This window comes from Notechis scutatus, chromosome 2 (assembly GCF_049901735.1).
Source record: "Notechis scutatus isolate UNSWTSFEM ecotype Mainland chromosome 2, rNotScu1.2, whole genome shotgun sequence".
Classification (NCBI taxonomy): domain Eukaryota; kingdom Metazoa; phylum Chordata; class Lepidosauria; order Squamata; family Elapidae; genus Notechis; species Notechis scutatus.
In genome coordinates, this window is record NC_142010.1 from 249,754,018 (window position 1) to 249,898,196 (window position 144,179).

Below are 144,179 nucleotides of genomic sequence, written 5' to 3' on the forward strand. Positions count from 1 at the left end.
ATTCATACTGTGTATATTAAAAAAAGGAATAGCCTTGAAGTTTTGAATGTGAAGGTCTAAGAATTAGATTGCAGTTCTAAGAAGCCTTTGACTTGGAATAAGTTCCACTGAATGAAGTGAGACTTCTGAGTAAACACAAATAAGATTAAGCTGCAATTATATATACTGTGCTAATTTTTAAAACTTGAATGAGACTTCATTTTCTTCAAAGAACTGAAATACAGGATTATCAACATTTTAGTATTTTGGAAATAATGGTGCAAATATTTACTAAATACATATGGACTGACTTTATTGATTACTTTTTGTCTTCTGCTTTAAAAAGAAAATACAACACATTCAAGCTAGGTGCCTTACAAATCTGTACTGTTTTTATTAGTTTAATTGCTGAAGAAATTAGTTCACATATGGTGCTATAGATCAAAAGCAAATAAATCACTGTATGGCTTAGGGCATCATGTGAATCAGATCTCAAATCTTTTAAAACCTTAAATCTCTTTTAAATTCCAGTCAGCATAGCCAGTGATTAAGTGGGTTGTAATCCAAAATATCTGGGAAGCACCAGATTTCATCAATGATCCATTATGCAATATTCAAACAGTACTGGAATTGTTTATTTCTACTACAGAACAAACAAAATGTTGGCATGCTTGTTTAACCAAGCAATAGCTCAACGTTGAGGACATTGTTCCTAAATTCCAGTGGATTTAGAACACTGTTTTCACTTGGATCTAACAATCATATCAGTGAAAACATTTTCTTTTGTTAACAATGGTGTGAACTGGCTGCTATCTAGGTAGAAGCAGCTGTTTCACTGGCCTTGCTGGGTCATTTAATATTTAAGCCATATTGAGATATGCCTACTGCTTTCTTCCAGGAAATACTGCATTTCTATTAAGCTACTGTTGAGACAGAAAATACGTTACTGGGTTTAGAAACCTCAAGCAACCATTTTCCAAGTCCCCAAACTCCTGAATTTTTAAAAAGGAAAAGCTTTCTGCACATACATTGAGGAATGACTTCAACTATTTTACCAGTCAGCCCAATAACCCCTTATTCAGACTAAGTTTTATAATTACTATTACCATCAGAGCTATTTGGAAATCAATTGTACCAGAACTCAAAAGCACTACTACTGCCAAGGAATCCTAGTTATTTCAAACCCTCTAGAGCTTATTATGCAATAATGCAAAAGCTGCTGGTAAAAACTGTTCTGAATCATTCCATCTAGGCCAGGGGTGTCCAACCTTGGCAACTTGCCAAGGTTGGACACCCCTGATCTAGGCTGTCAGAATTGTTAGGATATTTCCTCCATAGTCAGGAAAGCTAAATTTTGCTGCAAGATTTCATTTCTAAGGGGGGGGGGGGAAGCAAAGGAAGAGAGGCAAAAGTAGTGGAATTCATATCCTACCATAGGCCAAAGTGCCATAGTGTTTCTACAAACTCAGCCAACTGTGGGTTATTTGTTAAACCATGGTTAAGACTGGATGTGCACATTAATTCACTGGGAACCTTGCATAGCCATTAGATTAGATTAGATTCAAGTTTATTGTCATTGCACATGAACACAGGCAACGAAATGCAGTTAGCATCTAACCAGAAGTGCAAAACAGCAATAAAATATAAATATGTATAGACAAATATACAGAATATATAACTATATATGGATATGCAGAATATCTATGAATATACAGAATATATATCTATGAAAAATTATATATATGACTGTACAGAGTGTTTATTGGCCATGGGAATTTCATTCAGATTCTGAAGAAGCTTCTTGGATGAGAAGTGAAATGTTTTAAAGGAAACAAAGAAAGTCCAGTTGTCTTTTCGAAAAGCACCTTTGAGACAACCATGACCTGGATGACTGAGAATCTCCATAGATATTCAGATTCTGAAGAAACTTGTAACACTGATACAAAAGCACAAAAAAGCACCCAAAAATGAAATTAAAAAATAATAGCACAAGTTTTACTGTAGTAGTTGTAGTAAGTCTCCCTGGAGCTGGTTTTTAGTGAAATAATTATCATTGTAGTCCAGTCCCAAAGATAAAAATGGTTTCCATGTGTCAGCAATAAATGAGATGGTCACCACTGGTTTAACTCTGGAAGCAAGTATGCTTTGAACCCAGTTTCCAGTACATGGTCCAGTTTTTAGCCCTTTTCATTTCTATTTTGTGAACACAAATGAACTGTAGATGCTTCACTTGTGTAAAAGGAACAAAATGGTGCTTTTTCTAGTTTTCTCTCAGGGTTGTAGGCTAAGCAAAAGTGTTAATCCTAATTAGGTCTGATTTGAACTCTCACATAGTTCTAAGCTACAACATTTTGTTTTTTGCTTAGTGTATTGTATTTTGCTGTGGTTCATGCATCCTAAATTTATGACTTAGTATGATGCACCAGCCTAACCAATTATGGTGCACAATCCCAACTAATTCTAGATAATTGATTAAACAGTCTTAAGCAAACTATGGCTTAGTACAGTATATGAATCAGGTGTTTGTTATCCATATAAGTAAGGCAGGAACCATTGACATTGGCTGGGTACAATGTTTGTATTTGGAGGTAACTATCATTTTTGAAAATGCCACCTCAGATATGATAGCAATCTAATACAGAGGTTACCACAGTCTGGATGACTGCGTCTCTATCACTATCCAGAACAGTTGCAACTGAAGCATCAGATTTCATTGTTGAATGAAATCAACAATGATATGCTAGTGAAATCTTAAAGGAGAAAGAAACACAACATTGTTACTGCAGATTAGCCATTTTAAGCTATTTCAAATAAAGCTGCCTTTTGCAATTGACTGATGGTGATTTGGTCAACGTCCATATTGTTCAAGTGGTACTGCAGATATTTTGGGATTGCACCCATGGTGCTATTATTTTATCTAGTCTTTATGTTTATATCTATCTATCTATCATCTATCTATCTATCTATCTATCTATCTATCTATCTATCTATCTATCTATCTATCTATGCTAGATAATGAACATACATAATGCTCCTGCCTTATTCAGGTAGTCCTTGATCTCATTTGAGCCCAAAATTTATGTTGTTAAATGAAACTTTTGTTAAGTGAATTTTGCCCCACTTTATGACTTTTCTTGCCACATCTGTTAAGTGAATCAACAGTTGATTCATCGGTTGCCCTCTTTCTTCTTTGGAAGAGATTGCGAAGACCAGACTCCTCTCTAGAGCACTAAAAATCTCCACAGACCATTCTCATCCTGGACATTCATATGGGAGATGCTATAGGTGTCTTAAAATGAGGACTAATAGACTGAAAAACAGTTTCTTTTCCAAGATAATAATTGTCTTGAATCAAACAATGCATATGTGATTTAGTCCTATGTATATAGCGGCATTTTTAAACTATTTAACTTACTAAATGTTTTAGATAGGTTTTAGACTAGGTTTTTAATTATTATTTAATTATTTTAATTTTTAAATACTCTGTAGTGTGATTGTGATGTGGTGTTTGGGGCACTGTGCTGGAGTAGCTTTCAAAAATCATTGTATTTGTGGAATGCAATGACAATAAAGGTATTCTATTCTATTCTATTGATAGGTTAATAACCCAGTTGTTAAATGAATCTGGCTTCCCCATTGACTTTGCTTGTCAGAAGGTAGCAAAGATGATCACATGACCTCGGGATACTGCAACCGTCATAAATATGAACCAGTTGCCGAACATCTGGATTTTGATCATATTACCATGGGGATGCTGTAGTGGTCATAAGCCACATTGTTCAGTGCTGTTGTAACTTCGAGCTGTCAGTAGAATGAACTGTTGTAACTGGAGAACTACCTGTATTTTCCCACTGCAATAACCCTGTAAGATATTGGGCTGAGAGAGACCCACTGGTCCAAAGTCACCCACCTGCCTTTCAGTTATCTCTTTTACAATAAATGCGTGTTACCTACAATACCGTATTTATACATAATAATCGGACCCCCTAAGAATATTTTTAAAGTAGGTTTGTAAATCTTAGAATTCATGCAAAAAGTTTTTTTTAATTGTATTGCAACTTTTTTCATCGTATGTTTGACTTTAAAAATGCACTGTGCGTGAAAAAAGGAACCTCATTTGAGCGTATACTTTACCCTGAAAAATATACATACATAAACAATGAGCGACCATACACGGGCAATCAATTCAAAGTCCGAACTTCCAGCTGAAATTTAAAAAAAAAAAAAGGGAGAAGGAGCTAATCAGGCTTTTGCTTCACTGATTGGACAAAGCGACTATCAATCGGAGTTCGTTCTTGAAGCTGTGATTGGCTCCTCTGCTCGCTCTTCCCAATCCTCCAGGATCAGAGCGTAAGCACCCCCCCCCCCACCCTACCCTTCGTTGCCTCGCTGCCTGGGTGGCCCTCCGCCTTGATTGAAGCCGCGCCGGACCAATGGCGTCGCTGCCTCCCGTGCCCTTCCTCCAGAAATGGGGAGGATTGGGGAGGGGCCGCCGCGAGGCGCGCGGGAGAGCAAGCAGAGGCCGGTCGGGGCGATGGGAGGGATCAATTACTTCAGACGGAACAGGGCGGCGTTGGCGGAGGATGTGGAGTCCTCCTGGGAGGAGCTGCCGACACCGCCGACGACCCTGCCCGCCGGCACCGGCTGCAGCAGCAGCAGCAGCAGGGCCGCCGGGGGACTTCGTGGGGGCAAGCCATGCTGGGCGCTGGGGTGGGCGCGGGGGCTAAGCCGGCTAAGCCCTCCTTCGTCTCCTACATCAGCCCTGAGGTGAGGCGAATGGGGGGGAGCGCGCGCTCTCAGAAGAGTTCCCGCGAGAGCGGGGGCGAAGGCGGCTCGGTTCTCAGGGTTTCCTCTCAGGCGGCGGCGGCGGCTTTTCCGGGGCTTCGTCGTCCTGTGAGGAGGGGCGGGGGAGACAAAAAAAAAAAAAACTTGGCTGCTTTGTAGGCGAGAGGGGTGCCGTCCTTTCAGCCCTTGCCCGCCTCCCCATCCCTTAGGAAATGGGATCCCTCTTCCTTATTCAAGGGAGCCTTGGGGTTTTGTGTGGTGTCTTGTGAGGAAGTGGGGTCAAGACCCATAAGGAGCATTTTACTCTTGGCAGCCGGCGTCTTCTCCGTTTACGAAACCCTCGGGAGGACAGAGGAGTGGGACAGATTTAAATGTCCAAAAGGCGTGGGGTGGGGTGGCTGCTTCTGGCGCTGCCAAAACAGAGGATAAACGGTGCCGTTTTCCCGTCTTTCCCTATTGCTAGTAAGGAGAGCAAAAGAAACGGGGGCTTGGGAGGGTAAAACGTGAGAAGAGTTGACCCTTTGAGAGCTGAATGCAACGAAATCTCATTTTAAGATACCCCGATTAGTGTACGTTCAAAGTGACAAAGTTATTCTGTTATTATGTGTGAAACGGTATCCTTGTGCTCCCCCCCTCACCTTTCCCGGGTGCGTAAATTGCTCTCTGGAAGCACCTGCTTCCTCAGGAAAAGCATGCGGTTTTTATATACTTTAATCAGTGTATTATGGTGGGATGGGCTTACAGCCAAGCCCGTGTTTCAAGTTTAATGTTTAAAAGCTAAAGGTAGGGGTGCAGCATGGCAAGAAAGAAAGAGTAAGTTTGAAGAGAAGTGAGTTGAGGTTTAAACTCTGTTTCAGTTTCAGCTTTTTCACGAATAAAATCGTGGAAAGCTGTGTCCAGAACTGATAAAGCAATGCTTGGGTGAAGCTCTTTATCTGGTCATTAGATTCCCCCCCCCCCTTCCAAAAGAATTTTTAAATGCTTTCATTGTACAACTGTAAGATTGAACAGTCTGGTGTCTTAGTTTATATTTAAGGTGCTATAAGACTCTTGTAGGTAGGTAGACTAAAAATGAAACTTCAACGCTGCAAAGTAAATGTGCCACATTTTTAAAAAATTGTATCTTTGATATCTTGTGCTGGCCATATCTGTGCCTGCATTCTCCAAAGCCCGCTTCAATAAGTTCACTGAGATTTTAGTAAGCAAATACAGGCATACTACCCTAAGCATTTTCCTCTGGTTATCTGGTGACAATCTTAGGACACTGGTATTTTATCTAAAGTAAACTAAGTACCACTGGACTCTGCAAGACTTAGTTTACTCCACTTGCAGAATCTCCTTTTTCCACTTCAACTTAAGTTTACATGAAGAGCAAAAGGGATATATGTCCCAAAGTATTTTCATTTTTAGATGGTTGCATCATGACAACTTCCATTAATAACATCAATGTTTTGAAAAGCAAATTGATTACATATTGCTTAATAAATTTGATTGTATGTCAATAAAACGTGGGCGTTGTAAAAAAAAATTGTTGATTGGCATTGGGCATGTTGACATAATGGGCTAATCTGAAGCTCAAGAGAAACAGATTCATTTTTGCAGTGACTGACCAGGTCAGTGCTTCCTGTTTCTTTCCTGGGAGTTAAGATTTTGGATCCCCCAGAAATAAGTAAATGAAAAGAAACATCTTTTCTTCAGTTCCATTATGTCCCTGTTTCACTTCCTATGTATGAACTATAATGTGTTTGTGAGCATATGGAGGACCTGAGAAGATTGTAAGAAGAGTACTTTCTTTCACAAGCCCCTGTTGGGGAGAGAGGGGTGTCCAAAACATCAAGATGGTGGATATAATTGAAGCGCAATTCCTTTTTACATGCATGTAATGTTTGTGATATGTTTTTAAAAAGGCTATCACTTGCATGCTTGCACCTGCTTTTTTGACACCTCATTCCCTCATGGATACCTTTAAGTAGCTTACTGTTCTATATGGTAGAACTCTGTCTGGATAAAAGAGAGAGCTTTTTTAAACTTTGGCTTTAAAAAACTAGATAATCAATTGTATTTTAACTATGGCTTGATCCAGCATTCAAGTCTACATGCATCCTATCCATTTATTATGTAGATTAGCAGATCACATGAACAACTAAGAACTGTTATTTATCAAAAAAGGTAGTTAACTTTGAGACCACCTTATTGCTTTCATGCATGTTTGTTAAAATGGCAGCCATTTATTATTTTTAAAAATGAAATTAGCAGAAATATACCTTTTTACTTTTGAGGTTTGCCATTTATAAATGATATTTACCTAATTTTTTTCATTCTTGGTTGTACTAAAAATGAAGGGAGTTGGAAACAGTATATTTAAAGTATACATTCCAATATTACTAATGAATAGTGAAACAAGTAGTAATTTGTCACAGAGCCAGATTGTCAGGATATGGCCAGAATATGAACAAAGGCTCGTATAGTGAATGTGTACTTGGATGATGTCATTGTATGCAGGATATACATTGGTTGTGCTCACATGACACTCCCATAATTAAATGTACCATAGTTTACTCAAGTCAGTTTTTTGGTTTTATGTGACTCACAGAACCATAAACTTTTAAGGCAACATGAAGTTGGCTATTTTATATTCAATATATCATAATATGAACACTATTTTTGTGAACTCTTACAGGTTTCTATCCTTTGGTTAGAAATAAAGTAATTGCTGAATCACTAGCAAATTAATTTTTTGTTGGAACAATTAGCACAGATAAAATTGCTTTGATTGGATTTTGACCATGAGCAACTTGTTAGCTTAAGATGCTGGCTGTAGTAAGAAGGAAGCTGGAATTCAGTGTGATACACAGTGAAGATACATAATCTGCCAATAATCATAAAGAATTAGGATATTATATTATTTGATATAAAAGAAGCCATTGAAAGTAGAGAGCCTTGCATTTAATGGAGCCCAAAATGAGTTTCTTCCTTTATAGCTTTTTGATTAATGCTTGAAGAGAATGGTTGCTATTGAGTTGGTAATGGTGTAGCTAGGAAGATGTTTGGTTAGTAATTTAGTAGTGATAACTGAGTCTGTCCACATACAGGGAGCATCCTGTTGTGGGCAGTTGAAATGGCATTAAGTTGATTCTGGAAAACTTAAATCCTAGCTATAACAACTGTTAATGAAACTGAGGAGTCCTTGGTGCTCTCTGAGCTTGGTTCTTGTACAGTTACATTATCCAGCTAGGTAACATCTTCAATTCTAAAAGAGAATGGGGTTTGCTCTCTATTTTTATACAGTATATAGTAAGCCCTGTGAGTGTTGTTGGGGTGATGTTTTTCCTTGGTAGTTGCTTGATTGGGTTGTTTACTGTTTGTTTGTCTTATATTAATCCAAGTGTGAATCTTTGCTTGTTTGAGTATAATTGTTGACCAGGAGGTATTCTGGGGTTTTTTGTGTCTGTTTTAGCTTTTTTTAAAATTGTTTCTTTTGAATGATATGAAAATATTTATGTGCCTGTTGATGGCTGATTTGTGAGTCCCAAGCTTCCAGGGTTTCCCAAGCATTTTTTGGATTTGGCTTGATCTAGATCAGGGGTGTCAACTCACGTCGTCACATCATCACATGACATATTGGGACTTTTTTCCCAATCAGAGGTAGCCGTGGCCAGCACATGACTCATCCGGCCCGCAGGCCATGAGTTTGACACCCCTGATTTAGATGCTCACAGATTTCCAGTTAATATTATGGTTAAATTAGTCTATTGTGAAATTAAGGGGTTTTCATCATATTTTAAAGAGATAAAATGCAAAATAACAAAAATGGAGGGGTTCGGAAGGGTGGAAAATCAAGGAGAAAAAGAAGCCAAGTTACCAAAAAATTAAAATTAGAAAAAAGAAATACAGAAATGTTTCTGCTATTCTTCTGCTTGTCTGTATAGTACTGTAACTGTTTCTTAATAAAGAAAAATATTTGAACTTGCCCTTCAGGCCAGTTCCATACTGGTTATACTTGTTTTTTAGTTTCATTATTCATGCCTTCCTAGAGAGAGATATAACATAAGTTGAACAATCTGAATTTCATATTTAAAGTATTATAATGTAATATTCAAATTGTCTAAATTCTCAGCATCAACATTTAGTATGTGACTTTCTTTAAAACTTCATGATAATCCATTATGGAAGGAAGAGTATCTGGTAAAATAAATTTAGATGGAGTTCTCTGATGCTAAGCATAATATTAGCTGTACAAATTTCAGTTAAGGAATTCTCCCTGGATAATGATACATAGCTTTATTATGTAGAATAAATTCTGAGTATTGTTCATTACTGTGAGAAAGACAATGCTTGAAGAGAAAATTGGGGTATGAACGTTGAAATAACTCTTGTATTGAGGATTATATTTGTTCCAGTAGACTATGAAATCGTGAAACTTCATATAATGTCTATGCAGTTTTTCTCAGTTTTTTAAACAGCAATTTAATGAGAAAGTCAGAATGAGAGAAGGACTGACTTAAGATCACCTAGCAAGTATCGCAGCTTAACAGAAAAGAAATCACATTACACTCAAATGTTTGGGGAATTTCCCCCCCAAAATAACTTGGATTATTGTACTCAATAATTATTTAGCTCAACTTTCAGTTATGCAGTCTGAAACTACATTTAAACTGACATGTTTTTTGTTTGTTTGATTGGTAAAATTCTTGGGAACTGGTATTGGAGTTCCTTAATAGGTTACGCCAAGGGTCCACGGCCTATTTGGAACCAGGCCATGGAAACTCGCACGGGAAGCTCCATTTGCACAAGTGGTGGGTGGGCGCACCCACCGCTTGTGTAAATGGAGCTCTACAAGCATGCACACTGGTTGCTTGCACAGAACTCCCCCCCCCAAACTGGTCGACAAAGCCAGAAAGGTTGGAGACCCCTGGGTTAAACAACTGGGGGTGGTTTAAGGCTTTGTAGGTTTAAAGTCCCAAAAGTAATCCCTTGTGCAAATCCGTTAACTAATGTAAAATGAATGATAACACCAGATTTTCAGGATTTCAGGACAACTTTATATAGTTTCTAAGACTAAATGAAGTTATGAGTACTTAGCTTTTATCAGTTTGCAATTTTTGATAAGTATTTGGTCAGTCCTTATGCAGTGTTTTTTTTTAATTCTCCCATTGTCACTTGAAGTAGGAGATATAGCAAAAAAGATTATTCTTACTAGAGAAAAACAATTTAACTGTAGATTTAGAGCCCTGGCTAAGTGGTGTTTATTGTTTGCTTATGAACCAGCTCTGTAGTAATATAAAGGAAAACACTGGTTTCCATTTTGATTAAGTATTAGTGTTTTGCCTTTTTTGATTTTTTTAAAGTATTTTCCACATTCATTTTGGATGCTAAAGTGGTAAAATTAAAAAGCTTTGGGGAGCTTGTATTTTTCTGTAGAAAAAATATTGAGAACATTATTTTTTCACCATACAAAACTTGCTGGTATGCAACGTTCATGGTTAACTGTGTTTATATTTGGCTGGCTTCCTGTTGACAGTTGTCAAAACATTTTTGATATAAAATGCAACTATCTTTAAAACAAATTAGTTTCTTTCTCTAAGGTAAAAAGGAACAGTCAAGGAACCAAGCTAACTATTGGAATGATTCAGATCATTTTGATTGGAGAATGGAAGGTTTGAAACTTGAATATTAGGGCTCTGCAAAGCAACCATAGGGATTGTTACAAAGGATGTTGGTGGAAGTAAAACGCACTTAGAGTGCCAAGTAAGCCACATCATCCAGGTGACTCGGCCCAGGTGCTTTGTGCCTGATTTGAAAATGGGCTGGATCTGGCTGGGATTTGCAGAGAAAGTCCCCTATTGCATTTCTACATTTCTGTGGCAGAGGTGGGGAACAGTAGCTTGAAATGGTGACTCACAGAACTGGTGGCTCTGTGAGTCTTCCCCCTCCTGGTTGTGTGAACCAAAGTGGAACTGCTTGGAATCAACTAAAATTTTAGAAGCTGTGATTTTGTTTCCCACTTAATTTGCAGGGAGTCAAATCAATAATTTGTCAGTCTGGTGGCATAGAAATTTAATATTTTGATTGCCAAGATTTCTCCCAAATCTGCAAGGAGAAGTCTTTCCTAGTATTGTTAAGCTTCATGTAAAATAGAAAATAAAACTTGGGGCCTTCAGCATATAAGACACATTTTCAGACATTACAAATACTTAATTATAATCCTCCTTTTCACTATCAAAACTATGTTTTGCTAGTTTGTTAGCTTTGACAAATGTAACATATACTAGGTGCTGTGCTTTTCTTGAGTAATTTAGGGCATGATAATGCCTCCCAATGCTTTCTTAACACTAGTTAAATTTTATTGAACAATTTTGTTGAGTTCTTGTTTGGATTGTGAGTTTTGTTTTCCTTCTTTTAATGTTTAATACTAAAAAGAGAACAGGGGATAATACACATCAGCAATAGATTATTGTACTTTTCTTATAATCTGCGCTGTTGCTATATGCTTGTAATTCTCCACATTTTTGTTGGGTTGGTTTCAGTTACTGTATAACTTTGGTAAATGTTTTCTACATGCCAATCTAACACAGGAGAAGTAATTTGCCTTCAAAATATGTTTTCAGTCTATTGAATATGTAACTTTTTGCTTAACATCTGAACTAATGCAATGTCCTTTCTTTTAGGAAGTATATGTGAGGCAACCTATAGAAAAAGAAGTAGAACCTCACTTGTTACCAGGTAATGCTAAACAAATAATATTGCACAACATTGGATGCTGTAGTTGTGCATTACATGATACAATTAAGTAGTTGATTTGAATTCTAAGGAATGTGTGTAAACAAATGAGGAACTAAATACAAATATTTGTTATTATTAGGGTACTTTTCAATTTCTGTAACTTAACACTCCTTGCTTTGAAAGATATATGGTGTTATTTGAAAATGAACCTATTTGCCTTATATTTATAAAAATAGTAGACTACTGATTAAATGGATGTCAGGGCAGAAGAGAGATTCCTTTTTATAACACAGTCCTAATTTAGATATATTGTACATAATTTTCTTAGAATGTTGTTTCTGATATCAGTTTAAGGCTGACTGCTCTGTGTTTAACTCTGATCTGATAGTACAGTTTAAAGTGAACGAGTATTTCTTCAGTTTAGAGCAATAGCAGTAGCAAAATCCCTTTAATTATGTAGCTCAAGTTACATCTACAGTGATAGCATTTGAGCAACTTGGAATTTGAGAATCTAAGTAGTTCACTGCAATGTATTAAGAAGCAAATTTAACTTCCGTTAGGTGAGCTGGTGCTTTGTGAAGCAAACATGGTTATGAAATTTGTACAAGACGATGGATCAAATCGTGGCACTTTTGGAAAACTTATTTGCACAAACTTCAAGATTTCATTCCTTGGAGAAGAATCCACTTTAGAGGAAGTAAGTGATCAAAGTTAGTCTTTGTTTGTGTAGGCAAATTCTGTTACATGATGTACTTTTTATCTCGGAAATGAATCAGGCATGACGTTTTATAAAAGAATATTGGAAAACTAAGCTATTGCTCTCCCTATAATGAATTTAGTACAATTTTACATCTATAATTTTGAGTGTGTAAGCCAAAGACTTTAAGAAGTTTTTTGGCAGAAAATGAAAATATTAAATCCTTGACAAATTAGAATATTATTTGTGGAAAATACCAGGGTTGGTTTTGGCACAGTTCTGGGAAGGATTAGAATCTTTAAAGGAAAAAAAAACTGTGGTTAAGATTCAGCTGTATTTCATAATGTTGATGATATATTCTATTTCACTAATTCTTAGAGGTTTAATATTCCAGAAATAAAAAGAGCTAATTAACTTTTTGTATATATATTCTACTGTATTGGTAGTAAAAGAGAAATCTTATTAAATCATGTTATGTTCTGTTAAGCAAAAGTTAAGGCATTTTCTTCTTCTAGGAACCGCAGTTCAAAAATAAAATCTTGGAAGAAAATGACGTAACCCTTCAATGTGTAGATCAACTTTATGGAGGTAGGTTAGCATTAATAATTGCTTTATCTTAATTACTACATGGTTATCAGAAATACATGTTCAGTTTAGTCAAATGTGGGTGATTTAGATATTTTTAAAATGTAATGTTAATTTAATTATGTTTTTGATTACAAAATGATGCATATTTGTGATAAGTAATACATGCAGAGTAAAGAAGAAAAGTAAGAAATAATAAGCAAAATCACAGTTGGATATAAAAGCCATGTCTAATTAAATCTGATGTACAGCACTGCATTCACTATGTCTCCATTCTTACAAAACGTGCTCCCTTCCATTGTGGACTGTATGGGAAATGAGATTCCTGGAGATATTTGGTTCTAAACCACCCAGAGTTTTAACAGCATTGTGAGATCCTTGAATTGCCTTGGAGAGCAACCTGTGATATACTATGATGTACAGATAATCCTCAACTTAAAACCATTTATTCAATACCATTTGAAGTTATAATGGCATTGAAAAAAGTAACTGATGACCAGTTTTCACACTTAAGATTGTTGCAGAGTGCCCATGATCAAGGGATTAAAATTCAAGTACTTGGCAGCTGGAATGTGTTTATGACAGTTGCATTGTTCCCAACTCATGTGATCACCATTTATATAGCTTTCCCAGATAGCTTCCAGCAAACAAAATCAACGGGGGAAAGCTGGATTCACTGAACAACCACACAATTTGCTTAAAAACTGCAGTGATTTGCTTAACTATAGCAAAATAAAAAAATGTCATAAAATTAGACACAAGTCACTTAACAACTATCTTGCTTAGCAGTGGAAATTTTGGGCTCCGTTGGGGTAAGTCAAGGACTACCTGTACTTAGAAAGGAACAACTTGTTATCTGCCCTGATATATTTTTGACCAGGTGGTTTTCAGATTATTGTCATTGCCTTCTCTGCAAAGACCATACTGCGCTAACACAACCTTGAGGGTATCACTGTATGCATGAGTCAACACAAGCAAAGACTTTCTGTTCTAGTTAAAATTAAATTGAGCAGTAAATTGTCATGAAGCATGTATTCAGTATTATTTAAATCTTCAGACATACAAATATTTGAGGGGTAAAGTTTGGGTATTGTTTGTATTTTCAACAAGAATTGCAGGAGGTAAAGAAGGTAAATTGCAAGTGGCGATTAGGATAATAGTGCCAAAAGTAGGGTTGCAGAGATAACATTAGCAACAGCCCAAGCTACAGATCTGCACGCTGATTCTGTTAAGCAATGTGTTCTTTCAGGTGTATTACACTCATTATGAAACTATATATACCAGCATTTTAAATTTTTAAATGGTTTTCTAGTTTCTCAAGCAAATTGAAAAAAAAAAATTCTCATCTCAGTATGATGGCTATAAACTTAGGAATATTTTGGGTGCAAGAAGATTTAAGTTTACTGATTTGCTGGATAAATAGTAGTAAGTTGCTTACCTGAATAAATGTTAAAAGTAACCTATATTTTCTTACAGTTTATGATGAGAAAAAGAAGCCCTTAAGTGGTCAACTGAGAAAATATCCAGATACAATAATCATCTACTGCAAAGATCTTAGAGTGTTTCACTTCTGTTTAAGGTATACCAAGGAAGAAGAAATTAAAAGGGTAATTATGGTCTTACCTATTTCCTTTTTTTAAAACAAAAATCTTTGGAATATGACTAAACATCCATGAAGAGCACTCATGTTACAACTGAGTTACATTTTTTATGAAGGTCCAAAAATTAAATAGGAAAGGAAGTCCTGCCTTGTTGAAGCATCTTTGTCTAGCTGTGGCTTAGGCATGTTTTCAGTTAATCACAAAATACTCAACTATAAACCATTTGTTTTCAATCTGCATTCTAAATGAATGGCAAACAAAACCCATTATAAATTACCCACTTTTTGCCTTCGTTTGTGAATCCACTTTTTCCTAAAATATTACACTTTTCAGTGTAAGGAATAGAGTATATCCTAATTGCTGGATTCCATTTACAAATTAATTGTGCCATATGAATATTTCTCATTTGATTTAACATACAGTGAAGAAAAATACAGTACTGTGTGGCACTGATTTCATGACTATTCCTTAATTTGTTTTTAAATGATGAATCTTAACTGTATATAATGTGTTGTGCTTTAGCTCCTGTGGCTGTTAATAAGTCTTGAGTCTCTGTGTTTGGTTTGCTTTGAACTCTTACCTGAGTGTTGGAAATGTGTTACAGTTTTATAGGTTAAGATGCAGGAAATGTATGGTCAAATTATGGAGCTTTGAACGTTCTCAATCTTCTCCAAATCTTGGTTTCATAAAAATCATGACCCTTATAACTAGAGATAGCATTACAGAGGAAATCAACTTGGGGTCCTAATCTTCAACTTCCTCATTTCTCATTCATTCTTCAGTCTTCAGCTTCCTCATTCATTCATTCATTCCTTTAATCTGACTTCTAGAACTTTCTGCATATGTTTCCATGTGCTATTGTCCTGACTTAATTGTTAGGTCGAACACAATTCTATCTACTGACAAATAACTATGCAGGCCACCTGTGAGATTTGTATCCTTTGTACTACAGTATCCTGGACAGCATCTTCTAGTCCAGTGATGGCTAACCTATGACACGTGTGTCACTCGTGACACGCCGAGGCACTTTGACTGACACGCCTGTTGGTGTGGGGAAAACCTGCACATTTAGAGGCTGCCTGTGCTCTGCTCCAATCCCTGCTCCCTGCTTGTTGCGTGGAGGCATGGTGTCACCGCTGCCGCAAGATCTTTGCAGCAGAGAACCAGTTTTAACCGCCATAAACTGAGGTTTGTCAGTTTCATTACCTCAGGAACGCTACAGGAGGAAAGGAGATCCATGAGGTTCACAGCCCTGTAAGGTGGCCTTCCGATCCCCACATCCTGCACCTGCAGCCCTGAGACCAGGGAGACGAGTTTCACAGCCCTGTGTGATCACCCCAGCCCAGTCCGTCATAAACCAAATTATTGATATTTCTTGAAGTGACACACGACCCGAGGAAGGCTACACTTTTTCCCGATTTTCTACACACTAAGCTGAAAAGGTTAGCCATCACTGTTCTAGTCAGATATTTTAATGCTAATGAGCCATGGTGGCACAGTGGTTAGAATGCAGTACTGGCAGACTTCTGCTGACTGTCGGCTGCCTGCAATTTGGTAGTTCGAATCTCACCAGGCTCAAGGTTGACTCAGCCATCCATCCTTCCGAGGTTGGTGAAATGAGGACCCAGATTGTTGGAGCAATATGCTGACTCTGTAAACTGCTTAGAGGGGGCTGTAAGGCACTATGAAGTAGTATATAAATCTAAATGCTATTGCTGTCCATATACAGCATTTCAATGGAATTTATATTTAACCTTTTGAGGTTTATGGGTCACTTTAGGAAATTCTTCAGTCTAGAAAAGTTGGAAGGTACTTGGTTCTTCTAACTAACATGAATGGCTTACAAATATGATGATTTCTTGTTCCTTTCTTAGATTGTCAGTGGCATAGTTCATCAAACACAGACCCCTAAACTATTTAAACGCTTGTTTCTGTTCTCTTATGCATCAGCTGCCCCAAATGATTTAGGTAAGCATGCACAACATATCTGCCTACTATTTTGATTCTAGGTAATTATCGTCTTGAAAACGTTAGTAAAAAATATTAACAAAAATAGGGTGTGGGAAAAAAAAAAAAAAAAAAAAAAAAAACATGGTTAAATATCACCACAACAAAAACAAAAAAAAAAAAACAAACCCCAAAAAAAAAGGGTTAAAAAAAAAAAAAAAAAAAAAAAAAAAAAACAAAAACTCCCCCCCCCTACACCCCCCCACCCCCCCAAACCCCCCCCTGCCTGCCCCCCCCCCACACCCCCCCATCCCACCCACCCCCACCACCCCCCCCCATACTACCCCCCCCTTTTTCCACCCTACCCCCCCCCACACCAACAAACCCCCCCCCCCCCCCCCCAAAAAAAAACCCAAAAAAAAAAAAAAAAAACCACCCCCAAAAAAAAAAAAAAAAAAACCCCAATCCTCCCTCCCCCCCCCCTCCCCCCCCCTCCCCCCCCCTCTTCCCCCCCCCCCCCCCCTTCTTCTTTCTCCTTTTTTCCCTCCCTTCCCTTCCTCCCTCTTTTTCCCCTTTTCCCCCCCCCACAAACTTTCTTTAAAACAGAATTGGTCACCTGTCCTGTCTAATACTGATGAGAAATAGATTGTATAATAGCTGTTCATGTATGATCAAGAGATGAGCTTCAACAGATTCCTGTAAAAGACTCATCAATAGTCTGTATGCAGGAATTTGATTAAAAAGGGCACTGCTATTTCTGTTAAAAATGAAAATATATGCATCCCCTGTTAATTATGATGAGTCTGAAAAATTGGCTTTGTGAAACATTTCAGAATGGTAATTGCTCCTTCTAAGATCAAAACCTATATTAGAATTGAAAAAAAATCAAGTGTGTTTATCCTACTAAAAAGCATATTTCACAAACTTGTCAGCTTTTTGGTTAAGATGCAAAGTCCGTTTGAAAAGTTCAAAATTGTCCAGTCTAAAAAAATTTTTATATTTTAACAGAGAAAGAGAATCAAGTGGTATGGTTTGATTCTATTAAAGACTGGCGTCAAGAATTGGAGCGGACCAAAGGAAATCTAAAATTCAAAGCAATGAATGCCAATGAAGGTTATAAAGTCTCTAAAAAGTAAGAACTCATCACTTTTTAAAAATTAACATTGTTGTCTGAACAATCCATAACTCACACTGGTTTCCATTTTATGTCTCTTGTCCTCCCTGCCCCTCTGCTCAGCATTTGCCTTGCCAACCCTCACCTTTTCACTGCTGATGAAGCATGCCCAGCTTGGCTCTATGCTAGGCAGCAGCTGGCTGCACCATAACTCCTTCCCAAGGCCATTTGCCTTTCTCAAAGTGCTTTAGAAAGTTTCTGAGGCCTTCTAAATCCACACAGGAAGGCTGTGCCTACTGTTACCTAAATCCCGTGGGTTGTTCTCATGATGCTTCAGAAGGCCTTGGAAGTTTTCCAAAGCATTCCAAAGAATAGGAAATGGTTGGCACAGCCTTCTTGCAGGATTTCAGAAGGCCTCAGAAGCATTACAAGCATCTTCAGAAAGAAGACCTGGCATAATTCAAGGAATACCTGTATTATAAATTAAAATATGAGCCAGTAGATATAGCAAGTGATACAGGTTCATGAAATAACCGTGATGGGTAGATGCTAGATTCTAAACTCTTGTACAGAAATAAAATACATTTTCTTTAGTTCAAGATTAATGATAAACTTTGCTCCCATTTTTCACCACTTTCAAAGGTTGCTTCTGTTACAGGATAATCCATTAGGATAATAATTACAGGATAATTTGTTAGGTATGTTATGATAGCCACCAGCTCCCTAGCAAGAATGGGGAATATAAAACTAGATTTCTATTTAATAGAAGGTTTCAACCCAAGAGAATATAAGATGTGGGCTGCAGTCTTCATTGCCACAAGACAATCAGTTGTTTGAAATGACTTCAGTCCTTCTGTACAATAAAAATTCCGAACTAACTGAGCTGTACTGAGAAGCTCCAACTGAGAGATAAGCCTGAATAACTTGCAGATTTTAATTTGTTAAATTAATATTTCTCAGGTTGCCTGCTTATTTTGTTGTTCCAATGGCTATTTCTGAAGAGAGCGTTTTGCAGTATCAAGGAAGAGGAATTCCAGTGAGTATATTTGTTGACAAGTTTGAACAAGGTTTTAGTAAAGATATACATATGTATATTATATTACATCGTATTACATATGCATATAAATACACACACACAGAGAAAGAGAGATGGCTTCCTTTATTACTACTAAATGATTGGATAACATCAAATGAGTGCAATTTATAATGTAGTCAGAGCTAAGCAAAACTGAATATTACAGCTTGTCTCATATTTCTGTAGCTCAATGTATTGTTTGCTTCTGGGAAGTAGGATTAATGGATAAATATAGTTAATAGATCAGTTCAAACAGTCCTTTGATTTGGATGAGTGGAAATGAACTTTGTACTCCCTCCCCGCTTTTTAAGGCAAATTAGCCCTTTTTCAGATCAGAACCAGTAACCTGATTCAAATTGAGTTTCCAGTTCCAATTTAGCAAACTATAGCTCTGCTTTAGTATTCTGCTGATACATGTAGAGTCAGCTTTCTGGTTCTATCCCATTTTGTTCTTCCTAGCGTGAGTGTTGCTTACCTCTAGGATTTATTTTGCATTACAACTCACAATGGTTCATGCAGCAAAGCTACCAATGTGTGATGTGACAAGAAGTGTTATTGTTAGGCCTCTTTGTTGCAGAACCTAGCACTGATGTGGACTGAGAGAGTGGGACTGATCCAGGTCACCCAACTGGTTTCTGTCCCTAAGGAGGACTAGAAAGGTTTTCCTGCCCCTAGCCTAACGGCTTAACTGCTACATAGTACTAGCTTTCCTCACTACCCCATTCATTTATATTGATCATATTTATCTCCCATGCTCATTCCCATGAACCAGTGAAACCATCCCATAGTATCTAGCAGCATCATATAAAAGATACCATAAATAAAAACCTGCTAATAACCCCCCAGTGTTTAAATGTAATAATTATTTCATTTACAAATAATAAGAAATAAGGAGTAGAAAGTCCTCTCCAAAAGGTATAAAACCCAGGCAGCCATCTTCAAATCACACTTGAATATATGTTTTAATTTCTTTTTAGAACAGATTAAGGAAGAGATAATCAGAATTTCCAAAGAATTTCTTTTTACAAGCTGATATTGCTAAGAAAATCATTGTTCCAGTTGTTAGCTAAATGGGTTTTCTTCTGGGTTGGCACACTTAGATACTCTAGTGATGTTACATGTGTTAGAAGAAAACAAAGTGTTGAATGAGTGATATCTTCTTTTAGAAACCAGTTTTTTTTAGAAAAATAGTTCAAATCGCTAGAGAAAAGCTTATATGCTATATAAACATTTATCTCTAGTAAATGACTCTAGAGAGTCATGCTAGTCTATGATGGCAAAAATCAGAAAGAATCTGGAAGCACCTTCTCCAACCAACAGTTTATTAAAAGGCACACATTTTTATGAAATGAGCTCCTTGCGTCTGATGCATAGAATACTAGATTTAAATTGGGGTGAGATGAGGGGGAAAGGGAGGGGAAAATGGGTTTGATTATGCAAATGCAGGGTACATATGAGACAGGTTACAAGTATCTTACCAATTAACAATAGTAATATGTTAAAAGCCCCTTGTTGGTTGAAACTGACTGAGATTTCCCAAAACATTTTGATTTATGCTAGTTCAGCAATTTCTTATTCAGTGGTGCTTTTAAAATTCCCTTTTTGCAAAACAAAAAGGATAACAGAAAACTTAGCTGCTGTTACACAGTTATATATTGATTCTTAATGCAAGTAGTAAATCCAGATGGGGAATGTGGTTAGATCTAATGGGGAAAGAACATGGGACCATATTAATATAATCCAAATTGTTGTTTGAAGAATTATCCAAACTGTTTCATCCACTTTCATATTAAGTGCTCTTCAGGGACTGAATTTCATGCATGGTGAGTGGATTACTCTTTAACTTGTGTGCTGTATGACATCTACTACTAACCAAATCACATGTAAATACCTACTGCAGATTTGGTGTTGGTCTTGCCATAATGGCGCTGCTCTCCTCAAAATGTCAACTTTTGCCAAAGAACAAGATGACAACACTTCCCAGCTGCATAGACTATTCTTGGATGGGTAAATAATAGTTCTGTTTCAACATAGTATATTTGCATTTTCAGTTGCAATCACTCTATGAATACTTAATTCCTAATGGCAAGCTGTCATTTTCTTTCCCATTGATAATATACTAGACATTTGTCCCTTCTATGGATCACTATTCTGGGTGGTCTGGCACTTTTCTGAAAGAAATATTAACACAACCCGTGTGGGGTGTTCTGAATGCTGCAGATGACTGCGAGACTATTTATGGAGTAACTGGATCAATCTGGTCACAGAAATTTCTCTAGGATTTCCTTTTTCAGGAACTGCAAATTTTGAACAAACCTATATCTTTAAATCACAAATTCTTGGGCAGTAGGGAAAGATATAGCACTTTCAGCAATATTTTATGTGTAAGTATCAATATAATTTAGACCAGGAGTCGCCAACCTTTTGGACCTCAGGGACCACCAAACTCATAATTTTAGATCCCATGGACCACTAACTGGTTTTGTGGGCGTGGCCTAATTTGTGGGTGTGGCTTGGTCGTGTGACTGGCTGGGCATGGCTTGTATGTAAATTTGATAAATATTTATATAAATATTGAATTTTTTATATAAAAAAGTAACTTTTACCCAAAATTAGGCAAAGCAGGCAGGCAGATTGAGTTGCTCACAGAATCACAGATTCATTCAGAAATCTATCTGCCATCTGCTACTTGAGTCTGTCACACAAAATTTGCTTGCAAGCAAACTCACAAAATTAACTCACAACACACCATGTATATAAATATTGAATTTTTTATTTTAAAAAAGAGCAACTTTTACCCAAAATCAGGCAAAGCAGGCAGATTGAGTTGCTCACAGAATCATTCAGTGATCTATCTATCTGCCATCAGTCTCTCAAATTTGCTTGCCGTGAGTCTGCACTGAATTTGCTTACAAGCAAACCTTCAGTCCTAAGGGAGGTTCGGCTGTGCTTAGTTAGAAAGCAAGAAATCCAACCATTTCCTGCTTCCTAGCTAATCTAAATCTCCCGGCACAGCAGAACAGATGACGGTCGGAAAAAGGAAAAATAGCAACTTAGCAGACAAGTTTACTGGGTAAGGAGTGAGTGGGTGGGGAGGGTTCCCGAGTGCCATGTGGGCTGAGCAGCCTTGTGTTTCTGTACAGCCTGGATTAATTGCTTTGGGGGGTGTGTGTGCTCTGGGGGTGAGATTTCTCTGCGGCCCACCAAAATTTTCTCATGGCCCACCAGTGGGCTACAGCCCACCAGTTGGCGACCGCTGATTTATACCATGGTATTAGTGAACAGTTTGTTCACTCATCCGGCTAAGAAAAGGAAGTCTGAATCACAATCACAGTTGAAGTTGCTTTGGGGCTCAGGTGAGAAAAGGTATAAAAATCCATGCATTAGCTCACCAGTCCTTTAGTTTTATTAATACATTTATCAAACTTATAAAACACTCCAAAAAATAACACAGTTCAATAAATGGAAGCTGCAAGAAAGATGTTGGAAATGTAACAATAGTTTATATAGCAAATATTTTTTATTAGAAATTCTCTACTATTCATACATGCTTAATACAGTACTTCAGGAAAGTTTAAGTTTCTTCACAATAAGATATACTTTTCTCTATAACAATGCAGAGAAGGAGGTCAGGAAGATTGGCACCCATATATTCTTTGTTATTTTCAGTAAACTTGTATACTATTTAAAGAATCCTAGAAACAGAAATATTGTTGCCCTATCCCAGGATTGTATAAAATTAGTTAAATTTGACAATCTCGCTACACTTGTCCCAAAAGTTGCTAGTTCTGCCCTTTTGATTCCAAATAATGAAATATCCACTTAATGCATTCTATTATGTTCTGAATGTTGTTAATCTGTTCTATTTAGAATGTATAGAACAATTGATAAGCCTCCATATGAAGCCTTGAAAACTGAAGACCTTTCAAGCAGCCTTCCATCTTTGCAAGAAATCCAAGTTGCATACACTAAATTTAAACAGCTGTTTTTAATAGGTATGTAGAAAACTAAGGAAAATTACATGTTGCAACTCTATTTCAACTTTGAAACAGAAGGTTTCCTTAGTTTACTGATAGGTATAAATGTTCAATTATTGTATGTCTTTCTATAGCTGACCATTCTTTTGAATTATATTGTTGAAACATTACCCTGTTTCTCCAACAATATGGCCTCCCCCAATAGGAAGTCCCAGCATGTTTTATAGGCATGAAATAAAATTAAGCCCCTCCCCCCAAATTAAGGCCTATATCAAAACATGCGAAATGGGGGGGAATGGTGGGGGGGCTTGCCATTAGGAAGTGCTTTTGTTGCACATCTGGATATGGTGCTGCCTGCGTTGACCCGAATATGAAGTGCCCCACCAACGCCGAGGTCAACATCCAAGCCGTCGCCGCCCGCCCACCCAAAGATGCAAGGGGGGGGAATTAAGTCACCCCCGAAAAGACGGCCTAGCCATTTTTTCAGGGCTCAAAAAAAAATTAAGACCCGGCCTTATTATATGAGAAACACGGTATTTAAATGCAGACTAAAACAATAAATCATGTAAACTGACTACTTGGGTTGTGCTGATACAAAAATATATTTGAGAATATAACACAATCATTAATTTCTCTCTGAAACTTTGAGCTTCATTGACATACATTCTATATTTCATTTGTAAATAGCTAAAATTATTATCTTGGGTTTTTTTTCCAGATAACAGTGCAGAATTCTGGGATACTGATGTAAAATGGTTTTCACTGTTAGAAAGTACAAATTGGCTAGAAATCATAAGGTAGGTTAACTTTCTAAGTTGTGTTATCGAGACATACTTAGGAAAACTTAAGTAAATCATCTAGCCTTTAATATAATACAGGAGTATCCTCAGATTTTAGTAAGAACTTCAACAAATTTCATTTTGAGATACTGGCATTTATCCAAGATTCTTGAGCTAACAGCAGGCTACTTCTGCTGGCCGCCGGCAGTTTGGCAGCTAGAATCTCACCGGCTCAAGGTTGACTCAGCCTTCCATCCTTCCAAGCTAGGTAAAATGAGGACCCAGATTGTTGGGGGCAATATGCTGACTTTGTAAACTGCTTAGAGAGGACTGTAAAGCACTGAAGTGGTATATAAGTCTAAGTGTTATTGCTATCATGATCCCACTTGATTCCAAAACAGAATTATGCCTTTCCACTTCAACTTTTCAGGGATATATTAAAGCTCTAATTGTCCATGTTCTTCCAGGCGATGTCTGAGAAAAACAATAGATATTATTGAATTACTTGAAGTACAGAGCACAAATGTTCTTCTTCAAGGTAAGTTCAAGAAAACATACTTTCCCTTTTCCAGTCAATTATAAGTAGATGAAATAAAATAAAATATAGTTCCTTAATCTTTTATTCATGAATTGCTTGCCATGTAAATATGTTTAAAACAACTTAAACTCGACAGTTTTCTGACCTTGGATGCATATAACCTCAGACTGGGTCACTACTTGTCTTGTAAATTATTAACTACATCCTCCCACATCTTTTTTGTTTCATTGGATAATGTAACTATTTTTCCTGCAGAAATGGATGGATGGACAGACAGACAGACATTTAAAAAAAATACACAATAATATGTGCTTTAAAATTAGCTCCAAATACAAACTAATTTGTATAATGCGTAAGCACTATAGAAAGGTAGAGTAAAATTCAAGCTGTTACTCCATCTGAATCAATTCATCCAAACTGATATCCGTGTTGTCTGTGTTGCATCTCATTTTCCACCAGTTCATTACTGAATCCAAAGTATAAGAGCCTTGATGGCGCAGTGGTTAGAATGCAGTACTGTAAGCTACTTCTGCTGGCTGCCTGCAATTTGGCAGTTCAGATCTCACCAGCCTCAAGGTTGACTCAGTCTTTCATCCTTCCGAGGTTGGTAAAATGAGGAGCCAGATTGTTGGGGGCAATAGGCTGACTCTGTAAACCGCTTAGAAAGGGCTGTAAAGCACTGTGAAGTGGTATATAAGTCTTAAGTGCTATTGCTATTAAAATAAGTAAAAATAAAATGCAGGTTTCCCTCAGTTAATGACAACAATTGGAATCGGAATTACCATAGCTAAGTGGTTTGATCATAAAGCATGATAACATAGGAACATGCCACTTAATGGCAGTTCTGGCACTACTGGTTGCCATTATTAAGCAAATCACTGTGGTCATTAAGCAGGGACATCTCATGGTCACCATTTGCAACCTCCTTACTAGCTTCCCCACTGCCTTTGGTTACCAGAAGCTGGCAAAGAAGGCCACAAATGATGACTATGAGAAACTTTGATGTAGTTGCCAGCTGGGCACCAGAGGACGTACCATATGTTCAGCGCCATCACAAGTTTGAACAATTAAGTGAATGATCATAATCAAGGACTACCTATAGCTGCAAAGGAAAATTGCCTTTTCAGTATTCAGCTTCTTAAAATTCTAATGTCAGCGTAGATCAAACCTCTGGAGAGATTTCATGGCAGCTACATTTTACAGTAACATAAATGTCTATGGAGATTCTCAGTCATCCAGGTCATGGTTGTCCCAAAGGTGCTTTTTCAAGAGGCAACTGGACTTTCTGGTTTTTTCTTTGAAGATGTTCCGCTTCTTATCCAACAAGCTGAAAAAGAAGAACTGGAGGAGAGCTGAAGAAGCTTCCTGGATGAGAAGAGAAACACCTTCAGAGAAAAAAACTAGAAAGTCCAGTTGCCTCTTGAAAAAGCACCTTTGGGAGTAGCATAAATGCTTGACCAATATACAACTGCAATGGAGTTGAGCTATTCAATATCGCTTTCTGGAAAGATCTTCCAAATAGAGGTATTATGTCTACTAACCTACTTCTTATACCCAGCACAACCTTTAGAAGAATCTCTTGTTAATTACATACATTCTGGTTATAAAGCCATAGGCTGATTGGTATAATCCATTCCAAAAATATGCCTGAATCCTGATAGAACAGATCTGTTTAACTTGTTTAATCAAAGAGTGCCCAAATACCATCTGCCCACCCTTTGCTCTCTTGATCAGCTTACCAAATAAATATAGGCAGTTAATTACAATTATTTGTTTTAACTGCTTTGAAGGTTTTTTCAAATGGAATTATGACTACTTGCAAGCAAGTTCTAACCATGTACCACTATTACTCTTATTGATTCTGATTAACTCATAACTTTTTCTATTAAGCTATATATTATAAATGAGGATTAGAGAATTTCCATTCATTTTTACAGAGCATGTCAAGCACTAGCATGCAGGAGTCCTAACAAGACTCCTTTCTTTATCCCTCAGTTTCAGAATTCATTTACTGTTACATAAAATGCACAGGTCTCTACATCAAGGTCTACATTTCTGCCAACATCATGTACACCTTTCTGTCAGTCGCTTGCCTTAAGAACAGCATCACTGTGTGAATATTGAAAACCACTTTGAAAAGTTGATTGGTGTGGCCTCAAAGAGTACTTTTGTTGCTGTTATTCTAAAGAAAATTTAAGATTATATAATCTTAAATGTCAATTTTTTTGCAACTGTCCTATTTCTTTTAGGAAAATTTATATTCAAACATTGAAAATAAATGTATCATGTCATGTTTTATCCCATTTCTAAAAGAGGATTGAGCCTATTTGTTTAATTCATCTTTTTCCCTTAAATGTAATAAGAATAGAATAGGTAGAAAAGAAATGCATTTGGTCACTCTTGAGGTATTCAGGTCTGTATACATGTGTACATGGCTATTCATTTCTAACTAAGATACACCAAGGAGTTGTCTTATATTTTAAAGCATGGCCTTCTAGCATGTTTCTTGGATTCTGGTTTATCACCTGCATCTGTCCTCTGTCTTATCTCCTTGTTTTCCTTTCAGTGAAGACCCTGTCTTCTGCTGTCCCATTTTTCTCCACCTGTGAGTAGTACAGTTGGCTAGCCTGCAGAGGGCTAGTTTAGATGGCTTGGTGTTTAGCATGTCTGTTAATCTCCAGTCTTGTTACTCAGCACGATACAACAAACTTGCTAAGCTCATTCATAATGCAGTTACGAAATTTGATTTGTTTAATCCTGGTTTACTCTGAACTCTGTTGGCTTGGCTTCTGTGTAGGTCATCATTAAGTGAATCATCTCTAGTGTGATGGGTGAACCCGGTTACTGGCTTTGATACTTACCAAGGCGTGCTTTTGCACAATATATTATCTTGCTTTTCCTGAAGTCCTGAAACTTGGTCCTGTATTGTATTTCGTACCATATGCTTAACTAAACTGTTGTATAGGTTCTTCCACCATGTTCATGCTGTCTCATTCTGATATAATGCCCAGTAATCTTTGCTTTACCACTGTGAAATATTGTTTCAATGCATGTTGCTTTTGGAATATATTCCTTTGGTTTATATGACCACAATCGACAGAGAAATGTTGAATGACATACAGTATTAATACAAATTGATAAATGCTGTGTTTCTGAGAAAGTAATACTATATTATCTAAATCATTTGCTGCTCTGTACTAATTTTGATCTTTATTTGATTTTAATAGAGTAGTACAGATTCAGGGTGTTCAGCAAACGCATTAACAGTGCTAACGTCCCACTCAATAGACATTAATGTTTGCCCGAAAGGGACTGTAATAATACAAACATGTCCTTCTTTTAAAGTAGCCACAAACACTTTTCTCTCATCTGAAATAGTTCTATTTGTCTCTTTGTTTTTAGAGGAAAATGCTTCTGACCTCTGTTGTGTGATCTCCTGTCTGGTTCAAATTATGATGGATTCATACTGTAGAACAAAGCTGGGATTTCAGAGCCTTATTCAGAAAGAATGGATCATGGGAGGACATGCTTTCTTGGATCGCTGTAACCATCTGCGGCAAAGTGATAAGGAAGAGGTATAACTCAAAGTTCTACAAAGATGTTTTGAGCAAAAATATGTGTAGGAAGGGAAGCTGAGAATCATGAAACTGGAAATGGTGGAGCCTCTGTCTCAATACATAGCTTGTCCAAAAATATCTCAGGGGTTCAGTTGAGCTCTTGTTCAGGAGCAAAAATATTTTATGAGGAAATAAGAAAGGCAGGCAAGACTTTGTCAGCTTTGATCACACTAAGCTTTTGGCCTTCAGAGCCCAACAGATATATAACACAAGTAGCCAAGCCCTACATGCAATTGATATGAATTAATCTATTCATATAACATTCGTGTAACATTTCAATTAAAAAAACTTCAAAAGCTATGAATAGGCCCACAGGTTTGGCTTTAAATATAATAACTATAAAATCAGATGTCAGGCACACTACTCAGAATTGTTTTTAATAACAAGTTATGGAAATAGTTGTCTAACACTACTGGATTCAAGGCGGTCTCTGTGACAGGTGAATAAACTGGTGCTTCTTTCTGAATTGCTGGAATCTCCCTTTCCTTCCAAGAAGTGTTAACTATTCTGTCTGTGGCTCCAACTCCCATTTCTTTCTCTGGTTGCTTTAACCAGCCAGATTCAGCAAGATCTTAATGCCAGAGCTAGATCACAGAGGACTCTGTCTACTTCCTCAAGATCCAGAGGCTCAGAAACCTCCCAGGTACATCATAATATATCACCTCATCAGATTTCTCTATCTTCAAGTTTAGAGAATTTGAGGGATGAGCTGCAAATATTTGGCCAGGCAATCACTATGTACTCTGATTGATTCTTCTTGCCCTCCTTCCCTAAAAGGCTCTAGGACAGTGATGGCTAACCTTTTTGGCACCAAGTGTCCCAAGCATGCACATGTGTGCGCAACCCCCCAAAATGCAATGTGCGTGCATCTCCTGTGCATGAGTGCGCATCCGCACGCATGCACCCCGCCCCAGCATGCATGTGTGCGCGTCCTTGCATGCGCCCTGCGCATGTGTGGCAGAGACTTGAAGACAATGGCTTGCATGCCCACAGAGAGGATTCGCGAGGTTTGCCATCATGGCTCTAGGACATCTAAACAGTGTAGCTGAGTGACATTTTGCAGGTGCTGTGTGAAATAATTCTGCTTTACCATAATTATTGCCATAGTTTCAAGCTTATACCCCAAACTGATCACACCTACTTCTCCTTCTCTGCTAGTATTGCTTCAGGCATGTCTTCTTTATTTCCTAGAACAGTGGTCACCAACCAGTGGTCTGCAGCACGCCTGTGTCTGCAACAGAAGTGATACCAGCAGCGGATGGACTGATGCGTGCAGGGAGGGAGGGTAGCACGCAGGAGATCGCAACGTCGGAGCCCTTCCCTGGTGTTTCCTGGCCTGCGTGGGGGTGGAGGGAAAAGGAACCTCTGAACTGGTCCTGGGTGGTGGGAATCTGATGTCCAGAGGCCGACAAGCCACGTGTTGAAGACCAGATGACTGACAGGGAGGTGAGGCAATCCTGCAGTCTCCCTAACAAATCGGTGTCGTGGCTGCTGCCTCCTGCCTCCACACATTGAGGGGGCTGGGCAGCAGCGGGGAGAGCGTGGACCTCCTGAGCCGCAGGAAGCGATTGCCAGTGATGCTCTCAGGTGAAGATGTTGTGAGGGCGAGGCTCGACCCCTCCCCTCAGGAACCGCAAAGTGCTCGCCATCCCTCTGGCAGCCACCCAGCCTCCTTCCTCCCACCATGCTTCTCTTCTTCCTTGGCAGAAGTGCTCACACGCCCAGTGGGAAGGACGAGGCTAGGTGGGTGCCAGAAGGACGGTGAGCTCTTTGTGGTTCCTGAGGGGAGGGGTCGAGCCTCCCCCTTGCAACATCTTCCCCTGAGGGCATCGCTGGCAGCCACTCGGCCTTGATGCGCAGAGGCAGGAGGTGACACCAGTTCAGAGGTTCCTTTCCCCCCACCCCCTCGCAGGCCAGAGAACATCCGGGAAGGGCTTCGATGCCACAATCTCCCACGCTCATCAGTCCATCCGCTGCAGGTATCACCCCTGTTGCTCCACCTCCCCACCAGCCATCTGGTCTTCAGCACGTGGCTCATCGGGCTCTTAACATCAGATTCCCACCATCCAGCACCAGTTCAGAGGGGCGGGGGGAAAGAGAGATGAGAGAGAGAGAGGGAAAAAGGGACCCCATCCCCTCAGTGGGAATCCAGGCGCTTCAGCGAGTGGCATGTTGGAATCATATTAGTGGTCCATAGGATCTAAAATTATGAGTTTGGTGGTCCCTGAGGTCCAAAAGGTTGGCGACCCCTGTCCTAAAACAGTTCATAGAACTAAGTAGGTTTAATAGGCAGGGAGCAGCCACTCAGCAGCGAACTTCTGCAGTGCTTGGCTGCAGAAGAATGTTTTTATGATATTTTCCAGAATCTTAACAAAATAATGCAGTAAAGCTAGCCTTTAGATCTTAAGAAAAATCTGGATATCTTTTGTACCAGATTCTTAGGCCATCTAATCAACTCTACTTCCCCATTGAGGCTTGTACCTCTGTTGTCACAAGGGAGTGATTCACCAATTACAAACCACTGATAAATTAGGCCCCCAGAACCATAACAGGTCTCAGGCTAGGTTTAATAGGTGGTTGGTTGAGGGGTGGGGCCAGAGAGAACCTGGGTCAAGCCCCTGGTTTTCCTGGGTTTGAAACTAATGCCGTATGCAAAATCTGGCTGAACAAATGCAGAAGATTGGCTAATGAGTTAAGGGTAAGGGAACCTGAAGTAGAAACTAGAACCAGATTTCTAATCTGCCCTTTCCTGAAATGGCTCACTGCTATCTCTGTCCAGAATTAATTATCAGAAGTCAGTTTGAATTTATCAATAACAACTTTAGCTAGACTGCCTTCTGCCAGTTTTGATTCAGGAATTTCTTTATCAGAATGTGGGTTTGCTGTGGATGAAATATATCTTGATTTTAGCAAAATATCCATGACATTTTGATTGACAAGCTAATTAAGCGTAGACTGAATGGCATGACAGTTTAGCCATATGCTCATGTATAGTTTTCCATTAAAATAGAGTTATTGAGTAGGATCCCACAACATTCAGGCCAGGATGTTGTACTTTGAAATGTTTTTATGATAATTTGGATGAAGAGGTAAAAATATCTCGTCAGATTGGCAAATGATTTAGAATTGGATGAGACAGCTAATATCCTAGAAGTTAGAAATACCATTTAAAATGTAGTTGTTTAGAAAAATATGTTGGAAAGAAATGGAGTTAAATTTAACACAAACACATACAGAGTTCTTTTAGATAACAAATCAGATGTAGAAATAAAGAATCAGGTTCCTTGCCAATAATCTTTATGAAAAGAAATATTGGAATAGTTCTTGATTAGAAGTTAAATATAGTCAATGTGTTGCAAAAAATGTGGTTTTTGTCTTATATCACTGGAATTGTAGTTTCCAAATAATGGGGAATAATAGTTCTACTTTCTGTCAGTGATCAGACATGATCTTGACTGGTGTGTCTGGTTTACAGTGTTACACATAAAAGATTCATAGTAATTAACAGATACGGAAAATCAGTAAGAATGATCAGGAAAGTAGAAATTAAGAAAGTAAAGGACTTCTAAATGCTATATCTTCTAGAATGATTGTCACTTCTAAGAAGAGATAATCCTTGACTTACAACTACAAATGAGCCCGAAATTTCCTTTGCTAAGCAAGGCTGTTGCTAAATAAGTTTTGCCCCATTTTGCAAATCTTTTTTTGCCCCAGTTGTTAAGCAAATCACTGCAGTTGTGATGTGAATCATGGGGTTGTTAAGTGAAGCCTTATTGACTTTGCTTGTCGGACACTGGTTGGAAAGATTGCAAATAGTGATCACGTGACCCTGGGACAGTGTAATTATCATAAATACACGCCAGTTGCCAAGCTCCCAAATTCTGATCATGTGACCCTGGGGATGCTGCAACAGTTATAAATATGAAAACCATTTGTAAGTCACTTTTTTCAGTGACATTGTAAATATGGCCACTAAACAAATGGTTGTAAGTAGAGGACTACCTGTAGTTTCTTTATTGTTGTTCACCTGTTTACAGAATCTTGCCAGACTAAGGCAATTACAGCATAACTGTAGAAATACTCCGAAGTGCTAGGGAGGGGCCATTCCAGTCCTTTTCATGCCGACCAGAGATTCCAAGCACTGCTGACTCCCTCCTGGGACTTTGGAATATATTCTGCCAGAGGGATATATGATAGTATTTTTCATATACCTGAAATGATGTCACATAAATGGGATGTAAATTACAGAAAGGAAAATTCTTATTAAACATTAGAGAAACTGTTTTTAAAAAAACTCTTCCACCAATTCAAGAGGTGTTAAAATGAAGACTAGGGAGCTCTCCGTTGGCGAATTTTAATTTCCATTCATAATACTGACCAAGGGACTGGATTGGATTGGTTGGTTTAATTGGCTGTTCATAACATTTTCATTCTGAGATTCCAGCTATGCCTACAGGCCTTAAAATATTTAAAACCCTTTCCATAACTTATGCCTCCAACAAGAACTGCAACTCCTTAATGACTTCAGTGGAAAGAAATGATAATAGAAAAAAATAAGGATGGTTGCAGGACTTGCGAGTGCCATGTAGTAAATGCAACTTACTAAAACTTATTAAAGCAACCGTGGAGCAGTCATAACTTTTATGAGCATTTTTTTCTGTGAGATACTTAAAATGGCATAAAAGCAAATATTTATCAAAATAAAATAATATGTCAGATTTGTTATCTTGGCATGCAGTTAAAAATTATTTTAAATACTGGGTTAAATAGGGTTATATGAAATAAAGAGGAGAGGAATGAAATTCATTTGGTGGAAAGAGATTTCCCCCCCACTCCCCATTTTTTACTAATGATCTTAGTAGTTCTTATGGAGGGATATGTCCTGACTTGATGGAAGCCTTATTAAGTCAAGTCTTGTTGAATGCAGCACTTCAATGAAGGTGATCCATTTACTGTATCTTGTACTGTTGTAGTTTCCTCATTTTTTTTAGGCTCCAGTTTTCTTGCTGTTTCTGGACTGTATTTGGCAACTAGTTCAGCAGTATCAACCAGCGTTTGAATTTACAGAAACATACCTTACTGTTCTGTCTGACAGCCTTTACATCCCCATATTTAGCACCTTCTTCTTCAATTCTCAACACCAGAGAGACACCACTACGGTAAGAGGGAAATAATCTTGATTACCCAAAATGCAGCAAATGGAAACAGTATTTTCATGGAAATGAATTGTTTTGGAAGTGGGTAATAAAGGGCTAAATGAGGACTGCCTAGTCGAAGGAATTGAATTAAAAATAAAAATGATTCAATGATCTGGGGTGAAATTGAAATGAAAGAATGGTAGAAGGATTATGTCCCAAGATTTGAATGGGAATATTATATTAACAAGTCAATAACCTATTAATGAATGTAATTGCGTGAATGTTACAACCAAGTAGAGAAAATACTCGACTTATGACCACAATTGAGCCCAACATTTCTGTTGCTAAGTGAGACATTCGTTAAATGAATTTTGCCCCATTTTATGACCTTTCTTGCCATAGTTGTTAAGTGAATCATTGCAGTTGTTAGTAACATGGTTGTTTGGTGAATCTGGCTTCCCCCTTGATTTTGCTCCTCAGAAGGTCACAAAAGGTGATCCCGTGACCCTGGGACACTGCAACCATCATAAATATGAGTCCGTTGCCATCACATGACCCATGGGGATGCTGCAACAGTTGTAAGTGTGAAAAATGGTCATAAGTCACTTTTTTCAGTGTCGTCTCTAAATGAATGGTTGTAAGTAGAGGACTATCTGTATGGGCTTAGGCCAGAATTAAATAAAATACCAATATGTCCAGTGATAAATATCCTTACGATATAATTTGTGTATACTGTATTAACATTAATTAGCTCTGTCTCTTGGTGGTGATCTTAGCAGGCAATACCCTTCCAAATACTGACCAAAATTTTGCTATCAGACGAGTAGCAAACCCTTACCTGTTTCAAGCCATTGCTTTAGGGCCTGGTTACTTGAGGGAGTTCCTGTTTCTCATAATATTTGCCTGGCTGATTTGATCCTGCAGGGTTGACATGCTCTAGGGTTCCTTTGATTAAACCATGTCATCTTTCAGGACCTCAGAAGCACCTATACGTGCAGAAGCATGCAGTAGCCGTACCTGTCCTTTGAAGTCAGATTCCTCCCCCCAAAAAAAAAGAAAAAAAGATCTGGGTGGCCCCTCTTTTGGTCTACTCTCTTTCAGGAGAACCTTGAATACCTGAATCTTCACTCAGGGCGTTGGTGAAGGAGAGGGAGACCCCTCACTTCATTGCACTTGCCATCTTTTCTTTTTGTTTTATTGTAATTTATTTCTTTGTTGCAAGTTGTCATCCTGAGTGACTGACAATCTGGCAGCTTACAATTTTAATAAATTGTTATCATTATCTGAATGCCCATGGAAGTTCTTAAATAAAGGCAGTAATAGTATTTGTATTGGATCAGAATAAAATGAAAAATATGCTCAGCAGATTCAATTTTACTTGTGCCACCTGCTTTATAGTAGCTTGTTCTAACTTTGTGACTTTATTAAGTCTGCCTCTAAAATTGTTTATGAGACAATATAATGGGCTTTGGAAACTTCCCACCCACATTTTAAGAATGTGCGAAAGAATATTTTGCAAAGGAGGACCTCTGTAACTTGAGGCAATGAATTCTTACATTTTGATTCAGCTAATTCAGAAACTCCTTATCCTCTGGGTGTTGTCTGACAGCATTCTTCATCTTTTCTAACCCTAGAAGTAAAGAAACTCAGACAATACTGTATTAGTATAATATATCAGTGATTCTTAACTACCACTGTGGTGTATAATTGACCCTTCAAGGTAATAATAATAACCCCAAAATGGCTAAATTAAGCCTTAGTAGAAGTAGGTATTATTGTTTGCCAAGCTTTAGCCTTCACATACAAATTAAGAATCACTCACATACCTCCTTCACCCTCACTTCCCCTATTTCCTGCACTGGTGATGTTAGGTAATATGGAAATGACATGCTGGCAATGTAAATTCTAGCTAAAATATCTATCCTGAGCTGGAGCCTCAATCCTGGGAAGCCCAGCCCCTGATCACAGAGCCACATCAGGGCTCAAGAAGAAATCCTTTAAACAATATGCTGTACTTTCTCATAGGATCCAAAGTTTGAATGAAGGCACCACTACACCCAATTTAATAGTGACTACTATAACTATTCCAAGAACAAATACCTGTTTCTGTTTGCTGCAAGGAGGCAAATTGCTAGGAGGCAGAGGCCTCCTGAGAGGTGGGAGGTGGGGACCGAAGGGTGGGGGGGCTTCGGCAACATTCACTGTATAAGACGCACAGATATTTCCAGCCACTTTTTTTGGGGGGCGTTTTATGCACAGAAAAATACGGTAGATGAAAAGGGAGTCAAAAATATTGCAAGAATGTTTTTAAAAATAGTATAATGCTGCAAATGTAAATGATTTAACCGGAGAAATGTTTTAAAAATATGCTATGATTTATGGATTTACCTTTGCAGTTTTGTTAACATGTATGTGAAGACTGCATTTATGGAATTGGAAGAACACTGTTATTGTTTCAGTGTGTAGCAATAGTACTTAGACTTATATACCGCTTCATATTGTTTTACATCCCTCTCTAAGTGGTTTAGGGTGTCAGCATATTGCCCCCAACATCTGGGTCCTCATTTTACTGACCTTGGAAGGTTGGTAGATCAAACTCCTGGGGTGAGGATTGAGTTTGCTTGCAGTACTGTATTCTAACCATTGTGCCAGCACAGCTCTATTTCTATAAATGGAAAAATAGTGAGGGTGAACAACTTCGGGGACTGAGCTTCTTAGGAAAGGCGTTGAAGGAACTCTGATTCAAAGGGAACAAAAGCAAATTTGACCTTAGTAAAATTTAGGGCAGAAGATATAACAAACCAGATTTTTATTTTTCAGCAGGTCACCACAGAGTATAAATGTGAGACATTTCATTATACATCTGCTAATTTGGGGACAGTATATGGTAAAATGAATAAGCTTGAAATATGAAGCGTTTTATAGGAATCTGGAATTAAAGGATGGTTGCTGCAAGCATTAAGAACAGTATTTGATGGTGGTAGAGCACGAGGAGAGTTAACAATAGCTTGTTGTTGTCCCCTTAATCATTTCATAGTCTGACATACAAATGTATAAGGAACACTTATGGTAAACAATCTAGATGTTTACTGAAAAATGGGGAAATTTTAAAATCTACAAATGCCAGATAATTGTTGAGTTATAACCATTGTACAGCCATCATTTGTTCAGCAACTATTCAAAGTGAGCGTGGTGCTGAATGAAGGTCCTCAAAGTTCTGGCCATTGCAATGTCTACTACGGTGACATGATCAAAATTTGGGTGCTTGGCAGCCAGCTCTCACTTATGATCCAGTTGTAGCATCCCAGGGTCATGGAATCTGACCCAGCATCACCCAGATCACTTTCATGCCAAAGGCAGGACTAGAAGTCACCATTTCTTGTTATGTAGGCCAGCATCTTAACTACTATACCAAACTGGCTGTTTGATGGCTAACGTTTACTTCGTTTAATGGATTAGGTTAGGGTTAGAGTTAAAATGGAAGTATTGCAGATTGAAGCACTGCTGACTGGACAAAATTCATTTCTAAATTAATTCCAGACTTTTTTTTTAAACAGTATGGAGGAAGTCTTGATACAGAAGGCAGCAAACTTAATTTTCTTTCGGTTTGGGATTGGTCTGTGCAGTTTGAACACGAGGCTCAAGCTTTGCTTAACAACCCTCTTTATGCAGAAAAGCCAAAACTAGAAAAAAGTCAGAAAAAAGCTTCACGATTCAAGGTAAGATATTGGAATATTTCCACCATAATAACTGGAGGAATGATAGAGAATGGGATACTAATTCAATATAATAACATTGTTCAATCAGGCTGGAATATGTGCATTAAAATAACTATAGTGAATTTTGAGTAAACATCTTCATGAGAACTCCTACAAAAAGTAAAAACGAATGATTCAAACTTTTTTGCATTTTGTTTTAACTTGGATGTCTTTATAGTTCGCATTTAATACTATTGCCTAGTTTGCCCAGAAACTAAGCTGGAATTGAGTTCAGGTAATTCTGATTTTGTCTTCTAAATTTCTTTTACAGCATCAGCGGCAACTCTCTTTGCCCCTGACACAAGCAAAACCTCCTCCAAGAAGGGGATTTTTTAAGGAAGAAACAGATCAGTTAATTAAAAACATCTTGGGCAAAAGAATCAGCAGGTTGATAACTTCTTCTGATGAACTTCAGAATAGTTCCAGAGAATTCTATGACAGTTGGCACAGTAAACCTGTTGACCTTCATGGACTCCTCCTGCCATGTCTAGAAGGACCAGAAATCAAAGTATGGGCCCAGAGATATTTACGATGGATTCCTGAAGCTCAGCTCCCTGGTGGAGGCGCAGTTGCCACTGCCACAAATGTCTTAAATCTAATGGAAGATGTACAGGGTTTGCAGAAGAAAATAGATGAAAGGCATCGTCAGGCCGAGTCTCATGATGATACCGAAGCTTCTCCCTTTATGAGAAATCCTGCTCGTTTGTCATCGTTATTTCCCTTTGCTTTGCTTCAGAGACATTCCCTTAAACCAGTTTTGCCTACCAGCATTTGGAAAGACTTGGAAGGTGAAGAGGATTTGGCCAGGAGGGATGATGAGTATGTTGATCTAGGTGGTGATTAAAGTAACACTTCTTTTCAATTACAGAATTGAACCATATTTCTGTTCAATTACGGGAATAAAATTGGTTTCAGGGAGGCACATCATGTCCTTTGGGTTGTATTCTGGCTTAAAGATAATTAGGAAAGTTTTAATACAGAATGGTCTCCACTTGGATGTATTTTCCATAGACATTGGGGGGAGGGGGAGGGTTACAACAGCCTTATTCTTAATTAGGTTCTTCTGCCACAGGAAGGAAGATCACTTTTTTATTATCAGTAAGAACCTACAGCAGCAGGATTAAACAAAAATGATTTTTTTTCTCTAGCAAGAATCTGTTCTATTTCTTACCCCAACCCCCAACCCCAAATAAATGAGAGTTTTATCTCTCTACTCCCAAAAAGTGATTGTTGAGCATCATGGGAAAAATTAAGATGTTGAAAATATCAAGAAAGATCTATTGGAGCCTGCCTACTTCCATTTTAATAAGTGGTGGCATCAAATGTTCATAAGCAAATGGAAACAGCCTAGTCTGGGAAGTCATCTATTTATTTTATCCTTGATAAAACTGATCTTTATAACGAGAATCTTATTTTTTTAAAGTAGTTTGAAATTGTTGGTTGTTTAAAATTTGAGCTTGAGAAATAAAGAGTAAAGACAAATCCTTTTTGTTCTGATCATCCTCTTTAGGGTTCTAACATTTTCATAAAACAAATGGTCTTGAGTTCATCTCAGCCTTACTACGTAGATGGTCTCTGCTTGTTGTGCATTTTCTGATCAGTGGTGACTTCAGGTAATTTATTGCCCAGTACAAGAAGCAAAGGAATTTATAAGATATCAACAAACTAAAATCGTGTTTGTCAATTTTTTTGTAGCATTCTTATGTTGATCTTCCTCACCAGTGCTAGTAGAAGCTTGCACTGAACCTTTAGTCCTTCTGTTAGGAAGGCATTCAAAGAAATGAAACTGGACTTGTCATCCAGTATTTGTGCTTTCTTAAAGCATGGCATTAAAGGTAATAATGAATGTAGAGTCTGCACGTTGGAATCTGATTATAGAATGTTGCTACAATAATACTGCAGTTAACAAAAGCCATACAAAAATACTCATTAATCCTGATCTGCTTATTTTAAAGAGATAGACTTGTCAAATGAACTTCAACATCTAAGTGTCATAAAAAACGAACATAATTCAAAATTAGAACTAATGCACAGGATAGAACTGATTCATAAAGGGATAAATTGATAAAGATACCAGTAGTACAACTTCCACTTCTTGATTATGCTGGTTAAAACAGTTACCTAATACAGTCAGCTGTAGAATGAGAAAAAAACAACTTGATAATGTCTGATTTCTGAATTAGTTCTTCCTAAGTGCATTTTTTGCTTTGGATTGTGTTCACTGTAACAGAGTCTGTTCTTTAAGTTTTGTTGGAAGCAAGATAACGAGTGTTTTATTGGAATATGTGTATACTTTGGTGAGGATAAAAGCCAAAGTGCTAAAGTCCATGTTGCCTTACGCATCTTGTTATTATGAACTCGTTTTCAGAATTTTGAAACACAATAAAACCTTATTTGTCTGTGAGCCTTCCAAAAGCTAACATTTCATTTTTTTTCTTGTAATGTCTGCAATATTTGCTGCGATTCCTAGAGATACTCAGATTTATAGCTGGTTGAATTGTAATTTGAATACTTTTTAAAAAACACTAACATTAAGCTTAAATATTTTTGACAGTACGATTGTAATATATTGATCGTGGAAATGTATTTATATTTAAGCTGTCAAATGTTTATAGAAAAATATATAGAATAATTTTTATAATAGTTTATGGAATTTCTCCATTCTAGTCTTGATCAGAACACAGCACTGTATGAATGAAAATTATTTAAATGTATTTTTTCAGGTATTGTGTTATTACCTCTCAGTTTTTTACACTGAATACAAGCTTAGCTTTAACAGTACTTAAGGAAAAATCTTCCTGTAATTCACTGTAGTCTGTTTGGATACCTGTATTTGTTAATAAAATGTACTTTTACTAATAATTTTTAAAAAATGTTTGAATCATAGTTGTGTTCTTTGTTCTCACATGGTGTCTGTTTTGAGTTACTTTTGTATGAATGCAATATGAATAATGGGCCTATAGGGAGCATACATAGCTACTTTCTACAGAGAATTCCAAATTCACTTTACATTTTGCTATGAGGTAAATCAGGCCCCACGTTGTTGGGGGCAAATATGCCTGAATTTGAAAACTCTTAAATAATGCTATGAAGCATTATGGAGTGATATATGTCTTAAGTGCTATTGTGTCTGAGGCATTCATCTCTACTGAGGGAAAGAGTTTGCAAAATTGGCACTCTTCTTTCAAACCATTTATCTTCCCTGTAGAAAATGTGAACATTATTGTCCACATTTTTCAAAATATTTGGAAAACACCAGATTGCCTGTGTTCTTGAAACCCACCAACACATTGAGACAGAGGCTTGTCCATCCTAAAGATCAGATACCAAAAACAAGAGAAATGTGTATGCAACCCAGTGGCCTTGAGAAGTGTTCAAAACTCTGTATTGGAAAACCAAGCAGTCTTTACACAAGAGGATGGCCCAGTGCAGGAGAAAACCCCTGGAAGACAGGTATGCTGTGGGTGGGTGGGTGTTGATCCAACAAGAGCAGCCCAGTTGCCATGACTACACTTTCAAACAACTAGTGTATTTTCAGTTTTTGTTATGCAGTACATTAAAACTTGATTTCTTAAAATGTGTGGGACACTGTGTTACATCTGCAGAGAGTTGTTCTTTAAATAAAGCAGATAGTATTTTAAGTAGAGTTACTCCTGCCAAGAAGCCAGCTGGGTGACTTGAAGCCAGTCCCTTCCTCAGCCCTAGAATGTGGGCAGTGGTTAGCCACTTATAAAATCTTGCCAAGAAAACAGCAGGAAACTTGTCTAGGCAGCCACCAGGAATGACCACTAACTCAAAGGAACAGGAGGAAAAAGATGTATTCTACTTGAATACAGTTGGCTTAGAATTTGCTGTGATTTTCAGACATACTTCCTCAGCTTAGTGTCAACATATTTTCACTATGTCACTGCAGGTTTATCAGAAATCACACCGAGAATAAAGTAATTAGAAGTTCTCCTGGTTGGAGAAAGTATGTGATCAATATAAATATAAGAATATGTTTTTTCTTTCTGGATGTGAGAGTTGAAGCATGCTCTTCAAATGTGCTACGGTGCTGATGCAATAAAGGAGAAAACAAGCAACATGCAAATAAATAAATGAAGGGCACCGGCTTCCTTGAGTCAAATTCCATTTTTGGGAATGACAAGAACACATCCATGCAACAAAAGGGAAATAGTTTTATATTGTCTTTGGGGATTTTTTCCCCTCCCAGTCTAATCAGGAGTTAAGCCCAATCCTGCTTAACATTAAATGCCACCCAAACAGGAACAAGCTAGTAGTTACCTCAGTTATATCCATCTATACTTTGTATTGTTCACTGGCTCATTTAACTTTTGTTCAAGTATGCAGTATGTAGATAAGTAAGGGCCTACAATGTACAGTATGTGCATTCTATTTGTTCAGGAACTGCTGATAATTATATTGACATGAAGCAACACTAGAAATTGGCTCTACTCAGATTAGTTTTTCAAAGTGAATGTTTTGGGTGATGGAAAGCTATTTAAATGATAATCCATGAATCTGTCCAGATTGATTTACATATTGGAATATTTGAACTCGTCAATAACAAGAAGGTTGGTAGTTTTAAATTTCTGGGCACTTATATCTCAGAGGACCTCTCATGGACTATGAAAGCTAACATGCTTGTAAAGAAGGCACAGAAGAGGCTATACTTCCTGAGAATGTTCAGGAAGACAAATCTATCTCAGTATCTACTTCTGTCCTACTACCGCAGCACCATTGAGAGTGTATTGACATACTGCATTCTTGTACGGTATGGGAGCAGCTCTGTAGTGCACAAAAAAGCTCTACAGAGAATCATTAAAACTGCCCAGAATATCATTGGGCTCCAGCTACCAGCCCTGCATGACATCTTCGCATCTCACTGTTTGAGGAAGTTGCACAACATTCTCAGAGACTCTTCCCATCCTGCTTACAATCTTTATGAACTGTTGTCTTCTGGCAGAAGATACAGAACAATTAAAACTCAGGCCACACGTTTTCTGAATAGTTTTTATCCCAGAGCTATAATTGCCCTTAATGAATGTAAGGACCACCATCAGTGAGCTGTTGGACAATATTACTTGGTCTGTTGTGTGGATGCTTGTGTGTCCACTTGCAATTCAATCAAGTAGTTCTTATTTTCTGCCTTAGATTAGGATGGGGTAAAGGTACTACAGGTGGCACTGATTTCTGCCCAATGCTTCATTGGCATTTGGCTCACCTGTCTTGCTTTTGCTTATTCACCAATAAGTGCTGCAATGCAGCACCCATCAACACAAGGCAGAAGTGCACATATCGGCTACAGTGTATAATTTGAACTTTCGTCTCTGGGTCTCCCCTTTCCAAGGGTGATGCATTGCAAGAAAGTGGATAGAGAAGACATGCAAAGATAGGGGTCCCTTGCCCCAAATTGTTACCTTTCTTGGGGGTACTAAGGAAGAGGGGAACAACTGGGGGGTAGGGATTTGGAATTATTGACTGGAAAGGCTCCTATTATTACATTCTCCCTGCCAACTCCAGGTGGTATGACTGCTGAAAAATAATTCATTTTTCTTGATACCAAGCATTAACATTATTTCCAGAATCCTCATCCCCTGGGCTACTCTACTCAGGCCTGACTTTCTCATGAATCAGACATAATAAATTATTTTAGGCTTTTGTCTGTGAAATAGACCTCATTCTCTATAATCACCAGAGATGGTGGGCCCAATGGGATGGGGTCAGTTGTAGGAAGCTTGCTGTTGTCGGTGTGTCTGAGATGGGGATTGTGAAACTTTAACCTTAGACTGTCTACTATTGACCTCACCCCTTTCCTAAGAGGTCTGTAGGGGGCGTGCATAAGCGCACCAACGTGCCTACTGTCCCTGTCCTATTGTTTCTCTTATTCTTCTTTTATTTTTCTTATATGTACCCATTTCATGTATTCACAACTATGTATACACTTATACTTATTATCTTGTAAACAATTGGCAAATCAAATAAATAAAAATAAATAAATAAATAAAAATAAATAAAGATGCGTGGCACTAGTTTTCTCTCAAACCAACACATTCACGTTATCTGCCAGTTGTTGATTTCCTTCAGCATAGGAAGTGTCATGCCCCTGGTGGAGACTGACTCTGAGGGAGAGGAGGAACAGCCAACAGGAAGTGTGGCTCCGGAGGTTGTGGAGGAGGCTGGGGAAAGGCAGAGGCCAGCTGGGCAGTCAGAGGAGGACCCAGGCCCATCCCCTACCCATCCTAGGGCACGCAGAGTGGAGAGGATAAGGGAGAGCCGTGGTCTACTCGGGAGGAGAGGGCCTTGATCCTCTTCATGGGCTGCAGCTGTGACAACTCTATAAAAGTATGGCCTTGCATACTGGTGAACGCTGGAAACAAAGTGTGTAAATATCTCTAGTTTATAGTTTCTCTCTGAGTTTGGCATCCTTCTCAGTGTGTGTTATCTGTGGACATCCTCCAGCCCTTCTTACCTGGTCTGTGTTGCTTTTTTCCTTCTTCGTGTAACTGTTTGTGTGGGAGGTTTTTTTTTTTTTTTGTCTTCTGTCAAAGATATTCAGAGCTCGGAAGCAAAGTGAAGGAATAAAAGGGGCTTCACCTGTTTTCTATGACTGTGTTTTGTATCCCATCCTGGGTCATCACAGGAAGGTTTGCTGCAACTAATGATATTTTTAAGAGTTTTCCACATGTTTGCTGGTTCATTTGTTGAGAACTAATTTGTTAGCTTTTCAGAGTAGCTTCTTTTTGCTTGTTAATGTTCTGGCCCGATTGTACAGCATTCTGTCGCCTTTTCTGTAGGCTTCCTCTTTGGTTCGAAGTAGTTCGTTTTGGTACAAAGTAGCTAGTTTTATAGGCAGAGTCAGACAAGCAATGAACTCCTGCATGTGTGTGCACACTGCTAAAATACTGCTGCTGGAAGGTATATCAGATGAAGTGCAAGCATTTTTGGTGTGTTGAGAAGATGGCAAACATTAAAAAAAACTATCTGCTGCTGGAGGGACTCCCTCACTCATTTGCAGCAGACTTAATTTTCCTGGTGAGGAAAGCAATGCAGTCTCCCAGAAACCTTTCACAAAGACCTGGAATTACAAAGGAAAAGCATTGTACAATTTATATTTATCTCTCTCCTGATCAGATGGCTGTATAAGCGTAGACAGGCAAGATGAGATAACCATGGCAGTGTTGACACTGTTCAGGAAAGGAACAATTCCTTACCTGGGAACACCCTAATTTTACATATGTGTAAGGATTTTTCATGCTTACAAAAGAAGCAATATTTTTACAAAGAATCTGAAAGAAGCTATGTAGGACAAGAGAAAATGTGAAATGTTTGCTCTTTTAGCAAATTGCCAGTTATGGTGAGAAAACAAGGATAAGGGAAGAAATGATATAAAATACTTCATTTTTATTTCAACTCTGAGAGTCCTAAAAGTCTCAGGGCTCTTTGTAAATTTTCTAGCTTTCATCACAATTACTTTAGATTTTTTTCCCGCCAGAGAAAATCAGTGAAGAATATTGGTTATATTGTGAGTATATTGTCCTGATGTATGTATTAGAAATATCCCTTGTTGAGAAAGAAACTAATTCCCCCTTTTAGACCAATGTCTGCTAAGGAAACAATCTACTTTTAGAAAGGTTTCATTACCAGAAATTGCACTGGTAAATATAATTGCTAGTTGAAACTGATCATTTCTGGCTGAAACAGAGATTAAAACTTGCACAAGTATATATTCCAGATTTGGAATCATTCCTGATTAACTAAATATAACATATCTTCTTGCTTCTGACAGAGGAAAGGAATATACTGATAATATGTTCATTTTTTTTTCTAAAAGTGCTGACACTAAGCATTTTAGCTTTTATAATTGTGGTGTCAAATAAGGCAATAAGAATATATCTTGATGATAAAATCCTTCAGCAAGCTAATAAATTGTAAGGATGTTTCATTCCACAGCCATAAATCTCATTAAGTAACCTTACCATTTCTTGGAATATTTTGGAATAGACTTCACTTCTGACATATTGAAGCTAGACTATATATCACAATGTGTTAAATACCAGAAGAACCATCTTGTGTTGTTGCTGCAACAAACTTCTAGAAAGATTATTTTAAACGCAGTTCTCAGACCAGCAGTGAAGCTTACATTATATAAACATATTGAATAGTTGGGACAGTCACTTTTTCTGAGAAAGAAACCATCAGTGGCTAATAAAGATTACTTGTTTGACGGAGCTGCAGTAACATTATTCCACATTCTTGACACTGACCTTACAATCATTTATGTACTGTAGGTGTGCAGATGTAGACAGCAGTTATGCATGCTTCAGAAATCATTTGGAAGAAATGCTAACACAGCACTTCTCAGCTATTTAACCCCTCTTTCATCAGGATGTTCCCATAAGGTTCAATGTTTTCACAGTGCTCATAAATAATACTTTATATATAATATACAATGCAATCATAATTATTATGGTTAATCACTTAGCCAGATGTTTAGATTGTATTTGGTATTTTTATCCACTTATAGAATCCTTTTCAATGATGTGGGATAGACAGTTGCTGTTTGGTGGTGTTAAAGATAGTGTCACAGGATGTAAGCTGTTCCAAGTAAAGCTGCTTTTTGCAATTGATTGATGGTGATTTTAGTCAATGCCAATGGTATATTATCAATTATTATATTCCAAGTGCATCAACATCTGCATGAAATGCAGGATATAAATCAAATCAATCTAATTAATAACCTAAATAAATAACGCCTAAATAAAAGTATACCCAAATGCAAAGCTTCTGCATGGCCAAAGACAATCCTCAGATGTTTCAGGTGGGTTTATCAATAAGTACATGTTGCTTTTTATTTTAAGCACCTTTTGTAGCACCTAAATTCAATTTTTCCTATTTCCCAACTACTAGAAAATCTACATCAATCCTAATTTTGGATTAGGATAGTAATTACTATCCTATTACTAGAGATAATAATTCAACTGAACATCTTTTCAAAAGTGTGCTAACTACTATATTATTCAAAGCTGCTGGAACAAAGGTCATAGATGGAACTAAATGCAGCATGAGATGAATCCAATCAAATGTCTGCAATGAACTCATCTTTAGACTGTAATTAACTGGAATTGCTTTATCCTCTTTCCAGAAAACATCATGGTAAACTCAGAAGCATGCATGCTATTTTTTATAACAAGGGCTCTGAAATTTTTCTTTGCATCTTTTGGACAGTATCTTTATACATAATCTTCACTCAAGTCAGTCTGCTCTTGAGAGACAACCTGCCACCTATTTCTACCATTGGAACCCACAATGGTGCTGCTTATGTACAAATCAACTTTTGTTCCATGAGTGCCTGTGTATTCTTGAGAATATAAACATATACATGTATGCACATATGCACGAAGGGTTATAATTTTGTTTATACACTGAATGACTTAGTGGCTAGGTGACATTATTTTACTCATGTAGGTAAAAGGAAAGGTTTCTCCTCTCCAGTCATGTCCAACTCTAAGGGATAGTGCTCGTCTCAGTTTCTTAGCGGAGGGAGGAAGCATTGTCCAAAGATGCTTCCATGGTCATGTGGCCAGCATGATTATACGTGCTTTTTATTCACATTTTCATTAACTGCTAAGTGGGCAGGAACTGGGGCCGGAACGGGAGCTCAGCCCATCACGCAGCATCGGGGTCTCACACTGTTAGCTTTCCAGCTGACAAACTCAGTGCCTTTAACTGCTGAGCCATTGCACCCCTCTATTTTACATATATATAGAAGTATTCAAAATGAACCACAAACTTTTTATATGGAAAGGGCTTGCAAAGATAAAAAAATTATAATCGATTTCTCTGTTCAGCAACAGAGAAAAATCAGTTGTGACACCAATTGCTAGTTGTAAAGTTCTTCTAGAACAGAAGTACAGAATTGAAGAAATAAAGAAGTCAAACAATTGATAATTGTTCTCTTTGTTTGTTCCTTGGCTTCAGTCTGACAGAATCATAATCTTACTTTACCTGACCTTACCTATCCTTTCCTTTGCTTCCCTTATCTTCCCTCCTTAATTACTTGATAGGTAACTCAAGGTAGCAAACACACTCCTCCCTGCTCCTCCCCCCCCCAACAACAACCCTGTGAGGTGGTTTGGCCTGGGAGTAAGTGATTGGCCCAAGGTCATGCAGCCAGCTTTCATAGCTAAGGCACGACTATAGTTGTTTTCTGATTTCTACCCTGCTGCCTTAACCACTAGACTAGACCAAACCGTACAGCCAATTCTGTTTTGTACTGTGGCTTCATGTGGATGCTCCATAAAATTGCAAAATCTGCACCCAGGCAGAACCCAAAAGAAGCCAAACTAGGGACAGCCTCAAGATCTTTTCCTTGAAGTTAGTTTCAGGTTGGTAAAAATAACAAGAAGTCAGGAGGATCTGAATTGGATGACAAAGACCTCTTTACCTTTTGCTGATACCCTAAACAAGATTACAGGTAGTCCTCAACTGATGACCACAGTTGAACCCAGAATGTATGAAGCTAAGTGAGAAATGTGCTAGCTGAGTCAGTCTGGCCCATTTTACCATTTTTCTTGCCACAGTCCTTAAGTGAAGCACTTAAATTAGTAACATGGTTGTTAGGTGAATCGGGTTTCCCCGTTGACTTTGCTTGTCAGAAATTTGCAAAAAGGGATGGGACACTGCCACTATCAGATACCAGTCTGTTGTGTAGCATCCAGATGCAAATCACGTGGCCATGGAGATGCTGCAACGGTCCAAAGTGTGAAAAGTGGTCCAAAAGTCACTGCTTTCAGTGCCGTTGTAACGTCCAACCGTCACTAAACGAGGACTACATGCACTAAAAAGGAACCCCCAAGAATGATCGCCGGCCAGTATTTTGCATTTCGCCCACCCAGATTCACTGACAGTTGCTCGGCTTTTTTATTTTATTCACTTGCTCGGCTTTTTTATTTTATTTTTTTTGCTCATTCGGCCCGGGCTGCTTTCCTGCGCTTCGTAGAATGTCCTCTCCCTGAGGAAAACGGGGACCCCGATCAACAAGACCCCCGGGGAGCCCCTCGCTTTCCACAGCTCCTCAGCACCTCCGCTCCCGCCGAGGAAGGGCGGAGCGACCCAGCCACGTCGGCCAGTGCGGACGGGCGGGCTCTGAGAAGCCGGTCTGCCTCCCTTCCCTTCTCCCTCCGCCTCTTCTGCCACATCCTCCGCCTCCGCCGCTGTCGCTGCTGGCGTCAGCCGAGGGAGTCCGCGCCGCCATATTGGAGGAGACGCCGCCGAAGTCGCCCCCGCCGCCCCGGCCGCTTTGAGTTCCGCAACAGGCGGAACCGGCCCGCCCATCCCGTCCCTGGCCTGCCGGCGACGGCGGGCCTGCGCCCTGCCTGTGGGAACGGAGGGAAAAGGCCGCGGCCTCCCGGGGCTCCTGCCGCTTTCCTCCCGCCGAGCGGGGCCCTCCGGGGTCGCAGGCTACGTTCTCTTGCCGCCGCCGCCGCCGCCGCCGCGCCATGACTTCGCTGACCCAGCGCAGCTCGGGCCTGGTGCAACGCCGCACGGAGGCTTCGCGCAGCGCGGCCGACAAAGACCGGGGGGCCGGCGGCGGCAGCGGCGGGGGAGGCGGCGGCGGTGGGCCAGAGGAGGAAGGCCGGCGAGACGAGCAGGGGGAAGAGGAGAAGGGGGACTCCAAGGAAACGCGGCTCACGCTCATGGAGGAGGTGTTGCTGCTGGGCCTCAAGGACCGGGAGGTGAGGGACGGCGAGCGGATTATGAGGGAACAAGGGGCGGTGAGGGGGCGGTGAGGAGGCCGTGGGGTGGACATTCCCGGCATAGCGCCGGCCCCATCTGTTGGGACTAAAGCCTGGCTTCCCCAGCCAGCCTAGTTGGGAAGGGTGGGTTTTGGAGTCTCCCTGGAGCCTTAAATTGAAGGGGGGGTGGCGGTCTTGAGAGAACCATTGAAGAGGCAAGAGATTGATATTGCAGAAGGAAGAGGAATCCTCACCCAGAGTTATTGGGGTAGTGAAGAGAAACAACTATAAGGAAGATTGCTGGGTTAGTCTGCCCTAGCAAATCATCTGGAATCTGGTAGCACCTTTCCAGATTTGTGACTTTGGGGGGTGGGGGGGCTGCAGCTGCCTACCTCAGATGGTCTTAAGTCAACTCACAAAAGTAGCTCTCTTTTATTTATTTATTTTGAAAGGTGCTACCTTTCCTCTTGATTTTTCAGGGTAAAGGCTTGGGATGTAGAAGTCCATGGGTTCAGGTTGTTTCAGTTTGCACAACACAGTTCGTTAAACAGACCAAGTTGTTTCTTTCCTCTTTTACACGTCATTGGGCCATAGATTGGGGGAGTTCATGCTGTGCCACAAACTGGCCATATTTTAGCCACTGGCCTGTAGGAGCCAGCCTGACTTGAAAGTGCCATTCTCCTTGCCAAGCCCCCCCCCCTTTATTGCTTGTCATAGCGAAATCAATCAACTCAGTTTTAAAGAAATGAATAATTATGAATGTGTGTATATCTGTGTGTAGGTCTATGAGTGTAGCTATAAATGTATGTATATAGAAATAGAAAAGTATGATGAAGTTAAGGAAATAGTATGATAAAAAGAATGAAGGACTTGATATCCTTTGAAGATGAGCTAGCAGGAAAATGCACATTCTTGTTCAAGTTTTTTTTCAAGCAGCTAGAATTGGCTAGAATTGAGAAAGCCAACAATTTAGAAAAATATTTACAATGGGAATAAATATGTGTTTACCATTACATTGGGGAAGGGGATCTCAGCTCTAAGCTTTGGAAATATATAACAGGAAAATTCAACAAGGCCTCTAATTAGAAAGTAATTTAGCCTTAAATTTCCTCAGAAAAGTGTTTGCTGCTTGTGTATGTGAGAGAGGGGAAGAGGGAGAGAGAATTACTTTATACTGTTTCTTATTTTAGTTGCCTTATACTATACAAAATTAACATACTAGTTTTTGCTCTGACATGCTAGCAACCGTAACACTGAGACCAAAAATTCACTATTTGTATATTCCTTTCCTACTCCCTCTCATTTACTTGTATAGCTCCCTTAGAATTGTGGGATAGAAGTTGGCACTTTATTTGTTACACTAATGTAATTAGTGTGCCTAAGAAAAACAACAGTTGGAAATTACATGAACAAACATCCATTAAACTATTAAATACATGGCTATTTAGATATGTAGAAATGCCACAAACCTCATATAAACACATTGGTTTTCCTTGAAAAGAAAGGTTTATTAAGTATGTTTACAAATTATTAAGTTATCTTTGAAAAAGCAAATCTGGAACCTGTTGCATTAAGCCCAACTTAATAATAATGTCTTGTATATTTATAATACATTTTTAATGGTATAAGCTTCATGGATAAGAATCAACTTCTTGTGATGAGGTAGGGTGTAGGCTGCAGTCTTATGCTGTGATATCATTTGTTTTTAGGAAATTCAATTCCACTTAAATAAAGGCAAACAGTTTGTCTTGCCATGTCACCTTGACTTAAAGATTTCCAAATCTAAGTTGGAAAACTTAATTGTCTCCTCTGAGTTACATCTTTAACAATGGATTAATGTTCTGTAGCTGCCAAATGATAGTCTTGCTGGAAAGAGGCATTCATGTTTGTTAGATAAGGTACAAGTGGAAGTAAATACAAAAAGCATTACCTTCAAAGAACTGTTACTGTCTTGCTTAAAAGATAACTGACTCAATAATTGTTGTTTCTTACAGAGATTCTCAAAAGATAGGTAACTATAAACCATTGATACTCATCAGAATTTATAACAAATTAATTTACAATGAAGCTGTACTTTTTACAGTTCTCATATGAGTATTTAATTTTATTTCTGGTCTGTTGATTTGCAGGACTAGCTGCAGTACCATTAATAACAAAGATTCACAAAGGCAGTCTTGGCTGCAGAATTTTCATCCAGGTGTAATAGAAGGATTCCTGGTGTTAGCCTTTCATATCTATAATGAGTTTAGCAGTAATTCTGGATATGGAATCAGAATGCTATTTGATTAAAACTTCTGATATAGTATATAATATTGATGTAGTCATGCAAGATTTTAGATATGCATCTTGTGGAATTGAGAACAATTTTTGTTCTTTTGCAACTTTTGTGCAGGTAGGGTAGTGTTTAACATTCTGCATCATATATATATAAAGTTGTTAGTACATTTTTGCCTCAAAATGAATTGCTTTGCAGGCATTTAATATTGAATTACATTTAATATTTAAATGTAAAGGCTTCTTCTCTGTCACTTTTCTCACAGTAAATAGTACTTATAAAGCACAGTTAATTATTCTGGAGTTCAGCATTTTAAAAGCATTTTGTAAAAATTTTCAATAGATATATTTTTAAATACAGCTAGTCTCGCTAAGCTCTCTTAGTGAGAGATTCCATTATGTTTGAAGTTGCTATAGAAATTCTAACTTCCTTGATTTAGAGTAATCCTGAAATGGCTAATAGTAATGCAAGTAGTCCTTGACTCATGATTGTAATTGACCCCAAAATTATAGTTGTATGTTGTTCTAGTTAAGTCACCATGTGACTATATCCACTTTTATAACTTTGCAGGAGTTGTTAAGCAAATGGTGCAATTAAGCCAGTAACATGTCTGCAGATCCATTGTCTGCAATAAGCATTTTTTGCAGCAAACTGGAAGTAAATGCTGGTCATGTGAAGGCAGGACACTTACAAATAGCCATAAATGTGAGTTGGTTGCTGAGCACCCAAAATGCAGTCATATGTCCTGGAGCTGGCAGTGGGGGAGCAATTGTCAGAACTTAGATTCCAGGTCTTTAAGTAACCCTGAGGAATCAATCCATTGTAACTTTGAACATTTACTGAACAGCTGATCATAAATTAAGGACTACTGTAATGAACAATAGGTATCATCTAGTTTATAGACTTATTTCTAACCTGAAGATCATGCTGCAACTGAAGAATGTCCAATTTCAGGCTATGGCAAGTCAGCTATACACCCTCAAAATCATTGCCTGTTAATAGGTGTGTGAAGTTATAAAATATTTTAAAGTCAGTGTTGAATATAACCCAGAAAACAATAGAATAGTCTTAACTTGCATCTAAGGCAAGCCAATCAGTATTACACTGATACTTAAATCACAGATGCTGGAAAATTAGAAACTGAATAGCTCTGAGATGACTTGAAACATTTTGCTAGCACAACAGTCAAAAAAGACTGTTATGTAAGATGGAAATTCTACAGTGTAAGTAGAATAGCATCTGGATTGACAGGAACATTTACCCTCTGTACAAAACCAATAGAATCTGCCAAAAAAAAAAAAATCAGTGTTAAAGCAAATGCTTTTTTCCAGAAAACTCTGCTGTGACACTACACATATACTTCACCAGATGGACAATACTGAAGTCAGATTGACTATTTACTTTGCAAGCAAAGATAAAGAGGCTCTATTTAGTGAGCAGAAAGACTATTGCTCGGATTATGAAATCCCTCTTACAATATTACAGCTAAAAAAAAATAAAGACTAAGAAGATACAACTTCAGCAAATTATCAAAAGATAGATTTAATGGATTAGATATGACATATTAGGTACTCGAACAACTCGACTTCAATTTAAAGCATAATTAAAAATGAAGCAAACAAAAATATCCCAATGGGAGGGGGAAAGAATGGAAATTGCTATCTGGTGGGGTATTGAAATTGCTGCAAAAGAGACAGAATAACATTTGTGTAACAACTGAGTTTCAAAGAAAAACAACACGAGAAGATGTTACATTTATATATGCAAAGTACAGTAATAAAACTAGCAATCAAAGTGGAAGAACAAGAACTTCTTAAAAAGACTACAGAAATGAAAGAAAGCAAAAATCTGGAAATGATATAAAATAATAGATATTAATATATGGGAGAATTAATAAATATAAAGTTTTATACACTGATTATAAAACCAGACATTGATTGTAATTAGAAAATATTACTACCATGTTTCTCCAACAATACGGCCTCCACCAATAGGAAGGCCCAGCATGATTTCTAGGCATGAAGTGAAATTAAGCCCTGCCCCCAAAATTTAGACCTATTTAAACCATGCATTTCCCCGCCATTTCTCACATCGTTCGTTAGAACTACACGAGGTGAAGAGAAATGGGGAAGGGGGGGGGATGGGGAGAAAACTTGCCTTTAGGAGTGCCCTGCAGGTAGCCGAGGCTAGAATACCCTGATAGCCGATAGAAGCTCCCCGAAGGCAGAGTCCCCAGCTGCTTCAGGGCGTGGCATGGCTGCCCGTGTCCCCTTGCCTTTAGGCAGTCTCTTTTGGGCGATGGAAGCTCCCCAAGTGCAGTCACCAGCCACTTCGATCGGCCGGTAGAAGCGGCCTTAGGGCGAGTGCACACGCACACTCCCCTCGCCGTGAGGCCGCTTCTATCAGCCAATCGAAGTGGCTGTTGACTGCACTTGGGGAGCTTCCATCACCCGAAAGAGACTGCCTAAAGGTGAGGGGACATGGGCAGCCATGCCACGCCCTGAAGCGGCTGGGGACTCTGCCTTCAAGGAGCTTTTGTCGGCTGATAGAAGTGGCCTCGCAGCAAGGTACGTGCGTATGGGCCACTCTAGGTGGGGGAGGAAATTAAGTCACCCCTGAAAAGATGGCCTAGCCGTTTTTTCGGGGGTCAAAAAAAAAAAAGGCCCGGCCTTATTTTGTGAGAAACACGGTAGCATCAAAACAAGAATTGATGAAATATCAGAATATTTGTTTAAGATCTTACAGTATGATGCAACTGAAGTGGTACTTGACGTTTTCGAGCATGTGATAGATGTATATGACAGTTACAAAAAAGGACAGCATGGAATGCTAATCTTTTATTAATTATATGTAGGGTTTTGATTCTGTCAATCACAACAAATTGTGGACCAGGCTTTTGTTATACTAGTATTTCATATAAAATTGAATTATTCTTCTTGAAGTATGAAATATTCTCAATTTTCTCCATCATTACTAAAAAGCTATCAATACACACCTCTGTTAATGTTATTTCTCTGCACTAGATATTTTGTCTAGATCTGTCATAGCCTTTCCCCCACATAGAAGAATTTCCCAAATTGAAGGTCCCTTGTGAATCTGTAACTTAGGAAGATAAAAGCCTGGAATAAATTCAACAACTTATCTGCCTATTTGCATTATGTTGATACTTTCTGTTGATATTATGTTAGTTTGTTAACATTAAGTAGCACAGTGACGTTTGTACTTGCTGATAAAATGTAGGTTCTAATTATTTATTCTAGCTCAGTATTATATGATCTGCTTCCTATCACATACATTATCAGTATGAGGATGCAATAGTTCAATATACCCATTTCTTATAACCCAAGTGGGGTTCAGAACCCAGAGGGCTTCTGGGAGAGGAAATTTGAGATGTCTAACCCTAGAATTTCAGACATTCTGCTACCTTCCTCATGTATAGAATCTAATAAATTCCCAGGATATGAACAATGGAAAAGTAGTATGAAGCTTTGCTTGGGGGAAAATCTAAGTATGAAACAAAAATTAGTGAACAGCTATAGGAATGTAAGCTCTCCTTTTGCCAATGTATTGGCTAAAGGCTCAGTGATAGTGTAGACAGTTGGATTTCCAAGCAAGGGAGTCAAATCAACTGGGTCAAATGGTAAGAAAAAAAATAAGTTATAAAATGAAAAACAAGTCATTCTCCAGGCCTATAAAATATCTATCCATGGATTCTTAAAAGAATTAAAATGTAAATTGGAAATATTCAACTTGTCTTTTAAGATCTGAATTTGTTCCTAAGAAGTGAAAAGCTGATATGACTGGTTTAAAACTCAAGGAAGGCAATGGGAAATTATAGTTCAGTTAGCTTAACATCATTTTAGATAGTATGGTAGAAAGTATTATGAAAGGGGAAATAGTCAAAACATACAAAGGGAAAAGTCTTACTGAAAGAGAATCAACATTTTTAAAAAAGTAAGCCTTGTTTCACTAATTTTAACCTTTTTTTGAGGGAGTCAATGAGTATGTAGACTAGGATGAACCCATAAATAATACATAGTTGAACTTTTAAAAAACCTTTGATGAACTTTTGGAATGCATGTCCAAACCAGACTAAAAGATCCGTGAGAGAAAGTCTGTCAAATAAGTAAAAGGGCACAAAGCCAGAGAGAGTGTTATCGATGATTGCTAGCAATTTTAAAGTGGGATGCCAGTTAGCAAATATGCAGTGACTGAAGAACACTTGCAATTCTATTAAATCTATCCCCTTATGTTAATAGCTGGGTTACTATATTTTGGGCAAATTGTAGCTTGAAATTCATTTTCAAAGGCAATACTCTTAAGGATGTCCTTTAGAGTCTAGTGACTACACTACATGGATGCATCCATGAAATTTTCCCGGTCACAATATCGTACATTCACGGTTTTTCATTGCTTTTTACTGGATATTTCTTCAGTTTCCTAGTTTAGTCTAAAGCCCTGGAATTCTCTGGTGTTTTCCAGCCAAATCCTAATCAAGCCTGACCTTGCAGATCAATCAGGTTCTGCACTAATTTCATAGATTGTGTCATCTGAAGTAGAGTATTTTGAAACTTTTAGACTGATTATTAATAAATAAGTTTATGGTGCTGTAATGTTTTTGTAACAATATATAATTGCTGAATTTTCATATTTTCTATGCAGGATATACCAGTTCAACTCTTTTTTGGCCGTAATACAGTATCACATATAAGGTTGTGTGCTCTCTCTATATTTACGTCAGAGGAGAAAGATTTAAAAGTTTGTTTTGCAAAGTTGTAAGATGGATTTTCAGTAGAAAGGGAAATCTCCTTCACACTCACCCACCCATGTAGGTTTCATGGAAACAATACAAAAATTAATTATGGCTGCCTTCTAGTACATCTTTTGACAGTCAAGTTAAGTGTACAGCTTTGCTATTCCCCGGTGGTCTCCCATAGAGGTACTAACAACCTCTTTAGCTCTCAGACCCAGACAGAATCATTCAGGTGGGATATAGATATAAAATTCTGCAATAACATCTGTTGCAGTTTATTATTTTGGCTTGTTTCTTTTTTACATATGCAAGAAAGTGTTTCTCATGTTGTAGCTTTATATTATAACATTTGTGGAGAAAAATGAAAGAGTAAAAATACTTTAGAGATAAACAATGATTTATGTAAAGGAGTTTTTTCACCCCTCCCCAATAGGTTATGATTACATTTACTTAAAATAAAATCATCTTTCTTGGTTTTTAACCTCAGATTAAAACTTGCTTTTAGATATCTGAGGTATCTTCAGATACACAATTCAGTTTATTAATATTATTTCAGTAGTAATGTGCTATTTGTTTCTAATACAAACAAATCCTTTCTTTCATGCATTAAAGCACTGTTTTGAGTTCAAAATATAAACGATCTCTGTTATATTTAAGATAGTTTTATATTGTTGGCTGTTGCTGTCATGTCAGTATGTAAAAAGTTGAAATGCTTGTTCCCAAATTCAGGAGTTAATATTCGTATGTAATAAGTAACATCAAAATGAAGCTTCTAATGTCTTGTCAGTTTGCAGTAAGAAGTAGGACTAAAATTAGAAGATGAAACTTTGTAACATATTAATAAGTACAGGTGGCTCTCAGGTTACCACAGTGCTTATCAAGAGCAATCCTTGCACTCCTGGCTGCCATTGTAATCCTCGAATTGTGCAGAACTCCCAGGGAAGAAGGGAGGTAAATGTGGGTGCTGCAGGAGGGTCTTGCAGGCAGACACTATGGCTCTCAAGGGATGCTGTGCGCAGGTGCTAGGAGGAACAGGTGGACTGGGTAGGGCTTCAGGTGAGTGCTAAGCAGCATGGGCAGGGGACACTAAGGAGTGCAGATGACCACTATCAAATGCCAATTAGAAATTGTTACAGAGTACAAGGTCTCTGGGATCTTGCATATTGTAATCGGTCTCTCAGGAGAAAAAGTGGCGAGAGCAACTTGCAACCTTCCCTGCTGGCTTCCGCATTGAAAACTAGCAGGGAAAGTTGCAAATTGTGATCCGGTGACCGAGGGATACTGAAATCTGTCAAAAATGGGGATCAGTTGCCAGGCACCCAAATCATGAGCACATGGCCATGGGGCAATGCAACAGATGGAAATTTAAGGACTGGTCATAAGTACTACTTGTTTAGTGCTGTTCTAACTTTGAACAAGTGATTTTAACTCAAGGATTGCCTGTACTGTGTTTGCTTTCAAAAGCATGGTTACAAAAACCCCTTGATTATGCAATTAATTTGTCATGTATTTCCTGAGTGTTCTGGAATTCTAAGTTTGTGTAAAATTAGTCTGAGAACTTATAAAAATACTTGTGGTATTATTGAGTCAGGTCCTTTTTTTTCTTCTGATGGCTTTGTTTTTTCTGAGAAAAAAAATCCAGTCATCAATCCAGATGGCTATTGTTCTGCAGTGTAAACATGCTTAATAAATATTAAAGACTTAGGTTTCTTTCATTTCTGTATGAATTATATGAATTAATAGGTACATTTGTTTTATGAACCAGTTTATCCCTTGCTGTGTTAATTCTTTGTCCAATTATCTGACAGCAAATTATCTGATTGGACTTATTTCCATATTACATGTACAGGAGAGCACTGTAAATCGCTGACCATAGGGAGAGGCAAATTAAGTGGAATTCCTGGGTCTCATTATTTCTCTTCAGAATATATATCTCCCTCTCAGTTTTCCCTACTTTATGTTCAAATATTAGATTTTAAAATGTAGTATGAAACATTTAACAGCAAATCACCTATCTTCTAGCTTTATATTTTTTAGACATTTAGGTTTTTTTTAATACATTTCTGTATTGTATTACAATTTTATTGTGATTTGTAAGCAAATCAGGTGATTTATAACTTCATTTAAATTGTATTTGGACCTGTGCGCAACTTTATGTTGCTTGCCACCTATGCCCTTTTTGGAATAACTCTTTGCTTACTTACTCACTCCCTAGTCACCTTCCATCTAGACCAGGGCTGTCAAACTCGCAGCCCGCGGGCCGGATGCATCACACACTGGCCACATCCACGTCCAGTTTAGCGAAGGGGGGAAAAAGTTACAATACATCGCATGATGACGCCGTGATGAAGTGAGTTTGATACCCCTGATCTAGACTATTGTAATGCGTTTCATGGGGCTACCCTTGAAAAGTATCTTCAGCTGGTACAGAATGCGGCCACACAAGCAATCTTGGGCATGTAATACCTCTGCTGCACGAGCTGCATTTGCTTCTGGCCCCAATTCAAGATGTTGGCTATGACTTTTAAAGCCCTACTATTTTTGCCCCATTTACATTGGCCCATTACATGTTGCAGCCCTCCCCCCCATTAAAGAATTTGACTGGTGGGGTCTAGAAAGGTGCATTCTCTACCTATGCCCCCACTCTTTGGAACATTACTCACCACATCATGGATCCGCCTCTTGGCCCCTTCCATATGCAAGTTCAGAGGAGGAGGTTGAGTCTGCAGAGGTTTGCAGTTTTGAAGTTTGGAGCTGAGTATTGGTCAGGATTGGGGCTCAAAGAATGCTAGCCTGATGAAGCAGCCTCAACTGGGTCAATTGGAGGAGTGACAGCTGAGTGAGGTGAGCCACAGCTCCAGCAAGTTGGCCAGGAATCTCCAGACAAGGACTGGGAGCCACCTGTTAGCAATGAGGAGGTGGAATCCACACCACCTCTTCCTGATCCAAGGACACGTAGAGGAGGCAGGCACAATGCCGGTCAGCTAGATAGGCTACTCGCAAGGAGGCTACCTCACCTCTCATGAAGAGCTTTGTACTGGCATTGCCTGTTTAACTCTGCCCTGAAGACTGTTGTGATGACCCAGAGTGTATCAAAAATATAACAAAAACCAAAAGGTAAATAAACGCCTTCAACTTGGCTTCACTGTTTAATTGTTCACAGTTGAAGATTAAACTCTTTTCAAAATAACATTCCAAATGAAAGAAAATACAGTTCAAATTCAAAGAGCAGATAACGAAGCAAAAACCAAAAACAAACTGCACTGAAGAAAGTTCCACGACAGACCAGGATAAATAATTACTGTATTTGCCGGCGTATAAGATGACTTTTTTGCCCCGAAAAACATGCCTCCAAGTGGGGGGTCGTCTTATACGCCGGTATATCCACTGCCGGCTTTGGATGCTTGTTGGACGCAGCGAAGGCGCCTCTGGCTTCCCGGATCCCCTGCGTCGCTTCCACTTCATCCCGCCGCCTCGCTCCGCCCGAGGCTGCAGCCTTCCTGCTCTTCCCACGGCCCCTGGCACTCCGCCCTGCCGCTGCAGCCGGGGATTTCTGGAGGGCGTTTCTGGTGGTGGTGGGGGTCGTCTTATACGCCGGGTCGTCTTATACGCCGGCAAATACGGTACAAACTTCAAGAAGATAACCAGGTACAGTCTGTTGGAAAAACGCTAACCAAGATAAACCTCATCCAGGAAAAACACTAATTTGTCTCCGGCGTTTGCTAGCATGCAGGTCCCAACTCTTATGCAGTTCTCACACCTGCAACCCATAAAGAGGATCATGGCCCTCCCGAGTAGACCACATTTTTCCCAGATCCTTTCCTCCCTGCTTGCCCTAGGATGGATAGGGGATGGACCTGGGTTCTCCTCTGACGGCTCAGCCAGCCTCTGCCCTACCCCAGCCTCCTCCACCACCTCTGGAGCCACACTTCCACTCCCTGTTGGCTGTTCCTCCTCTCCCTCAGAGTCAGTCTCCACCAGGGGCATGACAACTGGAGTGTTGCTGGAGCAACCTGCCCAGTTCTGTGACTTGTGTGTTCATGCTGTGTATTCTGGCCTGTTTTGCTTGGACTCAATTACCCAGTGACTCTTGCTGTACTGAGCTCGGAATCTGGACCAGCGCAACAGGGATGTTTTCTGAGGACCTGTTTGGGGGACCTGTGGAACTCCTGCCATACATGGACATGGGGGGAGCAGGGCAGCATACCCCCAGAAGTGAGGCAGGTCCCCAATTTCTTGACCTCTGAATACCTTGCTCTTTTGACTTGCTTGGGGCCCACAGAGAAGCATGCAGTCATGGGGCTGGTTAGGCCTTTCTCCCCTGCCTTTTTAATGTTTAATTTTCATTACTCTATTTTTGTTTTAATTGCCTACTAATATAAAATTTATATATAGCTTTTATGTTTTTATCTCTTACTTGTACACTACCCAGAGTCATTCTATGAGGGACATGGGTGATTTCTAAATGTGATACGCAATATAATTCAGTTAATAGAAGATGCGTACACACGTTTATTATTGAAGCATTCTTTTGAAAATATATGAGCAAGTAATAAAGTTCATAGTTTTCCAGAGTTATTCAATAATGCTCAAAGAAAGACTATACTGCATTTAATATTTTCCATTCCATTTCTTTTTAATGCTTCAGAACAAAAACAGCTTTGAATGTTCTTAATTAAAACTAATGGTAATTTTATTTGGTGAGTCAAGATTGGTGTCCTAATTTTATTTTTTAAATTCCATTTGTCTGGGTTTGCCCTTATGTAGAAGAAACGGCTTCCTCCATTTGTGAAAGAGCCTGTGATTTTGTTATATTCACTATAAGTTGGAGTAACTTTTCAGAAGCAGAGAAATTGGTACAGGTGAATCTATGACAGTAATCTTGTCTCTTCTTTTAGCAGTTAGAGGCTAAATATGAATAGACGTGTGTTATACAAATATGTATAAAGTTTTTAAAATAGTTATATAATGAATTACTATGCATGGAGATATCAAAATGGTATTTCCAATTTAGAGAAAAGAAAAAGCTTTTTCAGCAGTATTCCTCTAATATAAAGATAATATAGAGCAAGCTAGGAAAAAATTCTTATATAAGAAGGGAGTAAGAAAATTATATAAAAATTATTGATGAGATTAGCCTTTTTACTGTTTAATAATCTGTTTAGTTCATTTATGGGTACACATACATGCGTGGAAACCTCAATATGTAATTGTAGCAAGACTGTACTTTATGTATCACAGACCAACTTAAGAACATTCCTGTAAAATTCTCAACTCTCCAAATCCCCCAAAAAACAGAAATGGAAAGAAAAATGGAAGAAAATACTTCTTCATTAGTATTTATTTTTGTTGCAACTATTTTGTTGTATCAGAAAGCAACATAATTTTTTGTCTCAGGTTGTATATGAGTACTTATTCTTGTAATGCATTTACAACAAAAATCAGTTATACATTTCCCCCCCTTTAGGGTTATACATCATTTTGGAATGATTGCATTTCATCCGGGCTCCGTGGTTGCATGTTAATTGAATTGGCACTGAGGGGGCGTCTTCAGCTTGAAGCATTTGGAATGAGACGTAAAAGTTTGCTAACTAGAAAGGTAAGTGCAGTAAAGAAAACCTCTGTACTTTTCTAAAATCTTTTTCCCTTACATTTTTACATAGGGTAATATTTATAAAACTACATATTTATGTCAGCATTTCTAAAGACTCTGCAAGAAGGCTAATATTAATCAGCAAGTTCAATACTTTAATCTGGATAGCTCAAAAATTTGGGCAATCTTGTAAAAGTACTTAGCATATGAAATTTGTTAAATCCAAGGCCTACTTTGGGAATGAATCACTCATTCAGTTTGATTTTATTGGCATTATATAAAGGCAGTTCTCTCCTCTTCTTCCTGGAGAGATTTTGTGAATAATACCCGCTTCATTCTCTACCACAAATCTGGTTGCATGGGCAAACTTTCTGTCAATACAACATTTGACTCACCTATGTAAAAAGCAAGTTTGAAAAATTTCCACACTGTTCCACTGTTCAGAATTAAGCTTTGCACAGCAAAGATATATTACTTATGTACAGCTGTGCTTAGCTGTGATTAATTTTAAATGGATTTCCTTTTTCTTTTGCAGAACACAGAAAATTTAGAGATTTGCCAAAAATGCAGGAATGATCCTTGAAATTCAACATCTATAGATTAATAACTTAGATGTCCTTATCTTTTTTTATTTTGATATTACATCCAAGGAAGATTTGATGTTTAGACAATACTAGCAAATAACTTGGTTCAGAGATAGAGAATAGAAACTTGTGGCCTTCAAATACTTTTAAATTACACTTCTATAGATGCCTAATTATTGGTTGTGCTAGTTGGGCCTATTGATAGTTGTACTTTAACAATATTTTGGTTTCTAAAAGATTAGGTCTTTACAGTAATTAAATATTTATGGGCTCAATCTAGTGTTTGTTATATGAATTTTTAATTGCAGTTAGAGATTATTTAAAATTAACAATTTCCTGAAAGTTGCAAAGTACTTACTAATCTGGTAGCTCTTATATTATATTAAACTAGGAATGAGCAAGTTGAGGGAAGCGGGGTAGAAGCCAGACTTTCAAAAATAAGTCCTTGGTTGAAAAGGTTGGGCAAAAATATAATTTTAATATTTTCTTCATTTTTTTTCACTTTGTGGATCTTTTAAAGAACTATTCTAAAAGGTGTATTAATTGTACCCATGAAATAATTCATAATTCTAATTTTTCCAGTAGCCAAAGTTGGTTGTAGGATGAGCAGCTATATACATGTTTTAAATTAAACGAATATTTGTGCCTGATACCAACATTCAGAGGATATTTTTGAACTGCCAGTTGCTCACTGTTAAAAACAATTTGTTCTAATCGTGATTTCAATCAACCATTGCCTTGGGGATCAGGTTTACATATAACGAAGTATGAAGAGGAGGTATACACATTATAATCAAAACAATGAACAGCTATATTACAGGGGCTTTCTATTATCTATACATTACCTTTAAAATGGGCACCCAGCTTTGATGTTGAGCTGATAAGAATGTTCAAATTCAGTTACTGTTTCCATTCATTCATTCTTTTTTAACACCCAGTGCTGTTTGAAGTGCCTGCAGTATTGAATAAATTTGGTCTAATAACTCAAAGTTCCATCTGAAACAGTTATTCCACAGCAACCTCTTGTTCTGGGATCCTCAGGGGATCTGCCGCCTACTTGGTTATCGTTTACATCTGTAATCATTCATCTGTTCATCTAGACTTCCTTTGGTTGTAATGTTTCTTTCTGGCTTAGAATAGAATAACAGAGTTGGAAGGGACCTTGGAGGTCTTCTAGTCCAACCCCCTGCTTAGGCCAGTGTTGGCAAACCTTTTTGGCACCGAATGCTGAAATGGGAGGTGTGCACATGCGCACAAGCCCGCGTGCCAGAAACCAGAAGAGTAGCTGGTTTTCAGTGCATGCATGTGTGCTGGCCACTTGGTCTTCCGTCTTCTGGCGCATATGCGCAGACCAGCTGGCCAGTGCGCATGCATGAGCCCGAAAGCACAGAAGTGTTAATGAAGCACCCCCTCATCCTGCCACCTTTGCCAAGGGAGCACGACTGCTTCCCAGCCGACATGCCTGTTACCCCAGTGCTGGACAGATGTTCCTCCCGAAACAGGCACATAAGGATAAGGCGCTTCTGCTGTCAATAAATCCCCGGTCAGCAGAAGCGCCTGATGGAGAGGGCTAGGACGGCGAATCTGCCGCCTCGGCTTTTATGGCTGGAGCCAACAGCGCCGCCTCTTCTTTCTTCTCTTCCACTGCTGGCACAGGAATCGGCCACACTCCCCATGCTTGGAAGAGCCTGGCCTGCCAGCTTCTGCCTTTCATTTCAGCGGCGCTGCCGCTGCCGCCCTCCCACTGTTCTCTTGCAACTCCTCTCAGTAGATAGCGGTACCATCTTGATGGCCACTGAAAAATCCACCAGAAACTTTCATTCTTGTTGCAAAAAGTGTTTGGCGGTCTCCCGCTTTCCCCCCAAAAAATCTACTTTCTACATAACTACTTAATGAGACCTTGTTGTCCCACGGAGCTTGCATGCAAATGGGGTGAGACAGAGAGAGGAGTGGGGCTCTCCAAACTCTGTGTTTGTATGGGAGAGACAGCGATCTTCAGCCAAGTTTCTGGGAGCGGCACAGGCAGCAGGAGCTGCCTGTGCACTGAGGTGGTGGGGGGTGGAGTATGAAGCAAGGCAGGGAGGTGTGGAGTCACCCCCTCCATCCCGCCACTGGTTATCTTGAGTGCCCTTCCAGCCAGGCACTGAAGCGTGCAACTGCTGCAGCAGAGGGGGGGCATTCCAAACTCTGTGTGTGTGTGTTTGTATGAGAGAGAGAGCGTGCAATCCCTGCTTTAGCTGGAGATTTAAGCTACTGGCGATGGCAGCGGGGGAAGGGGGCAGGAGCCGTTTTCTCCTCATCTTCCCCACTGAAGCAGCGGCAGCCACCTAATGATTGCCCTCTCTCCAACCAGCCAGCCAGCACTGCCTGACTTGCACCCTGCCTGGCCAGCCGGTGAAAACCGTCACTGTTCTCCTCCTCCTTGTCCTCCCCATCCAAGCGGGAGCAGGCTCCATGGGACAGGGTCTCATTCCTGCCCCGGCGCAGCGAACTCTGGCTGGCTGGACGCGGGTGTGAATGGGCTGGCCCCGCGGTGCTTCCCCGCTCCATTCAGACTCCAAACAGTAAGGGTGGCTCACGTAAGCGAGCAGTGCACCAGGGCCATGGACGGTGTTGGTTCCTGCATCCAGCTGATTCCAATCCTGCGGCTGGCCAGGGAAGCCCCCTCCCCACCTCCTCTTACCCCAGCGCCGGATAACCGTTCCTCCCGCACGGACTCAGTTCCTGTGCAGGCCCACCACCCCAAAAGAGCAGCAGCCACAGGGTGATGGGCAGGAGCGATTGGACAGCCCCACAGCCTCTCCCATGGCAGCGAGCCGGGCCCTCAGTGGCGTATCCATGCGTGAGAAGCTGTGCTCTCCGGCCCTCCTAGGGCAGCTCACCTTCCTGACAGTGGCTCCTCCAGCATCCCGGCCAGAAGTGGCACCGCGAGAACCGCTTCCAGCCCCTCACACTGCCACTTCCAGCTGGGATGCTGCAGGAGGAAGTGGCTGAGTCGCCATCGGGGAGGCGAGCTGCCCCAGGAAGGCCGAAGGAGACCACAGCTCCTCACACATGGAGATGTCGTTGAGAGCCCAGCTCACCGGTGGGGTGTGGCTGCAGGGGCTGGCCGGTCACTCGTGTCCCTTGCTGCTGCCGCTGCTCTTCTGTGGCACCCAAGCCGGCCAGGCACTCTGGACCATGCATGCGCGTCGGTGTTGTGGGCTGGAAGGCTGGGGCCACACAAGCCCACTTAGGAGGGGACGGAGGGAAGCCCCAGCCCACCCGTCCTGGCTGACAGCTTTGCTCCGCGAGGAAGCGACCGCTGGGATCCCCTCTCCATGTCTTTGGGCATGCGGAGCCGTCACCTGTTGCTCTTCCGGGTTCTGGCGTGCGCATGTGCACCAGCCAGCTGGTCTTTGCATGCGCATGTGTGTCAGAAACCTGAAAACCAGGTGACTGCTGCGCATGCATGCACTGGAACCCGGAAGAGCAACAGGCAACGACTCCGCATGCCCGGAGAGATGGCTCTGCGTGCCACTTCTGGCATGCGTGCCATAGGTTCGCCATCACGGCCCTATACCATTTCAGACAAATGGTTATCCAATCAGTTCTTTAAAACTTCTAGTGCTGGAGCATTTACAGCTTTTGGAGGCAAGTTATTTCACTGATTAATTGTTCTAACTGCTTTAACTTATACCTTTTATATTGAGTCTCACATCTATATTTCCACTATTCATATTTGGGTTCATTTAGTATGGCCTGAATCTGTTCTGGTAAGCCCAGGAGGAAAAGCGACTATGCAGTGGACAATTATTGTTTAATTATAAATTGTTGAGAGACCTCAGTAGTCAGCAATATTTTTAATTAAACTAAATTCCATGCATTTTCATAAAACTAGTCTCTAAAGGTGTGTGAAATATACCAACCTTGAAGCAGGTTTCAGTTGTAGTAATTCTGTTTTGTTCCAACCTCACAACAAAGTTTGATCATTTCAAGTGTTTCATCTTGAGGATTGCAATTAAACTTTTGTGCTGAAGCTTTTTTTAAAAAACACTATTAACCTAAAAATATAGCAGGGGAGGGGTTCTAATCAAACTTCAGTGTCCGCTCTAATCCTGATGCATGTTTAATGTATTCTAAAACAATCCCCTCATTTAATTTGGAGCAAGTTTAGTGCCTGCTAAATAGCAACACAGATTGTGAGCTCACCTACCTTGGTGGTTCTGGAATAAAGGACAAAATACATGTTTTGAATTCTCTGTTTTTTTCCCTATAGCTGGAATACTTAAAATATTTTGAATTTTATTTAGCTGGAATTCAGTCTCAAAAATCTTCAGATATTATTGCTTTGGTTTGAAACAAAATGTTTTGTTTGGTGTGTACTTTCTCATATATCCATGCATTCCATTCGTGCCCTCAGTTTAATAATCCCTCAATAGCTCCAGCTGATGTTGCAGTTTGCTTTTTAAATTTCTCTGCTTGTATCCATTTTTTTTTTGTATCCAAAAAAACCCCTCTGTTTGTAGTGAGGGTACACTTTCTTGTGCTGAGGGGGAAGATAAGTTCTTCCTTCTCCAGTATTTGCCATCCTGAGAAATTCTCTCTGCCTACAACACTTTCTGGTTTTTAGAAGTTTAGCTGGACTTTTACAAGGACTTTTAAATGTGATTATAGAATGTGAAATCAGCAACTAATCAGATACAAGATATTTTCTTTATTTAGGAAGAAAGATTGACCCCAGCAAGAATGTTTATGAGCTCTATTGGTATTTCTTGGATCCTATTCACCCTGTTGGAACTGTACATCCTCCATATTTGGTGTAATAGTAGTATGAGAATGAGAATTATAAGAATGAAAATGACCTTAGAAAACAGGAGGAAAAGTGTAGAATGGATAAGACAATCATTATGCAAAAGGTATTTCACTCTATAGAAGGGGCGGGGAGCGGGGAAGCGTCTTAGAAGAGACGCACCCCCAATTTTTTTGAAATTAAAAGTAAAAGAGGTGAGAAGGGCTTTGGGGCTTGCAAGATTCTGCTACTGTAATCTAATAAAGGTGGTGTTGGTAATCATGGTTGGTATTTCTTTTATGGACTATTTCGAAGGGTTGACACTGGTCTAATATCAAAAGGAGAGTGGATTTGGCATTGAAGAGATTAAGGAAGAGCCATTATCCATACTTGCTTTTCATTCTCTTTCCAATTACTCACACATTCCCTTTAAGATCCATACAGTTGTTTCTTTGCATTTATTGCTAATGTTCTCTGCTTTTTTTAAATAGCAGTGGCTTTAATTGCTTTGCTTTCTGACTCCTTTTTTATTTGATCTATACAGAGATACATCTGGAAAAATCATACTGAGTTTAATTATCCTAGCCATTCTTTTCAGTGTCTTTGCATTTACATGGATTTCTGTTTCTCTGTGATTGTTAATACCACATGCTAGTAATCTGGAATAATTATTCTTCATTTAAATTCTTCAGTGATCTATAGAATTTTGTCATGAATTTCATAGCCCACAGAAGATACTGAGCTTTGATTGTGAAAAGTGAAAAAGACACTTGTCCCAGTCTGCTGTGTTTAACCCTTTAATTGTAAAATGTCGTATGGTGTTTAGCCATGTTCTCTGTGCTTAATGTTAAAAAATTAAAATTTGAGGTGCTCATTTTATCTATTGTATTTCCAATCAGGTGATCTGCAAATCAGATGCTCCTACAGGAGATGTTCTACTTGATGAAGCTTTGAAGCACATTAAAGAGACTCAGCCTCCAGAAACCGTGCAAAACTGGATAGAACTGCTTAGTGGTAAGACATTTCTGTGAAAAATTAACCTTTCGGAGTACTTTTAAATTTCTTTGGGCTGCCATTCATTACATACTAGCGTTTAAAGCACAAGTTTTTAAGTTGTGATGTTGGTATATTTCAGTCATCTGGCCATACAATGTTAACTGATTTTCAGTATTAAAGCATTAGTGTTAATCTTCTGAGATTTGGGGGGTAGGGGGTGTAATAATTTAAAATTCCCAACAACACTATAATCCAGTAAAAATTATGCATTGCTTTGGTGGAACTGGGAGTTCTATTATGCATGTAGTTCTGTGTTCCTAATATTGTAGCAGTTTGGATACATGGTTAATCACTTTTTGGCTTTCAAACTATTTGAATCTGGAGATGCTCTTATTATCTTTCCTTTTTTGTTTTCCACAATTTTGATTGTATACCTTGAGATATTGCCACTTTTTCATGCCTAGAAACTAGCTATTAGGATGGTCATTTTTGAATCTGATGTTTTTTTAGTTTTGTGAACAGAGATAGAATTCAGAAAGGAATTATAAGAATCCAGTTCAGATTCGAGAATGTCATCATGGAATTTGATACAATTGTTCATACAGCTCACATACAATATTCATTATTATTATTTTCCCAAAAGCAAGGTAAAGAAAAATAATTAATAGTTCATTTGAAGAAAAGACCCCATTACTACTACAAGCTATTTTCATGGAGTGAAAGAACCAGTTCCTATAACTCATTATAGAAATCAGGAATTCCTGCTTCTGTTTTTGTCCTTTAGTTAAAAAATGAAAAAAAATATTTTAACTTTGTCTACCCTGGTTCAGAGAACATAACAAAAATTAAATATTTAAAAAGATAAATTTATTACTAAGAAAAAAGAACAAATAGAAATAAAAATGTACAGAAGTAGTCCCCAGTTTAAGAACAAGTTCTATTCCCAAGGTTGTCCTCTTGAGTCGAATTTGTATATAAGCTGGAATAATACTATTGTAAAATACTATATAAATAGAATTGTGTAATGAACCTGAACCATTGTGTATTTAACTTGAAATTTGCTGTGATAGGCCATGTTCTTTATATATATATATATATGTTTTCTTAAGTTTTCGCGGGTACTTACATGTATGGTGTTCGGCTTGGTTCGGGTATTTTCCCACGTCATTGTAGTTCTTTTAAAGTTGTAGCAGCGTTTCAGCAGAATCTCATCTGCCATCATCAGGCTTCTGTATTGTGTCCGTCTGTGGGTCAGACTTTTACAGTGGTTTCAGATTTAAATTTGGGGCAGCCTATTGCTGTGCCAGAATGGTTTTTCTTCATCCTGATTGGTTGGGAGTCTTGGTCTGTGTTTATTGGTCTCGGAGTTTGCTGTGTTCTGCTTGATGGGTGTTTCTGATATCTTCTGTCTGTTTTTGACTCTTTTTGTATCTTGATTGGCTGGCAGCATTGTGTTACTTTAATGGAGGTCTTTAGTGCAGCTTGGCCGGGTAAATGGACGGCTATCATTAGTTAGGAAGCTGGGTTTCATCTGGGTGCCTGGTTGGGGTGTGTTTGAGCTGGAGGTATCAGGGGATCTGTTTGTGCCCAGGTGTTTGCCTGGCTTGTGGTGTGGAGATTTTTTGTTTGTGAGTGCAGGCTTCCAAATGATTGACAGCCTGGTGGAATCATCTCTTCTGTTCATGCTTTCTGGTCTTTTTCAATCTCTATGGCTTCTCTGATGACTCTGTGGCTAGGGTTTTCCATAGTGGCCAGGGTTTTGGTGCCATTGAAGTTGATGCTATGACCTGTAGCTTCCATGTGTTGGACTAGTGAGGAAGTGTGTTCCAGCTTTTTGACTGCATTTTTGTGTTCATCCAGGCGGGTACTTATTCTTCTATTGGTCTGTCCAATGTATGTGGCCGGGCATGATGCACAGGGGACTTCGTATACGCCTTGGTTTTCCAGGTCATATATATATGAATTTTATTTGGGTTTTCACAAAACATAATACAAGTAAAATTTCTTTTTTTGAGAATATCACTTCTCCATACAGACACAAATTCAATTTCATATTTATCTTTGTGTTCTATTCCATATCTTATTACTATTTTAACATTTTCTCAATAATTTTTCCCTTCCCTTAAGTTTCTCAGTCTTACTTTTAATTATCTCATTCCTTTCTAAATTCAATTATATTTATCTTTTTCTAAGTTTCAATATCTTTCTAATCATTATATTTATACTTTTGTCTGTCCTGTTTCAATTTCATATTTTCTTTTCTCATTAAACAAAATTTTCCCCTGTAGTTACTGATTGGAGTATGACACCTTTGCATCTTTTATTTTTTATCCATTCAACTCTTATTTAAACTTCAATTTATGCCTTTACAATTATAACATTTAATATAACACATAACTTTCAGTCGAATTCTGCTTGGTACATTCTTAAAATACGCACTAAGTTCTTAAAAAGAAAGTATATATATAAAACAATAATAAATAAAAGACTTATTCTATTCCAATTCAGCTCTATCATTAATATTAGTTATAATCTTTAACATCTTTAACATTTCTTTTCAATAGAATATCACACTTCTAGGAACACTTATAATATTTCCATAATTTTTTCATATTTCTTTCATATTCCCTTTTACTTAAATTTTATAACACATTAATAATAATTAAAATGTTCTCCTCCTTTCCTAGTTTCATTCTCTCATTCTCTTTATTTCATTTATTTTATTAAACATTCTATTATATTACAATGAGTATTTTATTATCATTTTAATCACACTTGTTTCATATTTTCAAAGTTCATTTCTATTTCTAATATAACAATACTATCTTATGTACCCTTGCAGAATCCCCTTTTCAATTGAGTTTTCACCCATTATCTCTGTGTCTTCTAAATAGGCTTATACCCTTAATCCTTGTACGTTTTCCCTGTTTCTCTAAGTCCTATTTCTGTCCTTTATGATTTATTTTCCTTTCCCTCTTCCCCCTCTTCTTCTCCCTTCCCTTTTTGACCCCTTCTCTTTCTAATTCTGGTTCTCTCTTCTGTAATCCTCTCTTCTGTTTCTTCCTAGTATTATAATTACTTTTCAAACTATTCTTTTTGGGGGTTGTTTTTTCAAATCTTAAATTTTTCACTCTCTTTCCCCCTTTCCTTTCTTTTCCCCGCATAGAAATACTTGGTCATTGAAGATGGCTTCTTCTTTGTCCCGCCCTTCTTGTCCTACAGGCATTTCATGTTGTTTCTCATAGTTCAGGATCTCCATTTCTAAAAATTGAAATACGAAGCCAAAAGAACCTCTTCCTTCTTGTGCATCTTCTTTCTGTTTTTTAAGTTCCATTCTCAATTCTTCCAAGAGTGATATCATTTTAAAAACTTTTAAACAACCACCCGATTAATTTTAGTCCTTTAGATCCAATAGCCAAAAATCCAAAAATCACCAAGTAATCCAAATAATCCAAAGCTGTTTCTTCTTGCTTCTTTTTTCCACTTTCTCTTCCGGGTGGTTCTATTATCTTGTTACAAAGTTTCAATTAAAATGTATCTTTTAGGAATCTTGTTAAAGTTTCACTGTTAATTCCTTTCACTTCCAGGTGGTCTCCTCCATTTTTCCAGATCCCACCCTTTTGTTTTTTAAAAGTTTTTGAGAATCCAGAAATCTTTATTATCCCTTTGACATTTTATTTTCAGCTTAAATACCTGTTAATGTCAAAGTGGATTTTTGCCGGTTTCTTGCTTAGATCTCTTAGTTGTCAATATAGGGAAGAAAAGAAAAAAACCCAAATCCTTTCCCTTCCCTCTCTCATTCGCAGCTTCAAAGTCTTCTTTGGGAGCAATGTTGTTCTTTATAATTCAAATTCCAGGGTACCTTATATTGTTGCTTTTTCAGTTCGACTCGGTCAGCCAAAACTTTCTCTTCTTATCTTCCTCCTGCACATTCTTTTCCGGTAGAGTTCTTCTTTGAGGTGGCCATTTCTGACCACCGCTGCAACCGCCTTCCCTTTCCCGAAGGCCACGTTCTTAACTATGGGTCATCCTTAAACCAGGGCATACTTAACCCTGGGACATGCTATATTCCAGTTATATTGGTGTATGCTCGATTAATTCCTAGTAAGTGAGAGAAACCAGGTTAGAAATCCAAATTAGAACTGCACCAGTCATTATACAGGTCAGATTCTCTTTCTTCTTAATTTCTTCCTCTTTTAATCTAAAACTTGTTCAGGCTGTTGCATTCACACAGGATTCTTGGTAATGTATATTTCTAATAAAAAGAAAGGATTTCCATTATTGAATTATAAGTTTTAAATTATACTTTTCTTTGCCTCTTGAAAATGAAAACTTTATTATGCTTGGCGCTAATATGTATTTTCTCTATGAAGTAATAATATGTTGCTATTTCTGAAAAAAAAATTTATAGGAGTTCCAAATGTGTCGTTTAGTCATACACTATAATAGAATATTTTAATCTACTTCTGCTTCATAGTTCAATGCAACATGGCTTCCAATTTTGTTTTTCTTTCAGTCTGCTTATTAACTTTCTCCACCTTAAGTATCTTTCACAATGTTTATTCATAGTTCCAGTGAAATCAGGGGAGTTAATCCCTTGTAAGTAGCAGACTTAAATCTTAATGACATGTGTCTGCATTATTTTCTTTATGCTTGCTGTGGCTAACAGGAAGAAAAAACCAGAATTAAACATGAGGCAAATGCAGAGCTTTTGCTAGTATAGTAATGTTTTCACAGTTTCCAGAAAAATGTTTTGCATAGGGATCTAGAAAGCAAAATAAGCATTAGAACAGTGATCCCCAACCTTTTTTACGCCGCGGCCCGGTATCCCCAACCTTTTTTATGGTGCGGCCCGGTACCGACATCAGCTGGGCGCTGCCATCTTGTTTTGATGAAAAAGTGCTTCCGGTGAGCTCACGGAAGCACTTTTCATCAAACAGAGATGGCGGCCAGCGCCCGTGAGCTTTTCCGGGTAGAAATGGGCGCCGCCATCTTGTTTGATGAAAAAGTGCTTCCGGTGAGCTTTCTACCCAGAAAAGCTCACCGGAAGCACTTTTCATCAAACAAGATGGCGGCGCCCAGCAAGCCAGCGGCCTGGTAGGACTTGTTCCACGGACCGTTACCGGTCCGTGGACCGGTGGTTGGGGACCCCTGCATTAGAAGACTGCTTCTGACTGAAATACCTGGCTAATATTGATTGTTAATGTTCATCGGGTATATTAAATGCTTAAGAGAAAGCATATTAAAATGCTATTTATATGCATATAGATGTAATTTTGAGTAAGTAAATGAAAGTAGAAAAATAACATATTACTATTATTTGTGTAGTGGTTGTTGGCCAAGAAAACCAATTTGGAAAAGAAGCAGGAAATTGCCTTAGATTGTAAGGCTCCAGCTGTGACTGTTGGCATCATATATAGTTGTGATAGTTTCTAACACAGAGGGTTTCTACTAGTCTGCTGGCTACTCCCAGAATTCCCAAGTCAGCATGGTTTGCAGCATAAATGGAGGGAGACAGATTGGGGGAAACTATTTTATACATTGGTATATTTTTCCCCATAAGTACATTGTTTAAAAACTGCACTTCCAAAGTTTCACAAGTTGTATAATACTTCCACAAGTTTGCCCAAAATAGACCTGTAACTTACAGGTAGCCTTCGCTTAACAACGTAATTGGAACTGGCAACTCTGTTACTAAGTGACGCAGCCATGAAGTGTGACTGAATGACATGATGTTGCACAAATTTTGCTTAACACTATAACCAGTGTGCCAACTTACACCAGCAATTGTGACATTTCTGGTTATAATGTTAAGCAAAATCTGTGCAACATCATGTCATTAAGTGCAACTTGCAACTTTCTTCTAGCTCCCCCATTGATTTTGCTTGTCAGAAACTGACAATGAAAGTCACATATGATGATTAAGTGATCATAGGACACTGCAAGAGCCACAATGTCAAGGAAATACTGTAAGTCTTTTCATATGGTGCCATTGTAACTTTGGCACTGAACAAGATGTCCTTAACTGTATTTGTATTTCTTTGTATGTAATAAACTTCCAGCCATAACGTGTAAAGTACATTCTTTGGATAGAATGCAATACTACTTCCTCCAAAGTGATAGATTTACATCTCTGTGTATCACCTTTGAATGAGTTTTAGCCTAGCCTCCTTCTTGGATCTTTTAGTTTGGGGCAATAATTTGTTTTAAATTATTGTATTCTGTATGTTCAGTCATGTGAAGAGACCCTGCTTCTAATTGGAAGTACTACATCTCATTTATAATTTTAAAAAGAAATATGCATTAAAATATCCTCCTCATTCTAAGATACAACAGAACTTCAGATTATTTTGATTGCATTGTGAACTCATTCATAAGGAAAGTTGCAAAATATTCATAACTCCGTAAAAGAGTTCGGATATATGAACACATGGCAATATCATTGTCAACTTAGAAGAAACTTAACTTCTTCAGAATTCCTTGTAATTTGAGGGTTTGGTCACAAGGTGTCACCAATATACCAAGAAAAATAATAGAATTAAATGGTCCCACAAAAGAAGAGCGGGTTTTTTTTGTTTGTTTTTTTGCTTTCATATTTGTTTGATAAAGACTTTAAGAGTGAAATCTATGTGTTTTCAGCATATGTTGAAGGTTCTGTAAATATTTTATTAATAAGACAAGCAGTAGACTTCGCCTACAGTAGACTTTTAAGCAGATACAGGCAATACCTGAGAACAGTAATGAACCAGACAAGGGCATCAATATATAACTAAAATTCAAGTTATTCAAGAACCAACCTTTTAAAAAGAATCTAGTAAATGAATCTAGTAAATCTGCAAAATACTTGAAAAGAGAAGGGCATGGCTTTCTCTTTTTCTCCTATTCAATTCCAAATGTCAATTGCCTTTACAGGTAGTCCTTGACTTACAACAGTTCATTTAGTGATCATTCAGGGTTATAATGGCACTGAAAAAAGTGACATATGACCCTTTGTCACACTTACAATTGTTGCAGCATCTCCATGCTTACATGACCAAAATTCAGATGCTTGGCAACTGACTCTTATTTATGACCGTTTCAGCATTCCTGGGTCAGGTGATCTCCTTTTGCAACCTTCTGACAAGCAAAGTCAATGGGGAAGCCAGAGTCACTTAACAACAGTGTTACTAACTTAACTCCTGCAGTGATTCACTCAACAACTGTGGCAAGGAAGGTTGTAAAATGGGACAAAATCCACAACAAATGTTTCACTTAGCAACAAAAATGTTGGGCTTAATTGTGGTGGTAAGTTGAGGACTACCTGTATTTTCTTTAGGGTAAGGGTTAACTATTCAACATTTGTTAAAAGGCTTGCTCGGTTATTTGGTTTATCTTCTTGTAGAAAGTTTCGTATTTTTATACCCCCCTTCCCCAAAAAATGCATGTATTTTTGAGGTTCACTTGTAAAGAGGTTCAGAGAGTGTGATTGTGCTTCTAGAGCAGGAGGACTTCATCAGGGTTGTGTTTGACCTTGGGTGGGGGGACTGGCCAGGGTGGGAGTGGCCAGCTCAGCATCACTCATGTCGGGAGCGCCTATGGGGGCCCAAGTGCTCTGCCAGCAAAAACAGGCTCCCGAGCTCCGTTTTTGGCTGTGACAGCCTCCTACAACCCTCTGCCAGCGAGAACAGAGCTCGGGAGGGCTGCGTTTCCACTGGCAGAGGCACCATGGGCCAATCCTTTGCTGTTCCCAGTGCCGCCCCACGGCCCAGATCTAAGCACTCCACAGGCCAGATCCAGCCCCCGGGTCTTGAGTTTGACACTCGTGTTCTAGAGGGTGTTTGTGTGATCCAGAGGTGCTGAGTACATCATTGTCAAGTGGATCATTAAGTCTTCTTATCAGAGGGGGGGGAAAACATGGTTATATTTTGGGGGTGATGATGTTACCAAAATATCTGCTAAATGTTTAGGAGCCTTTTTTTTTTCTGTTTTTTCCCCCCCAGGTGAGACATGGAATCCATTAAAATTGCATTACCAGTTGAGAAACGTCCGCGAACGGTTAGCCAAAAACCTAGTTGAAAAGGGGGTTTTGACTACGGAGAAACAGAACTTTCTCCTCTTTGACATGACCACGCACCCCCTCACCAACAACAACATTAAGCAGCGCCTCATCAAGAAAGTTCAAGAAGCTGTGCTTGACCGATGGGTGAATGACCCCCACCGCATGGACAAGCGCTTGCTGGCTCTCATTTACTTAGCCCACGCATCAGACGTCCTGGAGAACGCTTTTGCCCCCCTTCTGGATGAGCAGTATGACCTTGCCACAAAGAGGGTGCGGCAGCTCCTGGATTTAGACCCTGAAGTCGAATGTACGAAGGCCAACACAAATGAGGTTCTCTGGGCTGTTGTAGCAGCCTTCACAAAATAAGTACAATCAGACTGCTCAAACAGTTCCCCCCCCCCCCTTCATTTTATGTAAATTGGTTAATCTTCTCTTGATGATTCATATTTTCTGTCATCTGTACCTCCCCTTTTGTGATGAAAATCGGCTCCTGTTCATAAGAATGGTAGGTAATGTGTTCTGGGTCCCCATACATCCGCCCCCCTGCTGCTCCCCCATGTGTGTCTACTACAGGATTCTGCTGGTGCAAGAAAGCTACTTCCTGTTGTTAAACTGGTGGGCTGTCATATTGTCATTCTGTTTTATATCCAATTTAAGTTACTTTAGATTTCTATTGTGTGCTTCCTTTTCTTCCTCTGGAATGCTGTTGTACAAAGAGAAACCACTTCCCAGGAGAGAAGCAAGAACCTAGTTTCCAGCGGATTTAGCTCTATAATATGCCTCAGCAGCAGAGCGTTATGGACTTAAAAACCGTAAAAGGATTTTGACATCCCAAAGTTTAGCTACATTGAAATCTGGAGAAAGTGGTTTTACAGGCACTGTCAAGACACTTGTGTGAGACACTCGTATAGAACCTACTTAGCTGAATGAATCTGAGATAAGCATCAAAGCAATGCTTGGTGAAATATATTTTCTTTCTTTATTGAAGTTTGGATGTGTTCAAATAATTCTGAAACCTTGAATATCCCAAGATGGGCTCAGTAACGTTTGCATATTGCTGCCCATGAAAAACTATATTAACTTTATGCTTTGGGGGGTTTTTAATTTTCCCCTGCAAAACAACACTCTGAAATCTCAGATTAGTGCAGAAAGGCCCAGTTGTTTCACAAAAAGCTTTTATGATGGGATACATTCCAATGTTGCCTGTACATAGTAAGAACTGTATATTAACACGCGAGCACATGAAATGATTTTAGTAAAATTCTAAATGTCAATGGATGGGACACACCTGGCATTCCATTTATTTGCTTTTTTCAGCTGCTGCCTTCCCTTCTCCCCCTGCCCTGTTTTGGGAAGCTGGGCCTGCTATAAGTGAGTGAGTGAACATGTGTGATTCTTTGAACCTGCCTGGGCTTTGTGCCATCCAGGTACAATCTGCCTATGCATTGCCTTGATAGTATTTGTAGTATGATAAAACTACGTTATTATGGTTTTTTTAAATCTTATTTTCAGAAGAGGCTTGTGACCAGTAAAATTCTTTGTGCAGTTTTCGGCTTTACTTTATTCACAACCTAATACTGTACTATGTCTCATGTCATTAATCTACTTAACACTTCAAAAAAAATCAGCTTTCAATCTTAGCAAGTATTGCATGTAAATTGTTAGCGGGTGAATACTACAGTTAAACCAATGAAGAGTTCTGTAGTAGGACACTTTACTATGTTTAATTTTTATATACAATTATGCTGATTAGCACATTATTGTAAAATATATAAACCGGCTTTTTAAAGTTTATTACCTCTTTACTGTTGCTTGTCCTTGCTTCACAATGTAAATATTATGCGTTGAACAAATTAAAAACTGCCTTTCCCCCCCTTTTTGGTTCAAATAACAGAACACATTAATAGTGGGACTGGTATCTAGAGATTTTTCTTTAACACTGAAACAGAGAATACTAAATGATATAACTGTAGTTGAAAGTAAAGGGAATTCCCAATCTGTATACTAGCTTTTTACCTATGGTAAATAAACCTATGATCTTGAAAGTGCCTGAAACAGAGCAAGCATATAATTTTGTATTTTGTGTTCTTAATTCTGATTTTTCAGTTATTTCTCCTATGTAGAATTGGAAACTACTGTAATCCTTTAGGGTCTGGGGATTTCTTACAAACAAAGAATGGATGCATCAGCTTTTCATCTTGCAAGGATGAAACTTGTCTCTGATTAGATCAGTTTCTTCTAACTATCCAGCTTGATGATAAATAGAAACCTTTTTTTGATCTGAACTTTTTTATCACAGTACTTAACAATAAGAAGTAATATCTTAAGTTTTCTGGAGTGATTCTTTAATTGAACCAGCAGATGGTGTCTCTTCCTTCAGAAAATATTATGGCACAAGAAGCTGACAGTTATGGACTGTGCTATAGGATTGAATTCCTGGTATCTAAAAAAAAGGGGGGTTAGAATCCAATGCTGTGAAATGTTTTCATTTGTTCTACGGTTTTGAGACATAATTACATATGTCACAGTTTTGAGGTTTTTTGCAATATCCATAGTCATGTAAACTGAATAATATGTGCATTTAATAATTACTCAGCTTTGCCAAATGTTTTCTAGCTGATGAAAATGAAGTTACAGAAGTGGTTCAGAATATTTTCAGTGTCACTTTTCAGGAAAGTTGGTCCAAGAAGGACAAGAGTAACTTGACTAAGCCCAGTGTCACAACTATGACATTGTTGATGTCACAACGATGGATAAATTGCATAAAAATTGGGATTACAATCCTCATCATCAATTCCAATGAATGTCATATAGGTTAAATTGGTGTTGGACTGGATTAAATAAAACATTTTTTGCTAAAGTCATCTAGAATAAGAAACCATCATTTCCAATAGGAAGGATTCGAGAATGGCTAGTTCAGAGTCATAGAATACTTTTGCTTTCCTGAAGCCAAGAGGAATTACATGCTCTCCTAGAAAAGCATTTTTGGTGCGCAAAGGACGTGTAATTCTGAGTATCTAAACTTGTCTATTGTATCCAATTATACAAACTGAAAATTTTAGTGGGAGCATAAATGATTTCAATAAGCTTTCGGGAAATAACACCATCCTTTGCTTTCCTATAGAAAATCTTTTTATTATCCAAAACAGCTCTAATGGTTGGTTTTGTTTCAGCTCTAACTAATGCTAAAGCAAAGGTTATGTCTATGACCACCATAGAGTAAGTGCAAAGAAGATTTCTCACCTGCATACAGTCATATTTACAGCATTATTAGGATTCATACAGTTCCCTTGTTGAATACTTGAAGGTATTTCACAGGGTTGTTTTTTTTAAACTAAAAGCTCTAGTTAATTAGTGATACTTTAATCATGTCAAAATATTTTTAAACATTGGAAATAAGCCAGCTGAATAAATCTTAGCCCATTTGCGATAAGCTGAGATGTTGTTAATTGGTGGCTGGTTGCTAGACTTTTGAGAACTGTCTGCAAGTTGAAATGCCTGCTCAGACATGTATTTTAACAGGTGAGTGGGCTGTGTGAATGACCTTGTGAGTGTCACTAATAATGATCTAATCTTAGAGAGTTCATGACAGTTGCTGAGATCGAGAACTGGTCTCTTGTGCTAAGCCCGATATATTTAATGGTGAATGTTCAGGATTTCACACACACCCTAAGACTATTTACTCAGTGAATAGATTTAAGACTTGGATACCCACCATAATGTAGGTCATTGAATAATACTATACATCATATTTCCCAGGAGATTAAGAATTAAACTGAACGTAGATGCAGCAATGTCCTATTTTCCACAAGCGAGTTGAAAGCGTGTTCCTTTGTGTTAGTTTTCTTGTTATGGCTTTTGTAATAAGGAAAAAACAAATCTTGGGTAAAGCAGAATTTTGATGGATCTTCTAAAGCATGTTGCTTTCCATTTGTTCAAGTGAAGCATTTTTCCTGATCCTAGTTCTTCAATTTGTCTTTGGTAATAAGTCAGATAAATAAATCATAGAGGAGTTTGGAATTCCTTGTGCACAAACCATTTGCTTTTCTGCTATTCTACATTGTAGCACAAATCTGAACGAATGAAATCTGGATCCTTAACCATCAGCAAGGAAAGATGCATATTTACGTTAACCATGTTTTGTAATTTATAAATGTGAATTAAAATAATTACTTAAAATTTAAACTAACCTTCCTCGACCAGGTTTCTTCAAGCTTTACAGATTAGGATGCAAAAAGCTAATAGATCATAGTGAAAAAGACTATTAACATTACACTGAATTTGGACAGGACAATCCTTTTAACTAGAAGGGATGCCTTCAAATAGAGAGCTATCCACCATAAACTGAGTAATTGTTATGTATTGCCCCTGTTCAGGGAGCATTGAGGCAGCAAGGAAGGGGCAAGTACTGAAGAAGAAAAAACAGAGTAAGCCTGGGGCAGAAATAACATAAACAGATAATCAGAGTTGGAAGGGACCTTGTAGGTCATCTAGTCCAACCCCCTGCTCAAGCAAGAGATCCTACCTCATTTCTGACAGATGGGAGTCCAATCTCTTCTTGAAAGTTTCAAGTGATGGCGGACTCTCACAAGACTAGTTTACATGAAGAGGATAGTGGAAATGGATCAATCCAGAGATCCAGTTAGAAGTGATCCAGATGGATCTTGACAGACTAGAACACTGGGCCGTATCTAACAATGAAATTCAATGTAGAGAAAAGTAAAGTCCTACACTTAGGCAAGAGAGACCCAAAGTACCCATATAGACTGGATGAAACCGGGCTCAATAGCAGTAACTGTGAGAGGGATCTTGAACAACCAGCTAAATATGAGCCAGCAGTGTGTAGCAGCAGCCAAAAAAGCTAATGCAATCCTAAATTGTATTAACAGAGGGATACAGTCAAGATCAAGGGAAGTACTAATGTCACTCTATAAAGTCTTAGTAAGACGTCACCTAGAGCAGTGATCCCCAACCTTTTTTACACTGCGGCCCGGTATCCCCAACCTTTTTTATGGCGTGGCCCGGTACCAACATCAGCTGGGCGCCGCCATCTTGTTTTGATGAAAAAGTGCTTCCGGTGAGCTTTCTACCCGGAAAAGCTCACCGGAAGCACTTTTTCATCAAAACAAGATGGCGGCGCCCAGCAAGCCAGCGGCCCGGTAGGACTTGTTCCACGGACCGAGACCGGTCCGCGGACCGGTGGTTGGGGACCCCTGACCTAGAGTACTGCATCCAGTTTTGGTCACCACATTATAAAAAAGATGTTGAGACTGTAGAAAAAGTACAGAGAAGAGCAACCAGGATGATTAGGGGACTGGAGGCTAAAACATACAATGAAGAACGGTTGCAGGAACTGGGCTTGGCTGGTCTAGTGAAGAAAAGGACCATGGGAGACATGATAGCAGTCTTCCAATATTTGAGGGGCTGCCACAGAGAGGAAGGGGTCAAACTATTTTCCAAAGCACCCGAAGGCCAGGCAAGGAATAATGGATGGAAACTGAACAAGGAGAGATTTAACCTGAAAATAAGGAGAAACTTTATGGTAGTGAGAACAATCAACCCATGGAACAGTTTGTCCTCGGAAGTTGTGGGAGACCCATCACTTGAGACCTTCAAGAAGAGATTGGACTGCCATTTATCAGAAATGGTGTAGGGTCTCCCGCTTGGGTGGGGGATTGGGCTAGATGACATAAGGTCCCTTCCAACTCTGATTATCTGTTATTTGTTAAGTAGCTACTGATGGGGAGAGCAGCTCCAACATATTCGTAGAAATTGAGAGAGAAAGAGTTGTTGCCACTCAAGATTAGACCTCCACTCTTAACCTGGACTCTTGGAGATCCTGCGATAGGGGCAGCCCGCAAGGCTTGTTTGAGCAAAACTGATGTGGCGTCCTCATTCTAAGCCGTCATCTTTGCTATCTTGTTGGGTTTTTGGCCCAACATTGGAATCAAGAAGAAGAGTCTCTGCAGCTTCTGGAAGGCGGAAGTAAAAATGGAAAGAAAGGTTTTTTTTCCCATGGGAATGGAAGAAAATATGTCCTTTCTAACAAAAAAAAAAAAGTGAAGTTAACCCCTTTCCTGTCACTCCACCTTCCATGATTGGGAAGGGCCAATTTTTTTTAAGCAAGGAGTTTGAATATTTCCCCCAAATTTAGTGTCAGGCTCGTGTGAGGCCCATTGGAACAATCTCCAATGTTGGTTGCTGTTCCTGTTGAATGGCCGATTGCCTTCAAGCAGCAATTGCAGAGGGACATCAAAACAAGCAACATACCAGTCAAAAGTTTTCTCCTTTTTCTATGTGGCATAGCATTATATTTGCATATAAAGGAGCAGAATTTTAATTGTGACACATAGATTCCCATATTGCCTGTTTTGATTCCTCCGCAGATGACCCTGGCTGGCTGTATGTGTTCTCTGTTCAATTTAAAATTGAATAAGAAATTTTACATTTTATGGAAATCCCATGTTTCCCAGAAGGAGAGAAAAGGAAGTGCCAAACCCCTGGCTGAAACGAAAGAAAGCTTTACAAAACTAAAACATTGGCAACACTTGATACGGAAAGGCTCCTTTCCAAATAAACAAGGGTGGAACAAAATACTTAGGATTTATAGCACTTTGATATTCATCGGATGGGTCATAATTTGCCCCTGGTTAAGCGAAGTAGCATAGTAAACAGTGAGGAAGCCCTGGAGACTTTCTCTATTGAAAGTAGCATGAAAATCAATTTCCTGATTACAGGTAGACCTTGACTTAAGACCACAGTTGGGATCAAAATGTCTGTTGCTAAGCAGGGTCGATTTTCTGACCTTTTTTGCCATGCTTGTTAAGCAAATCAATTGAAGTTGTTAAGTGAACCCACTTGGCCAATAAAGAATTTCTATTCTGTTCTGTTCTGTTCTGCTCTGCTCTGCTCTTTCCTTTCCTATTCTATTCTATTCTATTCTATTCTATTCTATTCTATTCTATTCTATTCTATTCTATTCTATTCTATTCTTAAGGAAATCCAACTTCTCCAATTCAATTTGTTTGTTGGAAACTCGTTGGGAAGGTTGGAATTGGCCATCCCATAACCCCAGGGTGCTGCAGCTGCCATAAATACACGCCAGTTTCCAAGCGCCCGGACTTCTGATCAGGTGAGACTGGAGAAGCTGTGACGTAAGTGTGATGACCTGTCCTAAGTCATTTTTTACAGGGCCGTTGTAACTTCAAGGATCTATAAACAAATGATAGTAAGTCAAGGACTACCTGAATCATAAATCTTATCCTGAATCTTCTCCCTGAACTATAAAGTAGTTGAAAAAAATGTAATTGGAATCTTGGATGCTTCATTTTCCAGCTTCCTGTTGAATGGATAATTTTCAACACTGGATGCAAAGCTACTTTTCTGGGCTGTTTCTTACTCAAACTCCAGAATTTCAAGACCATACACACCCAGGGAAACATATTTGACTTAATTCCAGAAAAAATATGTGTTTGTTTCATGGTTCAGCAACTTGGATTCTTAAGTTTCTCCAAATGGGTTCTGCTTAGTTCCAGTTCTTGGGCCACTAAAGGAACATAACCTGTTTTAATTATCTGGGTAAGAGCCCTTCAGCTAGTTTAAGAGCAGTATTATTATTATCTCCTTTTATCTTCCAGATGAAACACATCCAGCTGTTTCTAATGTTTATTACATAATGTAGATTTATGCCTCCATCCCACCCACTATCCTGGCCACTTCCTGGAACGAAGGTCTTGTTTTAGCCATCTTTCAACATTTAAAACCAACAACTCAGCCACAACCTGTCAATAGAAGACTAAAATGAAATTTTAGATTCTCTGGGGGTGGGGTGGGGGGGGGTTTGACACAATGCTTCTGCTAATATAGCTCAGAACGTCTTCATCTTTTAGAAGCTGTATCCAACACCTGGCTTATGTTCAGCTTGGGTTCAGTTACCAATGTTGCTTTTGGACCTACAGTGCTAGTTAAGCTTTCTCATCTTTCATTGCAACCTACAATCTAAATGGAATTGATGCAATCATTATTTAAAGCTTGAGTGTTTATTAAGATTGTTCATTTCTTATTTCCTTCTGGCTAGTCTGATCAGCAAGAGAAGCCTTCTTCTAAATTCCATCCTATTTGGAAGCCTAGAAGAAGAAAAGGCTTTCCAGTTCAATAGATTTGGAAGGGACCTTGTAGGCCATCTAGTCCAAGCCCCCACCCAAGCAGGAGACCCTACACCATTTCTGACAAATGGCAGTCCAATCTCTTCTTGAAGGTCTCAAGTGATGACGCTCCCACAACGTCCAAAGGCAACTTCTGTTCCATTGGTTGATTGGCTCTCACTGTCAGAAAATTTCTCCTTATTTCTAGGTTGAATCTCTCCTTGATCAGTTTGACCCTACTTCTCAGAAACAGACATGATATTCTTCTGATTAAAATCAGAATTCCGATTTTGGAAATCGCCCCCTTCCCCCCTTCTCCTCCTCCTTCCCCTCCCCTCAGAGGCCCCTGAGTCAGGAGTTGCTACCGCCGGCACGGCTCCAGTCCGCGTTGCCTCAGGAAGGGAAAGGCAAAAAGGAAGAGCTGCGGCGGCACTTTGCAACACAGCAGCGGCACCGGAGGCTCAGGCACAGCAGCTCCCGTTTTGCCTTTCCTTCCCGAGGCAATGCGGGGGACTGCGCAAGCAGCGTTGATGTGCTCCTGACAGCCCAACCGGACACCTGAGCGGAGCCTGGGCGGTGCGAGTGGAGGCTACTGAGCGGCAGGAAAAGGGAGCTGGGCAGCCACGTACCATCCGTCTCTCCGTGCAACGCCACCGCCCGGCCCTGGCGGAAAGCAGCGGCGCTCCCGGGCGGTGGCCTCGGCCCGCCCCCAGGAAGCAGCTGCCCAGCTCTGGAGCTGATCCACACGTGACCAGCTAGAAAGGAAGGGTGTGTAAGCGTTGGTGTTGTGTGTGTGTGCGATTTCTTGGCTTGCGGGGGGGTCTCTTTTGGCCGGCCCGATTTTTTTCAGAGGGAATATCATGCCTGTAGAAAGGTCTTCCCTTGACAGATTAGAATAGCTCCATCCTTATTGTCTTTTCAAAGGGGCTCCAAACTCTAGACCAGAGGTCTTCAAACTTAGCAACTTTAGGACTGGTGGACTTCAACTCCCCGTTGAAGTTTGAGGACCCCTGTTCTGGACACAGTGGTGGTATGCTGCTGGTTCGCACCGGTTCTAGCGATCCGGTAGCGCTGGTCAGTTGCCCCTTCCCACCCACACCCACCCTTTCCTGTCCTATATTTCCTTTGTTTATAGATCAGCTGATAGTGAAGCACACACCCACAAAACGGTAGTAAAATATTTTGAATTCCACCACTATCTAGAAAATGTACCTTCGATTGAAGCCAGCAGTGACAGTTGCATATATGAGTATGACTGCTGTTTGCTCCCATTTGTTCCCATATTTTCGGGCAGGCTGGCTTTAAACTTCTGAAGTGGTCATTTTTAGAATTGGGTGCGTGACTGTGGCAATGGGATTGAAAAAAAACATCTTTTGCACAAAAGGTTAAATTCTGCAGCACAAAATGTATGACGCCCATTCGGCAGACTTTATGTCTTCATGTTGCCCATTGCCCTAAGATAGATAATGCGGTTGAACCATGATGTTTAAAATCTTTGTTTATTACTCTTCACATAACTCAGATATCAAAATTAGAGATGGATGTTAAATCAGAAGAGTATTTCTTAGGAATTCTACATCTGCCCTCACCTTGTTAATGACAACTTCAAAATGGCAACTCCTATAATTAGTAGTTTAGCAACTATTGTGACCAAGCTTTATACTTGAAGAAAGACTTCTGTTCTTTTCTCAAATCTTTTAAAGTTGTTGCAATACACTGTATTACCTCATCTAAATAGTTCTGGTTCATTGCAAAAATCCTTGGATTACCTGATACTTGCACAAAGGGAGCATTGTTAACAAAGAAAAGATGTTGATAAAAAAAAATCTACCTGGAGGACATAAAAGGGTGTTCGGCTAATGAAGAATTATAAAGATAATACGAATAGAGGCTAATTGATTTTAATGCAGCGTGACATCAGGTTTGCCAACAGGGATTTATTTTTATTCGGGCGTAATGGAATTTTGTACAGGTTGTCTTCATACTGTAAATCGGGTGTCAAACTCGATTTCATTGAGGGCTGCATCAGGGTTGTGTTTGACCTCGGGGGCTGGGGTGGGCATGGTTGGGATGGGTGTGGCCAGCTCAACCTCATTTGTGTCTGGGGTGTCTTGTGGTCCAAGTGCTCTGCCAGTGAAAACAGGCTCCTGAGCTCCGTTTGCAGCAGCAACGGCCTTCTGCCACCCTCTGACAGTGAAAATGGAGTTCAGGGGGCCGCACGCAGCCCCTCCAAACTCCATTTTTGCTGGCAGAGGGCGGCAGGAGGCCGTCATGACTGAAAATGGAGGCTGGCTGGCAGAGGCACCACGGGGCGGTCATTTGCTGTTACTAGAGCAGCCCTGCGGGCCACATCTAAGTACCCCGTGGGCCAGATCCGGCCTCCGGGCCTTGAGTTTGACACCCCTGTTGTAATGGGATAGGCACCACACTCTTAACAGGTTTGATTTGGAATAGAGAAATTTAGGATTTAAAAGTAGATAATAGTTTATATGAGCCTTGGTCGCGCAGTGCCGTACTACAGGCTACTTCTGCTGACTGCCGATTGCCAGCAATTTGGCAGTTTGAATTTCACCAGGCTCAAGGTTGACTCAGCCTTCTATGCTTCCGAGGTCAGTAAAATGAAGAGCCAGATTGTTGGGGGCAAGAGGCTGACTCTGTAAACTGCTTAGAGAGGGCTGTAAAGCACTATGAAGCGGTATATAAGTCTAAATGGTATTGCTATATTTTGGCGGTCAAATGTGCTTTTCTTTTGCACCCACAAGGCTTCACTGATTCATGTGATTTGTCAGCCCTTTGAATTTTTAATGCTTTCTATACGAGTCCTTGCCTTCCTTCAAGCAGAAGTAACAGCCTTCTTTTTTTTTTAATCTTCACATTTTCAAACTCCACTCCACACCAAGCGTTGTTTGCCAATACATATTTACACTTTATGCTTCTATTTTAAAAGGTGTGGGAGAGTTCTGAATTCATACAGATCTCTTAGAAAGGACAAATCAGTCTTGTGTAATTTTGGGGTTGAAGTGTTGGTATTGGTTAATAATATTTATTTTATTAAAAAAGTTTGAAAGACTGCGACTCAACAAATTTGGATGGTGTTGGATGATTAAAGGAGACAGATGTATGATGATGTCTATGAAACCGAGAAAAAGAAGGCCCATACAGAGGGCTTGTTATAAGACACACCATCCCAAAGGTATAACTAATTGTAATATTCAATGCCTATGATTAATACTTCAATGCCTTTGATTAATACATCACTCCAGCATGTTTAATAAAACATAATAGAATTCACACAACCCGCTAAATCAAAACCAGACCATATCATGACTGAATGCGATATGTGAGCCTAATAATTTGGTTATGGTTTAGTGGGATGGATGAATGTATGGAGTCCTTGAAGCCCCCATTTTTCATGGCTCATGAAGCTGCTGTTCTATCTTAAAATTGGTCAAAATCAATGTAAATCATTTATGTTACTTTCTGGCCCAAAAGTGTTCTATTATGAAATGGGAAACCTCAAAATACATGTAATACATTTTGAAGTAATACCATCATCATCATCATCATCATCATCATCATCATCATCCTTTAACAACCCCATAATCTCTTGTGGGGTGGACTCTGGGCAACTGAATGGAGCTGAGTGTTTACTGGCCAAATGCCCTTCCTGTCACCAATGCGGAGTTTTGTTCAGCAGATATATTCACAGTGTGCCCAGAGAGAGAAGCATCTACCTCTACCTAGGATCGAATTCACAGCCTCCTAATTGTGAGGCGAGAGCTCCACCTCTGGGCCACTGCACCACCCACAGTTTAAAGTAATAAGTCTCCTAAAAAGGAGAGAAAAAACACCTCCAATACTGAGTCCTAACCCCTGCCCGATCCTGTCCCCGAACATTAAGTACAGAAGCATGGCTATTTCTTACTTTATGGCTTCATGTGGTGCAAGGACCTGGCCAATTATCCAACAAAGAATGGGGTTTAGTGTAGGTGAGTGAGCATAACGTCATGGCTGACATTAGTCGATTGTGCTAATGCTCTTCAGACCTTCTGTGACCCTAATCATAGCATGGGGGTGGCATTGTGTATTGATTGCAAACAGCTAAGAATGTTGACTTCTCAAAAACTTTGATATCTGTGAATAAGCACCTGGATGCTTACTGAAGTCCCCGGTCGGAGCCCATAAATTGAATGCATTATTCATGCAATGTGCTGACGATCTCTTGTCTGCCTATATATTAGAGATCTTGTCCATTAACTGGAGAAGGAATAGACTTAAAAGCTCAGTATGTGCTTTGCATGGTATTTCTTATAAAGAATGCATGCAGTCTTAAATGTGGTTGCACTGAACGAAATGAAACTGGTATCAAATGACATGCAACACCTTCATTTCCATAGGTTCCTGTTGCTTTGAATGCCAGGTAGAGTTCTCCTGGTAGAGAGTTTTCCACGCAGGTCATTCTCAAAATTTGTTTCCTCATATCCTGGAGAAAGAAATTAGATGGGTTACATTTACGACAGTGCTCATTTATTGATAGATAGATAGATAGATAGATAGATAGATAGATCGATCTTTGGTTATTCGGGTTTTCTCCCGCGTAAAATTGGAAGTATCCTGGTGACGTTTCGACGAAATCTCATTTGTCATCTTCAGGCTTGTGTCTTCGGCTTTGTGCTTCTCGGAGTATAAACAAATGTATGTATGTATGTATGTTATTCAGCTTTGTTCGGGTATTTTCCCATATCATTATAGTTGTGCTTTTAAAGTTGTAGCAACGTTTCGTTATATATAATTATAACCAGTCACACGAGCAAAGAGATCCAACAGACAATCATCCCAAGAGAAAAATCTTCCAGATGCCCCAAACTATACGGCCTACCTCTCAGACCCATAGTCAGCTCCAGAGGAGCACCACTACAAAACCTAGCTAAACACTTAGAAAAACAGCTACAGCCCCATGCTGAAACAGCAGCTTCACATGTACAAAACTCATACCACTTCTTGGAAATGATCAAAGATCTACATGTGGAACAAGAAGATCTGCTTGTAAGTTTTGACGTGGTTTCACTATTCACTCAAGTCCCGATAAAAGAAACTCTTGAAATCATCAAAAATAAATACCAACCCGGAGTTCCGGTTTGCAAGGCTTCTGCGGCAGCAGGAATCCACGATCGTGTGCTGCGCTCGCCGCTGGAGTGCCCCCGATCCAGCCGGATTTGGGTGTTAATAGTCACCCTGTAGAGGTGACTGAAGATAGGGGAGACCCAGCAGGGGTCTGGAGGAATCGCAACCCCCCTCCTCAGCTGGCTTTACTCCCTTTTCCAAAAGCGGTGGAGCGGCGGTCAGTAATGGCCGCCACAAAGAAGCTTTCATCCAGACAAGAATGTGCAGGAGGAAGCTGAGAAAGTGAAAGTTTTTGGCTGAACCGGGATAACAAATAACATCTAAACACCCTGGAAACTTGACTTCATTAAAGATACATTGTTCCCAAAGAAGATCGTAAAAAGCGGCGGAAGAAAGTTAAAAGGGAAAGTTTTTTTTTTCTCACTCTCCTTCCCTACGGAAATAGCAGATGGAAATCGGAAAAACCCGTTTTGGCATCAAGGTAATTAAATTTGAAAATTAAAGCCAAGGGGACATTAAAGATTTATGAACATTGGAATTAAAAAATTTTTTTTTGCTATAAGTGGGAAGGGAGAGGTACAGAATTAATATTAAGACTTTGCTGGAGGAGGCTGCTTGGAGCTTATAAGATCAGAGTTGAACTGTAATAAGACTTCTAAAAGATATACTTTGGAACTTTACAATTAAACTGTACCCCAGGAAGAGAAAGTTTAAAAAGAAGAAAGTGCTAAATGAAACAGCTTGTGTCTATTTGGATTGCTTGGGGCTTGGGGGCTTTTGGAAATTATTATTTGAAAGACTAAAAACTTTTGGGTTGTTTAAAAATTTTTCACAATGGCATTATCTGTTGAAGAATTGAAAATGGAATTTAAAAAGCTAAAAGAAGAGGAGCAAGAAGGGAAGGGCTCTTCTGGAACTGTTTTTCATTTTTTAGAAATGGCGATTTCTACCTATCAGAAATTACAAGAACAAGAAGGGTGGGATGAAGAAGAAGAAGCCATCTTTAATGAACAAACAACTTTAGCTGGGGAAGAAAAGGGAAAGAGGGGAAAGAGAATGGAGAATTCAAGACTTAAAAAAACAACCAAATAAGGGAAAAATAAGGTGAAAAATCGATACAATGTCAGGAAGCAACAGAAAAGAGAAATACAGAAGAGAGTGGAGATTAAGAGGGTGGAGATCAAGAGACAGGGGGGTAAAAAGGCTAGATCGGAGAAGAGAGGAAGTGAAAAGGGGAAGAGAAGTTATAAAGGTTTGAAACAAGGTATAAAGAAACAGGATTTTTTCAGAGATAATGGGTAAAAACATAATTAAAAAAGAGATTCTGCAAAAGTACATAAGACTGTATTGTTCTATTTGTATTTGAAACAATGTTAGAAAACTGGAACACTATAAAATATTAAAGGGAATGTGTAAAATGCTTAAGACTTAATGATAGAGTTAAATCTGCTATGGATTATTGTTTTAATTATATTATATCATTTTTTTATTTTAAAATGTAGTATGTAGCTTTAGAATGTGCTAAGCAGAATCAGAACGAAAATTATATATTATTTTAAGTGTTAAATTTAGGGGAAAGATATAAAGGCGTCATACTTCAATCAGTGATTACAGGGAAATATTGTGTTAATGAGAAAAGAAAAATAGATAATTGAAACAGAACAGACAAAAGATATAAGCATAATGATTTAAATTGAGATGAAAAATAAATACCAACCAGATAAACACTTCATGGGACTAGCAGAACACTGCTTAACCAACACATATTTCATATACAAAGGACAAAGATACAAGCAAATTGAAGAAGCCCCTGTGGGATCACCACTGTCACCCGTCATTGCAAACCTGTTCATGGAAGAATTTGAATCCAGAGCCCTGGTCAATGCCACCCACAAACCCAAACTATGGTTAAGGTACATTGATGACACATTTGTGATTTGGCCCCATGGAAAAGAAAACCTAAACAATTTCCTAACACACCTAAACAGCACACACCCCAAAATCAAGTTCACCATGGAAACGGAAACAAACAACTACCATTGCTAGATGTACTAATCTACAAAAAAACAGATGGCACACTAGGATACACCATATACCAGAAGAAAACACACACCAACCGCTACCTCAACGCCCAATCCCACCACCACCCAGCACAGATAAACTCCATGGCCAAAACACTAATCGCCAGAACCAAACGCCTGGCAGACAAGACACACATAAAGACTGAACTATGCACCCTGACTAAAGTACTGACAGCCAACGGCTTCCACAAAAGCAAAATCACCGGCTTGATCCACAAAAACACACTGAGACATAATGGAGACCTAGAAGATGAACAGACCTATGGAACAGCTGTCCTGCCCTACATATATGCCTTCATATATGCCTTGGTTTTCCAGGTCAATTTTATCTTTGGGGTTTCTTAGGATGGCTGCTATTTTTCTGTTTGTTTTGAAGGCAGTCTTGATGTGATGCCTGTGTAGTATCTTACTGCTTGTTTTGGCAGTTGATTAAAGAACCACAGACCTATAATTTGGGATTCTGCGATTGAGATATATGACACTTTTAGTCCTCAAATTTGATGAGGACAAATCTTTTACTTTATACTTTCAGTTAAGGGATTTTATTTAGAAGCATGTACTATTGATTTCTATGGATTGGATCAGTGAGCTTTAGTGCCTCTTTCTTAATAAAAACCAACGGAGTGATTCTCCTTTTCCCAATGGAGGAATAATTAAAGTAGATTTTAATGCTATCTCCAGATCAATGAGGGGCTTTCTACTTTTAAGGATCATGTAAAACAGACAATTATTCCCCTTGGAGTCCTTGGTGATATCTGAACTTAGTTGTTTGCTTGCTTAGATGGGTAATGAAACGTCTGCAAGCAAACAACGCCACTCAGAAAACACCAAGGACTCCATAGTTCAATCTGAGCTATAGATATTCTCTTCTATTAGAACTACAGTATTCCCTTTTTTGCCTGTTTCACAAGATCTAAAATGGACACCTAACATCAAAAACATTATCAAAAAAGCACAATGAAGAATGTTCTTTCTGCACCAACTCAGAAAGCTCAAACTGCCCAAGGAGCTGCTGATTCAGTTCTACAGAGGAATTATTGAGTCTGTCATCTGCATCTCTGTAACTGTCTGGTTTGGTTCTGCAACCCAACAAGACAGACACAGACTTCAGAGGATAGTTAGGACTGCAGAAAAAACAATTACTACCAACTTCCCCTTCCATCGAGGACCTGTATATTGCACGAGTCAAAAAGAGGGCTGTGAAAATATTTACAGACTCCTCATATCCCGGACATAAACTATTTCAACTCCTTCCCTCAAAACAACACTATAGAGCACTGCACATCAGAACAACTAGACACAAGGACAGTTTTTTCCACGAATGCCATCACTCTGCTAAACAAATAATTCCCTCAACACTGTCCAACTATTTACAAAGTGTACACTACTATTACTGTTAATCCTCCCATCCTCCCATTCACCCATCTCCTCCCACTTATGACTGTATGACTGTAACTTTGTGGCTTGTATCCTTATGATTTATACTGACTGTTTCCTAGTATGATTTGATTGCTTATTGTACCCTATGACTATTATTAAGTGTTGTACCTTTTGATTCTTGACTCTTGACGAATGTATCTTTTCTTTTTATGTACACTGAGAGCATTTGCACCAAGACAAATTCCTTGTGTGTCCAATCACAGTAAGCCAATAAAGAATTCTATTCTATTCTATTCTATTCTATTCTATTCTATTCTATTCTATTCTATTCTATTCTATTCTATTCTATTCCATTCCATCCCATAGGCTAACCTTGGGAAAGGAAGCATATTTTAATAGAGAGCAGGCGGGCTTAGCCATGTGTCAAAACCTGGTACCAAGGCAGTTGATGAATGGCGTAGCAGAGGCTGCTTGGTGAAATAAAAGGGATTTTGTAATGCTCAGTTCTCAAGCCGATGAAGGCCACGGGGATGGTTTTGTAATGACTGCTGGTTTATAGAGGGACATTAAAGAAACAAAACAAGAAAGGTTTTGCTGTACAGGTAGTTCTTGGTGGACAACCACAATTAAGGCCAGATGTTACTAAGCAAGACAGTTGTTAAGTGACTTGCATCCAATTTTACAACACTTTTTTTGCCATGGTGATTAAGTAAATCCCTGCAGTTGCTAAGTGAACCACACTGTCATTAAATAAATCCAGCTTTCCCCATTGACTTGGCTTGGTGGAGGCCAGCTGGGAAGGTCACACATGGCAGTCACATGACTCCAGGAGCCTGCAGCTGTCATGAATAACAGAAAATTTTCCAAGTCCCCAAATTTTGATCATGTGACTGTGGGGAGGCTGTGTCACTTTTAATTGCGAAGACCAGTCGTAAGTCTTTTTTTTTTCCAGTGTTGTTACTTCGAAAAGTTGCTAAGTGAATTGTTTTAAATTGAGAACAACCTGTAATGTATGTTGTGTAAATGTTGATGCAGACAGGAAATTCAGTTTAGCTGCTGGAATTCTTATACTTGCACCATTCTTTAAAATCTTGCCAAAAAGGGATATATGTAAGTATTATCTTGGAAAAAGGAATTGTTTTTGGTTTTAGGCAGATACCAAGAGGCCAACAATTCCCCTGCTTGAGTTTGCAGTCCCATGGCTAGGGGGGTGGTAGAAATTGCTCCACTTCTTACCCCAGGTATGGCAATAACTTTTGACACCCTAAATACTGGACTCAATATTTAGAAACTTGCCTACAGCAGAAATTTCAAGGATGTGTGGCAAAGCCAGATAAGTTGCTTTATGGCAGAAAAAGAAGTCAGAGGCATGAAAGCTGGCTGGGTGACTTTGGGCCTGTCACTCTCTTTTAGCCCAACAGGGTGGTTGTGGGGAAAATAGGAGGAAGAAGGAAAATGGAGGAAGGAAGAGGAGGAAAGAAGGAAAGAAGGAGGAGGAGGAGGAGGAGAAGAAGGAGGAGGAGGAGTGGGGGGGGGGGAGAAGGGGGGAAGAAGAAGGAGGAGGAGGAACACCAGCTAAAGGACTCGTTATTAATAGCTAAAGGACTAGCTATTCACATTGTTATGAACAGAAAATAATAATACCCAGGAGATTCTATTAAAGAAAAAATAATCAAGCCACATATTCCTATCTCGACCTATCTATTTTAGAATTTAAATTATTTAGAATTTAAGCTTTGGAATTAATTATTTTTCCTTCATTTTAGACTTTGGATCGTTTTTTTCTCTGCTTGAGAATTGGAGATACTGGCTGAATCTTTACATCAAAGTCATAGGACTGGGCTCCTGGCAGGTAGAAATCCATCTCTTCTGACTTCTGCTGCCCCACCCAGGAAAAGTTCACAGGTACAATTGTGCCATGGTTAGGCCAAAGGAAAGGGCTAGACAGGAATGTGGAAGTAGCGGCCTTCATATGTTCAGTTACTAGTAGTCAGTATAATATTACTTACTATTCCTAGTATTCCTTGTTATTGACTGAATTGGGAACTGCCGTTCAGCAATTAATCCGGGGATCAACAGTTCTTGTGCACCTAAGAAAGGAAAATCAATTGCTCCCGTTTGTTGGATGAAAGAATTCCTAATTTCCTACATTTTTGTTTCATAGCATGATCTCAGTTATGCTGTTATTTTTCATTCCAGAAAGTTAAATATAAATTAATCCAAAGTTTACTGCCTGAAATGAAGCCATAGGGGATAAATTTAGTATTCAATTCTGAATTGGAAGCAAATGAATAATTGATCAGCTGTTTTGAAGCCAACGAAGAACCATATATCTTTTCAGTCAAAGCTTTTCAGATCTTGAATATGGCAGCATCAGAGAGTTGACTGTGTTTCCACCAGATAATAAACCAGTCTTCCGTAATTCATGTTTATTTAGACTAAGTGAATCCTAATGGTGTTCCACCTTACATCTCCTGATGTCAAGGGAATAGTAAATCTTAATAAGATATGAAATAAGTCTATGGTTAAATGCCATTTTTTTTTAAAGAGATGGCTTCTCTGAAAGTTACTGGACTATAGATTTCATCAGCAAAGACCACATACCAGGCCAAAGGCAAGAATTAAAAATCCAGCCAACGTTATAGAGTCCAAGAATTCCTCGTTGCTACGTTGGAGCAATAATTTTTAAATTGCTTGTCAGAAGCTCATCTGAGATTCTTCCACGAGATGAAGAATAAAGGACAGTATTTCCCCCCCCCCCCCGCTACAAATTCCATGGCACTAAACATGGTAATAGATGGCAGTAAGGTATAGAAAGCTTTATTTGATGCCAGTTAGTGGTCATCTGGATTTTTTGCAGCCCCTGTCTGATAGACCTGTCAATGTTTCACAAGAAAGTATCATTCATGTGTTTTGGGAGGTTCCCATCTACTCCAAAAGTCCCAGCCAGCTGGAATTGTAAAAAAATAATAGTACCAGGAATACAACAAATCATTTACCCAGGCTATAAGAGTCAGCAGATACTGTTCTATTCCACCATTGATCAGACAAAATGAAAGTATTCTTCAGAGATAAAAAAAACCCCTGTGAAAGATCCTTTAACTACTTGGTAGAACAGACATGAAGGCCTTGAAAAAGATTGTCAAGATTGAACCTCTTAGCTTCTTTCAAACCTTATCGCTATTCAACTTGCCAATGAACTAGAAGGAAGGAAGGGTGGAATGGAGTGCTGAGAATTTGTGCACGGACCTTGAGAGCCTGGAAACCATCAAGGTCACAGCTGTAGGTGCTCAGGAAGGAGGTGGACTGTTCCCATAACAAAAGGACGTCTCATAATTGGGCAATGTGATCACCCAGGGGTGGGGAGAAAGAGAAGGTATTGTTTAACTAGGCAAGCCTTTGCATGGGAAAACCAGAGCTGGTTTTGATTCTTCACTACCAAAATGGTGTATCTAATCAAGTTTTACTTTTGGGAATTTAAAAGTCCCAAGAGTGTTTGCTTGTTTTGGGTGCATTAGTTGGACAGTTGACAAAGATATTCAAAAGCCATAATGTGTGTTGAGGTAATTCCCCGTTAGGAGAATGAGCGCATACAGGGAGACGTATAGAGAATAGTGTTTGAATAATACACACACAGAACACAGATACACTGTACAGTAAATGTAGGTTTTTACTTCCAGAAAGGTTTAAGGAAAGTTCAAAATAGGCAGTCCAAAGTCATTCACAGGTAAGATCAGACAGTTTTCAATCCAGGGATAATCCAACAACAAATTCCAGTGTCAAAAAAGTTCGGTAAAAAACTTACATTAAATCCATGAATAGCAGTCAATTAGAAAAAATGGAGGAACAGCAATACTTTCCAACAGAAGGAAACAGAGATACACTCACACTCTCTTCTGAGACTCAGACTAAACAACCCAGGTTTCTGGCTCCATCTTATGGCCGTTTGAGAAACCGCACCTAATTACAGTTTTGCATTTTCTTCAAGATACAGTTTTAAAATGTTTATCCTGGTTTATATATTTCTAGCCCAAATAGCTGTTAGGTGACTCATATTCCTAACAATGTGTCTATACCTACACAAATCAGAATCATGCAAGCCGTGGTGTTCACTGTAAGTGAGAGGGAAGTGAAAGTTGGACTCTTCAAGCAGGATAAGAAGAATATTCATGCCTTTGAACTTTGATGTTGGAGAAGACTCCTGATAATACAGTGGACAGCCAAGAAAACAATAAATGGGTCATTGAACAAATCAACCCAATGTTCTCCTTCAAGGCACAAATAACCAGACTCAAACTATCCTACTTCAGACACATTATAGGAAGACCCAGCTCTCCAGAGAACACTAGAACTGCCCATAGTTGCAGAAGTCAGCATTATGGTTGGTTACACTGTCAGTCAGATGTTTAGACTGGATTTGGCATTTTGTCCACCTATCAAGTCCTTCCAAAGAACCCAGGATAGGTAAATGTTATATAATGTTAAAGGGTATCATCACAGGATGTAAACTAGTGCAAATAAAGTTATTTTTTTGCAATTGACTGATGGTATTTTGTCAATGCTGATGGCATTAAAGTGGAGCTCCAGATGTTTTGGAATTTCATCTAGGGCTCCTATTGCTATTGGTATTATCTTTGCTTTCTTTTGCCACAGTCGTTCTACTTTTATTGGCATCTCTTTATAAGTTGTAAATTTTCTTCAGTTCTTTCTCTTCTGTTCTGCTGTTTCCTGGTAGCACAATGTCTATTCGCCAGATTTTTTTTGGTCTTTCTTATCAACAATGTTTAAGTCTGGTGGGTTGTGTGGCAGGAGCTTGTCTGTTTGAATTCTAAAGTCACAGAACAGTTCAGCCTCTTCAATTTTCTATTAACTTTTTCTGTATTGTGGTCCCACCAGTTCTTGATTGGGAACAAATTGTATTTTTGCATCATTGTTGTGGCTTTGTCATTCTGCTTTTTGTAATCAGTCTGTTTGATCTTCTTGTAAGATTAGGTGGCCAACTGTTTCTTCAACTTCTTTGCAGGGATGACATTTGCTTTTCTTTTGCTATCTTTTCAATTCTGGCTTTGTATGCATTTATTCTTAAGGCTTAATCTTGTGCAGCCAGAATTAGCCCCTATGGATCTTTCTTCAACTTTCCTGCTCTTAGCCATGGCCAGATCTTGTTGCTCTCTGCTTTGCCTACTAATGTTTTTGTGTACTGGCCATGGAATATTTTGCCTTGCCATGTTTCTTTTACTTTCTTCATTTGGTCTTTTTTATAGGCCAGTTTGGTGTTTGGTATTCAGAAAGCCTTCATGGGATAATAAATTCAGTGCATTTATTCTTCACTGTCCTTCAGATATCCTTCTAATATTCTTGTGTCTTGTTCAATTGTCTGGTATATTTGCAACATTCCAAGTCTTGTCAATTTCACAGGTCTGCAAATGTCACTGGTTGGATAAAGGCCATGATTCATTGTCATCATTTTTCTGGTTTTCCTATCCAGGGCTTGAGTCCAGTCTACTATTTCAGCTATATATTTAATGACTAGAATTGCTCAGTATTAATTGCCTGCTGCTACTGAGTTTGGACTTTAAGTTCTTCAATCTTAGGATGTATTCACTACTAACCTTCTTCTTGTGTCCCTGAAGATGCTCAGGTGATGATCTTCATCCAGACTCTTCATGTTCTTTCCATAGGGCATCTTGATTCTTTCAGTTTTCACTGTTTTCCCCCTGTTGATGGTGAGGGTGGCACATTTGTTTAGTAAAAACGCCACTGCAATATCTTGGATACATATATCTACAATGTTGAGCAGGTACTCTATTTCAGGAGGCGTTTTCTCATATAGCTTCAGATTGTCCATGTAAGGTTCATCTGGCAGATGTTCTTGATGTTTGATAGCCATGGCCTGGCTTGCTGAGTATTGCTGATAGAAGAGTGGTGGAATGACAATCAGTAGCAGTGATAGTAAGTCTCCTTGAAAGATTCCTCTCTTAACCTTTCCCATTCTATCACCATCGACCAGCAACTTATTGTATGTATTTATTTAAAACGTTTATATAGCTGCCCATCTTCTAACCAACTCTAGGCAGCTCCCAATCAATAATTAAAACTTATAAAAACATATTAAAACTATAAAACAAAAACAGATTAAAACATTAAAACAACAAAGCGCCAACCCAACCTTCTAATGTGCAGTTATCCACAATTATTTAACCCAGTGCTTAGGGGAACAGCCAGGTCTTCAAAGCTTCACAGAAGGCCAAGAGAGTAGAGTCCTGCACAAAGTGGCTAATGTTTCCAGTGACTCCTATTATTTCTAAGCGCTTGATTATCTAAATCATGGGGCAGGAAGTCAAATGCCTTCTTGTAATCAATCCAAACTGCATTCAGGGGGGCCTTCCATCTCTTAACAGTTTTCCAGAATTGACTTGTCAATGCAGAACTGATCTTTTGTCCCTCTGATGTTTGGGTGATTTCCTTTCTGCTCAGATGGAAAGAACTTGTTTTCAACCAGATGCTGCATCAGCTACCCTTCTAATTAGCTATTTAAAAATGGTTGGTAAGCAGGTAATTGGCTTGTAGCTGCCTGGTACTGCTCTTTTGTTGGCTCTCTCATTAGCATGCCGGTTTTGCCAGATGTTAACCAATCTTCAATTTCACTTCCTTGTAAGTACATGGTTAAACTGCTTGGCAATGAGTAGACCAAGCCACATGTTTCAATCAAACACCAGGCAGTTCATCTTCACCTGTTGTTGACTAATTCCTGACCTTCCTTGCCCTTTTCCTGGAACTGTTCTCGCAGCTGAACATTTGCATTGTGTTATATGCTTTTTCCTGGCATACTACTACAAATACGCAATAAACAAATGTCCCAAATAAAAGATAAGACACAACCCCAATCAGCACATCAAGTATTCTGGAAATGTCAGGATCCTGGCTTCTATGCATCCTTGAAGGAGCAGGTGGGGGTGGGAGGGATGTTGTAATTGGTGATTGACCCATCAAGTTTATATGAGGATTTTTAGGAGGTTTTGCTCTGATCCGAAGGAAGATCTGAAAACGAAAAACCGTCTCCTGCCTCTGCACTTCTCCAGAAAGATAAATTGATTAAAAAGTGATAGGATCTTGTAAAAACCTGCTTTCTCACTCACACGCGTTTTACTTCTCTGCAGCAGGGCTGTTTCTACCCTTTTATTTTCCAAAGAAAAATAAACATAGCAAGCAAATCAAGTTCCTTCATTATTCCAATCATTCCTATTCCATTCCTATCAGGAAGCAACAAGTTTCATCTCTGACTGTTTATCAGGAATTATGGTTGAGTTAAGCATAAGAGGATAGCTAAAGGAATCCTTGATATAATATAATAATATATAATAACATAATCCTTTATATAATATAATAATATATAATAATATAATCCTTTATATAATATAGGGACGCGGGGGCTCAGTGGCTAAGACGCTGAGCTTGTCAATCAGAAAGGTCAGCAGTTCGGCGGTTTGAATCCCTAGCGCCGCGTAACGGAGTGAGTTCCCGTTACTTGTCCCAGCTTCTGCCAACCTTGCAGTTCAAAAGCACGCAAAAAATGCAAGTAGAAAAATAGGGACCACTTTGGTGGGAAGGTAGCAGCGTTCTGTGTGCCTTTGGCTTTCGGTCATGCTGGCCACATGACCACGGAGACATCTTCGGACAGCACTGGCTCTTCAGCTTTGAAACAGAGATGAGCATTGCCCCCTAGAGCCAGAAACGACTAGCACATATGTGTGAGGGAAACCTTTATCTTTTAAAAGAATCCTAATGAGAAATTGGAAATGTGATCTTGTTCCAGGTATTAAGGAACGATTGTCAGAAATGTGTAATTTATCTGTTTTGGAAAAGGCAATATTTTCTACTAATCAAAGGATCCAGCAATATAGGTTACTGCGGTGGAGATTTTGTGATATTTTACAATAATAGTACTGTATTTATTAGTAAACTAGTGACACTTGATTAAAAAAATAGATTTTTTTCCTTCTCTTAATTTATATTTTTAATTTGTTTGGAATTGTCTCTTCTATTTAAGTTTGTTTTTTTAAACTTGTTAATTGTGCATATATATATATATATATATATATATATATATATATATATATATATATATATATATATATATATATATATATACACATACATACATACATACATACACACATATACTTTATTGATTCCCCCATTAAGTCCAAGCCATTGGTGGTAACTGATACACCCAACATTTTAGCTTTCTTAGTCTTTTCTTGGAGAGCAGTTATTAAACACCAAATGATTCTTCCCCCTGCAATTATTTTAAGTGTAATTTGTTACTAAGTTGACACAAACTCATTGGTGTAACTAAATAAATATAAGAAGGCCTGTTTGTAATATTGATGTGGAATTTAACATGTGTTTTATAACTTGCATAACATGTTAACCCACTTTTTATTTCAATACTTTGAGACTTTGACTCAAGATGACTTTGGGTGGCATACATTTAGGTAATAAAAATAAACTGAAAGAGATCATAAACAGCCAACAGGCAAACTCCATATAGGTAACCCTCGGCTTACGATCGCAATTGAGCCCAAAATTTCTGTTGCTAAGTTAGACATTTGTTAAGTGAGTTTTGCCCCATTTTACAACCGTTTTTGCCTCAGTGGTTAAGTGCATCTCTGCAGTTGATAAGTTAGTAACCTGGTTGTTGTCAATCTAGCTTCCCCATTGACTTTGCTTGTCAGAAGGTTGCAAAAGGTGACCACATACACAGCAACACTCATTAATTTGGAACCAATTCCCAAGCATCTGAAGTTTGATCACATGAGCATAGGGATGCTGCCAAGGTTGTAGCTGTGAAAAATGGTTGCAAGTCCCTTTTTTCAGTGCCGTTGTAACTTTAAACGGTCACTAAAAGAACGGTTGTGGGACAAAGACTACCTATATAACAACAAAACAACTCAATCCTATAGAGCAGGGATTCCCAAACGTGGCAACTTTAAGATTTGTGGACTTCAACTCACAGAATTCTGGGCATTGAAGTCCACAAGTCTTAAAGTTGCCAAGTTTAGGGACCCCTGCTATAGAAGCTCTATCACCTCTCTACTCCAAAGCCTGGAAGAAAAGTCATATTTTGAGTTGCTTTCTGAACATCTTCTGGATGGGAGCTGTACAATCTCTGGAAGCTGTACAATGTCTGGGACGGACATCAACATAACCTCTTAAGAAGACTCTAAGATAACTTGCCACAGCCAACTCATCTCAGCCAGCTCTCCACCGCCAACTCGATACGGGATAATTCGCCAGGGCCAACTCACTGTGGGGCCACTTGCCACGGAACAAACGTAACATAATATCGGAGAAATTGTGAGTTGCTGTCGAGAATGTAGACCTTTTCAAATGTTCTCCACCTTGCCTCCAGTGAAATGGTGTGCCAGGCAGAAAAAGCTGGCCCAACAGCTTTTTAGACACACTGTTTTTTTAATGTGCAGGGAGTTTTTATTTTATAAAAAAAACAATGGAATATGTATAACGCTTCCTGTCGTTTGGAGGGGCCCAAACTAGGGCAGGTTTTTCTACTTGATTTCTGCTGAATATGTCAAGAAGATGTCCCTCAAACCATCCCACAGAAAGTCTCCTGAATGTGCCACAACGAAAGGACTCGCCTGTCACATTCAACCGTCATTTGCTTAACTATGGTCATCAAATAATTGCAAAATGTTTTTAAGGGGTGAAGCATCCATCCCTAGGTGGCCTGGGGCCTCCAGTCCCCTTTGTATGTTCAAAAGTTCATTGACTGGGTGGCGCTGATTTGACAATTTTGCAAATTGCATTACAAGTAATCCTCGTCTTTTGACCACAATGGGGCCCAACACTGAGAAAGACAGTTGTTAAGTGGATTTTACCCCATTTTACGACCTTTGTTGCCACAGTTGTTAAGTGAATCACTGCAGTCTGATGGTTGTAAAGTGAATCTGGCTTCCCCATTTGACTTTGTTTATCAGAAGGTCACAAAAGGCGATCACATGACCCCAGAGACAGTGCAACTGTCATACATGTGAAAAAAGGTCATAAGTCACCTTTTTCAGTTCTGTTGTAACGTTGAACAGTCACTAAATGAATGCTTTTAAGTTAAATGTAATACCTGTAATAACTGCTCACGTCTCTCTTTAGTTCTAGTTATACCCTCCATTTGTGGGTATTTTATCCATAAATATCCCAAATATTAGTGCTGGATTTGGAGGTAACATTTCCTTCCCAACTCCCTCAAAAAATTGGCTTAACGTTTGGTCTTCTCCTTTGCAGTGACATTGCCACATCACCACCACTGCCATGCTCCTGTGGTACTATTACAACTACCACTATTATTAAAAAGAAATAAAGTGTTCCCTGAAGGGGTGAGAATTGACCATCTTCTGTAGCGCATGATTTACAAACCATAAATGAGTGGTTTGCAAAGTCAAAGCCAAATAAGTATTCCATCATGGCTCAGTATGGTTACTATAGCATAAAATAATCAAGTCAAATACTTGATTTCAGACTGTACATTTTCTTATCTTAAGTCAAAGGGATGGTTGGATGAAAAAACAAAACAAAATCCTAAAATTAAAAAAATCTGGTTTTTAAAATTATTGTTTTATCCATGGCTTAATTTTGGGAGGAACACAAAGGGGTGTCCAGAAAGTATGTAAACAAAAAGTCAAGATTGTACCATCATGGCTGCCATCTTTACTTTTAAAGCCTTAGCCATGGATATTGTTTACTTTATGAAATTGGATTCTATTTCATTGTTATGATTGTAACCCACCAAGGATCTCTTGCTTGCTGTGGACAAAATAAAAACAAACTGACAGTAACAACAGCAATTCATAAATTTTACAGGTGGGAAAAACCTCATTAGCTGAATCTCTGTTGGACTGGAAAACTAGAAAATGAGAATCAAGGATGGAGAGAAATTTCACAAAGTTATCTGAGGACATGGTCTCTGCCTTTATACAGAATTATATTCCTAGTGCAGACCTCTGATTACGTGAGTCTGACCCAGGATTTTCTAACCTTGGCAAGTTTAAGATGTGTGGACTTCAACTCCCAGAATCCCCAGCCAGCATGCTAAAGTTGAAGTCCACCTGTCTTAAAAGTTGCTAAGCTTGAGAAATACAAGTCTATCCTTGTTTATTTATGTTCTTATTAAATTTATGTGTTGCATATCTCACCATCAAACGGCTCTGGGAGGCTTAATATAGTAGGCAAATTTGGGGTTTGTGGGGTTGTGGACAATGGCTGAAACTGAACAAGGAGAGATTTAACCTGGAAATAAGGAGAGACTTTCTGACAGTGGGAACAATCAACCCATGGAACAACTTGCCCTCAGAAGTTGTGGGAGCGCCATCACTTGAGACTTTCAAGAAGAGATTGGACTGCCATTTGCCAGAAATGGTGTAGGGTCTCCCGCTTGGGCGGGGGGTTGGACTGGATGACCTATAAGGTCCCTTCCAACTCTGATTATCTGTTATCTGTTTCCCCTAAAAGAAGGGTTTGCTTGGGGGGTGGGTGGAAGGGGGAGAGGAGATCACCAGCGTGCTTCCCTTGTCATCTTTTACGCTTGCGGCGATCGCTCGTTTTCGCAGCCGAACTTTTTTCCTCCCTTGCCTTCAGAAGTGGCGGGCGCAATGCCATCGCTGGAGGCTTATTTAGAATATAGACTAGAGCCGGAAGGGACCTTGGAGGTCTTCTAGTCCAGCCCCACTGCCCAAGGAGGAGACCCTCTACCATCTCAAGACAAGCGACCGTCTATAAAACCTCCAGTGACGGGGAGCCTTATTCAGAAGAGACTGCACGGCCGTTTGTCTGCAATGGGAGGGGTGGGGGGTCTCCTGCTCGAGCAGGGGGTCGGACTAGATGACCTCCGAGGTCCCTTCCGCATCTGATCCCCTGCGTTCAGCGTTGCGAGGCTTGGACTGAAGAGCCGGCCGCAGCCGCCCTTCCCTCGGCCGCTCCAGAGATGGAACCGAGCGGGTGTCCGGCGCGGGCGGGCGGTGGGAGAAGCCTCGCTCCGCCCTGTCACTCAAAGAAGGTTTCTCCGCCCCACCAATGAGGGCTCTTCTCTCAACACCCCCCCCACCCGCCTCGGCAAGCGCCCGGCGACGGCCCCGCCCCTCTTCGCTGGGGCGGGCGGGCCGCTCTCGCCTTGAATGAACGCTGAGGGGAAGCGAAGCGAAGTGCGAGGGGGCGGGAGGGAAGCGGGAGGCGGAGGAACCCGGCGCTCCCAAGCGGGGCTGCCCTTTCACCTCGCCCACCTTTCGCTTGCGAGGAGGAGGAGGAGGAGGAGGACTGAGGGGGAAGGCTGGGCGGCCGCCACACAGAGCTGCTCACTCCCCGGGGGAGGGGGCACGCGCGCGCCAGGCGGCCAAACTGAACGGAGGGTCTCGCGGCTTATCCCGGGCTCGGAAGGCGCCAATCTCCGGGTTCCACCCGCCCCTCCTCCCCCCACCCGGCCGCGAGGAGCAGGTGTGAGAGAGAGACAGAGACCGCCGGGACTCGGCGAAGGAGTCCGGGACGGGAGGCAAGGACGCCGGTAAGCCTGGGGACCTACTCGGGCTGCGACGGGTCGGTTTGGCTGGCCGGCCCCGAGTCGTTCGCCTCCCACCGCCTGGCTGGGACTGGCATTACTGGAGCCCCCCCGCCCCGGGTGTCGGAGGGAGGGAAGGAGGTCCTGGCCGGGCCCCCTCCGCGCCCTCGCTTGGAATCTGCCCCGGCTGTCATTTCGGGAGCGGGTGAAGCCCCGGCGAGGGCTGGGCAGGCTGGGACGGCGCCGTTGCCTTTTTGATTCTTTCAAAGTAGTTTTGAGTTGCGCGCCAAAAGACCCAGCCGCCTCTGGGGCCCCGGCAGCCGCTTCCCCGGGGTGGGTTGGAAAGGAGAAGCCCCCCCGCCCGCCCGTCACGTCCCATCCCGGGCAAAGGGATCATCCCTGCCTCAAAGAAAACCGCGGCTCCCCTTCACCTTCTCCGGCCGAGTTGGGGGTTGCGTTCAACTTTTCGGGGTCAGAAACCCGTCGCCCATGGCTGCCCTGGCTGGGGATGATGGGAGATGAGGTCCGACCCAGCGGCGGGGTGAGGGGTAGGGTGTGGGGTGGGGGGGCGGGAAGAGGCTTGCGCTGATCCAGAAGAGCTTTCCCAGCCTGGAGCAAGGCTTGCGTCGCCGAAGTGATTTAAAAAAAAAAAGGGGGGGGGCGTACTTCTGCCGGCTGCGAGTGATGGGCATTGCAGTCCGGGCATCTATAAGGGGCCACGTGGAGTTGGGGGAAACAAGGGGCAGCCCGCTGCCCACCGCCACCCCCTTCGGCTCCCATCCAGGCCGAGAGGAGAAGGAGGAGCAGCTGCTGCAGCTTGTCAGGATCCGAAGCGAAGGCTTGGCTCCCTCCCTCCCACCCACCCCCTTCAGCAGAGCGGCAGCTGCCAGCGGCTCTTTGCCCTCCTTTGCCCACCCGGCTGCCAGCTGCCAGGGAAAAAACCGGGTGGGCTCGTTAAGCGGGGAAGGGGGCTTGCGCTTCGGCTGGGCGGCTCCGTAAGGAAGAACGGTGGGCAGCGGTTTAATGGGGACGGGGGGTGGGTGGGGATTTGAACCTGCTCTTCTCTAAGCAGATTGTGGGGCTGAGCCAACGCAACTCTCACTCCCTGAGCTTGGTTGTTTTCTATCTAGCAGACAGGAGTTGGTGGAGGTTCTCAGTCATCTTCTAGGTCGTTGGTTGTCCCAACGATGCTTTTTTTCAGGAGGCAACTGGACTTTCTTGGGGTTTTTTTTCTTCTTCTTTTGAAGACGTTTCGCTTCTCATTCAAGAAGCTGCTTCAGCTCTGACAGGATAGTGGAGAAGGGAAAGATTTATATTCCTTGCAGACAGCTGGTCATTTGCATCCTTTTAGAGGGTTGTTGAAGCCCTTGGAAGTTTACCTGTGTCTTCAGGGTTACCTGAGTAGTGCTGATGGTTCCTGTAGTCTGCAGTTTTCTGGCAGTCGTTTCAATGCCTATCAATGTATCTTTTCTTTTATGTACACTGAGAGCATATGCAACTGAGACAAATTCCTTGTGTGTCCGATCACACTTGGGCAATAAAGAATTCTATTCTATTCTATTAAATTCTAGCACTGATGATGCTACTCAGTTTGGGTAATAATGGAACATTTGCAAGAAATGACCAAGCTCAGAGAGCAGGGGGTTAGACTAGAATAGATGACCCAAGTCTGCTATTCTATTCTATTCTATTCTATTCTATTCCATTCCATTCCATTCCATTCCATTCCATTCCATTCCATTCTAGTCTATTCCTAGTCTAGTCTATTCTTAATTTTGTCTAGTGCTTATGAAAAGTAAGCATCAACGACCCCTCATTTCAACCCTGAGCTACAAATATGCTCCTTTACTCACACTCCCTTTAAGGGACTTCTTTTAAGATCCCTGGGATGCCAGGACTGGAGTTCCAGACGGGGACAGTCCCATCTGCTCATTAAAAGCACTGAATAAATCTTCAGTCCAACTGTTCTTGTAGGAGGCTCAATCTCCATGATCCGAAATGTGCCTTCTCTGAACCCAGTTGGGGGTTTACCCCTTTCCTTTCATAGCTGTTCAGGAGATGGGGCAGTTTTAGGACTTCACCAGGCATTACTTGGGCGGCCAAATGAGGAGAGACTCATCAAGTACCATCCAACTACATTTCCCCTCCTTCCTAATGTTTTCTGCAAGTTCAGGGTCTGCTTTTGAGGGGGGGGGATCAACCCAGAGTTGATCCATTGGATGCCACAGGAATTGACCAACTAGCTTTTCATCCAGCTAAACCTCCTGGGCTGAAAGAACAGGGTTGGCCCAACCTGCTTTCATGCCTAAGGTGGGACTAGAACCCACAGTCTCCTTGTTTTTAGCCTGATGGCTCCAACCACTAGACTAGACCAAACTGGCTTTCTGTCATTATATTACAATATAGATACTGTATACTGTGTACTGCACGAGTCAAAAAGAGGGCTGTGAAAATATTTAAAGACCCCTCACATCCTAGACATAAACTGTTTCAACTCCTACCCTCAAAACAACACTATAGAGCACTGCACACCAGAACAACTTAGACACAAGAACAGTTTTTCCCTGAACGCCATCACTCTGCTAAACAAATAATTCCTTCAACACAACTATTTACAAAGTCTGCACTACTATTATTATTAACCTTCTCATCACTCCTTATCACCCATCCCCCCACTTCCAACTGTATGACTGTAACCTGGTTGCTTGTATCCTTACGATTTATATTGACTGTTTCCTAGTATGATTCGATTCCTTATTGTACCCTATGACTATTATTAAGTGTTGTACCTTATGATTCTTGACTCTTGACGGATGTATCTTTTCTTTTTATGTACACTGAGAGCATTTGCACCAAGACAAATTCCTTGTGTGTCCAATCACACTTGGCCAATAAAGAATTCTATTCTATTCTATTCTATTCTATTCTATTCTATTCTATTCTATTCTATTCTATTCTATTCTATTCTATTCTATTCTATTCCATTCCATTCCATTCCATTCCATTCCATTCCATTCCATTCCATAGGCTAACCTTGGGAAAGGAAGCATATTTTAATAGAGAGCACTGCACACCAGAACAACTAGACACAAGGACAGTTTTCCCCGAACACCATCACTCTGCTAAACAAATAATTCCTTCAACACAACTATTTACAAAGTCTGCACTACTATTATTATTAACTTTCTCATCACTCCTTATCACCCATCCCCGCCCCACTTCTGACTGTAGTGACTGTAACCTGGTTGCTTGTATCCTTACGATTTTTATTGACTGTTTCCTAGTATGATTCGATTGCTTATTGTACCCTATGACTGTCATTAAGTGTTGTACCTTCTGATTCTTGATGAAGGTATCTTTTATTTTATGTACACTGAGAGCATTTGCACCAAGACAAATCCCTTGTGTGTCCAATCACACTTGGCCAATAAAGATTTCTATTCTATTCTATTCTTCTAGATAGAAAGTTGCAGGGTCCTTGTTGAGCGAACGGAGGTGGGGGGAGGGAGGGGGCAGGAACCAGGGATTCCATTATCTGTGAAACAGAGGTGCTCCCTTCCTGCTGGGCCTCCCAGGAAGTTGTGCAATGACGTTGAAATGCCCCTCCTCTCAAGGTGGTGGGGGGGTTGCTTTGCATTTATGTGTTTATTTCTGTGCTGCAGATGAATCAGCATAAGCCACATTATATGCAAGCTGCCGATGAAGCAGGTTCGGCCTACTGAAATTGGCCCTGTTATTACTACATATTTAATGCAATGGTATGTGAGAATGACCTTGGGAAACAGGGCAAGGAGATGCAACCAAGGAAACAATCAGAACAAAGGCAGATGCAGTAGGAATGTAGGTAAGGAGAGAGGTTCAGAGGAGACCCTCCTAGTTTTGGGGCTGCAAAGAAGAAGGGAAGAGAGAGAAGTGCTTCGGTCTTGCAAAATTCTGTTAATGTAACTTTACAATAAAGTAGAATTAGCGGATCTGCTCTTGTCTCCTGTCTGGCCTACCTTCTAAGGTGAACTTTTAAGGAGTACATAAGGTGCAAGTGGTGGTGTAGTAGATTGTACAAACACTCTAAGCCAGGCAGCCAATCCTACAAATTGTATTTATTTATATTATTTGTATCCCGCCTTTACAAATTACTCAAGGTGGCAAACATATTTAATGCATCCTCCTCCTCCTGCTTTTCCTACAACAGGGGTGCTTAACTCTGGCCCATGGGGCCAGCCTGGAAATAGCAAAAGCGGTGCCAGGACGGGATGGAGCACTCTGCCAACCAAAATGGGGTACGGGGAGGGGGGTCATGCGAGCCTCCTGTACCCCATTTTGGCTGGCAGGGTGTTGCAGAAGGCCACCCAGGCAGAAAACATGGCGCGGGGGGCCACGCGAGGCTTCCCGTGCCCTGTTTTGGCTGGCAGAGTGCTCCACCCCATCCTGTCTCTTCCCACCCCCCAGGCTGGCCCATGGCCCAATGCTGATTTGGCCCTCGAAGAAATCCAGTTTGACCCCTGCCCTACAACAACAACAACAACAACCCTGCAAGATGCATTGGGCTGAGAAAGAATGACTGGCCGAAGGTCCCCCCAACCGGCTTTCATAGCTAAGAAGAAGGGCTAAATTTGCCTCTCCCACTTTTTTTTTTAAATAAATTTTATTAATTTTCTTTTTTTTTTTACATCGTAAAACATCATGGTATCAACAACATTCTTGGCATCTATACAAGATTTTGATTTAAATATATTGCATTATATTGCGTTTATCTACTATTAAATAATATCTTTAGCTATTGTTACTGTTCTTATATCTTTATATAGTTTACAAAATTTTATTTTACTTTCTTAAGGGTTGTTTCAATTAACATTTTTGTCTCACTTCTTGGTTCTGTTTGTTAGCCATTTATACCAATTGTTCCAAATTGTAAAGAATTCAGAGTCGTCTTTTTCTTTCAATTTCATTGTTAGCATATTCATCTCAGCACTTTCTGTTACTTTGTGTATTATTAGTTCTTCATTAGGGGTATTTGGTGTTTTCCATACCTGCGCAAAGGCTATTCTGGCGGCTGCCTCTCCCACTTTCTAGTGGGGTATCTTAACTACTAGACCAAACTGGCTCTGTACAAAAATACAACCTGTAATTTCCCCGTGGTGATGATAATGATCCTGGTTGCTTCAGTATGGAACTTTTGGGGTTTTGTTTTTTGTGTGTTAAAATCTATTTATGAATCAAATTTGCAATGCCACCCGACTTCCAACGACTTTGGTTGTGGCTGTCCTGGTTAGAGAGAAGAGAAAGGCCGGGATTGGGAAAGCTCTTTGCTGGGACTCTGGGCACGTGGAATATGACTGCTTCAGCAGTGATTGCTGAGTGGTCTTGTATTTGTCGCTGAGGCACAAAGTTGTGCCATGCCCAGAAGAGCACGGGACTTGGTCAGTGGTGTTACCAAACATAAACAGTGTTTCCTTGATGTATCTTGATTGACTGATTAATTATTTGTGTTCAGGCATTCATATTTTAACGGAGGGATATGTGGAGAAGTAGCACAAGGTATGGAATAGCAGCCTTAAACTACAGCTTAAAATGCCAAAAGTAACTAAAAAGATACTCCTTTGGTCTTTTCAACTGCCAGCAGAAAAGGAGTGGCGGAAAACAGTGCATTTCTCAAGTGCCTAGATAATTGCTCTGGCAGCCCAAAATTGTCGGAGTGCAAGACTATTACTGGAGAGCATGATTGATGACTCTTGGCTAAGGATGTGTCCCATTGGAGAATATACATCCATGGGTTGGGGGAAAGACCAGGGTCAAGGGGGAAATGAATGATGTATTTTAATATCGGTTGTATCCAGCCAATGCCAACATGGCCACTTCTAATAAATCAATTTCTTTCCTCTGAGAGATGCAGCTAGAGACTTATGATTTTTTTAAAAGAAATTTTATTAATTTTCAATAAACAAACATACACAAACAAAACACAAAACATGAAAACATAAAACTTCTTTTTGGAAAGCGGCTTAGTCCCGGGTGACATCTTTTGGTACAGACATAAATCAAGTTCATGCTCACTTTATATACCATTTCATATCTTATTTACCATTCTATCTTTTCTATATGGCTTCTCCCCTCTTTTCACTCTCTTAATTCTATTTTATTTATTTCATCTCAATTTAAATCATTATACTTATATTTTCTGTCCGTTCTGTTTCAATTATCTATTTTTCTTTCCTCATTAACACAATATTTCTCCTGTAATCACTGATTGAAGTATGACGCCTTTTTATCTTTCCCCTACATTTAACACTTAAAATAATATATAATTTTCGTTCTGATTCTGCTTAGCACATTCTAAAGCTACATAATACATTTTAAAATAAAAAAAAAATGATAAGTTTATAATATAATTAAAACAATAATCCATAGCAGATTAAACTCTATCATTAAGTCTTAAGCATTTTACACATTCCCTTTAATATTTTATAGTGTTCCAGTTTTCTAACATTGTTTCAAATACGAATAGAACAATACAGTCTTATGTACTTTTGCAGAATCTCTTTTTTAATTATGTTTTTACCCATTATCTCTGAAAAAATCCTGTTTCTTTACAACTTGTTTCAAACCTTTATAACTTCTTTTCCCTTTTTCCCTTCCTCTCTTCTCCGATGTAGCCTTTTTTACCGCCCCATTTCTTGATTTCCATCCTCTTAATCTCCACTCTCTTCTGTATTTCTCTTTTCTGTTGCTTCCTGACATTGTATCGATTTTTCACCTTATTTTTCCCTTTTTTGGTTGTTTTTTTAAGTCTTAAATTCTGCATTCTCTTTTCCCTCTTTCCCTTTTCTTCCCCAGCTAAAGTTGTTTGTTCATTAAAGATGGCTGCTTCTTCTTCATCCCAGCCTTCTTGTTCTTGTAGTTTCTGATAGGTAGAAATCGCCATTTCTAAAAAATGCAAAACAGTTCCAGAAGAGCCCTTCCCTTCTTGTTCCTCTTCTTTTAGCTTTTTAAATTCCATGTTCAATTCTTCAACAGATAATGCCATTGTGAAAAAATTTTAAACAACCCAAAAGTTTTTAGTCTTTCAAATAATAATTTCCAAAAGTCCCAAAGTCACCAAGCAATCCAAATAGACACAAGCTGTTTCATTTAGCACTTTCTTCTTTTTAAACTTTCTCTTCCTGGGGTACAGTTCAATTGTAAAGTTCCAAAGTATATCTTTTAGAAGTCTTATTACAGTTCAACTCTGATCTTATAAGCTCCAAGCAGCCTCCTCCAGCAAAGTCTTAATATTAATTCTGTACCTCTCCCTTCCCACTTATAGCAAAAAAAAAATTTTTTTTTTAATTCCAATGTTCAGAAATCTTTAATGTCCCCTTGGCTTTAATTTTCAAATTTAATTACCTTGATGCCAAAACGGGTTTTTCCGATTTCCATCTGCTATTTCCATAGGGAAGGAGAGTGAGAAAAAAAAACTTTCCCTTTTAACTTTCTTCCGCCGCTTTTTACGATCTTCTTTGGGAACAATGTATCTTTAATGAAGTCAAGTTTCCAGGGTGTTTAGATGTTATTTGTTATCCCGTTTCAGCCAAAAACTTTCACTTTCTCAGCTTCCTCCTGCACATTCTTGTCCGGATGAAAGCTTCTTTGTGGCGGCCATTGCTGACCGCCGCTCCACCGCTTTTGGAAAAGGGAGTAAAGCCAGCTGAGGAGGGGGGTTGCGATTCCCCCGGACCCCTGCTGGGTCTCCCCTATCTTCAGTCACCTCTACGGGGTAACTATTAACCCCTAAATCCAGCTGGATCGGGGGCACTCCACCGGCGAGCGCAGCAGGAACCACGCACGATCGCGGATTCCTGCCGCCGCCGAAGCCTTGCAAACCGGAACTCCAGCTAGAGACTTATGATTTGAATGGGGGTGGGTTTGTTGGAGTCTTGACAGCATGCTTACTTCCCTGTCTCAGTAGGGATGGAAAGACTCATCTTGTTGCAGTTGTGGTGCTGATATGCATATTATTAAACACATTGTGCAAAATTTCCCACAATGTGCATTTTCTGGTTCCCTAGAACAGGGATGTCAAACTCCAGGCCTGCGGGCTGCATCCAGCCCACAGGGTTCTTAGACCTGGCTCGTGGGGCTGACTTGGAAACAGTGGACCAGCCCACAGTGCTTCTGCCCAGTGAAAACGGAGCTCATGAGGGACACATGCAGCCCTCCCGAGCTCCGTTTTCACTGGCAAAGGGTTGCAGGAGGTTGTCGCAACCAAAAACGGAGCTTGGGAACCTGTTTTTGCTGGCAGAGTGCTCGGGCCACCACAGGCGCCCCTGACACGAGTGACATCAAGCTGACCTTGCCCCCCCCAGAGGTCAAACACAGCCCTGATTTGGCCCTCAATGAAATCAAGTTTGACACCCCTGCCCTACAAGGGCTGCACAAAGCAATGCAGGAGGCGATCGCCTGGATAAGCCAAATGGGACATCCGGCGATGAAGCCACTGCCATAGCCCTGTAGAAGTTTTGTATATAAATTACATGGATTGCGTGTGTATATGTTTGCTTCTGTTCTGTCATGTTCTCATCATATGCTAAATAATAACTGCCAAACTTTGGAAATTTTTGAATGCATATTTTCCTTTTCGCTTTACCTGTAGATATATGTTCTTCGTATGGGGTTCCCACTGCATGAATTTATACTGCAGCCCTGTATGCCCCATTTTGTGCAGGTAGTCCTCGACTTATGACCACAATGGAGCCCCAAGTTTCTGTTGTTAAGTCAGGCATGTGTTAAGTGAGTTTTGCCCCATTTTATGACATTTCTAGCCACAGCTGTTAAGTGAATCACTGCAGCTGTTAAGTTAGTAGCCTGGTTGTTAAGTGAATTTGGCTTGTCATGGACTTTGTTTGTCAAAAAGTCACAAAAGGAGACACATGACCCCAGGACACAGCCGCAGTCATAAGCACCTGAATTTTGATCACATGACCATGGGGATGCTGCAAAGGTTGAAACTGTGAAAAATGGTCATAACTCACTTTCTTCAGTGTTGGTGTAACTCTGAATGATCATTAAACGAACTGTTGTAAGTAGTGGTGGGATTCAAATTGTTTTACCACCGGTTTGGTGGGTGTGGCTTAGTGGGCGTGCTTTGCATGTGCGCAGAGGCTTTCCTACTGACCTGCACTCTCCCTGGGTGTTAAACAGCTGACGTGCAGCAATCCGCTCTGCCGCACAAAGCAGCTGAGCTTGAAAACTAGGGAATAAAGGTCCGAAAAGAGCCTGGGCAGACGGGCCCAACAGCTGATCCGAAAAGAGCTTCAGAGTTTTGGCGGATCTCCGGCAGAACCGGGCCAAACCGGTAGAATCCCACCCCTGGTTGTAACTTGAGAACTGCCGGTACTTCTTGAAAAGATCAAAATTGCTGTTAAAACCGCTGAGACTGGGTCATTCACAGGAGTTCAGCACCAGTTATATTTAAAGATGCTGTGATTTCACCTTCCTAGACTATAAAACTTCAGTTGGGAATTGATGTCAGATTAATCAGGCTTCCCAACACAGAATGGGGTGAGTTACAACACTGTCCAGATGTGTTTCTCCCTTAAATGGAGAAGCACAAGAGAGAAAATTACAGCTCAAGACTTCATGCAAAATAATAATAATAAGAGGTGAACATAAATCTGACATCAGTCTATTGATGTGATGTCTGGAAAATACTTCAAAGGTCCAAACACTCTGTGCCTGACCTGATTCTTTAGCAAAGAGTCCCAGAGGGACAGCCAGTAGCAAACTTGCTGAAACAAATTGTTATCAACCGACTTGTTTCTTTTATCAGAAAGGAACTGCTCTCCCATCAAAACTGCCAGATTAGCATAGCAAAGTATTAATGATTGTTATCGCCAGTTACAAGGATGTTCTTATCTTGTACGTAATTTCATTTTCCGGTCTCTGGATAACTTATATCTTTTACATTTGATGCGCTTTTGACCTTGCTTTTACAGTATTACCCCTAAGTCCATAGAAACAGTCATTAGTTTTGCCCCATTTTAAAGATTAATAACAATTCACTTTTACCAGAAAGTCAAAATACGTTTTCCCAGAATGCAAGACAGAGGATATGACAAACTTAAGTTAAATTCTGAATGAATACTTAGAAAAACTTTGTACATAGTAAATGAGTTTCATGATGAAACTAGTTACCTAGAGAAAGAGAATGGGCTTCACGAAATGTGTTCAGGTAGATGCTGTCGGCCATCTGCAAGAGATTTAATTTGGATTTTCGTAGTAAACAGGGAGATAGACTCGTTGCACCTAAATGCTCCTTCCAACTCTATAGCTCTTGAGTTATATCTGTAATTGAGCCTGGCAATTATGGCAGTCAGTTGTGATGGTCATAAAACAGGTCACTACATAACTGGACCCAATTTTATGGACCCAAATAAATGTAAGTGTCTTGAAAATTGCAGTGATGTGACTTGGGGAACAGTTGCGAATGGCTGTAAATGCAGACTGGTTGCCAAGTGCCCCCAATCAGTCATTTGACTGTGATGATTTGTGATTCTCAAAAAGTACATAATACAGAATAACAGAGATGGAAGGGACCTTGGAGGTCTTATAGTCCAACCCCCTGCTCAAGCAGGAAACCGTTTTTCCATTCCAAACAAATTGCTGTCAGATCTTTTCTTTAAAAAATCCAGTGATGGAGCACTCACAAGGAGGCAAGGCAATCCGCTGATAATTTCACAGAAAACTTCTCCTTAATTGTAGGTTGAATCTCTCTTTATTGAGCTTCCATCCATTACTTCTTGTCTTGCCCTCAGGTGCTTTGGGAGGGGAGCCAACAACCTTAGAACCAAAAACTGGGTCAGAAGATGCTGTCTTGGGTTTTTTTTTTTTGCCATAACTTTGAATGGTTGCTTAGTAACCTGTCAAAAATCAAGGACTACCTAGTATGTCTCTGTGGTATATACTGCAGAGATAAGTCAGCACAACCTGGTTCATGCTGTGTTCTAACTTCACAGGATTGTTTGTTTGTAGCTTAATCTCTTCTGCAAACCCTGCCAATTGTGATTTTTTTAAAAAATCACAGTAAAGTAAACCATGGCTTAACATGAAGCAGGAACCTCCACTGTCTGCCTGACTGGGTGAGTTCAGAGGCATAGGAAGGGCAGAACAGTTTTTCGATCTGACCTACTAAAAATGTTTGCATTGAGTACGTTATGAATGAGCATTATGAATGAAGTCATTTTCCCTGTCTGTCATTCTATATTTCATCTTCACAGTACCATCCAACCATCGCTGAGGTGATACATATCCTCTCTTTATTTTGGAATAAAAAGGGCTGAAGTAGAAAAGTCTGCCAGAAGTTAATGGGGAAATGACCCAAGGCTTCCTGAATATGGAAAGCTTCCAAGCCTCTTTTGTAGTTCTCCTCAACCTTGGGAACTTTAAGGCATGTGGACTTCAGCTTCCAGAATTCCCCAACCAGCAAGTCCACATATCTTAAACCTTCCACGATTGAGAAATATTGCTCTATTTCAAGGCAAGACACCTACTCGTCTCTTTCCATTTTTTACTTCTTATTTAAGGCTCGCTGCTTATGATTCCAGCCATTCCTATTTGTCTACATTAATAGACTAATTCTGCACGATCCAGCATAGTCCTTTTAAAAACCATCCAGACTAGCTGCTGTCACTACAACTGCTAGAGGTGAACAGTTTAACGATTCAATAAAATACAGAGTGAATTTAGGACTAGCTCGAATAAATCATAATAGGGTATAGTTTCCTCTGTGGTGCATATGAAAGCAAATGGATTCATTCAGTAACTCTTTATTCATTTAACCAGTCACTAACCCCACTGGCATGAATGTAACTAATGTGTTCAGTGGGATTTTCAGGTAACAACATCAAGGAATATGGTATTAGTGCCATCTTAAGCCAGAGACATCTAATTTACAATTCATCTTTTTTTTAAACAACATACATTATACTAATGCATACTTCTTTAGAGTCAAGATATATTAATTTGCAAGTGGTCATAGTTTGCTTTCCTTGCTCACAATTTTAATAGAGTGGAGTGGAGTGGAGTGAAATGTAATAGAGTAGAGTAGAACAGAACAGAACATAATTATTTATTGGCCAAGTGTGGTTAGACATACAAGGAATTTGTCTCCAGTGCATAAGCTCTCAGTGTATACACATGGAACAACAAAGTGAGTTGAAGATCTGAGACAGTAAGAACTAGGAAAAAAGGAAGGATAGTAGCATTTTTCTATTTCATTTGAAATACCCAGTAGCTGCAAGGATGGCATTTGTAGACTCTTCGTTTCTGTGATCCGTTAAGCTGCGGCTGTAATTATTGCTTGCTATATTGATGTTCTGAAATGTTGCTTTTATTTAGAGCAGGACTCCAAATGCATTTTTCTTCTTTCTCCGTTTATCAATATTGAAGCAAATAAATAAATAAATAAATACCTTTCAATTTGTTTTCTACTTGCTCTAGGATAAGACCTAGAAAAGTTAAAACCAGGAAGGTTTTTTCCCCCCCGCCTTTTTTAATTGTGCATTTGACTTGACTCGTTCCCCTGTGTTTAAGAGGAGGGTTTCTTCCAAACAAGTGCAGCTCCACACAGGTTTATATTTGGAGTTATGCAGTTATTTATATCAGACATTTCTGCAACACAGTGGCAAATACATGCCACGTGAGGAGTTATCATGAATTCTGAAGTAAGGTTAAGAGGCCATGATTGGGAATTATGATAACAGCAACCACACTGGATAGCAGCAACTTTCATAACTCCCCGACCATTTTGGTTGCTACTTTTATCGTCTTGACTGAACGTGGCTCAGAGGCTTTTGGCATAAGCCAGAGTCCAACTGTGGTTCTGTGTTTTTGTCTGATTAATGAATGGCTAGTTTATGTGCAACAACTATTAGTTTTTCAAGAAAATGAGGTTGGCTACAGATGTAATTGCAAAATGTTGCTGATTCGCAGCCTCTGCTTGATTGTAGGCTGGTGGGCTTGCAAAGGAATTCTTTGAAAAAATAAGGATGCTGGGGAAAATTTAGCTTCAAGCACAGAGACTGGAACTGAAATCAGTACCAAGTTTTTGCATTTTAGTTTGGAAATCTACCTGATTGTGAGTGTAGTCTAGCAGGTTTTGTGAATGTGCTCAGATAGTGATGCCAGTATTCAGAACTTAACTCATTTGTTCCGCTGAGGCCAAAAGCTTGCATATCTCTTTTAAAAAATAAAAAATAAAAATTGGGATTGGAAATTTTTGTGAATTTGTGTTACATTCCCTCTGCACAGGGAGTTTAATGATACTTCATTAATGATCCTGAGCACCTGTATACTGCATGAGTCAAAAAAAGGGCTGTGAAAATATCTACAGACCCCTCACATCCTGGACATAAATTGCTTCAACTTCTACCCTCAAAATGACACTATAGAGCACTGCACACCAGAACAACTAGACACAAGGACAGTTTCTCCCCCCCTCCATGCCATCACTCTGCTAAACAACTAATTACCACAACACTGTCAAACTATTTAGTAAGGCTATATTACTATTCTTCTTCTCATCTTTCCTATTACCTATCTCATTTTCTACTTATGACTATAACTTTGTTGCTTGTATCTTTACGATTTATATTGTTTTATTTAGTTTTCAAGCATAATTTATGTTGAATGCTTATTTGGTATCCTATCATTGTTGTATTTAATGATTTATGATGAATTTATTTTTTATGATGACTATGATCATGATTTATCACTTATAGCTTTTATTTATACTGAGAACTTATGCACAGAAGACAAAGACAATCACACTTGGCCAATAAAAAATTCTATTCTATTCTATCTATTGAGGAAAACCAACTCCCATAAGCCCAATCCAAAGATCCAACTGACTAGGATGATAGGTTCCCCAATCCTTTAATTTAACTCCAAACGAATCATAGATTTAGAAGGAACCTGAGTTTGGGTCATCATGTCCAATTCACAGCACTCTGCAAGATTCACTTACCACAGGTCTCCAAACTTGGCCACTTTAAGACTTGTGGACTTTAACTCTCAGAATTCTTCAGCCAACCATTGTTTGAAAATTTTCAGTGAACAGGAAGGAACCATTCCATGTAATAACCTATTGCATTGATTGGCAGCTCTTGATGTCAAGAGGTTCTTCCTAAGGTCTAATCTCTACCTTTATCCTTGAAGTTTCACTCCATTAGTGCTAGTCTTAGATATAGTCCTTGATCTACCACTATTCATTTAGTGACCATTTAAAGTTATCCCTTGAAAAAAGTGACTTACTACCGATCTTTGCATTTATGACTGTTGCAGCTTCCCCGCAGTCACATGATCAAAGTTTGGGTGCTTGGCAACCAATGTGTATTTACAATGAGGTGATCATTATTTGGGACTTTCCCAGCCAACTTCCAACAAGAGAGGCAATAGAGGAAAGTAAATTTGCTTAACTGCATGATTCTCTTAGCACAGTGGTGGTGGTGTGCTACTGGTTCAGATCGGTTCACCCAAACACCAGTAGTTTAAAAAAAAGCCTCCAACGATTAGCTGAGAGGAGGGACAATCAGCTGGGAGGAGAAAGAAGAGGAAAGCACAGGATTGGCCTTCTCGCCCGCCCCTGTGCTTCTCTCTTCTTTATCCTCTCAGCTGATTGGTGCTGCAGGCCTCAGCTGGTGTGGGGAAAGCTGCATGCGGGCGTTAGGTGTGCGGGCATGCAATCACCTGTAGTGGAACAGGTAGGATCCCACTGCTGACTTAGCAATTGAAAGAATTCACTTCACTGTGGCAAAAAGGCTGTAAAATTGAGCACTTCATAAACTGCCTTCTTAGCAATGGAAGTTCTGGTCCCACTTGTGATCTTGAAGTTGAGGATTACCTGTACTTTCTGGAGCAAATCTAAATAAATCTGTGCCTTCTGTAACATGTGACCCTTTCAGATATCTGAAAACAGCTACCATGTCCTTTCTCAACTTTTCTTCAACAGACTAAAATATATCTAGGTCTTTTAACCGTTCTTTGTAGGACTTGGTTTCCATATCTTCCCAAGTTCTTCATTCATATTCTCATCATAGATCTCTGATGTTGTTATGGAGCTCCTTTTCCCGTTGATCAGACTGGTGACAATTTAAAGCTTGACTCTGCTCTTCAAGCCAAGATAAAGTTAAACTTTCCAGGTTTGAAATTTTTTCTGGCTTTTAATGGTGGTGGTAATTTTTAAAATTACTACCAGGACTATCAACTCTACTTGGAGAAGGCTGGGGAAATGTGACCAGAGAGAAAATGAACTCTTTTTTTTAAAAAGGGACAACGTATATACTTCTTTCTGTAGCAGGCTAATAAAATCAGACAGCATGAAACATCTGGCAGCTTTTTCATGGGAGAAATATTGTTCAATGTATTATTAAATATACCCACTTTTATAACGTTTGATATACAAGGCTGTAAGCCTAAGAAGAATGGGAAAAGAACGAGTTGCCAGCACACCACCAAAAACACCTTACTATTTAAAACCAAAATAAGGACTTCTGAACTTGAAATGCATTAAATTAAATCCATGGAAAGAAGAGGTTATATTAAGGCTCTGAAAGACAATAATCTGGTTCAGGGCCTATTATAAAACACGATTTGTAAATCTGGGTATGTCACATTTACAGAATTCACACATTTTTTTACACCAGTGTTTTTCAAACTTGACAACTTGAAGATATGCAGCTTTCGATTGGCTGGGGAATTCTGGGTGTTGAAGTCCACACACCTTAAAGTTGTCAAGTTTGAAAAAGACTGCTTTAAAAACCAGAGCACAACTCACAAACAGCAAAATCAGGGTTGATGGGGGTTGCAAAAACAGCAAATGTGTCTACAAAAATACCCACACACATCATCTTAGTTTGACCAATCGACAGAGTAAAACTGAATTAGCTAGGCCTCCAGAGATGGAATGGGCCAACTTGCCATGGGCAACTCATTATGGCCATCTCACCATGACCAACCCACCATGGCCAACTCACTATGGCCATCTCACCATGACCAACTTACCATGGCCAACTCACCATGGGCAACTCATTATGGCCAACCCGCCATGGGCAACTCATTATGGCCAACTCGCCATGGGCAACTCGACATGGGCAACTCTCCATGGCCAACTCACTATGGCCAACTCACCATGGGCAACTTGCTGCAGGGCAACTTGCCATGGCCAACTCATCATGGGACAATGCATTGCGGAACAATTTAACAATTCTATTTAAATATTTAAAGTAAATTTTAAAAATATTTTAATTTTTGCCATTGGCATTTCATTCTGTCCCTCCTTTTGCATCCTTTCTTTAATGATTCTATTCCACTGTTTCTTTAAATATTAGTGTAACTTTTGTCCTGAAGCAAGTTGGTCATGGCAAATTGTCATAGTCCCCTCAGAGATGTCTGTTAATTTCTTGACATTTAAATTGCTCCTTAAAAATAAAACATTCCTATCCATGTGAGAAGAATGCAAGGTTCTGAGTTCCTTTCTATCATGGATGATTCAGAGATATTTGTTAAGCACAACTAAAGAAAAGGTTAGCTCTTTATATCTGCCTAAGACCCTTGGCTTTTATTTCATACTGAGACATAATCTATTTTTGTGGCTAGGAAGAATAGCAAAATTGAGGGGGTGGGGGGGAGAAAGAAATGTTTGTCTTGCCAGATTGGCTTTATTCTCTGAACCGATGACAACTCTTTGACTCTGTGGTTTCCATAATTTAGAAAGTTGATTGTGCCACATCAGAGTGTTCTTGAGAGCCTCTGAAGCACAGGTGATATTCAGCAGGTGGTTCTGACCAGTTCTGGAGAACCGGTAGCGGAAATTTTGAGTAGTTCGGAGAACCGGCAAATATCACCTCTGACTGGAGATTTTACGATATCCTTCCCCTGCCACGCCCACCAAGCCACGCCCACAGAACTGGTAGTAAAAATTCTTGAATCCCACCACTGCTCTGAAGGCCTGAAGAATGAGTGTTTGTGTGGATGTGCCCTTGTTTAAAATGCTGACTTACATTAAAGCTTCTCCACACTGGGAATAATCTTTAATCTATCGCTTGCTTTGCGGAAATTACTTGCATATATTAAAAGTTAAAATAGATTCTGGAAAGTCTTCTTTTTTTTTTAAAGATAGCAATCCTCACATCTGTAGTTTGAAGCAGAAAAACATATTCATGAGTTTATGCCTGGGTCTCTTAATATGCAAATACTAAGCAGATCCGCTTTGGAAATGGTTAACTTGAAAGCAATTCCAGTTTGGATATTTCTAGCCCAATTCATGGGATGGATTTTTTCCCCCTAGGACTGTTGTTTCAGGTGATGATCTTCCTGCGTTGGAATGTGGATGAATAAGACAAGTGGTCTTAGTCAGGATAAATGACTTGGAATCAAAGGTGAATTTTTCCAGGCTGTCTTTGATTCCTCAGGGCATCTGTTGCATCTCACAGTAATCCAGCTATCTTCTCTGAAGGCTTTGTATCATTGTATTATTTCTTTCTGGGAGACTTCCCATAAAGGAGACGGTCTGCTTGTATTTGATCATGGTGAGAACCTCCGTAGATTTTTCTTTTGTTATATTTGGCTTCTTCATGGGTGGTTGAAACGTGCTTCCTCCTACTTTTTTGCCCTGTAACCTAACTTTATAACCTGACATTTATGTAAAAGGTTTCCTGCCTTTCTTTAAGTGCATAAACCATAGAAACAGAGGTGGTATTCAGGAGGTTCTGACCAGTTCTGGAGAACTGGTAGTGGAAATTTTGAGTAGTTCGGAGAATTGGCAAATACCACCTCTGACTGGAGATTTTTCAGTATCCTTATCCTGCCACGCCCACCAAGCCACGCCCATGCCCACAGAACCAGTACTAAAAAAAAATTGAATCCCACCACTGCATAGAAAATCTAAATTCCTGCCATTATGATCCTGTAAACATACAGGTATTCCTTGACATGCAACCACAATTGTGCCCAAAATTTATGTTGCTAACTGAGAAGTTTGCTAAGTGAGTTTTGCCCCAGTTTCACAACTCCTCCCCCCCACAACATTTGTTAAGTGAATCACTGCAGTGGTTAATTTAGTAACACAGTCGTTAAGTGAATCTGGCTTCCCCATTGACTTTGCTTGTCAGAAGGTCGCAAAAGGGGATCACATAATCCTGGGACACTGCAACCATCATAAAGATGAACCAGTTGTCAATCATTCAAAAGTAAATCCCATGACCATGTGGATGCTGCAATTGTCATAGGTGTGAAAAATGGTCCTAAGTCACTTTTTTTCAGTGCCATTGTAACTTTGAATGGTCACTAAATGAACTGTTGTAAGTTGCGGATTACCTGTATTCGTTTGAATGCAAATTCTAGTAAAACTCCCTGGGGTTTTTGGTGGAGGAAATGAGGAAACGAGAGACTGCCAATCTGGACCTGCAGAGTTCAAAAGAATCCTCCAGATGTGTGAGATTTCACTGTGTCAATTCATAAAATATTTCTATGGTCTTTTTAGAGTTGCCAACAGAAATGGAGGGGGGGAGCAGTGTGGTGGCTTGCAAACCGAAAGTGCATTCCATAAATGTTTTCAAAGATAGTAACTAGGTGACGGAAGTTTCTGTCGTGCAAAATTCTAACTGGAGAGTATGATTGATGACTCTTGGTTAAGGATGTGTCCCATTGGAGAATATGAATTACGATACACCCGGGGAGGGGGGGGAACCAAGGGTGACAATGAATTATGTGTCTCAGAGTTGGCTACACCCAGGCAGTGCCGGACATGTTAACTCCCAATAAATCATTTGAAGTTTTGGAAATTTGCTCAAGACTCATGATTTAAATGGGGGTAACTGCCGGAATCCTGACATACTGCCCATGAAGGGGTGGAGTATCAATCCTGTGGTTTTGGCAACTATCCTGACTTTTTTGACCTACGGCCTCTCCTGCAGGCCTTTGCATGGACAAATGGGATCAAATCCCAGAAAGCTTGTTTTACAGTCTACTTCAAAGGTGTAATATTATACCCGTGAACAATTATGTTAAATGTTGGTAGGCTAACTTTTAGCTTTCTCAGCATGAAGGCTGGTGGGATGCTCAAGTCCACAGCAGGACAAAATAACTACTTCAGCACTTTAGGAACCTGTCCAAAATAATTAATAACTTCAAATTGGTGAATAAGTCATGTTGACATTATGCTGGAGAGGACGGTGTGTGGAGCTAGAATCTTGCTGACTAATCACGTCGCATGGATTGTTAGGGCAGAAGTAGAGCTGCAATTTGGAAAGTAACTTAGTTTGGAATGTGACAGGATCCTTGAGGAATGGGCCACAGGCTACTTGGCTTCCTGGTTGAACCTGACAGTTTTTGTTTCATCTGCCTTCCTAACGAAAGAAGGACCAAGGAAGAAAAATTCTACAATTTTCTTATTTCACTCCTTATCGTTTCAGGATTCTTTTCATTCAGGGTTGAAATGTTTTTGTTACTTATGCCTTCATGGATTCTTATTTTCCAGCATGTGCCTGTTCCTCCCTTCCTATTTGTACAAGCAAAGGAAATGTGTAAACTTGCCCTCATAGTGTGAGCTTTTGCATAAACATCATTGAAAGTACATTGTGACATATAGCATGCACTAGTCTGGCTAGTTTATTCTATAACTAGGATCGGTGGTGGTATTCGACCGGTCCGGCCCGGTTCTGGCGAGCCAGTAGGAGTGATGAGCAGCGGAGACCAAACCAGTTCTCTACTCTGCCCTGCGATTGGTCCACCTTTTCCCTGTGACAGACTTTCAAGTATTAGAAGAGTGCCATCACGTCTCCCCCAGCCTTCCCTTTTTTAGCCAAGACATACTGTTGTGGTTCGCCGGGAGCAGGTTCGGATGGCTGAGGTCTCAGAGAGCAAGGACTCAGATGAGGAGCCTGCGTGTGATGCAGAGATGGGGCCAGGACCATCAGGGGGTGGAATGCTGCCTTCGGAGAATAATATGGTGTTTTGACATAATATGTAACAAGGGTTCTGAAAAAAGTGACTTATCGGTTCTCACATTGATAACTGTCGCAGTACCCCCAGGGTCACATGATCAGAATTTGGCAACCAACACAACAGTTGCAGCATCCTGGGGTCATGTGATCACCATTCGTAACCTTCCTAGTTGGCTTCCAACAAAAAAAGAGAGAAGCCAAACTCACTTAAGAACCATGGTGTGCTTAATAATTGCAGTGATTCACTTAAAGACCAAGTTAAAAAAATTGACTGCAATTCCCTTAACCACCACCTTGCTTAGCAACAGAAATTTAGGTCCCAAATCTGGTCATAAGTCAAGGAGAACCTATAGAGCCCAGGGCTGTCAAACTCGCATCCACGGACCAGATGCGTCACATGCAGGCCACGTCCACCCCAGCTCCACGAATGGAAAAACGTTGCAAAATGTCACGTGACAGCAACGTAATGCGGCGAGTTTGACATTTCGTGCTATAGAGCTTCCATCCACGAGAACAGAAATACATTTCATGGATTCAGGAGTGAGTTTACTTGAATTTAGTGGAACATCTGAGTAAATATGGCTAGCATTGCACCGCATATTTCCTGCAGTCTGAACTTCTTGTGGTTTTATAATGGCAGTGGTGACATCATGCTGAAATTAATTTTCTGAGGTGTCTTTTTCCCCTCCTGGAAGCAATCCTCTTTTTTTTTTTTTTTTCATTCTGTAAACTTCCTCCGCTTTTGTGTATTTGAATTATATACAAAGAAATCATTCTTATGTCGTTTTTTAATTCGCAATTAAAAATAAAAGCAAGGGCACCCCTGTCTGGGCTCCTTTTTGATTAGCACTGGAACACTGGTACAGATAGCTCTGGAGTGATCTTCATTTAAAATAGGTCAATGCCTGCTTCCTTCCATGCTTTGATTTCTGAAAGAACCTCATCCATCCAAAGTTCTAAAAGTTTTAATAAGGAAAAAGTTTCCATGGGCTACTAGGCATTTGCTTTGCAATGGAGATTCTTGAATTCTGGAGGAAAGACTCGGCAGGGAGTGAAAGATATGAATTTATATAAATTATTAAAATAAATATCAGGTAATGGAAGTACAGAAAAGGGGAGGATAGGTCCGGTGAGTCACATCTAACCCTTTCAACATTTTATTAATGTTGAAGCTTTCCCATTTTTGTCTTATATTGTCTTATGAAGTTTGTGAAAGGTTTCTCAAACGATCTAAAGAAATTTTATACAGGAAATTATGTTGATGCATACATTTGTACTAGAAATAAAAAGGGGGATCACTAAATCTTTTATAAGAATTTAAATGAATTTTATAAGACACTACTTATAGAAAGTACTACTATTTAAGGAAAAATACAGAAAAGAAGATAGGTAGGTCTCAACTTAAGATCACAACTTAATCCAAAATTTCTGTTGCTAAGCAAGACAGATGTTAAATGAGTTTGGCCTTACTTTATCACTTGTTTTGCCAAGTTTATACGACTCGCTGCAGTTGTTAAATCATGTAGTCATTAAATGAATCTCTCTTTCCCATTAACTTTACTTGACATGTTGCTAAGCAACTTAATTTTGATCACATGACCATGGGGATGCTACAACAGTGTGAAAAGTGGTCTTAAGTCACTTCTTTCAGTACCATTGTAACTGAAGGGTCACTAAATGAATTGTTATAAATCAAGGACTACCTGCAATTGAGGAAAGAGCAATAGATAGGACTTTTATATATCAGCCTTCTTCTATCTATAAAGTATTCAAGTTACGAACAAGGTGTGTTGTTGGCACCATACACTGTTCACTGTTCACACAACCTATTTGCACTTTATTGGAAAATATAAGTGGAAAATGATGATTGGATAACCATTGCCAAGATGGTTAGAAGACCAGTTAGAGACAAATTGGAGGCACAAATGGCAGTGATTGCTGTCTGGGGCATGTTTGATGAGAAAACCTCTCACTCTTGGTTAGCAGTAAATGCTAAACACATCCATATAATCCACATAAAATCAGGATTAGTATTAGTAATAATATTTACTCAGTTGACAATGGAATAGCTGGAATCATTTCTCCTATGTCACTTTAATGCTGACTTCAATCAGTCAGAGCTGGAAGACACCTTGGAGGTCTTCTTGTCCAGCCTCTGCTTAACCAGGAGACACTATACCATTTCAGATAGGTGGTTGTCCAGTCTTTTAAAAACCTCCGGTGATGAAGCACCCACAACTTCTGAAGGCAAAGCTGTTCCATTGATTAATTGTCCTCACTGTTAGGAAGTTTCTCCTTCATTCCATTTCTAAGGAGTAGAACATGCTATTTTAATCTACTGGTACCACATTATGATTTGGGGTCCCAGCTGGATGCAATTTCAGACTGAGCTTCCTTAATCTCTCAAAGCTAAACAAAGTAAGATCAGCCAGCTAGCGTTGGGATGCAATGTAGCAGAGGAGAGTGGCACCCTGGGAGAGGGCAGTGACAGACAGTGGTGGGATTCAAATTTTTTTTAATACCAGTTCTGTGGGTGTGGCTTGGTGAGCGTGGCATGGTGGGTGTGGTATGGCTTGGTGGGCGTGGTGTAGCTTGGTGGGCGTGGCAGGGGAAGGATACTGCAAAATCTCCATTCCCTCCCCACCCCACTAACCTGCTTTCCAACTCTGTTCTCCTGTGCAGGGCAACAAAAGACCCAGCCGATCAGCTGGGACTCAGGAGGCAGAGAATAGATGGGGGCGAGGCCAGTCAGAGGTGGGATTGGCTGGTTCTCTGAACTACTCAAAATTTCCGCTACTGGTTCCCCAGAACTGATCAGAACCGGCTGAATACCACCTCTGGTGACAGACAACATTGTGTTAATAAATTGCCTGTGTACCGCAGATGTTGAGCCCTCCTTGAAGGAGACTTTGCCAACTAGATACCTGACAAGCCCCACACAGCTAGCCAAGATCGAGGAAGCAAGAACTTCAGACAGTCCTCAAATTACAAGAGTTCATTTAGTGACCGTTCAAAGTTACAACGGCATTGAAGAAAGTGACTTACAACTGCTTTTCACACTTATGACCGTTGCAGCCTCCCCGGGGTCACACATGATTTACATTTGGATGCTTGACAACTGACTCACATTTCTGACGGTTGCAGTGTCCCAAAGTGATGTGGTCTCCTTTTGTGACCCTGTGACAAGCAAAGCTAATGGGGAAACCAGATTCACATAACAACCGTCTTACTAATTTAAGAGCTACCGGGATTCACTTAACAAATTTGGCGAGAAAAGTCATGAAATGGGGCACAGCTCACTCAACAAATTTCTCACTTAGCTACAGAAATTTTGGATTCAACTATGGTCATAATTTAGGACTACCTCTGTACAGATACCATATTTATTGCTGGGCCGGTAGGCAATACAGAATCTTGGAATAAGGAGATAAATTTCCCAGCCTTCATGCATAAGAAGATCATTAAAGAGAATAGAATAGAATAGAATCCTTTATTGGCCAAGTGTGATTGGACACACAAGGAATTTGTCTTGGTGCTCTCAGTGTACATAAAAGAAAAGATACATTCATTAAGAGTCAGGAATCATAAGGTACAACACTTAATGATAGTCATAGGGTACCATAAGCAATCGAATCATACTAGGAAACAGTCCATATAAATTGTAAGGATACAAGTGACAAAGTTACAGTCATAAATGGGAGGGGATGGGTGATAAGGAGTGATGAGAAGATCAATAGTAATAGTTGTTAGGAATATAAGTCACCTAACAGCTATTTGGGTTGGACAATATATAAACCAGGACAAACATTTTAAAACTGTATCTTTAAGAAAATGCAAAACTGTAATTAGGTGTGGTTTCTCAAACAGCCATAAGATGGAGCCAGAAACCTGGTTTGTCTTTGTCTTAGTCTCAGAAGAGAGTGTGAGTGAGTCTGTTTCCTTCTGTTGGATAATATTGCCGTTCCTCATAATTGACTGATATTCATGGATTTGATGTAAGTCTGATACTGAACTGTTTTTGACACTGGACTTCGTTACTGGATTACCTCTGGATTGAAACCTGACTGATTTACCTGTGAATGACTTTTGGACTGCTTGTTTTTGAACTTTGTTTTAAACCTTTCTGGAAGTAAAAACCTACATTTAATGTACAGTATATCTGTGTGCTATTTGTGTATTATTCAAACACTACTCTCAAATACGTCTCCCTGTATGCTCTCATTCTCCTAACGGGGAATTACCTCAACAATAGTAGTGCAGACTTTGTAAATAATTGGACAATGTTGAGGGAATTATTTGTTTAGCAGAGTGATGGCGTTCGGGGAAAAACTGCCCTTGTGTCTAGTTGTTCTGGTGTGCAATGCTCTATTGCGTCGTTTTGAGGGAAGGAGTTGAAACAGTTTATGTGTGGGATGTGAGGGGTCTGTAAATATTTTCACAGCCCTCTTTTTGACTTGGATACAGGTCCTCGATTGAAGGCAGGTTGGTAGTAACTGTTTTTTCTGCAATCCTATTTACTCTCTGAAGTCGGTGAATGTCTTGTTGGGTTGCAGAACCAAACCAGACAGTTATACAGAGGTGCAGATGACAGACTCAAAAAAAATTTGAATTAGAAAAGCTCGATTTGCTTGATGTCCTCATGATTCACTTCACAACTGCGGTGATTTGCCTAACAACTATAGCGAAAAAGGTTGTCAAAGTGGGTGGGACTCACTTAACAACTGCCTCCTTTAGCAACAGTTCTGGTCCCAATTGTGGTTGTAAATCAAGGGCTACCTGTAATTATGCAATGGTGGTATAGGTAGTCCTTGACTTACAACAGTTTTGTTTCGTGACAGTTTGAATTCACAACAGCACTGGGGAAAAAATGACGTATGACCATTTGTCACACTTACAATCCTTGCAGCGTCCCTGGTGATCACGTCATCAAAATTCAGATGCTTGCAGTGTTCCTTTTGTGACCTTCTGACAAGCAAAGTCAATGGGGAAGCCAGATTCACTTAATATCAACTCATAAAATATTTTCATGGTCTTTTTGCCAACAGAAAGGGAGGGGGGGCATTGCAGCGCAAACCAAAACTGCACTCCATAAATGTTTTCAAAGATAGTAACTAGGTGACTGAAGTTTCTGCCTCATGATTCCAATGGGGTAACTGCCAGAATCCTGGCACTTAACAGCTGTGGCAAGAAAGGTCATAAAATTGGGCAAAACTCACTTAACAACTGTCTCGCTTAACAATAGAAATTTTGGGCTCAATTGTGGTTGTAAGTCGAGGACTACCTTATTCCTACATTATATCACAATGAGGCCCAAATTCGTATTTTAGGCATATTTTAGGCCAGCATGTGTGCAAACCAGTGGTCACTGGTAGTAACTTCTGGCTGGCCATGCCCCCAACCTGGTCACCCGGTCACCGCTCGCTTGCTTGCCCTACCTGCCCGATGCCCGAAGCTCGCTCACCTCGTCTGTCCAATTGCTTGCCTGCCCAGTCACTCCTTAAAGTATTTCTTTTCTTTCTTTTTACCTCCTGACAATCAGCTGTTCCTATAAACATCTGTGCTGGGATTCCCTTTGCTTCTCACTACTTCGCCCAGGAGACTTCCCTGAGGCCCAGGAAGGCAAAAAATGGAGGGAGGGGGTGCAGCCCCCCTCCATTTTTTGCCTTCCTGGGCCTCAGGGAAGCTTCCTGGGACCCAAAACGCCCCCCTTAGAGGCTCCTCTGAGGCCAGGAAGGCCTCAAAACGGATTGTGGAAGGGTGCCATGTGCCCCTCCTATGCTCCTTTTTTTTCTTCCGGAGCCCCAGGGGAGCGTTCTGGGAGCCAAAATCCCCCCCCCCTGGAGGCTTCCTTGAGGCCAGGAAGGCCCAAAAAACCAGGGTGGGGTGGGCGGTGGTGCTGCCAAAAAGCCACACCCACCTAGCCATGCCTCACAGAGCTGGAAGCAAAGAATTTTGAATCCCACCACTGCTGCAAACCTCCCAAATTCGATTGAGCAAACATGAGTAGCTTAGCAAATTAGGCAATCGTGTGAAATAGGCTTCAGACACAATAGAAAGAATTAGTTCGGTGTCTATTGTGAATGGAAAGTGCCTGAGTTTTGCAAAAACCTGAAAAAAAGTTCCTGATTTCAAGAGCCCACGGTTAAACCAGTTTCCGTGTTTTTCAGTTATGTGGCGGATGCTTTAAAAAAAAAACAACAGTCTGCTTTAGTGACTTGTAGGGAGTTGCTTTCCTTGCATGAGGTCCAAAGTATTTCTTCCAAATTATTTTTGGACTGAGCACTGTCTCCCTTTGCAATCACCTTGGCATTCGAAGCTAGCAGACTGGGTAAAAAAAAATGATGCCCAACAATTGTGTGCCGTAAGAGCCTTTAGCGATCCATCAAATTAATACGGCTTTTAAATTCACTCACCATTGTCTGTTTCTTAAATGTTCCTTTACTTCTCCATTGACATGCCTGCCTACCTCAAATAAATCTCAGTCTTATTGGAAAGGGCAGGTTTTCCTTTCCCTGGAAGGGTTGGTATTCATTTTCATTACCACCGAGGCCGCCTTGGTGATTATAATCATTAAATCATTTCTGCCTGGCAAGTCTTTTTGTGTTAAGACTTAGTGTTTTATATCCAGAGGTCCTTCTGTTGTTTAGGAGGCGAGGTATGTTTGAACTATGTAAGTAAGAAAGGAAAAACAAAGCTCTTTGCCTAAGTAACCAGATGTAGGATTTGGTTCATATCTCTTATTGAGCTATAATGAGATTTGTTTGGTTTTGTGTTAGATTCATTGTATGTGAATGCAGACATTTGGAAGTGGTTCATGGCTCAAAATGTTGGATTAAGAAATAAGACATTTAAATGAGATTAAAAGTGAGACCATACCTTACAATAAAACAATTCTAAAAGAGGTAGCTACATTATTACTGTGGCAATAAAACAACCTAGGTTCAGTAGTTTTCCTTGCACTTTGAAGCAAAGATATATTGGCACTCCTTGGCTCATGACCACAATTGAGTTGTACTTGATTTTTCGGCCCTTTTTGTCATGGTTGTTTTTTTTTATTTAAAAAGTTTTTTTTTATTTTTTGACAACAAACATAAACAAACATAAACACAAAACAACAAATAAAACCTTCTTTCAGTTCTACAGTGTGTCGGTTGGTACATATTTCTTGTGCACAATGTCTATCATCTTCCCTCTTAGATTTAAATTTATAATCATATTATATTAATCAACTTTCCATATCATGTTATGTTATCATTACATCATCATTAGACTTTAGTTACATATTCACATTATCCTTTTCGAGCAAATCTCAACTTTTTACAAATCCTAACTTGTATTATACTTCATTAATAATAATCAATTAAAACACATTATTACCATTATTTTATATTTACTATTGTATTATATTTATACTGTACTATATTTCATTTTCCTATTTTTCTATCTATCTTGATAAAATAAATCCCATATTTTATAATATTATTTTTCTTCTTGCTCTCTGATCAATAGAATAGAATAGAATAGAATAGAATAGAATAGAATACTTTATTGGTCAAGTGTGATAGGACACACAAGGAATTTGTCTTGGTGTAAATACTCTCAGTATACATAAAGAAAAGGTACATTCGTTAAGAATCAAGAATCAGAAGGTACAACACTTAATGATAGTCATAGGGTACAATCAACAATCAAATCATACTAGGAAACAGTCAATATAAATGGACACTTAACATCAAAAACATCATAAAAAAGCACAACAAAGAATGTTCTTTCTGCGCCAACTCAAAAAGCTCAATCTGCCCAAGGAGCTGCTGATACAGTTCTGCAGAGGAATTATTGAGTCTATCATCTTCACCTCTATAACTGTCTGGTTTGGTTTTGCAACCCAACAGGACAGACACAGACTTCAGAGGATAATTAGGACTGCAAAAAAAGCAATTGCTACCCACCTGCCTTCAATTGAGGACCTGTATACTGCACGAGTCAACAAAAGGGCTGTGAAAATATTTACAGATCCCTCACATCCCGGACATAAACTGTTTCAACTCCTTCCCTCAAATCGACGCTATAGAGCACTGCACATCAGAACAACTAGACACAAGGACAGTTTTTCCCCAAACGCCACCACTCTGCTAAACAAATAATTTCCTCAGCACTGTTCAACTATTTACAAAGTGTACACTACTATTACTGTTAATTTTCTCATCACTCCTTATCACCCATCCCCTCCCACTTGAGATTGTAGGACTGTAACTTTGTTGCTTGTATCCTTACGATTTATCTCAGCACATTCCATTATTTTCTTTATCACCTCCTCCTCTATTGGAATTGTTTTAATTTTTCCAGTTTTGGGCAAATACAAGCCTAGCTGCAGTTAACATGTTAATAATCAAATATGTCAATTCTCTGTTGTATCCTTCAGGTAAGATACCCAATAAAAATATCTCTGGTTTTAAGTCTATATGTTGTTTTGTCATTTTTTCTAGCCATGTATGGATTTAGTCCAGTATGTTTGGCTTCCACACACATCCATGACATATGGTAGTATGATCCAGATATCTGATGACATTTCCAACATTTCGCTGATTTATCCTTGAACATCCTTGCTATTCTTGCTGGGGGTAGATGCCACCTGTAAAACATCTTATACAAATTCTCTTTATATGCTTTCGACATTGTTAATTTATAGTTTTGAGACCATAGTTTCTACCATTTTTCTAAATCTATCCCATATCCAAAAATTTTCCCCAAGCAATAATTGTTTCTTTAATTTGTTCTTCTTCTAATTTCACTCCAAATAAATAACCATATAATTTTTTAATCATTCTCTCATCAGTTAAGATTTTATCTAATTCGGTAAGTTCATTGTAAAACCCTTCTGTCTTTCTATCTTTATCATATCTAGAATGTATTTGTACATATGAATACCAATTCATCTTTGTTAAGTATGGAGAATAACGGAGACCAGACATCTGACCAGTGACTTCAACTCTTTAATAAAGTGATAGAACATAACAGAGCAATGCTATGGGCAGCAGTAACCCTTTTATAGGGTTAGCTGCTGCCTTATTAACCAATGAAAATGTGCAACAAGTTCAAACTACTGACCAATAAGGACAGTCCCAAAGTGGCCAATCAGGGACTGGTTCTGGCCCAATCCCAAGTTGTTGTATAAGGACCAATCAAGTGTGCAGGTTTTCAACCCCTAATTTGCATTTAGGTTATTCACTTTTATTGATTCACAACACCCCTCCCCTTGGGTTCCGTTTGAGGGGAGCTGTGATAAAATCCTCAAGATAGGCAGGCCGTTTGGTCTGCCTGGATGATTCGAGGCTCCACCGGGTTTTGTCTAATGTCCGGTTCCAGTGGAGCGTTTGGATGACCTTTGTTAAATTCTATTTCGCTGCACGGCGATTCCGTGCTGCATTCACTGTGGTTGTCTCTGCTACTGCGTGTTTCTTCGGGTTTTGCAGTTCGATTTCCCCGTATTAAAGTTCCCTGAAGACGTCAACTCCTCCCGCTTCACGTTCCGGTGCTTCGCTGGGCTGTAGGGCTCCCGTTGACCTACTATTAGTTGTATCAAAGTCAATTCCTCGATACTCCCTCCCCTTGAGTTGGTGAACCGGGAAGTCATGGCCGCTGGGTGGTAATCTCGATCGGAGCTGGTCTATGTGGCGTTTCCACACCCTCCCATCGTCTGTTAGCAGGCGGTAAGATCTAGGCCCGGTGAGGTGGGTAACGGTTGCGGGTATCCATAACGGTCGCCGGAAAAGTTTTTGGCAAAGATTAAATCGCCTACCTTAAATTCCCGGCATTTGCTGCTGGAGCCAAAAGGTTTTCGGTGCGAAAGCGGGTGGAGCCGGTCAAGGTGCGATCATATTTTCCGCCCCATAAGAAATTCAGCGGGTGTTTTGTTGGTCACGCTGTGGGGCGTGATGTGGTGCAATAAGAGAATTCAATTGATTTTCTCGTCGATGTTGCCAAATTCCATTTTGTGCAGGGTCTTTTCACAAATTGTACCATGCGTTCTGCGTCCATTCGCCGCAGGGTGCGCGGGCGAGGTTAGCGCATGGCGGTTGCCCGATCAGCAAGATATTGTTAAAAGGGCAATGCAGTGAACTGTGGGCAGTTGTCCGAGACCAACACGTCCGGAAACCCGTGTGTGGCAAATAGTCTGTTTAATTTATTAATAACTGAGTCAGTTGTAGTTGTGTGCATTCGATGAATCTCGAGCCAGTTAGAATAGGCGTCGACAGTAATCAGGAAAGTGTGACCTTTGGTAGGCCCGCAAAGTCAATATGAATACGGGACCACGGTCCCCTCGGCGTTTCCCATTCGGTTGGGCTTGCTTTAGGTGGGGCGTTGCTGACGTCCTGGCAGCGTTGGCACGTGGTGACCCAGGCCTCGATTCTTTTGTCGATTCCCGGCCACCAAGCATAGCTGCGTGCGAGTGATTTCATCCGCACAATGCCGGATGTCCCTCATGCAATACCGCCAACACAGTCTGTTGCAATTTGCCAGGGATTACGACTCGATTGCCCCACAAGATACAGCCTTTTGGGAAAACAGCTCGGTTTGGCGGGCTTTGAAAGGCGCCCATTCAGGTGCAATTTGGTCCGTCGGCCACCCCGTTCAACCCAGCGTAGTATGTGTTGCAGAACTGGGTCACGTTTCGTTTCAAAAGCAATGTCTCTAGCCGTCAAGGGTGGTGCCTGTAGAGCTTCAATCTGTAGTGTTGAGAGGGTTGGGGCTGGATCCACAACAGCGTCTGGGAGCGGTGTTCTGCTCAATGCATCGGCGTGGAGAATCGATTTCCCGGGCGGTGTTGCAAGGTGTAGTTGTAGGCCGCCAGGAATTCAGACCAACGGGTCATTCTGGGGGACAATATATACGGGGGTTGGTTTATTACCCGCAATGATCCCCAGTAGCGGTTTATGATCAGTGATTATTGTAAGCGCACGGCCATAAACATATTCGTGAAATCTTTTAACTACAGCAACAATAGCTAAAGCTTCTTTGTCCAGCTGACTATAATTTCGTTCAGCTTTAGCTAAGGTTCGCGAAAAAAAACGCGATGGGGGCCTCCGCTCCGTTTGGTAACACGTGGGCCAGAATTGCCCCAACCCCAAGGTGATGCATCACACGTGATAGTGAGTGGCAGAGTCTCGTTGTACTGCATAAGTACTGAATCAAGTTAGCAATTTCTTTACTTGTTGGAAAGCATGTTGTTCCCATTCGACGCTTTCGGCCTTGTGGACTCCGGCTACAGTGATTCCCGGCGGCCTGAACCATTGAAGGCCTAGAAGACTAGGCCTATCTCGATCCACGACAGTCAGTGGTAGTGCGACGGTGCGATCCTTGAATGAGACCTGGAATCTGCGGGACCTGACGACGGGGATTCGGTTGCCCTGATAGTCTTTGAGTATAACCCTTTGAGGGTTAAGGTCTTAGCGGCGAATCATTGGAATAAGCTGTTGGAGCGTTTTCCACGACACCATCGAGAGGAAGATCCGAGTCTACCTCCATCACGCAAGGTTTGTTTTCGATGGCGACTTTTACTCGGATTTTCCCGGCATCAAGGGATGTAGCGTGGCCTATGGTGATTGTTTGGTGGGTCTCTTCCTGCCTGGTTTCTTCACGCCTGGTGGAAGTGGTGATGCTTGTTTCTGTAGGAGTGGTTCAATTTTTCTCGGTGTGTGCCTGGAAGAATCCGGAAGACTGGAATTCGGCCTGTCGGGGTTTGGAGTTCTGTTTGCTTCTGCAAACCTTTGCGATGTGACGCGTCTCCCGCAATGGCGGCAAAGTGCGTCGAGGAATTTGCAGCCGGATCGTAGGTGATTTGCTCCACAGCGGCACCGCAGTCGAAATGAGTGTTGTGTGGACTGGTCTCTCTCCGTTCGAAGTCGGTTGACCTCTTCCTCATCGCTGTCGGACGGGGACTCTGGTCTTCGTGGTGAGTTGATACCGGTGTCTCTCTGAGCGAGGCGAGGTATCAGTGGCGAGTTTACGTAGCGGTGCATTGGTGCGGCGCATTTGGGCTGCCGACTTCTTTGTCGCCTCCGCTGCCGAGGCTTCTTTAAGGGCATCGGTGAGGCTGATGTCCCCCTTAGCCATAATTTTGCTCTGGATAGCGCCGTCTTCTAGGCCCAGAACCAGGCGGTCCCGGAGAACTTCTTCTAAGTCTGCGAACCCGCTTGGGGCCTCCTAGGTTCGGAGGTCCGCGATGTAATTGGCAAGGCTTTCGCCCTTCCGTTGGTCCCTCTGGTAATATTCGTGTCTTCTTACTAGGGTTGGCACGGTGGGCGCGTAGTGAGCCCGTAGTAACTTGGCTCGAGGGCGTCCCAGTCCATTTCTTTTACCTCTGCTGGCTTGGCAAGCGACTTTGCCATTTAAACACGAGTTGGTCCACAATGAGTTAGAAAGATAGCTCTTTTTTGCGGTTGTCGCATCTTTCAAATTGTTGGTTTCCAGAAACATCTGGAACCGATCCATGTGGGCCTCCCAGTCTTCGGTTTCTGGGTTGAATGGGGCGGGTGAGTACGGCACCGCTGGCCATGTTGCCGTTGATGGTGCGTGTTCGACCCGTGCTCTGTTAATTGCTCTGTAGGTTAGTCAGCTCTTCGGTCTCCGGATCCCATCCTCGTCGCCAGTGTTAAGTATGGAGAATAACGGAGACCAGACATCTGACCAGTGACTTCAACTCTTTAATAAAGTGATAGAACATAACAGAGTAATGCTGTGGGCAGCAGTAACCCTTTTATAGGGTTAGCTGCTGCCTTATTAACCAATGAAAATGTGCAACAAGTTCAAACTACTGACCAATAAGGACAGTCCCAAAAGTGGCCAATCAGGGACTGGTTCTGGCCCTATCCCAAGTTGTTGTATAAGGACCAATCAAGTGTGCAGGTTTTCAACCCCTAATTTGCATTTAGGTTATTCACTTTTATTGATTCACAACAATCTTTATCTCTTGTTCATCTAGTTCTTGTTTTGTTTTGAGTTCACCTTTTCCATTTAATATTTCACTATATCTAACTATGTGTTCCATTTTGAAAACAATTGAATATACGAATGCCTCTATAGTTGATAATCAAACTGGTATTTTTATATAATGTTGTTTTCTTATTTTCTCCCATATTAACAATAATGCATCTTGAATATAGTGCCTTCTAAAATACCCATGTGTTTTACTTTCCTTATACGATAGGAATGTGTGCCATCCCAATTGCAAATCATGACCTTCCAACATTAACAATCTTATTTTGCCATGGTTGTTGAGTGACTCACTGCAGTTAAGTGAATTATGTGATTGTTAATTAAATCCAAGTCACTCCCCCTCCATCGACTTTGCTTTTATAAGGCTGGCTAGGAAGAGCACAAATGGCAACCCCATGACGCCAGGATGCTGCAGTATTGTGCATACATGCTGGTTACCAGGCACCCAAACTTGGATCATATGACTGTGGGGATGCTGCGGTGGCCTTAAGTATGAAGACCAGTTGTAAGTTTTTTTTTTTCAGTGCCATTGTAACTTTGATTGGTCACTAAATGAAATGCTGTAAGGCAAGGACTATCTGTAAGACCTCATCCTCTAAGGTTGTGTATGGAAACTCAGAATCTTGAGCCACGGTGGCGCAGAGGTTAGAGTGCAGTACTGCAGGCTACTTCTGCTGACTGCCTGCAATTTGGCAGTTGGAATCTCACCAGGCTCAAGGTTGACTCAGCCTCCATCCTTCCAAGGTGGGTAAAATGAGGATCCAGATTGTTGGGGGCAATAGGATGATTCTGTAAACCGCTTAGAGAGGGCTGTAAAGCAGTATATAAGTCTAAGAATTATTGTTATCTTGGATACAACTCTGAAAAGCCTTTTCAAAATTGTTATCAAGCTGAGAATTTTAATGTGACAGAAGGGGAAGATAATTAAAATGATGGAGAATAATTTTATTAATTATGTGATGTTCCCTCAGTTCCGAGACACCAGCTTCATATAACCTCATACAATTTCTTCCGGAGAAGGAATTTACCTTTTTTTTTTTTTTTTTGCTTTCTGTAAAAATGGTTAAAATGGAATTTTAAAAAATGTTTTCAGTGGATTAACTCTGCCACACAGATTAATGATTTTTGTTGTCTTTGTGATGTTGACTTTAATTTTGCTGATTACTTCCTCCCTATACGTAGGTCAAATGAGTTTGGATATTTTCTTAGTTATCAATACTTTAATTACATTCTAATTTAAATTAAAAGAAACTTAGCTTTTGTTTCGGCTCAGGAGGGAGGCTTTTGACCCTCCATTCAAAAGGCAAAATGTGGTGTTCTCCTTCCTCGAAAGATTTTCCCTTCCATTTTCTTTAAAGATTATCTAATTATTTACAAGAAGGAGGGGTGGAATAGGCAAGACAGAAGCAAAGGTTCTTTTTCAAAAGGCAACTGGACTTTCTTTGTTTTTGCTTGAAGATGTTTCGCTTCTCATCCAAGAAACTTCTTCAGTTCTGAACTAGGTGGTCTATTGCAGTGACCATTTATGGATGGACCCGCTTTTCAGTTAGAAATTGACAGCAGTCTGTTAAAAAAAAAAGCAGTAGGAGAAAGAGGACTTATTTTCATCCTTATACATTACAAAATTGGGATATTTCTAATATTCCAGATTTGTAATGTTTCTAGATCACAGCTGCTGTGATCTTGCTGGTTACAGGCAATCCTTGACTTATGACCATTTGTTTAATGACAGTTCAAAGTTACAAAGGCCTTGGAAAAAGTGATTTATGACCTGTACTTGCACTTACAATTGTTGCATCACCCTCACTGTTATGTGATTGCAGTTTGGGTGCTAGGCAACCAGGTTTGCATTTACAACTGGTTGCAGTGTCCTGCAGTCATGAAGGTGATTTGAGATCTTTTTTTGTGTCAATTTCTAGCTAAAAAATGCCCACTAGGAAAGCTGGATTCACTTAATGACTGCTGTAAAAATGGTTGTAAAATAGGGGTCTGCTGACTTATGACCGCAAGGACTTACCCTAGAAATTCCAGTTGCAATCGTGGTCGTAAGATGAGGATTACCTGTAAGGCTACAGTCCTAAATAAAATAGTCCAAATAACAAATTCCCCAATGAAATTTTTGTGCCTTCTTTTTGGATAAAGCTTGTGCTGTTGTATATAAAGACTACTGTATACATTACATTAAGAAGTTCAGTGGTTAAATCTTGATCTTGCTTTCAGAACTATCAGGTGACCGACAATTCTATCTTTAAAGAATTAGAAATCCATCGGCACCCACAAAATTAATTTTCCTGTGTTGCCCATCATTTTGATCAATAGTTTTAAAGCATTTTTTGTGTGTGTGGCTCAGTTGTGGGCTTTTGTGATGTGGATTAAAGGATTAAGCATATTTATGTTTGCCTGCTGAACAGAACGGCTCTTTGTGTAGGTCAGCTGGTGTTTCTTGTGCCAAAGATATTCTTAAATTAGTCTAATATCCTATTAAAAATTCCTGCAAACAAACTAACCTCATTTTATGTAAAGTAACTGTAGGAAGGTACAATAGGGCTAAATGCAAAAGTTTAAACTATTTGTTTTATAGATTTCTAGAATTAGAAGGTTGGAAAGGATTTTGGAGGTCTTCTAATGCAGTCTCCTGCCCTGGGGGAAAATCCTCATAATATCCTAGACAAATGGCTGTTCAATCTTCGCTTGAAAATCGTCCATGATAGCACAGATGGTAGGAGGCAGGCAGTTACGATATTTAGTAATCTCATGGTCAGGAAATTCCTCCTTATTTCCCATTTGAATCCAATGATTCTTTCCTATCCTCAGGTCCTATAGGTAGTCCTCCACTTATAACCACAACTGAGCCCAAAATTTCTGTTGCTAAGCAAAACATTTGTTAAGTGACTGTGGAGATTCTCAGTCATCCAGGAGGTGATAGTTGTCCCAAAGGTGCTTTTTACAAGAGGCAACTGGACTTTCTGGTTTTCTTTGAAGATGTTTTGCTTCTTGTCCAAAAAGCTTCTTCAGCTCTGATTGGTGGGGAATGGAAAGATTTATATCTGAGGACACAGATAAACCTCCAAGTGGCCTCAACGTCTCTCTAAAAAGAATGCAAATGACCAGTTGTCTGCAAGGAGTATAAATCCTTCCATTCCCCACCATCCAGTCAGAGCTGAAGAAGCTTCTTGGATGAGAAGCAAAATGTCTTCAAAGTAAAACAAGAAAGTCCAGTTGCCCTTGGAAAAGCACCTTGGAGACATTTGCTAAGTGGGTTTTGCCCCATTTTACAACTTTCCTCGTCACAGTCGCTAAGTAAATCACTGCAGCTGTTAAATTAGTAACACGGCTGTTAAAGGAATCGGACTTCCCCACTGACTTTGCTTGTCAGAAGGTCACAAAAGGTGATCATGTGACCCCAGGACAGCGCAACCGTCATAAGTATGAGTCAGTTGCCAAGCATCTAAATTTTGGTCACAAGATCATGGGGATGCTGTGACAGGCATAAGTCACTGTTTTCGGTGCTGTTGTAACTGCTGTCACTAAACAAACCGTCGAGGGCTACCTGTATGGAGAAGAGATTCTCCACCTTTTCCCTGTGACAGACTTTCAAGTATTAGAAGAGTGCCATCACGTCTCCCCCAGCCTTCCCTTTTTTAGCCAAGACATTCTGCTGTGGTTCGCCGGGAGCAGGTGCGGACGGCTGAGGTCTCAGAGAGCGAGGACTCAGATGAGGAGCCTGCGTGTGATGCAGAGATGGGGCCAGGACCATCAGGGAGTGGAATGCTGCCTTTGGAGATTGTGGAGGCTGGCAGCAATGATGAAGAGGTCCCCGAGGAGCCTGTGCCCAGTGCGCATGCGTGCAGGGCTGCTCGAAGGAAAGAGCAGCTGCAGCAGCATGGGCGACTCGGGAGTAAGGCCCTCCCTGGGAAGATAAAAGCCAGCTGAGAAACTGGAATTCTTTGCAGGAAGCAAAAACGTTTTTGCACTCAAGCTTTGTGGACGTTTGGAATATCTTGGTTGGTGTTTGGAGACTCTTTGTGTTTGAAATATTTCTTACTCACTTTATCTACTGTTCTTGGCAGCCTTGCACAACCTTGGCAAGTCTCGTTCTTATCAGAGATAATTAATTTGAAACAGCCTTTTAACCGTGAAGGAACGGAATTCATAAAGAATCATTAAAAGTTTTGCTGTTACCTCTGTTTTGTGTTTGTTTCCTTGGAACAAGGTTTGGGTCAGAACACATACTCTCTTCTTCATAAGCTTTAGTATCTTTGTTACTCTCCTCTGCACTCTTAGAACAGCCTCAGATGAACCAATACAATTTACAGTATTACTATAACGTCTTGTGATAATTGATGCAGCACAACATGGCATTAGCTTTCTTTGGCAGCTGCACTACACTGTCGGCTCATGTTTTATTTGTGGTCTACAAGGAAGCTCAGAAACTTTTCACAAGTATTATTGCCAAGTAGTCTTTGATTTACAACCACAACTGAGCCCAAAATTTCTGTTGTTAAGTGAGACATTTGTTGAGTTTTGCCCCCTATTACGACCTTTTTGCCACAGTTGTTAAATGAATCACTGCAGTTGATAAGTTAGTAACACAGTTGTTAAGTGAATCTGGCTTCCCTATTGCGTTTTCTCTTGAAAAGACTATTTTTTTATATAGTGCCTCATTGATTAGCAGCAGGTGGGTCTTTTATCTTTGAGGGATTCATCTGGCGAGAGAGACACACTCTTCATACAAATATAGTCTCTGTGAACTTTCTATAATGGAATATAAATAATCCTTGGTTGTCAATTTTAAATTTTACTACTTTTTTTTGTGATGGTTGCTGAGCAAATCACCATGGTCATTAAGTGAATGTGGTTGTTAAGTGAATGCTGTGGTAGTTTCGTTGCAGGGAGTTTTTGCCGAAAACCAGAACTAAACACCAGTTTAATTCAGCAAAAACATTATATAAATTGCGCTCCCATGATTGTGGGCCAGTTGCCAAGAGCGCAGAATGTGGTCATGTGACCAGTGGTGGAATTCAGCCAGTTTACCCTAGTTTGGGTGAACCGGTTGTTAAATGACCCCTCCCTGCTATCAAAGTGGATCCTGGGTGCTGTGCTGATCTGCAATGGAGAAACGGGCAACGAAGCGGCTGGTGCAAAGGTCAGGTTGGCTGTCATGGGAGGGGTTAGGCCCATCCCCGTCCTCTGCTGCACATGCGGGACAAGTCCCCTGCGACAGCCGACTTGACCCTCGGCGAACCGGTTGCTAAATTTCCACCCTGTTTCCGAGGGTGCTTGTCTGCACATTGGTCTCACGGCTGTTTCAGCCTTCTGGACACGGCTCCTTTAAGAGGCAAGGTTTCCAAGGAACAAGGTCAATTTTACATCCTGGTTAGAGAAGTATTAATACCCAGTGAACATAATATATAAGATTGTAAAATAGAATTAGGGCTACATGCAGACTTGGACTATGAGTTACCAACCTCTGAAGGCATGAATGAGGATTTGGGGTCATCTGTGGCTATGGACCTAGTTTATATAGTTAGATATTCATTCATTCAAATCTTTTTCAAAGAGCATCTTGATTTCAATGGACTCAATTGATTTCAATGGACTGTTACTTCTCTCTCCATCTCCCTCCCTCTCTCTCTCTCTCTCCTTCTCTTTCCATCTCCACCCAGTAAACATGAGTACAGTCAAGCTGAACTTATTAATGAAGTTCAGGCGTTAGTTTGAAGAATTACATCTTTTTTCCCCCCCCGCTGGAAAAGTGAACCTGGTAATTACAGGTGAACTTTGCTGTTTGTTTCATGTCGGTTCCTTTCCTCCTCCCCTGAAGTGTTGCACTGTCAAGCTCGGCTATGACCGCCTTAGCCAGACATTCTCTTTTGGCAACGTACATGATTAATGTCACATAAGAAGCTTAATAATTTCGTGTTTCAATTAAATAAGCTACCTTTGTTACAGATATAGTTGCCTTTCTCCATCGCTCATCATCAATCCATCCAGGAGGTATATTGAAATTATGCCATGCCTGTTGCGATGTATTTAATGTGTTTAGGAATGAGAGTTTGAAAGTCACACTGACTTTCTGCACAACTTTCTGTTGCTGCTGCTTCGGTAATGTGGCGGCCATTATATGTAGTCCTTGACGTACGACCACAATTGAGGCCAATATTTTTGTTGCTAAGTGAAACATTTGTTAAATGAATTTTGCCCCATATTATGATCTTTCTTGACACAGTTGTTAAGTGAATCACTGCAGTTGTTAAGTTAGTAACATAGTAGATAAATGAATCTGGCTTCCCCACTGACTCTGCTTGTCAGAAGGTCACAAAAGGAGATCACATGCAAAACAGCAACTGTTATAAATGTGAGTCAGTTGTCAAGTGTCTGAATTTTGATCATATAATCATGGGTATCCTGCAATGGTTGTAAAACGGTCACTTTTTATATTGCCGTTGTAACTTTGAAGTCGAGATGGTATTCAGCAGGTTCTGACCAGTTCTGGAGTACCAGTAGTGGAAATTTTTGTAGTTCAGAGGACCGGCAAATCCCACCTCTGACTGGCCCCACCCCCATCTATTCTCCACCTCCCGAGTCCCAGCTGATTGGCTGGGTCTTCCTTTTGTTGCCCTACACAGGAGAATGGAGCTGGAAAGCAGGTTAGTGAGGAGGAAATGGAGATTTTACAGTATCCTTCCCCTGCCACGCCCACCAACAGGCCCACCAAGCCACGCCCACAGAACTGGTAGTAATTTTTTTTGAATCCCACCACTGCTTTGAACAGTCACTAAAAAAACTGTTGTAAGTCAAGGACTACTTGTCGTTGAGTCTGTTTCCAGCTTGTGCTGGTTGAGAATTCTGAGTTGT

General features: G+C 40.0%; 3 protein-coding genes across 5 annotated transcripts in view; all 3 read left to right on the plus strand.

Moving 5' to 3' along the window:
- Positions 1–4,531: 4,531 nt before the first annotated feature.
- MTMR12 (myotubularin related protein 12) lies at positions 4,532–39,186 on the plus strand. Its single transcript, XM_087958541.1, has 16 exons — positions 4,532–4,746; positions 11,433–11,487; positions 12,048–12,184; positions 12,700–12,772; positions 14,246–14,376; positions 16,245–16,338; positions 17,326–17,449; positions 18,392–18,467; positions 20,407–20,513; positions 22,377–22,501; positions 23,202–23,280; positions 23,730–23,800; positions 27,203–27,375; positions 32,409–32,576; positions 36,113–36,274; positions 36,585–39,186. The coding sequence occupies exons 1-16, from the start codon at positions 4,675–4,677 to the stop codon at positions 37,155–37,157; spliced, it is 2,220 nt and encodes a 739-aa protein (XP_087814667.1). The 5' UTR covers positions 4,532–4,674; the 3' UTR covers positions 37,158–39,186.
- Positions 39,187–47,540: 8,354 nt separating this feature from the next.
- GOLPH3 (golgi phosphoprotein 3) lies at positions 47,541–77,132 on the plus strand. The gene is made up of 4 exons (XM_026666379.2): positions 47,541–48,051; positions 60,547–60,678; positions 66,927–67,041; positions 75,003–77,132. The coding sequence occupies exons 1-4, from the start codon at positions 47,815–47,817 to the stop codon at positions 75,425–75,427; spliced, it is 909 nt and encodes a 302-aa protein (XP_026522164.1). The 5' UTR covers positions 47,541–47,814; the 3' UTR covers positions 75,428–77,132.
- Positions 77,133–104,295: 27,163 nt separating this feature from the next.
- The window catches only part of PDZD2 (PDZ domain containing 2), a 316,382-nt gene continuing 276,498 nt past the window's right edge, over positions 104,296–144,179 (plus strand). For all 3 annotated transcript variants that reach the window (XM_026666378.2, XM_087958543.1, XM_087958550.1), the window contains exon 1: positions 104,296–104,358. The gene's annotated coding sequence lies outside the window, so the exon portion shown is untranslated. The remainder of the gene's footprint in view (positions 104,359–144,179) is intronic.

What these genes read in the sequence shown, in the direction of transcription:
- GOLPH3 (XM_026666379.2), top strand. Translation starts at nt 47,815, where the DNA reads ATGACTTCGCTGACCCAGCGCAGCTCGGGCCTGGTGCAACGCCGCACG. An exon ending in TGGGCCTCAAGGACCGGGAG is followed by an intron (nt 48,052 to 60,546) that starts GTGAGGGACGGC and finishes CCCCCCCTTTAG; the next exon opens with GGTTATACATCATTTTGGAA. An exon ending in AAAGTTTGCTAACTAGAAAG is followed by an intron (nt 60,679 to 66,926) that starts GTAAGTGCAGTA and finishes ATTTCCAATCAG; the next exon opens with GTGATCTGCAAATCAGATGC.
- MTMR12 (XM_087958541.1), top strand. Translation starts at nt 4,675, where the DNA reads ATGCTGGGCGCTGGGGTGGGCGCGGGGGCTAAGCCGGCTAAGCCCTCC. An exon ending in AATTGGCTAGAAATCATAAG is followed by an intron (nt 23,281 to 23,729) that starts GTAGGTTAACTT and finishes ATGTTCTTCCAG; the next exon opens with GCGATGTCTGAGAAAAACAA. An exon ending in CACAAATGTTCTTCTTCAAG is followed by an intron (nt 23,801 to 27,202) that starts GTAAGTTCAAGA and finishes CTTTGTTTTTAG; the next exon opens with AGGAAAATGCTTCTGACCTC.